At 42.2% G+C, this 144,179-nt stretch overlaps 3 protein-coding genes across 3 annotated transcripts; all 3 read right to left on the bottom strand.

Moving 5' to 3' along the window:
• Window positions 1-5,921: 5,921 nt before the first annotated feature.
• On the bottom strand, window positions 5,922-48,407 carry CUNH10orf53 (chromosome unknown C10orf53 homolog). Its single transcript, XM_090279523.1, has 3 exons — window positions 48,311-48,407; window positions 6,637-6,756; window positions 5,922-5,986 (listed from the first exon to the last, which is right to left on the bottom strand). Exons 1-3 carry the CDS (start codon window positions 48,405-48,407, stop codon window positions 5,922-5,924), a joined length of 282 nt encoding a protein of 93 aa, XP_090135649.1.
• A 12,753-nt stretch (window positions 48,408-61,160) lies between these two features.
• On the bottom strand, window positions 61,161-124,808 carry CHAT (choline O-acetyltransferase). The gene is made up of 14 exons (XM_090279522.1): window positions 124,707-124,808; window positions 121,731-121,922; window positions 120,931-121,049; window positions 119,382-119,435; window positions 109,473-109,653; window positions 108,235-108,412; window positions 74,113-74,282; window positions 71,638-71,738; window positions 70,656-70,784; window positions 68,020-68,142; window positions 64,945-65,086; window positions 64,746-64,808; window positions 63,147-63,284; window positions 61,161-61,418 (listed from the first exon to the last, which is right to left on the bottom strand). The coding sequence occupies exons 1-14, from the start codon at window positions 124,770-124,772 to the stop codon at window positions 61,161-61,163; spliced, it is 1,914 nt and encodes a 637-aa protein (XP_090135648.1). The 5' UTR covers window positions 124,773-124,808.
• A 3,815-nt stretch (window positions 124,809-128,623) lies between these two features.
• SLC18A3 (solute carrier family 18 member A3) lies at window positions 128,624-130,823 on the bottom strand. Its single transcript, XM_090279521.1, has one exon. It carries the CDS (start codon window positions 130,588-130,590, stop codon window positions 129,001-129,003), a length of 1,590 nt encoding a protein of 529 aa, XP_090135647.1. The 5' UTR covers window positions 130,591-130,823; the 3' UTR covers window positions 128,624-129,000.
• Between the last annotated feature and the right edge of the window lie 13,356 nt (window positions 130,824-144,179).

Raw genomic sequence — 144,179 nt, 5'->3', positions numbered from 1 at the left:
AGATGATTGTTCCACTAATGGGCCAGATGTGGTGGTTTTGTTTTGCTTTTTGTTTTGTGGTTTTGTTATTGTGTTTTTCAAAAACTTGAGCCGACATTATAAAACCAAAATTTCAAATAAAAATCCAGATATCTGGCCTTTTTTGGAAAAATTCAGAAGACTGATACAACCAGCTGTGTTTCCTCCTGCATGGCAGCAACATTCCTGGGTTCCTGCTATGCAAGGCCATCTAACCCTATTCTCCCGGTATCCCCACAACACCGGAGTCATTATGCTGTTTCCTTTTACCAGTTTAACATCACTCAGCCTGCCCTGTCCTGAGTCTGTGACCTCAGGGATGAGGAGACGATCTCTGGCCCACACAGAGGAGAATTCAGGTCACCCTCCTAAGTCAGAAGCTCACTCACAGCCAGACTGAAGGCCTGATCACACTGCTATCCAAATAATCACAAATAGACTCTTTTCCATGAAACATTCTTGCCGTTTGGGAAGAATATCTCTCTATGCCTATGCCAGCAATCTGGGCTAGCATTTTCTTGTCTTGCATCTGGATTTAGCCAACCGTGTGTTTTTCCTGGGAGCTTGATCCACAGGGTATATACCTGTTGTCACCTGAGCTGTTCTCCTTCATGATGCCCACAAAACCCGCAAGCTGGAGCTAATTGTCTGACACAAGTGCATTTGAGTACAAAGTCTCAGTATTACTTTGCTTGGGATATATGTCCACAGGCGTAGCTTTTGCTTCCAAGGGTATGTAGTGTCCCTTGGTGTCCTTTTCATTCCCCCAGTTTTCAATGTCCCAGCAGCTTACATTGGGAAATGATTTTTTTAAATATAGTTTTCTTGTATATATGGCCTTGTCACAAGTACTGTCTGTTAAAGTTTTTAAGGTGAACCCACTAAGAGAGCAGGTTATAGCTGGTGAGGCCTGAGTCAGCAAGCCCAGGGAGGCCCCTAAAAATCTCCATTGTTTTAAAATTTAAAAACGAGATGATAAAAACTTAGAGGTTCCAAATTCCATTTAAAAACTAATGAGTTATTCTAAAAAGACACTTTCTTTACATGTTCCAATAACAATAATATTGGCATCTTATAAAACTTAAAATTTGATTTAATTAAGCAGCATTTTAAAGAGGGTTAAAAGCTATCTGAATGTCTGTCTTTTGCCCTCAACTGGGAGCAAACTGCACTTCCTGTTTCTCTCCAGGGAGACTTGGGCAAGAAGACATAAGACAGAGGAAGGCAGAGGAGAAAGATGAGGGCACCTTTTTTTTAGACTAAAAAATGATCACATTTTCAAGGAGAAAGCTCTTCCTAATCTATGACAGAGAAGGGTTAGGTCATATAGACAGATGACCTCCATATTAAATTCAAGATTTATTTTTGGCTTACTTGATTTTATTTTAAATGTTTATTTGAAAAGTACCACCCCCATGCAAAGTAAAAATCAATTTGATCACTGAAAGCATTTATAGTATGGAAGAAATAAGGGTTCTGCAGGCATCCTCCCTTTACCCACTCCAACCACCTCTCCAAGCCACCACTCAGAGGTAACACTGTGACTTTTTCCAGTTATATGGATTTATATAAACATATTACTTAACTCTAATTTAAACTGGAACACCATGCCCTGGACACAGGCATCTCCCAGAACCTTTACGCACTCCAGTTTTTCTTAGAATCTGTGCAATCTCATCTCACCTGTCCTGCTTTGATCATGGAGGGAAAGAGAGCAGGTCCTGGTGGAAGTGAGAGGCTGCTCTGAGGGCACAAATACAGGCTGAGGGGGCTGTTCAGGAGAAGGGCAGGACAGCTGCCATGGGGAGTGCTTTTGCCAGTTCAACATTGATGTCCTAGAGTCCAAGGTGGGTTCACTATCTTTGGAGGTGAAGTTACCCCACCAAGTGCAGATAGAAAAGCTTGCAATTTTATTTTTCAGCAGAAAAAGTTTTGGCAGTGAAATTAGGAAGAAATTTCCTGATATAAGGTAGAATTCCTAGACAGTCACATGTAAGAAGCTCAACATAAAAATCTTAACTTAAAAAAAAAGATACAGTATTCCCTCACTTATTCCGAGTATTACATTCTAGACCCCCCCCCATGATAGATGAAAATCCGCAAAGTAGGAACCTTACATTTATTTTAGTATTTATATATATTTTAAGGCTTTATAAACCCTTCTCACACACTTATAAACTGTGCCCAGTCCTTATTAACCTTTCCCACTCCCTTATTATCCTCTTCCACACTTTTAAAAACACTACTTATGTTCTTAAACATATTCTACACTCTTAAACCTATGTAACTTTAACAACATAAGTATACAGTACTGCAAAATCCCACAATATATGAAAAATATGTGATAAATAATTAAATATAATATTTTTTAAAATCCTGCAATACAGTTAGGCCGTGATAAGTGAACCGCGATATAGAGAGGGACTACTATATATAATTGGGTACATACAACATGATCCCAATTGGTGAAATGAACCTCTACAAATGTTTATCTCTTTACACATATTCAGACAGACTAAGTAGAAAAACCCAAATTGAAATATACCAAAATGTTATTGAATTTATACTTTATTCTTACCTTGTTTTTCCAATTTACTGTAATAAAATGCATTTTTTTTGTAGTAAAGTGTTTATATGAAAACAAAGATAGAAGGCTCTATTGATAACTTACTGGTCTTTGAGAAAAAGATTAATTTTGGGGTTGCTGAAGATTTGTGAAAACTGGTACCAGACACAAGAAGGAAGATTTTTTTTTAGCCTTAGGTTCTCAGTAAGGATGATTAAATATTTCCAAACTCCTAAGTGATTCATCATCTCTGAGTGAAATCTGATAAATGATGTTCGAGCTGAAGATAACAATTATATACCCTATTTTATCATGTGTGAGACCTTGTACAAGTGTTTTCTTCAAGTCCTAGATGCCTTTCAAGTTTGGGGAGGGGGCAAGAGGTTTGAGGCTGCCTGCAGCAATGGAAAGGATAGGTCCCCAAGTACTGCCAGGGTGTAGGGTGGCCACTCTCCTGATGGGCACAAGCTCAGAGAAGCCACCTTGTAGAACTCTGAAAGCCCTTCTTTCAACACATGCCCAGTGTCTTCCACACATCTTTCTTCTCAAAGATGTGATGCTTTCTTACCATGACTTCACATTTAACATCATTAGATCAATATCTGCATTTCTCCTCCTTTTACTGTGTAGCTAAGAATAGGTGCTACAGTTTGGTGCATAGACCTGACAGTAAAAAGAGTATCATTTTGACATGGTTGGGTTTTACACTGACCATAACTAAAACCTTTATTTAACTTGATGTGGATGTCTTTGCCTCCAGAGGAACAGGCGAGCCACTCTATCCTTCTGCCCTGGCCTCTTTTGGACTCCCTTTTGAATAGCCTGTTGAACTGACCAATGTAAAATAAGCCAGATAATTTTCTTGTTTTAAAAAAGAATAACTGAAGATTTGACTTCAGGTAGTTGTCTTGGTATTTTAAATAGTATTCCATTGGGAACAAGAAATAAACCTGTAGGATTAGTTAGGTTTCCAAATACTGACATTAAACTTGGTTCAGATTTTCAAACGCCACTATTTTCCCTTCCACTCACCCCTTCCAGCCCATCTTTAATTTTACCTGTTTCTAGCTCTTTGCTAAGAAAAGAGTAGAATCTCAGATGTGTCTGGCAAAAGAATATGTGTTATTAATAAGAGATGGAGGACTTCCAGCCAAGATGGAGGTGTAGACAGACATGCTGTGTCTCCTTTCATAACTAAGAAGGAATACAACTACCTCAAAACTAGAAACAACCAAAGTTCCAGAAAATCAAAGTGCATGGAAGTCCAGCAAACAAAGATATAAAGAAGAAATACTCATCCAGACAGGTAGGAGGGGTGGAGCCAGGGCAGATAGGACTCAGTGTGGTGGCAACAGCAGTGGTGGCAGCGGCAGACCAGCAGAAAGTGCAGTCACATGTTTTAAAAAGTCAGGAGGGACACCTGGGGAGCATTCCCAGCTCTTCACTGGATATCGCAGTCCACAGTCCCAGCACCAGGGAAAATCAAGCCTCATTGCCTCTGACTATGCAGACTAGTAAGGGTTGGAGTGGAGGCAGAAACTGCAGATCTCAGCAGAGTCCACTTGTTTAAAGAGCCCCCATGGTCCTAGAACATCCTCAGACTGACCCACTCTGGGAACGATGGCCAGGGCAGCAGCTAGAGGGGTGCCAGTCTGGTGTGGAAGTGGAAAAGGTGCTTGGAAAAGGGGCGAGTTCTGGGCAGGCAGCATTGTTCCCTCTCAGACCCCTCCCCCACATACAGCGCCACAACATGGTGAAACAGGTCGCCCTGTACTGATGAATCCCTAAGGTTCTGCCCCTTACAACATAACAGGATCGACAGCCCCACCTGGGACACAGAGGCAAACAAACACAGGAGCTGGCCAGAATGACGAGACAGAGAAGTATGGCCCAAAAGGGAAACAGATCAGGTTCCAGTGGGAGAACTAAGCGATGAGGAGATAGCCAACCTAAAAGATGAGGAGATAGACAACCTAATAGATACAGAATTCAAAACATCGGTGATAAAGATGTTCACAGGCTTGACAGATATGCTTGAGTATGGAAAACGCATAAGAGAAGAAGTGAAGGCTATGCTAAGTGAAATGAAGGAAAATCCACACAAAAGCGATGGTGAAGGGAAGGAAACCAGGGTTCAAATCAATGATTTAGAACATAAGGAAGAAGAAAACAGTCAACCAGTGCAGAATGAGGAAGCAACAATTGAAAAAAATGAGGAAAACTTCCCAAATTTTGTGAAGGAGATGGACACAGGTCCCGGAAGCATGGAGGGTTCTGGGAGAGCTGGACCCAGAGGGGACCACTCCAGGATGCATGATGATTGAGATGCTAAAGGTAAAAGATAAAGACAGGGTCCCGGGAGCAGCAAGAGAGAGGCAGAAAGTTGCGTACAGTGGATTGCCTATAGGACTATCAGCTGATTTCTCAGAGGACACTTTGCAGGCAGGAAGGGACTGCCAAGCAGTATTCAATGTGATGAAAAGCAACCTACAACCAAGATTATTCTATCCAGCAAAGCTATCATTTGGAATGGAAGGGCAGATGAAATGCTTCCCAGACAAGGTGAAGCTATAGGAGTTCATCATCACCAAGCAATTATTATATGAAACGTCAAAGGGACTTAAGAAAAAGAAGATCAGAACTATGAATTTTAAAATGACACAAACTCACAACTATCAACAACTGAATCTAAAAAAGAAAAACAAAATCCAACTAAGCAGACCAGAATAGGAACAGAATCATAGGTATGGGAACCATCTGTAGGGTTATCAGCTGGGAGGGGGTAGGGGGAGAAATGATGAAATGGTGCAGGGACTAAGAAGCTAAATCAGTTGGCACAAAATAGACAGAGGGATGTTAAGAATAGTTTAGGAAAGGGTGAAGCCAAAAAACTTATATGCACGATGCATGGACATAAACTAAGGGGCGGTGGGGTTGCTAGAGGGAAGGAGGGTACTGGGCAGAAGAGAAAAAAGGGGGAAAAATTGGGACTACTGTAACAACATAATCAATAAAATATACTTAAAAAAAAAAAAGATAGAGCTTCGTTTTTAGATTGCATTTTATTATTGCCTTTAGCTAACCTTTACCTGATACTGGAGGTCTCTCCCTATGGGTTTAGATTAAAAGATAGTGCAAATGATGTAATTGTATTGTTTCTGTGGGCCTTGTTTCCTTGAAGTTGGGTGAGAAATCCTATCTTGTGTGGTTTGAAGGACAGACTAGCATTCCCTCCTTCTGACTGTAGAGCCTGGCCTGCGGCTCCTTGGTTTGTATCACTGAACCATGGAGGCAGTTGCTGTTCTTTTGACTTTAGATGCATGTTCCAACGAGGAGATCAGTAGGAATTTAGCACGGCTACCCTGGCCTGTTGACACAGAAGGTCTAGTTTACCATCACCTCCTAGGGAAATAAATAAAATAAATAAAATTGTCTTGTGGCTAGCTTTATATACAATTTAATGTCAATTAAGACACATGTCTGGCTTCTACTTGGAGAGTTTTTAAAGTGCACAGACATGCGAATGATTGACTAGCATTTAATAGAGTATTAGTGGATTGCAAAAACTTTACTTCTGAGCAGAGTGAGGTATGCCTGATGCCAGCCTGCTAGGCCAGCAGCTCACCAGGGCAAAGAAATCCTTAGCATGTTGCAGATGACACTATGTACTAATGGCATACCAACTTTGTTTTATGAAGCTATATGGGGTAATCAAATGAAACAAAAACTGTTTTGAAGGCAGCCAATAATAAAATATATTATTAAAATGTAAAACCTATTATTCCTAAATTTCTATCATATCATTTGGAGTCTAGAGTTGAAACTTCATTTTCTTTTTACCCCTTTTCTGTTCCCAGTGTTCTGGAGCATCAAATACTTTACTGTGCGTGGTTTAGGATGCGACCATTCACATGCCACAAGGCACAGGGCTTAAGTAAGAATTTAAGACTCAGAAAAAGACCCAGTTGGAATCTGGGCATGACACACTAACCATTTCAACTAGAAACTGAGGACACTTAGAAGAAAGCAAAATCCTGAATGGAAGAATTTACCAAATTCAAGGTCTTTGATGTTGCAGTGAAAGACAACTTCTTCATTCACCTTGAGTTCTACCACATTCCAGTATTCTATCTTCTCTAGAATGACCTTGTGCCCATCTTCAGCCAGCACAGCTGGAAAAGATAAAATTGGCTGTCAGTGACAGGGGGCAGACTATATTAACATAATATGCATGCAGATATTCTCATGGATGACAGCAGCTGGTCTGCTCTCCAGTTGCTCATGGTGGCAGTTCAACCACCCTCATGGGCACCTACCTGGTGCTGGCCCCCAATGTGCCCTCACCTTTGCTGAGAAGCTTAGCCAGAGGCCTAGTATTTCAAGATTGGTTGCAATTTGTTCCAGACTCATATGATCTGTGAAAACATAAGCTTTCTCTAAGAAGTGTTTTGAGTTTTTCTGGTAGAGACAATACTCAGTGTGGTAGGAAGTTTGTGAAATTAGGTAACTTTTTACCCTGCTGATAAAAATATAAATTGGTCACCTTTCTGGAGGGCAATTTGACATGAAAAAACACTTCAAAGCCTCAAAAATTAGAATTAAAAAATTATTCTAATCTTTGGCCTAGGAAATTACACTTATAAGAAAACTTTCTAAGGAAAAAAATCACAAATATAGGCAGATTTTTTGCAATAAGGTATTTTTATTCTGGAGAAGTTCTGGCCAAGATGGAGGCCTAGATAGACACGCTGCATCTTCTTCTACAACTAAGAAGGAATACAACTACCTCAAAACTAGAGACAACCAGAATTTCCAGAAAACAGAGTTGCCTGAAAGTCCAACAAAGATATAAAGAAGAAATACTCATCCAGAAAGGTGCAACAGCTCTACCTAAAAACAGAGGCAAACAAACACATGAGTCTGTCAAAATGAGGAGACAGAAAAGTACGGCCCAAAACAGGGAATGGATCAAGGTTCCAGTGGGAGAACTAAGCAATGAGGAGATAGCCAACCTAACAGACACAGAGTTCAAAACACTAGTGATGAAGATGCTCGTAGACTTGACAGATATGTTTAAGTATGGCAAACACATAAGGGAAGAAGTGAAGGCTATGCTAAATGAAACAAAGGAAAATCCACACAAAACCAATAGTGAATGGAAGGAAACCGGGGTTCAAATCAATTACTTGGAACATGAGGAAGAAAAAAATAGTCAACCAGTACAGAATGAGGAAACAAAAATTGAAAAAAAAATGAGGAGATGCTTAGGAACCTCTAGGACAACTTTAAACGTGCCAACATTCAAATCATAGAGATACCAGAAGGAGAAGAGGAAAAGCAAGAAATCGAAAGTTTATGTGAAAAAATAATGAAGGAAAACTTTCCAAATTTGGCAAAGGAAATGGACATTCAAGTCCAGGAAGCAGAGAGAGTCCCAACAAGCTAGACCCAAAGAGGACCACACCAAGACACATCATAATTAAAATTCCAAAGGTGAAAGATAAAGAAAGAATCTTAAAAGCAGCAAGAAAAAAGCAGAATTACCTACAAAGTGTTGCCTATAAGACTATCATCTGATTTCTCAAAAGAAATTTTGCAGGCTAGAAAGGACTGGCAAAGAGTATTCAAAAATGATGAAAAGCAAGGATATACAACCAAGATCACTCTATCCAGCAAAGCTATCACTTAGAATGAAAGGGTAGATAAAGTACTTCCGAGACAAGGTAAAGCTAAAGGAGTTCATCATCACCAAGCCATTATTATATAAAATGTTAAAGGAATCTTTTTAAGAAAAAGAAGATCAAAATTATGAATATTAAAATGACAACAAATAACTGCCAACAACTAAATCTAAAAAATAAAAACAAAATTCAACTAAGCAAACTAGAATAGCAACAGAATCACAGGTATGGGGATTATCTGGAGGGTTATCAGCTGGGAAAGGGAAGGGGGAGAAATGGGGAAATGGTGCAGGGACTAAGAAGCATAATTGGTAGGTACAAAATAGACAGGGGAAGTTAAGAATAAGAGGAAAGGGTGAAGTCAAGGAACTTGTATGCACGACCCATGAACATGAACTAAGGCGCAGTGGGATTGCTGGAGGGAAAGGGGCTGCTGGGAGGAAAGGGCAAAAAATTGGAACTACTGTATTAACATAATCAATAAAATATATTTAAGAAAAGAGATTTTTATTCTGTCATTTTATAATAGCAAAATATTGTGAATAACTTACCTGCTCAATAATAAGAGGGTGATCAAGTAAATAGTGGTATGTCCATATGATGAAATTTTATTTGGATATTTCAAAAAGTGTTTATAGACTTCCGGCCAAGATGGAGGCTTAGACGGACACGCTCGGTCTCCCTCTACAACTAGAGAGGAATACAACTACTTCAAAACAAAAGATAACTAGAAATTCCATAAAATAAAACTACACGGAAGCCCAACGTATGAAGTTATAAACCAGTGGCGCCCTTTGGGCAGGTAGGAAAAGCAAAAGTGGGTGTTGCTGTTTGCGGTCGCACCAGGGACAGAGGCAGGGAGAACAATCCTGGCTGCAGTCGAACCCCAGCAGCTTGCAACCCCAACGCTGGGGAAAGCAGCCACCACATCGCCTTGAACAGTGAGGCCCAGAGGGCGGGAGGACGGATCCCGGTCTCCTAGTGGAATAACTGTGTGAATCCATCTTGGATCCCCGCCCCCACACAAAGCGCCACAGCGCTGCGAAATAGGTTGCGGAATGGCGCCAGTTGCTGGGTTGTGACCACAAAGCACCACAGCGTGGCGAAAAAGGTTGCGGATTGCCGCCGGTCGCTGGGTCATGACGAATACACAGGCACTGCCCCCTATAGCCAGCCCAAGAAAACAAAACGCATCTGTCAAAATGAGGCAGACAACTATAGAAATCCCGGTGGCGCAGCTCACCAGGCAACAGATGAAGAATCTGACAGATGAACAAATAAGAAACCTGTCAGAGGCTCAGTTCAGGGCTATTGTTATCAGGTGCCCTACAGAATTAACAAAAGATCTGGAAAAAGATGAGAAAGAATCGAAAAACACTCATAATGAAAGGAACAAAACCACATACGAGACAGATGGTGAGGAAATAAAATCCAGAGTTCAAATCAACAAACCAGAACACAGAGAAGGAACAAACAGTCAACCAGTGCAGAGAGAAAAAACAGGAAGCAAGGAAAATGATGAGACGATCAGAAACCTCTGGGACAGCTATAAAAGGCCCAACATAAGAATCATTGGTTTGCCAGAGGGTGAAGAAGATGAACTAGAAATTGAAAAATTAAGTGAAAATATAATAAAGCAGAACTTCCCAAACTTGGGGAAGGAAATAGACTTACAGGTCCAGGAAGCACAGAAAAATCTGGACCCAGGGAGAACCACTCCAAGACACATTATAATCAAAATGTCAAAAGTTAAAGATAAAGAGAGAATCTTAAAAGCAGCAAGAGAGAAGAAAAGAATCATGTACAAAGGGGTCCCAATTAGACTATCAGCTGACTTCTCAAGGGAGACCCTGCAGGCAAGAAGGAACTGGCAAGAAATATTCAAAGTAATGAAAAGCAAAAACCTACAACCACAAATACTCTATCCAGCAAAGCTGTCATTCAGAATAGAAGGGCAGAGAAAGTGTTTCCAGGACAAAACAAAACTGAAAGAGTTCATTAGATCCAAACCACTGTTATATGAGATGTTAAAGGGACTGGTTTAGAAAAAGGAGGATCAAAACTATGATATCTAAAATGAAAACTGCATCACAAGAAACAACAACAGAAGCTAGGGAATTGAAACAAAGGCAAACTAAACAGGCAACGAGAGTGGAAAAAGAACTATAGGTATGGGGAACATATTGGGGGGAGGTCAGCAGGGAGGGGGAAGGGGGAGAGGGAGGGAGATGATATAGGAATTAAGGATCATGGTAGGAGAGAATGGAATAGACAGAGGTTGATAAGAACTATATGCACAACTAATGGACATGGTCTAAAAGGGGGGGACAACTGAAGGAAGGGGGGCCACCGGGTGGAGGGGAGCTGAGGGAAGGGAAATTGGGACAAATGTAACATTATAATCAATAAAACACATTAAAAAAGTGTTTATAAATTTTTAACAGCAAGAAAAATATTTGTAATATAAGCAAATATCACCCTACAGATAAAATATATATTCAGTATTAATTAAAATATGTATTTGTAGACTTTTGGCCAAGATGGAGATGTAGACAGACACTCTGCATCTCCCTCCACAACTAAGAAGGAATACAACTACCTCAAAACTAGAAACAACCAGAAGTTCCAGAAAATCAAACTGCATGGAAGTCCAGCAAACAAAGATATAAAGAAGAAATACTCATCCAGACAGGTGGAAGGGGTGGAGCCAGGGCGGAGAGGACACGGTGTGGTGGCAGCAGCAGTGGCGGCAGCAGCGGTGGCAGCAGCGGTGACAGCAGCAGCAGGCTGCTGAAAAATGCAGTCATACATTTTAAAAAGTCAGGAGGGACACCTGGGGAGCATTCCTAGCTCCTCACTAAACCTTGCAGCTCACAGTCTCGGGACCAGGGAAAATCAAGCCTCATTGCTTCTGACTGTGTAGACCAGTGGGGGTTGGGATGGAGGCAGAAACTGCAGATCTCAGCAGAGCCCACTTGTTTATACAACCCCAACCGTCCTAGAATGTCCACAGACCCACCCACTCCGGGAACAATGGCCAGGGCAGCAGCTAGAGGGGCGCCAGTCTGGTGCGGAAGTGGGAGAGGTGCCTGGAAAAGTGGCGAGTTCTGGGCAGGCAGCATTGTTCCCTCTCAGACCCCTTCCCCACCTACAGGGCCACAACATGGTGAAACAGGTCACTCTGTACTGACGAATTCCTAAGGCTCTGCCCCTTACAACGTAACAGAAGCGACAGCTCTACCTGGGACACAGAGGCAAACAGACACAGGAGCTGACCAGAATGACGAGACAGAGAAGTATGGCCCAAAAAGGGAAACGGATCAAGGTTCCAGTGGGAGAACTAAGCGACCAGGCAACAGCCAACCTAACAGATGAAGAATTCAAAACGCTGGTAATAAAGATGCTCACAGGCTTGACAGATATGCTTGAGTATGGAAAACGCATAAGAGAAGAAGTGAAGGCTATGCTAAGTGAAATGAAGGAAAATCCACACAAAAACAATGGTGAAGGGAAGGAAACCAGGGTTCAAATAAATGATTCAGAACATAAGGAAGAAAAAAAAAAAAACAGTCAACCAGTGCAGAATGAGGAAGCAACAATTGAAAAAAATGAGGAAAACTTCCCAAATTTTGTGAGGGAGATGGACACAGGTCCAGGAAGCATGGAGGGTCGTCCTGGGAGAGCTGGACCCAGAGGGGACCACTCCAGGATGCATGATGATTGAGATGCTAAAGGTAAAAGATAAAGACAGGGTCCTAGGAGCAGCAAGAGAGAGGCAGAAAGTTGCCTACAGGGGTGTGCCTGTAGAACTATCAGCTGATTTCTCAGAGGACACTTTGCAGGCAGGAAGGGACTGCCAAGCAGTATTCAATGTGATAAAAAGCAACCTACAACCAAGATTACTCTGTTCAGCAAAGCTATCATTTAGAATGGAAGGATAGATGACATATTTCCCAGACAAGGTGAAGCTAAAGGAGTTCATCATTACCAAGGATTTATTATATGAAATGTCAAAGGGACTTACTTAAGAAAAAGAAGATCAAAACTATGAATACTAAAATGACAATAAACTCACAACTATCAACAACTCAATCTAAAAAATAAAAACAAAATCCAACTACGCAAACCAGAATAGGAACAGAGTCATGGGTATGGGGATCACTTGGAGGGTTATCAGCTGGGAAGGGGGAGCAGGAGAAATGGGGAAATGGTGCAGGGACTAAAAAGCATAATCACTTGGTACAAATAGATGGGAAGATGTTAAGAATAATATAGGAAAGGGTGAAGCCAAAGAACTTGTATGCATGACCCATGGACATGAAGTAAGGGGCATGGGATTGCTGGAGGGAGGAGGGGTACTGAGCAGAGGAGAGCAAAGGGGAAAAAAATTGGAACTACTGTAACAACATAATCAATAAAATATACTTAAAAATATGTATATGTAATAGAAAAAAAGAAAATACCCAGTAATTATCTCTGTGTGGTGAGAGTATAAGAAAGTTTTTATGTTTTATTCCTTTATCATTTTCCAGACTTTCCTATAACAATTAGGAAAAAATATTTTTTATAAAGATAGTAAGCTAAACTTTTATTCTCACCTTTGGAATATGCTTTTTTGTTATCGTATTCAATGGCTCCTTCCTTGGAGATCAACTATAGAAAAATTGTTAGGTTTATTCTCTTTTGGAGAAATGCAAGATTAGGAGAAATTCTGTGCATTGAGCAGCCTGGAGCTTTATTTTTTCCAATTTTCTTCTGTTCACCTCTAATATTGGTGTTAGAATTGATGTACTAAATTACCTCCTTTGGCACTCTTCATGTATTGGTAAGAATTTTGGTTAGGATAGAAAGAGAAATCAGAAGGGGACATGTTTTTTTAAAGTCTTAGCATTTCAATCAGTCTTATGTGGAGAAAAGCAGACAGTTATGTCAGTTAATTGCATTTAATTACAGAGACAATTGCTTTTTCAAAATGTTGGCATGTCCACCTCATCTTTCAATCAGTTCAAGAACATCAAGCCCCAACTGTGAACATTTTAATTGCGTGATTTTAATTTCACTTCTGGAAAGGAACTTCAGAAAGTAACTCAGCGAGGATCTCCATTAACAAGATAGCATGCTTGGGGCACCCAGTGGTGGACTTAATTGACTTTCAGTCAGCTAATGCCAATCTCCACAGAACAACCCCATCTTTTTCTTTGGCAATGTTATGTTATTGTATACAATTTAAACGTCTTGTTCTTAAACATCTTTGGAGGAAGGCACTTAGCTTGGACTAATTACTTGTTTAAAAGAAGGAGATCTCCCTGTTTGTAATGGCTAATTGTTCATCTAAGAAGCATAAATATCTACAGGCAGAGATTTCTGGGGACCATTTAGTCCCTCAACAGCACCCTCTCAAGAGAGGAGAGGTGTAGCTGGACAGGGAAAAACTCCAAGTGGGTACAGGAGGCAGTCCAGTCTCTATGACTTTGGCTTTTCCTTGTCTGAAGATGTTCCTGAGAAATGTAGTTTAGTATGATAGGGAAAAAGTCATGAACAAAACAGCTTCTCCACTTTCCCTTTACATCCCACCTCTGGGGGCTTGGTGCTAAGGCCTGGGGTCTCTGGTGAAGAGGGCGCAGGCCCTGTCTGGGGCTGTTCACAGGGACTTCAGTGTAAGTGAGGCAGGGCTCTGCAGGAGGAGAGCCCAGGAAGGTGTGCACCCTATACCTGCCCTGACCCTTTCCCTCAGGGCCTTGTCTGACCAAGCCTCACGTAGCACATGAGTTTGAAGTTTGTTTTCTGAGAACAGCAGCACTCTTTCATGGCAAGGTGTACCTAAGAAACTGGATGTGATCCATCAAATAATACACCCACTCTATGGAAGTGGGGGTGCTGAATAATGAGGGTCTGCCTGAGCCATTGAAACACAACAGGATGAAATCCTCTTAAGGGAACAAATAACTCCCAACTTTACCTTCTATCTGGTCACAAAACAGGAGCTCTCAGGGCCTTTAAGGGGCACGTGTCTCCCTCACTGACCACAATACTCCCTTGCTCCTCTAGATGCCCACTATTAATAAAGATCATTAAATAAACACGCTCATAACAGCGCTGGGCACCTCCAATGACTCATTTGGACCCTGAGTGAACTAAATCTGATTTTTATTTAAGTGATAAGCTACCTCAAAGCCTAGGACACCCTTAGGACACCCATCCCTTCTCATAAGTTGAGGATGTATTGAGCCCAGCAGTAGAATGGCCAGTGCAGGCTTAAGGGATCAGACTCAGAGAAACACCAGAATTCCTGCAGTTCATCCAAATGCCAGCTTCTCTACATGGAGGACCCATTTGTTCCTATGAGCTGCCATAGGATTGTCTCTTCAAAGAAAGGTCAGATAAATATACTCTATGCAACAAAGTCTTTGCAAAGGCAGTGGCTAAACTCCAGCATAAATCAACCAGAAGTGGTAAGACCACCCGTAGAATGGTTGCTTCTTTGAAGTGGCACCTCATTTTTCAAGTGGAATCTGGGTAAACTGAAGAGACACAGAAAAGCCTCCGTCTTCTCAGTGCTAGGAGAATTATACACCATCTGTGAATGATTTAAACACTGCTGGTTAGGAAGTCAAGACAAACAGACAGACAAGCACCTCCCCCTTTTCTGCTTTGCACTGATGCAATGGCGATGACTATTAATCTGTGTATCTAATGCACAGCTAGGGATGGGAAGCTGTCAGACAGAGCATCTTAACTAAATAAGGCAGACTTTATTCTTATGGGTCAGTTTCAATTCCTTCTAGTTTTCTTTAGCAGGTCATTTGGCAGATTTAAGTTACAGCAGGCCAGGAGCAACGTGACCAGGGGAATTACTTAGAACCTTTTGTCAAACTTTAGTTAGTTTAGTTTAATCAGCATTAAGGCCATATCAGAGACATTTTTGCTGAGCTCTTATAATTTGTGGGTAATGAAGAAAGAACAAAAATGTTCAGATTGCTTAAGGCATAGTAAGTTCAGAAAATATTAAACATATTTCCATAACAGCAGGACTTTGGGAAATGGTAAAGAGCTATGATTTAAAACAACAACAACACAGAATTCAGATGCAGATTTTACAAATGAGGGTCTGAAAATGCACCACTTTGTGCTTAGTGTGATGATAGTATTGGGTCTACAGTGGTAGGGGAGTGCGGAACAGAGAAGGTGGAGCAGATGCTCCCGGCTTTGCTTCTCTTAACACCCAGGTATTTGTCACCAGACTTCAGTAAATGTTGGCTGCGGGTATAATATGAATTATCATTCAGAAATATACAGAGGCTAACTAAAAATCAACCACCTGCTGATTACTCAAGACTCCTTCAACCATAAAAATTCTCCCCTTGATCTTCTCAAAATACTCCTTTCCTCCCCTACTGTGGGAAGAGCTGCCTAAGCTCTTTGCTTCTTCTACCCACTCCTTTACCTCTTACACTTGCAGCCCTCAGCCTACCTTTTCCTGAACCTATATGTTCAGAGGTGAAGGGTCATCAACACACTCAAGGGCTCACCCAGTTCTCCCCTATACCTCAGGAGGTGGATTCTCTGACCCATCTCTTTTATTGCTTTAAAATACTTTTACTCTAATTTTAAAAATCAGATTATAAATGTAATGCAGGCCCATAAATTTTTTAAAAATTCCTAAAATTATAGAAATGAAAAAAAAATTGAATCACCCATAATTCTTCCCCATCCCCTCTGTTTGTCTTTTTTTGGTGTAAAAATAGGCTCCTGGTGTACATAAAAATAAGAAACATACTTTATTCCCTTACCACCATGTTATGGTAATGCAGCCCTATCAATATACATTGATCTGCTGCACTGCATTTCATGTGACAAATATACTGTAATTTATTCAGCCATTTTTTTTTCTGGCTGTTTCCAATTTTTGTGTCACCAAGAAATGTGAAGGGAGAACATGCCTCCAAGTACATGTGCACAAGTACATGTGCAAGTTTGTGGTATGTGTGAAAATTAAGAAATGACATAGCTGGATTCTACAGTATATGATTAAATTCTAAGACACTGCCAAGTTGCCCTACAAAGTTCATCGTCGGCAGCCGTCCGTCTCGAGAGACGATGGTGTAGCTTCTTAAGAGTCTATCTGCACCGCCGAGAATGGCTGTGCAGTCCAACTCGGGGGTGACACGGTATCTGTCTCCTCCCGTGTTGAATCGACATCTTGCGATGACGCTGGAGTGTCCTCTCCAGTGAAGCTGAAGCTACAGAGCCTGGGCAGGGTGATATGGAGGGTCTGCTGTTGCCCATGCAGCAGACCCCCCCTCTCTTCGCAGCTGAAGGATCCAAGGGAAAGACGGAGTCAATACAGCTTGGCTTCAGGTGCGCCGCAGGAGTTGCCGGTGTTGACTACAACGTCAAACCGCCTTAGGGACTCCGGCTCCGGATTTTCTGTCGGAGTTTACTCCCTTAGCCTTTCCCCTGAAGAGGTATGCCTCAAGGCAGCGGAGGTTTTTTGGAGTCAGAGTTTTCCTTCTCTGATGTGCCCTGACTGGAAGATCGAACCAGCGACACTTAGCTCACAGGCCGACGCTCAATCCACTGAACCAAACCAGCCAGGGCCTACAAAGTTACTGTGCCAGTTTACCTTCCCATCATAAGCTTTTAAGAATACTTTTTTTCTAGGTCCTTCATCAACAATGAACTTCTCTTTTTCTAGAGGTAGCTCTTGGTTAACATTTTGGTGCCTATTTTCTTACTGAAATTCTCATGTCATCTGCCTCCTGTTCTTTCAGGTTCTTTTCTACCTCTGTACCCCTCTGAGGGACAATTGCCAATGTCCTGCTGTCTGCCTGGTTCTGTTTGTCTTATTTCCTCTACAGTCTCGCCCCCTGTGGTTCTAGCATTTGGCTTCATGCAGGTTCATTTTAATAAATATTTATTGATCTTTAAGACATGCCAGGCACATTTCCAGATGCTGGGACACAGCAAAGAACAGAATAGAGGAGAATCCCTACTCACTTAGAGATCAATAGTAACAGTCATAGTAGGGGATTTTAACAGGTCACGTCCCTGGTTGGGGGTATGTGAGAGGCAACCAATCAATGTTTCTCTCCCTCTCTTTCTCCCTCCCTTCCCCTCTCTCTAAAAATAAATAAATAAAATCTCTTTTTAGAAAAATGAAGTCACAAGTCACTAAATGGGAGAACATATTTGCCAATGATACATCAGGTAAAAGGTTAATATCCAAAATTTATAAAGAACTCATACTACTAAACACCAAAAAGAAAACAAAAATGAAACAATGCAATTAAAAAAAAATGGGCAGGGGATCTGAACAGACAATTCTCCACAGAGGACATACAGAAGGCCAGTAGACATATAAAAAGATACTCAACATCACTAATCAGCAGAGAAATGCCAATTAAAACCACCTCACACCTTTCAGAATGGCTATCATCACTAAATCCACAAATGACAAGTGTTGGCAATGTTGTGGAGAAAGTGCCTAATGTGCCATTAGTGGAAATGTAGATTGGTATAGCCACTGTGGAAAACAGTATGAAGGTTCCTCAAAAAACTAAAAATGGAACTGCCTTTTGACCCAGTGATTCCACTTCTGGGAATACATCTGAAGAAACCTAAAACACTAATTTGAAAGAATATATGCACTCCCATGCTCATTGCAACTTTATTTACAATAGCCAAGCTATGGAAGCAATTCAAGTACCTATCAACAGACAATTGGATAAAGAAGAAGTGGTACATATATCCCATGGAAATTTACTAAGCCATAAAAAAATAATGAAATCTTACTATTTGTGACAGCATTGATGAACCTAGAGGATATTATCCTCAGTGAAACAAGTCAGTCAGAGAAAGCCAAATACTATAAAATTTCACTTTTATGTGAAATCTAAAGAACCAAATAAATGAATTAAAAAATTGAAACAGACTCACAGATTCAGAGAAGAGATTGATGGTTACCAGAGGTGTGGAAATGTTGGGGCACTATGTGAAAGAAGTGAAGGGAGAAGGAAGCATACATCGATAGTTACAAAATAGGCATGGGGAAGTAAGTAAAGCATAGGAAATATGATCAATAATATTGTGATAACTATCTATGGTTCAAGTTCTGGTACTGGAATATCAAGAGGAACATTTAAATTATATGATTGTCTAATGACTAAGCTGTACTCTCAAAACCAGTGAAAAATAAAATAAAAATAAGATAAAATTTAAAATGTTTAAAAAATAATCCCTGCTCCCTTGAATATCAAGGTAGATAGTGAAATATACGTTATGTTAGATACTTATGAGCCCTAAGAAGGACTGAAAGAGGAGGGGAGAGAGATAGAGAAGAGGGAGGCATGAGAAGTGTTTACATTTCCAATGGGGATGCTCAAGGAAGACCTGTTCATGAAGGTAACTTTTGAGAAAAACTCAAAGGCTGAGGGAGAGTGAACAGTGAAGACCACACAGAAATCTGGGGAAAGAGCATTCCAGGTGGAGCAGCTACCTAGCCCAGAGGTGCAAGGACAGTAAGAGTGTTTAAGGGTCCACAAGGAGGCCATTGTAGCTAAAGTAGAGGGAGTGAGAGGAGTGGGTAAGTAGTGATGAGAAGAAATGAGGTCAGGGAGGTAACTAGAAGTCTGGTAGGTTACTTTAAGCCTTTGGTTTCCACTTTTAGTGATCTGGGAGTCACCAGAATCATCTCAGAGGCATGGGCAATGCTCTGACTCAAGTTTAATGCCATCCACCTGGCTCTGGTGCTGAGAATGGACTTTGGAGAACAAGTGCAGTCACAGGGAACTAAGCAGGAGGCCATGGCCTTGATCCAGGCAGGAGATGATAGTGGCTTGGAGGGTGGCAATAGAAAGAATAACAAGTCGTTGGATTCTGTCTGTATCCTTTAAAGACAGAACCAATGGGATGTTCTGTTTGACTAAATAGGGAGTATGAGATAAAAAGGAGGGAAAGATGCCTGCAAGGTTTTCAGCTTGAATAACTGAAAGAATGTAACTGCTATGGACTGAGATGGAAAGAGCGCAGAAGGGGCTGATGTGGTGATGAGTATTAGGAAGCTAGTTTAGAAAATTTGGGTATATTAGTCTGAGATACCTACTAAACATCTCAGTGACAATTAGGATTTTGATTGGAGACATAAATTTGGGAGTTGTCAGCACATAGATATCATTTGAAGTCATAACTATTTCTAACTCAAATCTGCCTTCAATTTCTCCTGAAACCCAGAATGTAATTTCTTTTTTGTTGCTGTTGTTTTATTGTATTTTATTGTTTATACTATTATAGTTTTCCCAAATTTTCCCCTTTTTTAGCCTTCTACCCAGCCCCCCATACTCCCTCGGGCAACCCCCACACCATTGCCTATGTCTATGGGTCCTGCATATCTGTTCTTTGGCTACTCTTCTTTATGCTCTACTTTACATACCTATAACTATTCTGTAACTACCAATTTGTACTTCTTAATCCCTTCACCTTTTTCACCTATCCCCCAATACCCTCCCTCATTTGGCAACCATCGTAACATTCTCTGTATCCATGATTCTGTTCCTGCTATGTTTATTTATTTTGTTTTTTAGATTCAATTGTTGATAGATATGTTTCATTGCCATTTTACTGTTCACATTTTTTATCTTCCTCTTAAAGAAAACCCTATACATTTCATGTAATACTGGTTTGGTGATGATGGATTCCTTTAGCTTTTTATTCTCTGGGAAAATCTTTATCTGTCCTTCAATACTAAATGGTAACTTTGCTGGGTAGAGTAAGCTTGCTTGTTGGTTCTTGCTTTTCATCAGTTTAAATACTTCTTGCCAATCTCTTGTAGCCTGCAAAGTTTTTTTGAGTAATCAGCTGACAGTCTTATGGGTGCTTCCTGTAGATAACTAACTGCTTTTCTCTTAGTGCTTTTAGAGTCTTTGTCTTTAACCTTTAGCATTTTAATTATAATGTGTCTTGGAGTGGGCCTCTTTGCAACCATCTTATTTGGGACTCTCCTGGACTTGTATGTCTATGTCCTTCTCCAAGTTAAGGAGGTTTTTCTTCATTATTTTTCAAATATGTTTCCACTTTCTTGCTCTTCCTCTTCTCCTTCTGAGACCTGTATGATGCAAATATTGGTATGCCTGAAGTTTTCACAGAATCTCCTTACCATATCTTCATTTTTTTTCTTTTTTGGATTAGTTTTTCTCCTTGCTATTCTGATTGTTTTTTGCTTTCTGTTATTCCAAATCACTGATTTGATTCTCAGCATCATCCAGTTTATTGTTGATTTCTGTAAATTATCCTTTATCTCAGTTAGTGTATCCTTTGTTTTTGAGTGGATCTTTTTACGCTGTTGAGGTCCTCATTAAGTTCCCTGAGCATCCTTATAACCAGTGTTTTGAACTCTGCATCTGATAGATCACTTTTCTCCATTCTGTTTAGTTATTTTTCTGGAGTTTTGATGTTTTTTCATTTGGGCCATGTTTCTCTGCCTCCTTATTTTGGCATCTTCTCTCTGTTTGTTTTTATGTATGAAGTAGAGTTACTATGGCTCCCAGGCTTCACAGAGTGGCCTAATGTAGCAGGTGTCCTATAGGGTCCAGTGGCATGGCCTCCCCTTTCACCCAAGTTTGGTGGTTGAGGTATTCCCTTTGTGTGGGCTGAGTACACTGTCCTCTTGTAGTTGAGCCTTGATTGCTGTTGGCATGTCCAAGGTCAGCCACCATCTGTATTCTGTCTGAGGTCACACAGCACTAGCTTCAAAGTGATCTGCAAATGGCTGCTACTTGTGCTGGGCTTGGAGGTGCCCAGGAGAGGCCAAGCTGTGAACAAAGCTTGGCTGCTGCTAGTGCCAGACATGGGGAAACTTAGTGAGGTATACAGGGCTTACTGAAGCAAGATGCTGCTTATTTGAGAGAACTTAGGAAAATATGAAACATGGGCCAAGACAAGTCATTCATATGGATAAGCCACTGAAAACAGCTTAGGTTGGCCAGATTTGGGTGGGACAGGGCCTCGGGGAATCTCCATGGTAGGACAAACAGTGTGAGGCAGGTTGTTGGAGTCTCAGAAATGACACTCACCTGCTGGCTCTGTGGGGGGAGGGCTCTGAAAAGGAACACGGCCTCTGCCAACACTTCTCTCTGGGAGAAAGCTGCACCCTAGTTCTTGCCCTGATACCAGACAATTCAGTTCCTCCCCCAACTGATGTCTTTCAATCTGCTGCCCCAGTGCTGAGGCTCAGAAGGAGTGAGTCTGAGTAAGTGGGGGGGGGGGGCCTTTGAGAGGAACTGCCTAGGATTCCAGCAGTTTCTGTCTTCCATAGCCTCAATCCCCAGTGGTTTTTACATCCAGAAGTTATGAAGACTTATCTTCCAGGAACTGGAACCCTGGGCTAAGGTGCCTGGTGTTGGGCTAGGACACTTCACTCCTGAAATATTCCTTCTGATTTTTATCTGTCACATGTGGTTGTAGGATCAGCTTGTTCAGGGTCTCTGCCCCTTTTACCTGTCTTGATGTGGTTTCTTCTTTAATTCTATAGTTGTAGAACTTCCATTCAGCTCAATTCCTGACAGCTCTGAATGGTGGTTCTGTAGATTAGTTGTAATTTTGATGTGGTCGGACAAGGAGGTGAGCCATGCTTACTTATGCTGCAATATTGACCAGAAGTCCATCAGAATGTAATTTCTAACCTCTTACTATTTCTTAGTAATTTATTTCATCCCACATCCCTTCCTCAAAACTCTTTCTTCAGAATTACCCTGTTAAGAGCATATGCTTGATCTTATCATTCTTCAGCTTAAGAAACTTTGCTGAATCCCTTTTGCCAAAGGTAAAACAAGCCTGACTCTTGTTGCACACCTTTCTCTGGGTAGAATCAATTGCTTGCTGCTTGCCCACATGTCTCAAACTACTCTTTCCTCCCCTTCCTAGTGATGCTCCTCCCCTGGAACAGTAAGAACCGATACTCAATGAGCACTTACTATGTGCAGGTGCAGTGTTCATAAGTCTACGTACATTTTCTCATTGGCATTTTAAATCAAAGAAGTAAGGATTTTGTCCCATTTTACCAATAAGTAAATGGAGGTTCAAAACAATAAAATAACTTAATCTTGACTTTGGTCACACAGTTATTAAAGGGTGGACACCAGTTCAAAACTAGATCAATTGGGCTTCAGAGCCTTCTCTGTTCACGCCATGTCTCTGCCAACAATGCTGATATAAGCAGGAGACAGTTGACCAGGGAGAGGTGACCAGCAAAGCCAACAGGATTTGTGTAAAACTAAATGGAGATTCTTTGCCTCTTAATACTTGTAAATTGTACATTATGAAAAAAGTTCACTTACACATTCTGCTTTAATGTATTTCTTGATGTATAAATGATCTAACTGAATGCTATACAATCATGTTGATTGTGGTGGCAGTAAGAAGCAATTTAAAAGTGTCAGCAAAACAGTGGGATGAGCAGATCCGAACTCCTATTCACCCACAGAAACATAAAAAAACCCCAAACGAACCCCCAAATTGTCAGGACCAACTTTCTCAGAACTTTGGAGAATAGTAAAAGGTTACGAACAAATGAATGCTGAATAAAGAAAAAGGCAAATTTATTTTTGTCTGACTTATCTCACCTAGCATAACACCCTCTAGATCCATCCATGTTGTTGCAAATGCTAAGATTTCATAATTATCAAGTTTTATTAATACTATAACTTTTCAAGAAATTATGGAAAAAATTAAACACTGCAATCTGTGGACCCTGAGAAAGAAGGTGCCTACTTTAAGGGGCTTTTCAGAGCAGAGTGAAGCAGACTAGCATAGGGCAGAGCAGACAAGCATGAAGCAGAGAAGAGCAGCAAAAAGCAGATCAGAGCTATCTAGCTGAAGGAGCCTAGTGTCAAGGCCGCCTCACGGTCGTGCTGCCTTCACAGTCATACTGTACCGCAATTTAGCTGTTTTGCATTAAATTAGGTTTTCTTTTTTACCATCTCCAGAATTGGAGATTCCTGTTGGTGTTGAGTTGGCACCAACACCATTGGTTGACACAATAATGAATATCAATTATATTGATATAATGAATATCAATTATATTGATATATTGATATTTTATAGTGTCAAACTATAAAAATAATGATGTGGAATAATGTATCCTAGAATTTAGGGATCCATGTGCAAGGTCAAAGGCTGGAAGGCCTTAATTTTTGAATTGGTATTTGGAGATAAATCAAGTGTATATTTCGATCACTTATTTAAGTGCATGGTTTTGTGATGTTTGTTCTTAGCATGTCTTTGCTGTAAAAAAATTAAAAATCATGTTTAATATTGAGAAAGAAATTAAATATTTTACTTGAAAGTGTGAGCAAACTAAGTTGATTCTTTTAAGGCTAACCACAACATTAATAGAGGGAGAAGGGGTCAGAACTATTATAAAGTGTTAAAAGGCAGCTCATCTACCAGAAGACATATCTTCCTGTTGTGCCTGTGCAATCTGAGCCTCACATACCAGCAAAACATCTGAAGAGCTGTGAGGTAAAAACCTTAAACTGTTGATCAAACTGACAGCAACATGAACTGAAAAATTCTATAGGAACATACTAAAATACAATTTATGTGGTAAACAGTGAAATGCAAGAAAGAAATAGTAGATATATCAGCTGAGCATTCTGTAATTAAAAGCACTGAGACAGCACAGTCTATGTGATGAAGGCAGGACCATGGACAAGAACTTCAGATAAAGGACTGATAATTTCTTCACATGTACTGGTGTGAGTGCAGGATGTATTCAAGGCAGGGATCTTCAAGTGAACCAAATCAGGGACTTCTGAAGTGGAAATCTTACAAATATAGTGAGAGTTACAATAAAAATTATAGTACCCTTTCTAGTAAAATTTTTGAGCATGTTATTTTGTGTTGAACTTTATGGTCCAAGGAAAATGATACTGTTATAATTATGTACTGTCCTCTGAAATGAAAGGACCATGACACACAGGACTTTATAAGTCATCCAGTCTTCCCTTGGTGCTCAGGGATATTAAATATTAGAGAGGAGAAGCAGAACAGTCCCCAGCCCAGGAGGCTAAGTTTCAAGCTTCCTCACTCAAGGAGGTAAAGGGCTGTCATTGCATCATTGTGTCTCACTGGTGGTCAGTCTGACATTTAACATGAGCTTCCTTTTGCTCAAAGAAAGAAATTTGCATTTATAAATTACTGCTATTGTTTTGACTATGTCTGTAACTTCAAAGTAAATAAAGTATGTAACATTATTTTAAGATGTGTTCCTGTGTGATAATTTTGTAAAATCTGTTGTTATAATTTTTTATTTCAAAATATAAGTTTTAGATTAAAATTACAAAAAAAAGAAAGAATCAATATACTTGAGAACAGGACAATTAAAATTATTGAGTCTGAGAAACATAAAGAACAAAAAATAAAAAAAAGTGAATGTAGCAACATATATGCAATGAGGATCTCAGGGAAAAAAAAGAGGGAGGGGGAGAAAGAGTATTTGAAGTAATAGTGGTTGAAAACTTCCCAAATTTGGTGAAAGATGTTTAGCTTCAAGAAGCTAAACTAACCCCAATAAGGATTAATTCAAAGAAAGCCCACTGATATATATATATATAGTCAAATTGTCAAAAAAGACAAAAAAAAAAGGATCTTGAAAGGAGCAAAAGAAAAATAACTTTTCATGTACAAGTGATCCTCAATAACATTAACAGCCAAATGACTTCTCATCATAAACTATGAAGGCCAGAAGGCAGTGCAATGACATAATTAAAGTACTGCAAAAGAAAAAACCAAACTTATATTAATTAGATTCTCCAGAGAAATAAAACCAACAAGTTATATAGAGAGACAAAGACAGAAAGAGAAAGAGGAGAGAGAGGGAGGGTGGAGGAATAAAGATATTATTTTAAGGACTTGGCTCATATAATTATGAGGGCTGTTGAATCTGAAGTCTAAAGGAATGACAATTTAGGTAAGACTTGATGTTGCAGAACTTGATTCTGAATTCCATAGATCAGGCAGGCTAGATATACAGGCAGGGTTGCTGTCTATAAGGAAATTCCTTCTTCTTTGAGTATCCTTAGTTTTTCTATTCAGGTCTTCAACTTATTGAAGGCCCACTCACATTATTGAAGGTAATCTGTTTTATATAGTCTGATGACTTTAAATGCTAATCACATCTAAAAAATACCTTTGTAACAACATCTAGGTTTGTGTTTAATAAAATAACTGGGCACCATAACTTAGCCAAGAGATGACACAAAAAACTAACAATCACAATCATCAACAAAGAATTCTATGATTGTCAAAAATACCCTTCAACAACAAATCAACAAACAACAAGGGCTGGCGAGGATGTGGAGAAACGGGAACCTACTGCACTGTTGGTGGGAATGCAGACTGGTGCAGCCACTATGGAAAACAGTATGGAATTACCTCAAAAAACTAAAAATGGAACTGCCTTTTGAACCAGCAATTCCACTGCTAGGATTATACCCCCCAAATTCTAAAACCCTAATTCAAAAGAACTTACGCACCCTTATGTTCATAGCAACACTGTTTACAATAGCTAAGTGCTGGAAACAGCCTAAGTGCCCATCAGTAGATGACTGGATCAAAAAACTGTGGTACATTTACACAATGGAATACTATGCAGCAGAGAGAAAGAAGGAACTCCTGCCATTTGCGACAACATGGATGGAACTAGAGAGAATTATGCTTAGTGAAATAAGCCAGGCAAAGGAAGAAAAATACCATATGATATCACCTAATACAGGAAACTAAAGAACAACATAAACAAATGAACTTAATAGGACAAGGAGCAGAATAGCAGTCAATAGGGGTGAGGGGGGAGGGAGAGAAAGGGGATAAGTAAGGGAAAGGTTTAGTTAAGGAACGTGTATAAGTGACTCATGGACATGGACAACAGGGAGGGATATGATTGTGGGAGGAGGGGTGGGCTGGTTGGGGGTGAGCAATGGAGGAAAAATGGGACAACTGTAATTGAAAAACCAAAAAATAAAATAAAAAAAAAAAAAACTACCCTTCAAGAATGAAGGAAAAATAAGACATTTCCAGATAAATAAAAGCTGACAGAATTTGTTGCTAATAGACCTGCCTTACAAGAAAGGCTAAAGAAGTACTTCAGGCTAAAATGAAAGGATGCTAGAGAGTATCATGAAGCCATAAAAAGAATGGAAGGACATTGATAAAGGTAGCAACAGTGGCACACATAAAATCAATCATTACTCTATTTCTGGTTTATAATTCTTCTTTTTCCCCTATATATTTAAGAGGCAAATGAATAATACAATATTTATGAATCCACATTAATAGGCACACAATGAATAAAGATGGCAATAACAATGTGAAGAGAGAAGAATGGAGATGTATAGGAGCAGATTGCATACCAATGCAAACTAAGTTGCTATTATTTAAACCAGGTCTTTGTAAGTTTAGATTGTTTATTGCAATCCCCAAAGTAACCAAAAGAAAGTAATTTTAAAATATACTAAAAAGGAAAAGAGAAGTAAATAAAGAGTGGTACATTACAAAAAAATCAACTAAATTATTTAAAAGGACAATAATGGAGCAAGTGAAAAACAAACATATGATACACAGAAAACAAATAGCTAAATGGCAGAAATTTGTCTTTCCTTAGTAGTAATTACTTTAAAGGTAAATAAATCAATATCTTTAATTAAAAGGTGGGGATTGGCATAATGAATTAAAAAGCACAATTTATTATATACAAGACTCACTATAGGTACAAAGACACAAAATAATTTAAATTGAAAGAATGAAAAAATATTTTATGCAAATAACAGTCAAAAGAGAGACAGCTTGTCTATATTATTTCAGACAAACTAGATTTTAAGTCAAAAAGTTTAAAAAAATCAAAGAAGGACATTATATATCAATAAAAGTTGCACTCTATCAAGGAGATTAATAATTATAAATCTATACACAACTAATGACAGAACTCCAAAATATAAAGAGCAAAATCTGGAACAAGACAAGATTGCCTTCTTTTGCTACTTGTAATCAACACAGTATTAATACTAGCTAGAGAAATTTGGCAAGAAAAAAAAGGCCTCTAAAATGGAAAGAAAGAAGTAAAATTACCTTTATTGCAGATGACATGATCTTATATCTAGAAAATCCTACAGGCCACAGAATACTGTTTGAGTTAATAAACAAAATAGCAAAGCTCAAGGATACAAAATCAACACAAAAATCCGTTGTATTTCTACGTGCTAGCAATAAATAATCTGAAAAGGTAAACAAGAAAATGAGTTCACTTACAATAGCATCTAAAAAAACAAAACACTTAGTAAAAGATTTAACAAATTGCAAATTCTCTGCACTGAAACTACAAAAATTGCTAAAAAAATTAAAGAAGATATAAATAAATGAAAAGATACCCTATGTGCATGGATTGAAAGACTTAACCTTGTTAAGATGACTATACATTTGACCCTAAACAACACATTTGAACTGCAGCGGCCCACTTGTACATGAATGATTTTTTAATAAATATAGTTGGCCTTCTGAAACATCTCCTGATTCAACCGAGAATCAGAAACAGTCTTTTCTATATGTGGTTGGAAATTAGAAGATGTGGAAGGCAGTCTGTATGCATTATTCCATGCCATTTTATATAAGAAACTTGAACACTTTCAATTTTGGGAACCATGACAGGGTAAGGGTGTGTTATGGAACAAATACATCACAGACACTGAGGGATGACTAAATTTGAGGGAATTAAAATTTTATACTTGGACTTTTGACAGTGCGAGGGGTCAGCACCACTAACTTTTGCATTGTTCAAGGGTCAACTATACTTTCCAAAGCATTATATGGATTTAAAGAAGTTTCTGTCAAAATTACAACAATGCATTTTTCAGAAATGAAAAACCTCTTAAATATCACAGAGAATTTCAAGGGACCAAAATAGCTCAAACAATCAAGAAAGAACAAACTTTGAGAAGTCACACATTCTCATTTCAAAATTTACTCAAAATTACATAATCAAAAGAGTACGGTACTAGATCCAAGATGGTGGAGGAGTAAGTGGAAGCTACACTAACCTCCTCCCAGGACCAGTCTGTATTTACGACTTCATTTTGGATAAATCATTTGGAATAACCAACCAAACACTAGCTGGAAAGAAGTCTTATAACCACGAAGAAACAGAAAAGGCTGCTACATCGCATCCTGACCAGTAGGGAGTGCAGAGACACAGAAGGGCTGGCTGGGCTCCCACAGGTGGCAGCGGAAGGGACTGAGAAACAGCTCAGCAGCCGGGGGTTCCCCCTGAGAAAGGCAGGGTCTAAACCCCCTGCTCAGCTTTTCAGCCCATGAAACAGAGTGGAAAGTAAAATAGTATCCAGACATGGAAAGCAAAAAGCCACAGGGTTTCTTGCTAGCCAGAGAAAAACAGCTGGAGAAAAAGAGCTCTTAAGCGGATCATGTATGAAAATATTTTGGCCTGCACTTACCCTGGGCTCAAGCAGAGGGAAGACAGAGAGGACCAGAGACGCTTGGGCAGAATTTGGCGCGGTGTGTTTCAGGGGAGAACTGGGGAAGCAGCCGACCGGGTCCCGGTGCTGACTCATCCCCAGTACTGCAGGCAGACCATTCCCCTCCAAGTGGCATCAGCCTGAGGGTAAGCAAAAGCCCTGCCTACAGGAATTAAGCTGCCACACCCTCGTTCCATCAGCCTGACAGCTAATCACAGATTGAATAGATTAACAACTAAAGGAGACAGACAAAGACAGTAGATCTCTGGAAGTCTCTAACAGGCTGCCTAGGGCCAGACTGGTACACGGTCTGACGCCACCAGGGGCAGATCCAGGAAGTGAAGATCAATCTAAGAAGCAGCTACAAACAATAAGAATCACAAAAATGGGGAGACAAAGAAACAACCCCCCATCAAAAGGAAAGGTAGAATCCCCAGAAAGAGTGCTAAATGAAATAGAGGGGAGCAAACTATCAGATATGGAATTCAAAACATGGATTATGGGAAATATCAATGAGCTCAGCGAGTTCAAGGGAAACTACAAAGAACTCCAGGGAAATTACAAGGAACTCCAGGGAAACTACAAGGAACTTACTGAGAATTACACCAACATTAAAAAGGACATAGAAGCTATCAATAAGAGCCAGGCAGAAATGAAGAATATAATTTCTGAAATGAAGAATACAGTAGAAGGAATTAAAAGCAGGCTAGAGGAAGAAGAAGATTGGATCAGTGAGCTGGCGGACAACATAGACAAAAACTCCCAGCCAGTGCAACAAAATAAAAAAGACTGAACAAGAATGAAGAGGTTCTAAAACATCTGCAGGACAACATAAAATGTAGCAATATCAGTATCATAGGAATTCCAGAAGAAGAAGAAGAAGAAGAGCAAGGGATAGAAAACCTGTTTGAAAAACTAATGACAGAAAACTTCTGTAACATGAGGAGAGAAAGAGTCACACAAGCCCAGGAAGCACAGAGGGTCCCAATGAAGATGAACGCCAACATGCCCACTTCAACACATCATAATTAAACTGGCAACATTCAAAGACAAAGAGAGAATCCTAAAAGCAGCAAGAGAGAAACAACTAATAACATACAAGGGAGCTCCAATAAGGCTATCATCAGATTTCTCAGCAGAAACACTGCAAGCCAGAAGGGAATGGCAAAAAAATATTCCAAGCAATGAAAAACAAAGGCCTACAACCAAGAATACTCTACACAGCAAAGACCTCATTCAAAACGGAAGGTGAAATAAGGAGTTTCCAAGACTAAAGAAAGCTAAAAGGATACATCTCCACCAAACCAGCATTGCAAGAGATGCTAAAGGGTCTGCTTTAAGAAGATGAAGGAACAGAGAGAGACAGAGAGGAACACAAGTACAATGGGGAAAAATTACAATGAATAAGTACCTATCAGAAATAACCTTAAATGTAAATGGATTAAATGCTCCAATCAAAAGACATAGGGTATCTGAATGGATTAGAAAGCATGACACACATATAGGCTGTCTACAAGAGACCCACCTTAGAACAAAAGATCTACACAGACTAAAAGTAAAGGGATGTAAAAAAAGTATTTCAGGCAAATGGACATGAAAAAAATCTGGGGTAGCAATACTTATATCGGACATAACAGATTTCAAAGCAAAGGCCATAAAAAGAGACGAAGAAGGACATTTCATAATACTTAAAGGAAAAATCCATCAAGAAGATACAACCCTTGTAAACATATATGCACTCAACTGAGGAGCACCCAAATATGTAAGAAAATTTTTAAAGACTCCAAGAAAGATATAGACAGCAACATATTCATAGCAGGGGACTTTAACACCTCACTGTCAACAATGGACAGATCTTCGAAGCAAAGAAACATCAAAGATATTGAGGAATTGAAAAACACTCTAGATCAAATGGACTTAGTCAATATGCATAGAACGTTTCACCACAAAAAATCAAAATATACATTCTTCTCAAGAGCACATAAAACATTTTCTAAGATAGACCACATGGTAGGACATAAAACAAGCCTCAACAAATTCAAGAAAATTGAAATTATATCAAGCATCTTCTCAGATCACAATGGCTTAAAATTGGAAAACAACCTCAAGGAAAAAACTCAAAGACATTCATACTTATGGAGAATGAATAACATGCTATTAAATAATGAATAGGTTAGCAATGACATCAAGGAAGAAATAAAAAAGTTTCTGGAAACAAATGATAGTGAACACACAACAGCCCAAAACCTATGGGACACAGCGAAAGCAGTCCTGAGAGGAAAGTTCATAGCAATACAGGCACCCCGAAAAATAATAGAAGAATCTTAAATAAAAAATCTAACCCTACAGCTACAAGAACTAGAAGAATAATAACAAACAAAACCCAGAGCGAGTAGAAGGAAGGAAATAATCAAGATCATATCAGAATTAAGTGACATAGAGATTAAACAAATAATTCAAAAGATCAACAGCAGTAGGAGATGGTTCTTTGAAAAGATAAAAAAAATCGAGAAGCCTTTAACCAGGTTCATCATGAAAAAAAAAGAGAGAATCCAAATAAACGAAATTAGAAATGAAAGAGGAAAAATCACATACTGTGTGGCAAGAAACTTGACAACCTAGATGAAGTGGGCAAAGCTTTAGAAACATATAATCTTTTAAAGTGGAATCAAGAAGAAGAAGAAAACCTAAACAGATCAATAGCAAAGAGTGAAATCAAAGCAGTAATCAAAAAACTCCCAGCACACAAAAGCCCTGAACCAGATGGCTTCATCGGCAAATTTTACAAAACATTTAGGGAAGAACTAACTCCTACACTTCTCAAACTATTCCAAAAAATCCAAGAAGAGGGAAGACTTCCAAACTCTTTCTATGAAGCCAGTATGACCCTAATTCCAGGTCAAGACACAACAGAGAAAGAAAACTACAAGCCAATATTGCTGATGAACATAGATGCTAAAATCCTCAACAAAATATTGGCAAACCAGATCTAGCAACACATTAAAAAGATCACAATCAAGTGGGATTCATCTCAGGGATGCAAAGATGGCTTAATATTTGCAAATCAATAAACGTAACACATCACATAAACAAATGAAAGACAAAAATCACATGATCATATCAATAGACGTTGAAAAGCATTTGATAAATTACAACACCCATTTATGATTAAAACACTCAGCAAAATGGGAATAGAGGGAGCATACCTCAACAGAATAAGGGCCATATACTAGAAATATGAAGCCAAGATCATACTCAATGGGCAAAAACTGAAAACATTGCCCCTGAGATCAGGAACAAGACGAGGATGCCCACTCTCTCCACTCCTATTCAACATAGTGTTGGAAGTACTAGCCGCAGCAATCAAACAAGAAAGAGAAATAAAAGGCATGCAAATTGGAAAAGAGGATGTAGTAAAACTGTCATTGTTTGCAGATGAGTTGATAGCGTACATAGAAAAACCTAGACTCCACTAAAAAACTACTCAATCTAATAAGTGAATTTGGCAAAACAGCAAGGTACAGAGTCAATATTCAGAAATTGAATGCATTTCTTTACACCAAAACTAAATATCAGAGAGAGAAACTAAAAAAAAAAAAAAAAAATTCCATTTACCATAGCAACAAGAAAAATAAAGTACCTAGGAATAAACTTATCCAAGGAGGTATAAAACCTGTACTCAGAAAACTACATAACACTGAAGAAAGAAATTAAGGAAGATACAAATAAATGGAAGCATATACCATGTTAATGGATGGAAAGAATCAACATCATTAAAATGTCCATACTACCCAAAGCAATTTATAGATTCAATGCAATCCCTATTATAATACCGATAACATTTTTCACAGACCTAGAACAAATACTTCAAAAATTCATATGGAACCAAAACAGATCCCGAATAGCCACAGTAACCTTGAGACAGAAGAACATAGTAGAGGAATCACAATACCCAGCATCAAACTACACTACAAAGCCACTGTAATCAAAACAGACTGGTACTAGCAAAGGAGCAGACATATAGATCAATGGAACAAAACGGAGAGCCCAGAAATAAACCCTGGTCTATATGGTCAACTAATATTTGACAAAGTGTGAAGGAACATAATATGGAGTGAGAAGAGCCTCTTTAACAAATGGTGCTTGGAGAACTGGACAGGGACGTGCAAAAAAATGAAAGTAGACCACCAACTTACACCACACACCAGAATAAACTCAAGATGGATCAAAGACTTAAATAAAGACATAACACCGCCAAAATCCTAGAGGAAAACAGGCAGGAAAAATTCAGATATTTCACGTAGCAATATTTTTATTGATGCATCTCCTAAGACAAAGGCAATAAAGGAAAAAATAAACAAATGGGACTACATAAAACTAAAGAGTTTCTGCCCAGCAAACAAAAACATCAGCAAGATGCAAAGGGAATCTAAGTGCCCATCTGTAGATGAGTGGATCAAAAAATGGTGGTATATGTACACAATGGAATACTATGTAGCAGAAAGAAAGAAGGAACTCCTGCCATTTGCAACAACATGGATGGAACTAGAGAGAATTATGCTTAGTGAAATAAGTCAGGCCAAGAAAGAAAAATACCATATGATATCACTTAATACAGGAAACTAAAGAACAACACAAACAAAAGAACAACACAAACAAAAGAACTAAATAGAACAAAGAGCAGAATAGCAGTCAATAGGGGAGAGACGGGAGGGAGAGAAGGGGGATAAGTAAGGGAAGGGTTTAGTCAAAGAACGTTTATAAATGACTCATGGACACGGACAACGGGGAAGAACATGATTGTGGGAGAAGGGGTGGGCTGGGTGGGGGAGAGAAATGGGGGAAAAATGGGACAACTGTAATTGAATAACCAAAAAATAAAATTAAAAAAAAATTTAAAAATATCTGTTTCTTAGGAAAAAAAAAAAAGGGAACCAATCATATGGGAAAACATATTTGCCAATGATACCGCAGGCAAGGAATTGATCTCCAAAATATATAAAGAACTTACGTGTCTCAACACCAGGAAGACAGACAGCCCAATTAAAAACTGGGCAAAGGACCTGAACAAACACTTTTTCAAAGAGGATATACAGAAGGTCCATAGGCACATGAAAGAATGCTGAACATCAGTAGCCATCAGAAAGATGCAGATAAAAACCACAATGAGATACCACTTTACACCAGTCAGAATGGTCATCATCAACAGATCAACAAACAAGTGCTGGTGAGGATGGGGAGAAATGGGTACCCTAGTGAACTGTTGGTGGGAATGCACACTGGTGCAGCCACTATGGAAAACAGTATGGAACTTCCTCAGAAAACTAAAAATGGAACTGCCTTTTGATCCAGCAATTCCACTGCTAGGATTATAGCCAAAGAATTTTGAAACACCAATTCAAAAGAACTTATGTACGCCTACATTCATAGCAGCGCTGTTTACAATAGCCAAGTGCTGGAAACAGCCTAAGTGCCCATCTGTAGATGAATAAATTAAAAAATTGTGGTACATTTACACAATGGGATTCTATGCAGCAGAAAGACAGAAGGAACTCCTGCCATTTGCAATAACATGGATGGTATTAGAGAGAATTATGCTTATCGAAATAAGCCAGGAGACAAAAGAAAAATAGGATATGATATCACTTAATACAAGAGACTAAAGAACAACACAAACAAATGAACAAAATTGAACCAGAGGCATGTAAATAAAGAACAGAGTAACAGTTATCAGAGGGGTTGGGCGGAGAGAGAGAAGGTTGGTAAGTAGGGGAAGGGTTAAGTAAAGGAACTAGTATAAATAACCCATGGACATGGACAACGGGGAGAGGATTGACTGTTGGAGAAGGTGTGGGTGAGGTGGGGGGAAGCAATGGGGAAAAGTGGGACAACTGTAATAGAAAAACAATAAAAATAAATTTAATGAAAACAGAAGAATTAGAGAAATTTCCACTATCATAAGCACTTTTATGTGTATTTTCTACTGAACATGTATTAAACTTCACAGAAAACATGAAAAAAAATTTATTAGAACTGTAAAAAACAAAACAAAAACAAAGGGTACTGAAAAAAACTGGGTATTCATAAAATTATTTTATAAATTTTATTTTTCAATTAATGTTTAGATTAAAGATTATATTAGTTTCAGTTGTACAGTATGGATGTTAGACAATTATGTAACTTATGATATAATTTCCCAGATAAGTCTAGTATCTACCTGGCACCATATATAGTTATTACAATATGGTTAATTACATTATATTCCCCACACTCTGCTTTACATTCCTGTGACTATTTTTATAAGTGACAATTTACCCTTCTTAATACCTTCAACCTTTTTACTCATCCCCCCAAACCACCTTCCATCTGGCACCAATCTATTTATTTTCTGTATTTTAGAGTTTGTTTCTGTTTTGTTTGTTCATTTATTTTATTTTTTGGATTACACATGTAAGTAAAATAATGTGGTACTTGTCTTTTTCTTCCTGACTTATTTAACTTAACACAGTACCCTCTAGGTTCATCCATGCTGTAACAAATGGCAAGATATCATTCTTTTTTATGGCTGAGTAATATTTCATTGAATATATGTGCTACATCTTCTTTTTTTAAAGTATATTTTATTGATTATGCTGTTACAGTTGTCCCAATTTTTCCCCCTTTGCTTTTCTCCACCCAGTATCCCCTATCCTTCAGTAGTCCCACTCCCCTTAGGTCATGTCCATCAGTTGTGCATGTAAGTTCTTTGACTTCTCCCTTTCCTATGCTATTCTTAATATCCCCCTCTCTGTTTTGTACTACCAGTTATGCTTCTTAATCCCTGCACCATTTCCCCATTTCTCCTCCTTACCCCTCCCAGCTGATAACCCTCCAAATGTTCCCCATACTTATGATGCTGTTTCTATTCTGGTTTTTTGTTTAATTTGTTTCTGTTCTTATTTTTTAGATTCAGTTGTTGATAGTTCATAGTTTGTTGTCATTTCAATGTCCATAGTTTTGATCTTTATTTTTTCTTAAATAAATCCCTTTAACATTTCATATAATAATAGCTTGGTGATGAGCTCCTTTTGCTTTACCTTGTCTGGGAAGCACTTTATCTGCCCTGCTAGTCTAAATGATAGCTTTGCTGGATAGAGTAATCTTGGTTGTAGGTCTTTGCTTTTCATCACATTGAATACTTCTTGCTAGTCCCTTCTTGCCTGTAAAGTTTCTTTTGAGAAATCAGATCATAGTTTTATAGGCACCCCTTTGTAGGTTACTCTCTTCTTTTCATTTGCTGTTTTTAAGATTTTCTCTTTATATTTAACCTTTGGCATTTCAATTATAAAGTGTCTTGGTATGGTCTTCTTTGGGTTTAGATTGTTTGGGGCTCTGTGTTTCTTGAACTTGCATGTCTATTTCTTTCACCAAATTAGGAAATTTTTTCTTCATTATTTTTTGACGTAAGTTTTCAATTTCTTGCTCTTCCTCTTCTCCTTCTGGCACCCCTATGATTTCAATGTTGGCACATTTGAAGTTGTCCCAGAGGTCCCTAAGCTTCTCCTTGTTTTTTTCAATTCTTGTTTCTTCATTCTGTACTGGTTGACTGTTTATTTCTTCTTTATGTTCCAAATTGTTGATTTGAAGCCCGTCTTCCTTCCCTTCACCATTGGTTTCATGTGTATTTTCCTTCATTTGACTTAGCGTAGTTTTCACTTCTTCCCTTATGCATCTGTCATACTTAGTCTTGTCTGTCAAATCTGTGAGCATCATTATCACCAATGTTTTGAACTCTACATCTGTTAGGTTGGCTATCTCCTCATTGCTTAGTTATCCTACTAGAACCATGATCTGTTCCCTCTTTTAGGGCCACACTCCTCTACCTCCTCAATTTCACCATCTCCTGTGTTTGCCCACATCTTAGGTAGAGCTGTTACACCTGTTATGTTGTAAAGGGTGGAGTCTTAGGTATTTTTCAGTGGGGGGGTGACCTGTTTTACCTCATTGTGGTGCTATATGTAGGGGAGGGGTCTGAGAGGAAATAATGCCACTTGCTCAGCACTTGCCCCTTTTCCAGGCACTTCTGCTTCCATTATGGGACTGGACCCCCTCCAATCATTGCCCTGGTTGTGGTTCTCAGAGTGGGTAAATATGTAGATGTTTTAGGACCATGGGGGACTTCTAAACAAATAGACTGTGTTGAGAGATTGGCAGTTTATTCTCCCACCCCAACCTCCACTGGTTTTCACAGTCAGAAGCAATGAGCCTTAATTTCCTGGTGCTGTTGCCAGAGCTGCATCGTCTGATCTGCGGCTGAGATCTCTCCCCAGGTGTCCCTCCCAACTTTTATAATGTGTGGCTGCCTTGCTGCCACTACTCTCACCACCACCACTGCTGCCACACTGCTTCCTCTCTGCCCAGTCTCCACCCCTCCTTCCTCTGTGGATGAGTATTTCTTCTTTATATCTATGTTTGTTGGACTTCCATGTAGTTCAATTTTCTGGTAGTTCTTGTAGTTTCTGGTTTTGAGGTAGTTGCACTTGTTATTGTTGTGGAGTGTGGCAAAGCGTGTCTATCTATATACCTCCATCTTGGTTACAAATCCATGTGCTGCATCTTCTTTACCAATTTGTCTTATGATAGACAGGTTGCTTCCATATCTTGGCTATTGTTAACAATGCTGCAATAAACATACAGATCAAGCATCTTTTAAAATTTGTGCTTTGTATTTCTTTGGATAACTACTCAAGTAGTCAAGTAATGCTGGGTCATATGGTAGCTCTACTTTCAGGTTTTTGAGGAACCTCCATACTGTTTTCAAGAGTGACTACACCAGTTTCCAAACTCACCAGCACTTGTTGTTTGTTGATTTAGAGATAATAGCCATCTAGCAGGGTGGCCTTCCCACATGGGTAAGGATCTTGCAGACTCTAGGTCAGTTGGCTGTCCCTGGACAATAGCGTGCTTGGTTTAACAGGCTGGCATCCTTGTTGTATTCTGGAGGCAACAGATTTGGCAACAGGGTTAAAAGACATCATTCAATCCATAACCACTAGATGACAAAAGGCAGGGATTACTTTTTCAATGTCCCACATTAGAGGAAAAAAAGACTTCTTTGGAGGAAGGTGTGCAAGGGATGTCACACTTGTTCAAAAGCCTTTTGCCCCCTATACTTAGTTTGAGCTGAGGGGAATATTTTAGGTTTCCCCTCTCTCAAACCTCTGGGCCCTTTCTGTCCAAGCCATTAGGATAGAAAAGAGAAACCTGTTTTAAAGTGAAGCCCACAGACCACCCCATGCTTCCCCAGCCCAGCCACTTAGTTCTGCCAAACAGTTGAGTCTCAGGAGGCAGCGATGCAGACAGGATTAAGCGAGGTCCATATGTACAGACAGTCACTCAGGTAATGAGATAATAGGCATATGCCCTATGAAAACAGAACACACATCTCTTAAAAAAAAATGCTTCATTGATTATGCTGTTACAGTTGTCCCAGTTTCTTTTCCTTTTGTTTTTCTCCACCCAGTGACACCCCTCCCTCCAGTTGTCCCCCCACCTTAGTCCATACCCATTGGTTGTGCATATAGTTCTTCTCAATATCTTCCTATCTATCCTCTCCATCCTACTATGATTCTTAATTCCTGTACCATCTCCCTCCCTTTCCCCCCTCCCCCCTCCCTGTTGACCTCCCCCTAAAATGTTTCCCATACCTATAATTCTTTTCCTACTCTCGTTGTCTACTTAGTCTGCCTTTGTTTTGGTTCCCTAGCTTCTGTTGTTGGTTGTCGTGATACAGTTTTCATTTTAATGTTCATAGCTTTTTTTTTAAGAGTTGAGGCAGCTTGATTATGGAATATACTGTTGTATCTTTGTTTATTTTTTCTAGTAGTTTTCTTTTTTTTTAAGAAAATTGTTTGTTTGTTTATTTTAGAGAGAGGGGAAAGAAGAAAGAGAGGGAGAGAAACATCACTGTATGGTTGCCTCTCACTCGCGCCCCCAATTGGAGACCTAACATGCAACCTAGTGGTGTGTCCTGACTGGGAATCAAACCAGTGACACTTGGTTCACAGGCCAACACTCATCCACTGAGACACAGCAGCCAGGGCCTAATGTTTATAGTTTTGATCCCCTTTCTCCTAAACAAGTCCCTTTAACATTTCATATAACAGTGATTTGGCTCTGATGAACTGCTTCAGTTTTACTTTGTCCTGGAAGCACTTTCTCTGCCCTTCTATTCTGAATGACAGCTTAGATGGATAAAGTAATCGTGGTTGTAGATTTATGCTTTTCATTATGTTGAATATTTCCTGCCAGTCCTTTCTTGCCTGCGGGGTGTCCCTTGAGAAATCAGCTGATAGTCTAATTGGGACCCCTTTGTACATGATTCTTTTCTTCTCTCTTGCTGCTTTTAAGATTCTCTCTTTATCCTTAATTTTTGACATTTTGATTATAATGTGTCTTGGTGTGGTTCTCCCTGGGTCCAGTTTTTCTGGAACTTTCTGTGCTTCCTGGACCTGTAAGTCTATTTCCTTCTCCAAGTTAGGGAAGTTCTGCTTCTTTATGTTTTCACATAATTTTTCACTTTCTAGTTCTTCTTCACCTTCTGGCAACCCTATGATTCAGATGTTTGCCCACTCACAGCTTTCCCATAGGTTTCTGAGCCTCTCCTCATTTTCCTCACTTTGTGTTTTCTTTCTGCACTGGTTGACTGTTTGTTCCTTTCCTATGTTCCGATTTGTTCATTTGATCCCTGGTTTTCTTTCTCTCACCACTAGTTTCCTATGTGTTTTCATTCATTTCAGCAGGACTAGCCTTCATTCCTTCCCCATCTTGTTTAAGATCTGTTGTTAGGTCTGTAAGCATTCATATAACCAAAGCTCTGAACTGTGCCTATCTGCTGCTTCATTAGATTAGATATTTGCTGTCTGGTCAGCTGCATGACTGGGATCTCTATCATGATCTGTGCCATCCTGACAGTTTTGTGTTTACCTTTGCTTCCTGGGTGAGGCAGTCATACCTCCTATGCTATAGGGGGCAGAGCCCTGTGCACTCGTCACTGCCAGGTGACCCTTCTCTATACACTGTTTCACTTTGTGTGGGGGCTGTGGTCCAAGATGGATTCCTGCCATTCACCCTCCTCTGAGAAACTGAGAGCCTCCTCCTCTATCCCTCACAGTTCAAGGAAATGGGGGTCTGCTTTCCCTGACATTGGAATCACGAGCTGATGGGTTTGGTCTGCAGCTTGGCTTGCTCCCCAGGCGCTTCTCACCTCCCCTTAAATATGGGTGTCTGTGCTTACTGCTGTCCCCTCACTGTCACTGTAGCTGCCGCCGCCTGCACAGCTTAAACTCTCCGCCCTGGCTTCGCCCCTCCTACCCATCCAGACAAGCACCACTTCTTTATAACTTCATACATTGGACTTCCATGTAGCTTTATTTTCTGGAACTTCTGGTTATTTCTGGTTTTGTAATAGCTGTATTCCTTCTTAGTTGTGGAGGGAGATGGAGCATATCAGTCTAGGCCTCCATCCTGGCCAGAAGCCCCGAGATGGATTCTTGTTGGTTACTCTCTGTTGAGAGACTAAGAGTTTCTTCCTTCATCCCCACCCCCTCCAGACTTCATAGTCCAAGGCAATGGGGGTCTGCCTTCCTCGGTGTTGGAATGGTGAGCTGACAGGTCTGGTCTGCAGCCGGGGGTGCTCCCCAGGTGTTTCTTGCCTCTTTTTAAACATGGGTGTCTGTGCTTATTGCCATCACACTGCCATCACCGCAGCTGCTGCCATCAGCACAGCTTGACCTCTTCACCCCAGCTTCACACCTCCTACTCCTCTAGATGAGCACCACTTGTTTATAACTTCATATGTTGAACTTCCATGTAGCTTTCTTTTCTGGAACTTCTGGTTATTTCTGGTTTTGCAGTAGTTGTATTCCTTCTTAGTTGTGGAGGGAGATGGAGCATCTCAGTCTAGATCTCCATCTTGGACTTAGAACACACAATTTACACAACATAACCCACAAATTAGTCTCTAGATCTGCAAGACTGTTAATGGAAAGACATTCAGTTGCAAGGCATTTGACATCCTTCTTGCCTGTAAATTAAGCACCTTTGGTGATGTCACAGACCTAGTTTAACTTTCAAATGAAAACAAACTTTAAATGAAAAGAAACTTTAAAGAGAGTTAGCTGCACTACTTTGTAGTCTACCACTGAGCATTGTGATTTTCCTTAAGTCGCAATTTTTCTCCTTAAGATTATCCTCCTTGTCATTAAAGGGACCACATTAAGTCCAGTTTTAATTTATCCTGTTTGCATAAACACAAGAGCAGCAAATGATCACATATGATCTTTTTGTCTGTTTTGCAGGAATTTACACAAGGAACCTTTAGGGTGATTTTCAGTCTGCTCTTCAAGGCACAGGAGCTGAGCCACATACCTGCCATTCAGCCTTGCCTGTAAACACCTGTCTTTTCCAAGTCCTTCAGGTTTTCCATTGTACCTTAAGGTCCCTTCTAGCCATCTTTCAGGAAAGCAACCTTCATTCCTTCCCTGGAAAGATTGCCATGGACCGCACAACCAACCAAGGTACCAGGCCTTTTATCTCGTGGGCTTTTATTACCTTCAAAAGTCAATCCCAGTTCTACAGGGCTTTTTGGTAACAACTAGAGACCAAGCATGTCTCCTTTAGGCATGACATTCCAGTCAATGTTTCGGTAAAAAAAAAAACCCTCTATTAAAAACTGGTCTTATTAGTTTTATGAAGAAACCTTCTGTCAATTCTGGAGAGATCAGGTAGGGATAAAAATATACAGTATGAAGGAAAATCCTTGTCCTTCTAATATTCACTAAAATTGCATTTGCATACGTACATTTTCTTTTTTCACTTTCCTACATGTGAGATTTTTTGTCGCTGTTTTATTTTTTGTTTGTTTGTTTGAGGGGGGATGAACTTGCTCGCTCATTTATTAATTTATTTTGCTTTCATCTTTTTCCCCCACTAAAATTTTTTGTTTGTTTTTCTATTACAGTTGTCCCATTTTTTCCCTATTTTTTCCCCGCAGCCTGTTTATGGACCCTTCTCCCACAGACAGTCCCCACCCAGTTGTCCATGTCCATGGGTCATTTATAATGTTCTTTGACTAGACCCTTCCCCTTATTACCCTCTTCTCTCTCCCCCCTGCCCCCTTGTCACTGCTAGTCTACTCCTTGTTTACATACCTCTGGTTCAATTTTGCTCATTTGTTTGTGTTGTTCATTAGTCTCCTCTATTAGGTGATATCATATGGTATTTTTCTTTCATTGCCTGGCTATTTCACTAAGCATAATTCTCTCTAGTTCCATCCATGTTGTTGCAAATGGTAGAAGTTCCTTTCTTCTTTCTGCTACATAGTACTCTATTGTGTAAATATACCACAGTTTTTTGACCCACTCATTTACAGATGGGCACTTAGGATGTTTCCAGAACTTGGCTATTATAAATAGTGCTGCTATGAATATAGGGGTGCTTCAGTTCTTTTGAATTGGTGTTTCAAGATTCTTTGGATATAATACTAGCGATGGAATTGCTGGTTCAAAAGGCAGTTCCATTTTGTTTTTTGAGTAAATTCCGTACTATTTTTCATAGAGGCTGCACCAGTCTGCATTCCAACAGTGCACTAGCATTCACATTTCTCCACATCCTCACCAGCACTTGTTGTTTGTTGATTTGTTGATGATGGCCATTCTGACTGGTGTGAGGTGGTATCTCATTGTGATTTTTTTTAAAAATAATTTATTTGTTTGGTTATTTATTTATTTTTAGAGAGAGGGGAAAGGAGAAAGAGAGAGAGAGAAGCATCACTGTGTGGTTGCCTCTCACTCACGCCCCCAACTGGGGACCTGACATGCAACCTAATCATGTGCCCTGACTGGGAATCGAACCAGCAACACTTGGTTCTCAGGCCAACGCTCAGTCCACTGAACCACAGCAGTCAGGGCTTCTCATTGTGGTTTTTATTTGCATCTCTCTGATGGTTAGTAATGTTGAGCATTTTTTTTATATGCCTTTGGACCCTCTGTATGTTCTCTTTGGAGAAGTGTTTGTTCAGGTCCTTTGCCCATTTTTTAAATTGGGCTGTCTGTCTTCTTGGTGTTGAGTCCTATAAGTTCTTTATGTATTTTGGAGATCAATCCCTTATCTGAAATATCATTGGCAAATATATTTTCCCATATGGTTGGTTTTCTTTTCATCTTGCTGATGTTTTCTTTTGCTGAGCAGAAACTCTTTAGTTTGATGTAATCTTATTTATTTATTATTTTCTTTATTTCCGTTGCCTTAGGAGATATATCAGTGAAAATATTGCTACATGGGATATCTGAAAATTTCCTGCCTGTATGTTCCTCTAGGACTTTTATGGTGTCATGGCTTACATTTAAGTCTTTGATCCATCTTGAGTTTATTCTGGTGTGTGGTATAAGTTGGTGGTCTAGTTTCATTTTTTTGCATGTCTCTGTTCAGTTCTCCCAACACCATTTGTTAAAGATTCTCTTTTCAGTTCATTTTTTGTTCCTTCCCCCTTTGTCAAATATTAGTTGACCATATAGACATGGGTTTATTTCTGGGCTCTGTTCTGTTCCATTGATTTATATTTCTAGTTCCTTATATATTTTAGATATTAACTTTTTTCAGAGTATCATTTTGTTTTCTTTTGCTGTGTAAAACTTTTTTAGTTTGCTGTAATTGCATTTGTTTATTTTTTCTTTGTTTTCCTTGCCTGGGGAAAGTTTTCAAAAACTTGCTAAAAGGAATATTCAAGTGTTACTGTCCTTGTTTTCTTCTAGGAGTTTTATGGTTTCAGAACTTACCTTTAAGTCTTTTAAAATCATTTCGAGTTTATTTTGGTATATGGTGTGACAAAGTACTCTTAATTCTTTTTTGCATGCATCTACCCAGTTTTCCCAACATTGTCTATTGAAGAGACTGTCTTACCCTCTTTATATATTTTACCCCCTTTGTCATAAACTAGTTTACCAGATAGAGGTGGGTTTATTCCTGGGCTATTTGTTCTGTTGATCTATTTATCTGTCCCCCAGTATTATGCTGTTTTGATTACTATAGCTTTGTAGTGTAGTTTGATATTTGTTAGTGTTATACCTCCAACTTTGCTCTTCTATTTCAAGATTGCTTTGGCTATTCAGGTTCTTTCATAGTTTCATATTTATAACTTGTTTTAGTTCTCTGAAAAATGCCATTGGTATTTTAATAGGAATTGCATTGAATCTGTAGATTGCTTTGGGTAGTATGGACATTTTAACAATATTTATTCTTCTTATCCATGAGAACAATATATTCTTTTATATATCTGTATCTTCTTAAACTTCTTTTTTTCAATGTCTTATAGTTTGGTCTCTTACCTGCTTTGTCTTGTTCCCAATCTTAAATGAAAAGCTTTCAGAATTTCACTGTTGAGTACTATGTTAGCTGTATGTTTGTATATATAGCCTTTATTATGTTGGGGAATGTTCCCTGTATTCTGACTTTGCTGAGAGTTTTTAATCATAAATTGATGTTGGATTTTGTCAAATGCTTTTCCTGCATTTATTGACATGATCATATGATTTTTAGTCTTCATTTTGTTTATGTTAGTTGATTTATAAATATTTAACCAATCTTGCATCCCAGGAATAAATCCCACTTGATTATGGTGTATGATCTTTTTAATGTTTTCCCAAATTTAGTTTGCTAGTATTTTGTTGAGTATTTCTATATCTGTTTTCATAAGAGATGTTAGTCTGTAGTTTCCTTTTTTGTAGTGTCTTTGTATGATATTGGTGTAATGCTGGCCTTGTAAAATGAGTTTGGGAGCTTTCTTTCCTCCGCACCTTTTTGGAATGTTTTTGTAAAATTCACCATTGAAGCTATCTCGTCCAGGGCTTTTGTTTGTTTGGAGGTTTGTGATCACTTACTGATTTGATTTTGTGAGTAGTTATCAGTCTCTTCAGATTCGCTCTTTCTTCTTAATTCAGTCTTGGAAGATTGTATGTTTCTAGAAAATTATATATTTTTTCCAGATTGTCCAATATATTGGAATACAATAGTTCATAATATTTCCTTATAATCTTTTGTATTTCTGTGGGTCAGTTTTCACTTGTCCTCTTTCATTTCTGATTTTATTTATTTTGGCCCTTTCTGTTTTTTTTCTTTATGAGTCTGGCTAAACATTCTCAGTTTGTTTATGTTTTCAAAGAACCAACTCTTGATTTCATTGAATTTTTTCTATTGTACTTTTTAGACTCTATTTTATTTACACTCTGTTCTTTATCATTTCCTTCTTTCTACACACTTTGAATGTTGTTTGTTCCTCATTTTCTAGTTTCTTTTGTTAAAGTTCTAAGTCTTTCTGCTTTTTCCCTAAGTTCATTAAGTATTATTATAGCCAACGTTTTGAACTCTGCATCTTGTAGATTGCTTATCTCCATTTTGGTTAATTCTTTTTCTGGAGTTTTGTTCTGTTCTTTCATTTAGGACATGAATTTTGTCTGCTCATTTTGTCAGTCTCCCTGTTTGTTTCTATGCATTAGATAGAGCTGCTACATCTCCCAGGCTTGGTAGAGTGGCCTTATATAGTAGGTATCATGCAGCCTCTCCAGTCACCTGAGCTGAGTGTTCCAGGTGTGCCTCCAATGTAGGCTGTGTACACCCTCCTGTTGTAGTGAGCCTTGATTGCTGTTGGTGTGTCAGTGGGATAGATTTACCGCTAGGCATATCAGCTGTGAGAACTGGCTGTAACCACTATGAAATATTAGCAGTGCACAACCTACCCCATTAAACAGAATTCACTTTACAAGGACTCAGGTATCCTGAGTCTACCCTTGAATGTATTGTTCATTGAGGTGGTTGCGTGGTAGTTTGACATAGTCTGAAGCTGCTCACTGGGTACACTGGCTCTGGGACCTTCTGGGAGATGCAGGCCGAGGTTGTTCCCACCTATGTTCTGTCTGGGACCACTTGGCATGAACTATAAAACAATCTGAAGATGACTGCTACTTGTGCAGGAGAGGCCAAGATGTGAACCATGGCGAGCTGCCACTGGTGGCGGCCCTGAGGCCACTTAGCAGGAGGTACAGGTTACACAGAGGCCTGATGCTGCTTGTCTGAGAGCTCTTGGGAAAGTCAGCAACATCAGCCAAGACAGGTCATTTGTATGGAAAGCCCCTGGAAAAGTCTTGGCTCAGCCACAAGTTGGGAGGGGTGGGGTCTCAGGAAATCACCATGGCGGGGTGAATAGTGTTAGGTTGTTGGAGAGTCAGATATGGCACTTTCTGTCAGCTTTGTGGGTTGTGTGGTTAGCAAAGGAACAATGGCCTCTGCTAGTCCTTCTGTTAGGGAGAAAGCTGCCACTCCAGCCTTCATCCCAAAGTCAGATAAGTCAGTTCCTTCCTTATGTCCCTGGTGCCTTTCAAGCTGCTGCCCCAGTGCTAGAGCTCAGAGCAAGTGAGACTAAATCTATGTGCCAGCCTTTTAAAAGGCTGGAACTCCAAAAGCCCTCCATTTCATTGAGTCACAATCCCTGCTGGTATTTACAGCTAGAAGTTTTGGAAACTTCTCGTCCTGGCACTGGAACCCTGGGCTGGGGTTCTAGTGTGGGGCTTGACCCATGGGTGGACCTCAGCATCTGAGATAGGCCTCATGATTTTTAACCACCACACATAGGTGTGGGACCAGCATGTTCTGTATCTCCACCTCTCTTACTGGTTTTGATGTGGCTTCTTCTTTATACCTTAATTATAGGATTTCCATTTAGCTACATTTCAGGCAGTTCCAAGTAATGGTTCTTCTGCAATTTGGTTGTAATTTTGATGTGGTTGTGGAAGTTTCTGACTACTGAATTTACCTACACTGCCATCTTGACTGGAAGCCAGATCTATCTTTTTTTTTTTTTAATGTTGCAGTTGTTTAGTCTCATTATTTTACTAAAAGTGAGCTATGGGGTAAAGGGTTAGTGGATGGGCCCAGTTCATCAGATGGCAAAGAAGTAAATAGTTATTTAGGCAGTGTCCTTAGCCAAGACTACAAAACATTTTAAGCATCACCAAATAATACTGAACTATTTACAACAGAAACTTCTCAATCAATTCTTCTCACATAGAAAGCAGTGTTCTTTGATGATTGAAATCATTCACACTCTCTAAACTAAATAGAAGTCAAATGCTACCTCCTTCAGGAGGCCTTCCCTCATTGCTGATTTTGTGTCCTCTGCACTTCCAAGGCATGTTACCTGGAAGATTCTGGGTTTGGGTCAGATAATGGAGTTCATGAAGACTCAGTCTCAGGCTCTCTTCTCATTCTATATGTTCTTCCCAAATCAATGACTCATACCTTTTTATTTCCAGGAGAGATTATTTTTTTCTCTGAATTCCAGAAGAGTAGAGCTAAGAACCTCCACCTATATAACTGAAAGTGCTTAAGTTTAATAATGTCCAAAATGGAGCATGTTCCTCCAATTGAACAACTTCAGTGTTCTCAATTTTAGTGTACAGCACGTTCACCCATCAGCACTTGGCTCAAGTCAGAGCTGACTGGATCCAGAGAGCAGCCTTTTGACCATTGCCTCCACTCTGTATTTTTTAAGGGAGCACCATTATTTTACTTTCATCTACAATACCACCCCTTTATGACTGTCCTGGTACAAGCTACTATTATCTCTTCCATGGACCACTCTAGAAGCCCCCTGATTTGTCTCCATGCTTCCATTCTTGACCCCTTCTAATTTGTTCTTCTTACAGCAGCCATAGTTTTGTCCCCCTGCCTAAAACTTTTATATGGCCCTACAGGATCTGGTCCCTGTTTACCTCTCCAATCTCATCTTCCCATCAATTCAACAAACACATCATTTGTTCATACTTCCAGCCTTTGCAGATATCAGTTCCTACAGTTAGAATGCTTTTTCTTCTCTTTGCCTGGTTAGTTTCTGCTTACTCTTTAAAGCTGAACTCAAATGTAAAAAACCTTTCCAGATCTTTCCCCTCCAATTACAGCCTACTATGATTATGTTTCTCTGTCAGTCTTAGCATTACTGTCAATTAGTAGTCAACAATGAGAAGATCACTTTAAGGGCATCTATCTTTGTTCACCAGTATGTCCCAGGTAACTGGAAGAGTGTCTGACACATATTAGCTGCTCAATAAAGGTTTGTTGCACGAGTGAATGATCAAGGGACAGACTTCCCACCATTTTCCAGCCAGCCATATGACCTTGGAAAAGTCACTTACTATTCCTGATCCTCAGTTTCCCACTGTGTAATCCTTTCTATCCAGGTAACTGCCCAGCACCCAGTGGGCTCACAGAGCATGTTTGTTCCCACTTCCCACTCTTTTATTGAAGCAAGGGAAGCCAGAGGAAAATGTTGGATCCCAGAGTGGTAAGGGCTCAGAGAAGATTTTCCAAGGGAGGTAGCATTTGGTCTGGGTCTGAGGAAGGAAGGAGGTCTAGACAGAAAGCACAGCCAGCACAGATACTCAGAAGCTAGGGTATACCTGGGCACACGCAGGTTGGTGGCCCTCTGGCGCTCGGCTGCCCACCTTGCAGGCCCTCCAGGCGGAAGGTGCGGTGCTCCACAGACAGACCGACGGCGCTGTATGGGCCATAGCGCAAGATGACCAACGCATTCTTGGGCATGGCTGGGCTGCCTGCCCTGGCTACAGCGCAACACACACTGCTAGGCAACTGCTCTTCAGGCCCTTAGAATGGGCGTGGCTGGGCGTGGTCAGGAATGGTGAGGGTGGAGCTTGAAGATCTTTCCTACCACTCCCAACTCAGCGCCTGGCCTAATGGATGAGGGTGAGGAATTTCCCTTTCTAGATGCTTGTACCACCTAGTGTGTACCCACTGCTGGGGTGCAAAAAAGCTGTGGTGGTGGTTGGAGATGACTTGCTTTAGCGACCCTCAAAGCCAGGTAAACATGGGCTTTCAACCTGGTATGGAAAGTATTGATAAATAACAATAGCCAATATTTATAGCCAAATACAGGAAAATATGTATCAGGCAACATACCAAGCATTTTTCATATGCTATCTCATTTAATCATTTTACCCTCCCTATAAAATAGGTTGTATTTTATTATTGTGTATTTGTAAAATTGAGGCTCAAAGAGGCTAAGTAACCCTCCCAGGCAAGTCAGGGGTATAGCATGGATTGGAAACCCTTTGAGGTGCCTATGTATAGAATTCTTTTTATTTATCTTGCCTAGGATTTGTTGAGATTCTTGAAAATGAATTTAAGCCCTTCATTTGGTTTCAGAAAAATTGGAGCCATTATCTTGTCATATATCGCTTCTGTTCCATTTTCTCAGTTTTCAGGGACTCTAAGTAAATATGTGTTAGACCTTCTCAATGTTTTCTTTATGTCTCCTCTCTTCTGTGTTTTTCTACTATGCTTCTTTTGGGGTGTATGTATGTACCTAAGTGAGTATTCATTTATTTGTTTTTAACTGTAATCCAGTTTACTAATTTTTTCTGCAGCTGTGTATTAATGACGGTTAAAGCCATCAGATTGTTTATTTCAGTTATTTAGTTTTCAACTCTAGAATTTTAGTTTGGTGTCGTTTAATATCTGCTGTACCATTTTGTATAATAAATTAGAATGATACTATATTTTTATTCTTTAAGCTATTGATGAGTAAATGACCTTAAATGTCTTCTAATATTAAAATACCTTGCATTCTTGGATAAACCTGACTCAATCATTTGTGTATTATCTTTTTTAAATATACTGTTAGGATTTGCTAGTATTTTGCTTAGGATATCTGAATCCTAAGCATGAGTGAAATAGGCATGCAGTCTTTCTTTATTGTGTATCCTGGCCTGGTTTGATATTAAGTTACACTAGCTTCATAGAATAAATAAGAGAATATAGAAGAAGAGGGAATATCCCCTTATTTATTTTGTATACAATTAAAACAATCACTTCTTTGAATGTTTGGTAGAACATGTCTACAAAATTTTATGTTTCTCTACCACCTTTTTTTTCACTAAGTGGGAATATTTTGAACTACTTCTTTAGTTTATTTGAAATTTATAAGAATATACAGAAATTGTATTTTTGCATCAGTTTTAGCAAATTATATTTTTCTAAGAATTTATCTATTTTTACCTGTTTTCAAATGTATTGGCATACAGTGGTTAATATTATCTTATTTTCAATGTCTACTTTATTGTAGTTGTATCAACTTTTTATTCATAATATTACTTACTTCTGACTTTCTTTCTTTTTTTAACATTTGTTTTACCAGAGACTTGTCTGCTTTGTTTAGCTTCTTTATTTTTTTCTCCTTCATTTATAATTGCTTTTAAAAATTTTTATTGAATTTATTGGAGTGACATTGATTAATAAAATTATATAGATTTTGGCTGTACAATTCTGTAATACATCATCTGTTTACTGTATTGTATGTTCACCACCCCATGTCAAGTCTTCTTCTATCACCATGTATCCTCCCTTTATCCTCTTCTACCTCCTCACATCCTCCTTTCCCTCTGGTAGTCACCATGCTATTTTCTGTGTCTATGTTTTTGTTTTTGTTTTCGTAATCCGTTCAATTTATTCACCCAGCCTCAACCCCACCCCTCTAACAGCTGTCAGTCTGTTCTCTGTTTCTATGATTCTGTTTTCATTTTGTTTGTTTATTTTGTTCATTAGATTCCATATATAAGTGAAATCATATGGTGCTGTCTTTCTCTGTCTTATTTCACATAGCATAATACCCTCCATGCTGTTGCAAAAGGTAAGACTTTTATTGTTTTTTATGGCTGACTAGTATTCCACTGTGTAAATGTACTACAGGGTTTTTTTTATACACTCATGTACTGATGGGCACTTAGGTGGATTGCTATTCTTTGCCTTTGCAAATAATGCCTCAATGAACATAGGAGTGTATATATTCTTTTGAATTAGTGTTTCATGCTTCTTCAGATATATTCCCAGAAGTGGGGTCACTGGGTCAAAAGGCAGTTTCATTTTTAATTTTTTGATGAATCTCCATACTGTTTTCCACAGTAGTTGCACCAATCTGCATTCCCACCAACAGTGCACAGGGTTTCCTTTTCTCCACATCCTCACCAGCACTTATTGTTTGTTGATTTGTTAATGATGGCTTTTTTGACAGGTGTGAAGTAATATCTCACTGTGGTTTTAATCTGCACCTCTCTGATGATTAGCGACATTGAGCATCTTTTCATGTCTATTGGCCTCCTGTATGGCCTCTTTAGAAAAATGTCTATTCAGGTGCTTTGCCTATTTTAAAAATAGATTGTTTGGGTTTTTTTGGTGTTGAGTTGTATGAGTCTTTTTAAAAGATTTTATTTATTTATTTTTAGAGAGAGGGGAAGGGAGGGAGAAAGAGAGGGAGAGAAACATCAGTGTGCAGTTGCCTCTTGCATGCCCCCAACTGGGGACCTGACCAAGAATTGAACCAGTGATCCTCTGATTCACAGGCCAGCACTCAATCCACTGAGCCACACCAGCCAGTGTGAGTTGTATGAGTTTTGGAAATTTGGAAATTTTGGAAATTCACCCCTTATCAAACGTATCATTGGCAAATACATTCTCCCATTTGGTGGATTAGCTTTTAATTTTGTGGATCTCTTTTTGTTTGTGCAAAAATTTTTTAGTTTGATGTGGCCCCACTTGTTTATTTTTTCTTTCATCTCCCTTGCTTCAAGAGAGATATCATTAAAAAATATTGCTACAAGACTTCCGGCCAAGATGGAGGCATAGACAGACATGCTGCATCTCCCTCCACAACTAAGAAGGAATACAACTACCTCAAAACTAGAAACAACCAGAAGTTACAGAAAATCAAACTGCATGGAAGTCCAGCAAACAAAGATATAAAGAAGAAATACTCATCCAGACAGGTAGGAGAGGCAGAGCCAGGGCAGAGAGGACACGGTGTGGCAGTGGCAGCAGCAGCAGGCCAGCAGAAAGTGCAGTCACACATTTTAAAAAGTCAGGAGGAACACCTGGGGAGCGTTCCTAGCTCCTCACCGGACATCACAGCTCACAGTCTGAGCACTGGGGAAAATAAACCCTCATTGCTTCTGACTGTGCAGACCAGTGGGGGTTGGGGTGGAAGCATAAACTGCCGATCTCAGCAGAGTCTGCTTGTTTAAAGGGCCCCCATAGTCCTAGAACGTCCACAAACTCACCGACTCTGGGGATGATGGCCAGTGCAGCAGCTAGAGGGGTGCCAGTCCGGTGTGGAAGTGGGAGAGGTGCCTGGAAAAGGGGCATGTTCTGGGCAGGTGGCATTGTTCCCTCTCAGACCCCTCCCTCGCATACAGCACCACAACATGGTGAAACAGGTCGCCCTGCACTGACAAATACCTAAGGCTCTGCCCCTTATAAAGTAACAGGAGTGACAGCACTACCTGGGATGCAGAGGCAAACAAACACAGGAGTCTGTCAAAATGAGGAGACAGAGTATGGCCCAAAAGGGGGAATGGATCAAGGTTCCAGTGGGAGAACTAAGTGACGAGGAGATAGCCAACCTAACAGATGAGGAGATAGACAACCTAACATGCAGAATTCAAAACACTGGTGATAAAGATGGTCACAGGCTTGACAGATATGCTTGAGTATGGCAAATGCATAAGAGAAGTGAAGGCTATGATAAGTGAAATGAAGGAAAATCCACACAAAAGCAATGGTGAAGGGAAGGAAACCAGGGTTCAAATCAATGATTTGGAACATAAGGAAGAAAAAAGCAGTCAACCAGTGCAGAATGAGGAAGCAAGAATTGGAAAAGATGAGGAAAACTTCCCAAATTCTGTGAAGGAGATGTATATACAGGTCTGGGAAGCATGGAGGGTCCCAGGTGAGCTGGACCCAGAGGAGACCACACCAGGAAGCATCATGACTGAGATGCCAAAGGTGAAAGATAAAGACAGAGTCCTGGGGGGCAGCAAGAGAGAGGCAAAGAGTTGCCTACAGGGGAGCGCTTATAGGACTATCAGCTGATTTCTCAGAGGACACTTTGCAGGCAGGAAGGCACTGGCAAGCAGTATTCAATGTGATGAAAAGCAACCTACAACCACGATTACTATATCCAGCAAAGCTATTATTTGGAATGGAAGGGCAGAGGAGGTGCTTCCCAGACAAGGTGAAGCAAAAGTTTATCATCACCAAGCCATAATTATATGAAATGTCAAAGGGACTTACTTAAGAAAAAGAAGATCAAAACTATGAACACTAAAGTGACAACAAACTCACAACTATCAACCACTGAATCTAAACGAAAACAAAAACAAAATCCCACTAAGCAAACCGGAATAGGAATAAAATCATAGGTATGGGTATCATTGGCAGGGTTATCAGTTGGGAGGGGGATGGGGGAGAAATGGGAAAATGGTGCAAGGACTAAGAAGCTAAATTGATTGGTACAAAATAGATAGGGGGATGTTAAGAATAATATAGGAAAGGGTGAAGCCAAAGAATTTATATGCATGACCCATGGACATGAACTAAGGGGGGTGGGATTGCTGGAGGGAAGGGGGGTACTGGACAGAGGAGAGCAAAAGTTAAAAAAATGGAACTACTGTAACAACAAAATCAATAAAATATATTTTAAAAAATTTAAAATAAATAAAAATAAAAAGCAAAAAGAAATATTGCTACAAGAAATGTCTGAGATTTTACTGCTTATGTTTTCTTCTAGGATTTTTATGGTTTTGAGTCTAACATTTAAGTTTTTAATACATTTTGAGTTTATTCTGTCTATGGTGTAAGAAGGTGATCGAGTTTCTTTCTTTCTTTTTTTTTTTTGCATGTATCTGTCCAATTTTCCCCGTGCCATTTATTGAATATACTATCTTTACCCCATTGTATGTTCTTGCCTGCTTTGTCAAATATCAATTAATCATAAAGGTGTGGGTTTATTTCTGGGCTCAGTATTCTATTCCATTCTCTATCAGTATTCTGTTCCATTTTTTGTCTGTTTTTATGCCAGTGCCATGCTATTTTGATTACTATGGCCCTGTAGTATAGTGTGATATCAGGTAACAAGTTACTTCCAATTTTTTTTTTCTCAAGACCTCTGAGGCTATTCAGATTATTTTGTAGTTCCATATAAATTTTTGGAATACTTGTTCTAGTTATGCATTAATAGCTTCTTTTAATCTTTATTATTTTATTTGAGTTTGCTGTTCCTTCTGCTTTGAGTACTGTTTGGTTCTTTTCTAAAAAAAAAACTTTTAAGTAACACTTAGCTAATCAATTTTCAGTCTTCTTTCCTGATATAAGTATTGTAAACTATACACTTCCCTAAAGGCATCACTTTTGTTGTATCCCAGAAGTTTTGATATGAGGTATCTTTATTATCATTTTGCTCTAAATTTTAAATGTTCATTATTTCTTCTTTGAATCGTGAGTTTTAGAAAGATGTGTTTCTCTGGTTGTAGGATATTCTTAGCCATTTTCCCTCTGAATGGTGCTTCCCCCATCATTTTCTCTAGTCTTTCCTTTCTTAATTCCAACATGTATCTTCTCTGTTATTTCTTTTTAATGTTAAATGTATCTATTTTATAGCTTTTCTTGAGCAATCTAGTCTCTCCAGCTTTTATGATGTTAATGCTTCTGTTTGTTTTAACCCCTACTTTGGGTCCTATTGACCCAGGCAATTAAGAAAAAACTTATTGGCTTGGAGTTCCTGCTTTACATTTAAGTTGTATGAGTTTAGACTCCACATTCACATATGACACAGGTGTATAGTTTAATTTCTCATTGATGTCTTTTTTCCCATTATCTGCCACTCTCGGTGAATGGCATGGTCGCTTAATGCTCCACTAGATTGATTGCAAGAGGTTTTCTAGTCCTTTTTACAGGATTGAGATACCTCTTTGAGGTTCTGGTTTTGTGTGGGGTATTTAGCTGCCTTCTCTACTTGTCACAGGCTGAGGTTATGTCCTTTTTAACTTGCAGGGGTGTCAGCCACTAGAATTTGTGTCTAGTTGGACATAGCTTTAGTTCCTGCTCACTGCTCTGTTTTGGACATCCTTTTTTTTTTTTTTCTGGAATATGAGGGTTTCTTTCTTGAACTGAACTATAGGTTGAAAAGAATTTTCTCTGTGTGTGTATGCTTTACAGGTGGAGTGGACCCTTCTGCATCAGCTCAGCCTGCCATTTTGCTTCTCCTTTAATATAAGAAATTAGAGAGCAAGGACAGTATCCAGGGCCCAATGACATATAAGGTACAGAAATGAAAAGTGAAATTCCACAAGAAGATGGGAAAAGCAAAAGAGAGAGAGAGAGAGAGAGAGAGAGAGAGAGAGAGAGAGAGAGAGAGAGAGAGAGAGAGAGAGCTGGTTCTTAGGAAACAAAGAAAGAGTTTTTAGAAAGGTCCTCTTACATGATGTGAGGCCAGTTTTTCCCAGGGGTGCCATATTGTTCATCCTGCAGACTCAAGAGCTCTCTTTAGGACAACTCAGAGAAACAAAATAAGTGAAATAAGCTGAATTTATAAAGGAAACCCAAGGCACTGGTTCTCACCTCACCCCCAAGGATAACTGCTTAGAGGTAATTTAGAAACTTCTGGTTGCTCTTGTGAAACTGAGAGGGACTCTTCCCTGTATTTTTACCTAAATGTACCAACATCCACCCCACAGGACCTTCAGAGACAACAAGGAGTGGGTAGCATTATTTTGTTTGTTGCCTGTTCATGCTTTTCTCTGTGGTCTACATCTGCTCATTTCAGGGCCAAGTGTGATCTGGTCTGCCAGAAATTATACAGTCATGTAGTATGAAAAGTAGAGACACTTACTGAAGAAGATACAAGATACAAGAAACATTGTACATAGGACAATGACACCTCAGTACCCTTCAAAGTAGGCACTTTGGGACTGCACACAGTTCTCCCACCATCTCTCCCCCTGTTCAAAACACTCTGCAAAATCTTTTATTGGAATCTCTATCAGCTGCCCTGTCATATTTTCCTGAATCTCATTGATGGTCTGAAATCTATTTCCTTTCAAAGGTGATTTTAGTTTTTGGGAAAAGCCAAAGTCTCAGGACACCAAATCTGCACTGCAGGTGGGCTGATTCACCTGGATGATTTGGTATTTTGCCAGAAAACTCTGCACAAGGCATGATGCATGAGTGGACATGTTGTCATGATGAAGCTGCCAGTCACCAGTTGCTGATAGCTGTGGCCATTTTCATCATATTGCATCTCTCAACTGATAAAGAACATTGAGGTGGTAATTCTTATTAATTTTTAGGCCTGCAGGAGCATACTCATGACGGACAACACCTTCCCAATAAAAAAACACAGTTAACATGGTATTGATCTTGCTGTGAACTTCACTGCACATTCTTTGGGAGCAGAGAATCAGGTGACTTCAATTGGGATGACTGGGTCTTTGTTTCTGGATTACTGTCATAGACCTATGATTCATCTCCAGTTATGACCTTCTTGAGGAAATCTGATTCATTGGTAACAGGTTGAATCAAGTCATTAGCAACTGCAGCACAATGTTCCTTCTGCTCTGGCAGCAGAAGCTGTGGAACAAATTTTGCCATGACATGTTACATGCCAAGATTTTGTGTCAAAATCTCAGACACAGTGGTTTTTGGAATCCCCAGATCAGCTTCTAGTTCTTGCACTGTCAGTCACTGATCTTTGTTGATGGCAGCTCATACACGTTCAACATTTTCAAGTGTCCTGCTTGTTGCAGGCCTTCCAGAATATGGATCACTTTCAACAGATTCTAGATCATCTTTGAAGCATTTGTGCCACACTTTTATTTGTGATGTCCTCATTACATCAACCCTGAAAGCGTTCTGAATCATCCTAATAGTTTCCACGGAGGAATTTTCAAACTTAACACAAAATTTGATGCAGATTTGTTGCTTTACTTACTCAGTCATTTTGAATGCGAGGGCCACACAGTACATATGCTCACTCAATGGCATCTACCACCCCCACTGACTAGTACAGGGAAGTCATCATTGTTCACGCATGAGCATTCCAGTCCACTCTCCTTGGCTGCCAGGTTACACTGATGTCGCACAAACTGTTCTTGTTATATTAACAATGGTTGAACTTTTTCTGGACAGACCTGGTATATGATAGAGCAAGCTCACATTACTTAGATCCTGAAACTTCCTAACCCTTTCATTCCTGTGGAACAGTCTAAGTCCTTATTTTTTTCAAATAATGACTTTTCTGCATCTCAATCACACAAATTATATATATTTGAGGTTCTTTTTAGGTTCTGACTGGAAAGGATTTGGGCTTCTATTTGAAGGAATTTCTGTTCTGGTTGTGTAGATTATTGTGGCTGTGCAACCGGTCTTGCAACTTGGAATTCTCTTTTGGCTGTGCAGGCTGGGGGACCTGTGTGCACAGGTATCTGTGAGCCTGTGATAAGAAAGTTAGTTTTAAAAAAAAAAAATCACTTCCTAAGTCTTCATACAATGTCCATTTTACGTCATCTCACCACAACCCTGGAAGTGGATAGTGCTGATATCAACACCCCCATTTTACAGATGAGTAAACTGAGGGATAGAGAGGTGAAATAACATCTTCAAAGTCCATGGTAAATTAGAAATAGAGCTGGGTTCATATTTCAGGCATCCCACCTCTGAATCTGGTGCTTTTCCCTCCACTCAATTCTTGCTGTGCATGTTTGTGCAAGCCTAAATGGAGACACCCAACTCGACTACCAGCTTTCTGCCAACCTTATTACAAACACTCTGTGAAGTTTCTCTGCCCCTCACCTCCACATGCTAGAGAGACAATATTCCTTCTTTCCCTTTCTCTCTTGGTCCCTGTGTCTAAAGACACCCACCACTGCTGCTGACAGATCTCAGACAAAACCAAATGAATTGTTGACTAGATTCACAGAATTTACATCTAAATTTTAATAGCAGTTATGAGTAGAAACAATGGACAGTACCATCTTTCTTGGCATTACTTTTTATTGAATACAGACTTACAGTCTTTAAATAATTTGAATATAGTGTTTTTAATATACAGTTCTTTAGTCATATATATATATATATATTTATTTCTTTAAAGCACAAAACTATAACTTAGAATAGAATGGCTGTAAATACACATGTACATACTGCCATAAATCTAAAACTATTTTATAAAAACAGAACTCAACTATATATATTGGCAACATAACAGTATTGTAAGAGGGCCACGTACATTTTTATTATGCAGCACTACCCCAAAATAACTGTCTCAGGTTTCATTTTCCATCTCTTTGGGGACAGTCTCTTTTACTTGTGTTCTCACAGAGATGCCCATGGCCTTGGCTCAGTGATGCCTTTGATAAAGACTCTATGCACCCACCTGTGCATGGAGGGGGAAGACCAGCTTCCAGCCCCTCCCTCTGAGAGAGGAGGTATCCCTCCTGCCAAACATCCCCCATCACTCTTCTTGAAGCCCTTACAGTGCATAATTGATATCCAAATAACCAGAGTCAGTTTCCTTTCCCTGTGCTCAGAAAATGACAGATGTAGTTTGGTTCTATCAAATCAGTATAAAATGTTTAGAATAAAGAGCACTCAAACAGTGTCCACTGGGGAAACATCATCTTGACAGTGGGCACCAGTGCCCATCTGCTTGTGCAAGGCCTTTGCACATGTTATCTGCAATCCTCACAGCCTAACAAGGCTTAGACATTCTTGTCCTCATTTGATGAGTCTCTTGGCCAAAGTCAGCAGGGCTCCCTGACCCCAAATCTAGAGCTCTCAGCCTGCCCAGAAATCCCTGGAGAGAAACCAGAAGAGAACTCAGATCTACACTATGGTCATTGGGTGAAGACAGACAAGTGGCTTTGGGTCAACTTACATCAAGTGGACAGCAGTTCCCAGACGTTCTCAAGACTCTTGGGCTGCCACTTCCCAAGGGGGACAGGAAGGTAGATGTCTGAGGCCAGGAGCAAAGACCTACAGACAAATCACTTTGATGGGCAGTGCCAGAATCTCCAGGATTATTCTATGTAAGTCCATGATCTAAATAAAACCAGGGGCTCAAGGAATTGACTACTTGAGATTGCTTGTATTTTCAAAGAGCTGAGCAAAGGTCAAAATGCCTTTGACCCAATTCCACAAAACAGACAATGCATTTCTCCCCACCTTGCCCCAATTCTTTAGTTCACAATGTTTAGCATTTGCCCCGTTTTGTCAGAATTACAGCAAAAGTTGGCTTCCATCTTTTAGCCATTCCAACCCACATTCCATGGCCATAAAACTGGCATTCTTGAAGCTGATACATGTGGACACACTTTTTTTTTTTTTGTTAGTTTTTAGAGAAAATAATTCTCTGGTCTATGTTTGTCCACTGGAAAACAGTCAGTGATCACCAAGAGAAAAGAAGCAAAAAAAAAAAAAAAAAGCCTAATTAGAGAAAAACTCTTTGCTGATGACTTACTGAATAAGATAAATACAGACCTCACAGCAAACTGACTTAAATCCTACCTCTCTTTGGAACAGCCCTCCTGGGGCTGCAGCCTGTGCCATCAAAGCCACAAAAAGCAAACAATCCAGGAAATCACTGGGCCAGAGGGTAAATAGGAGCAAGTCAAGTTTAATTCTCCTCTCTGAGCCAGGAAAAGCAGAGGAAAAATAGGAATGGATTCAAATGCTACCCATTCTTCAAACTAAATATTTATTTAAAATAACCATATGGCCAATGTTTACTTGATTTGATATATGTCTTTGTTTTCTATTTCTTCCCAGGCATGCTGGGAAATAAATGGCTATGTTTTTAAATAGGAAAAAAAAATAAGGTCAAAATGCCTGCTCTCATCTCTACCCCACCTGCTTCAAAACAGGTCAAAGTACAGACAGCATGCACAGTGTCCCAAGGAAGGGACAGGTGCAGGGTCTCTGGGCCAGAGTGCAGTGCTCAGAATATCACGGAGCACAGAAGGATGGGTGGGAGTGGAGATGACTCTTTCAGGACTCCCCATACTCCCACCCAGGAAACAGCAGTGGTGAGAGCTGAACTCTGCAGCTCCTCTGGACAGAGACAGGCTGCCTCAGCTATGTGCAGCTTAACTTTTCTGGTTGAATTCTTACTCCTTTGTCCTTTTAGGTTTCCCATGAAAACATGTCCCAGTGGAAAGATCTCCTCTATGATCAAAGCCTCTCGGAACTATCTCAACTCTGGTTTTGTGGACTGTCTGACCTCCATCAGGGTTGGCTGTGGACATGGCTGTCTTCTTCCTGGCCAACTGCCCCTCAGCTCCCAAGGCTATACCAGGGTTCACCAAGGCCTTAGGAGAGCCCTGGTCTGGGCTCCTCCACATGGGTCTTAGACAAAAACCCTGGACAACATCCCCCAATAAAGGAACCCGCCTGTCCAAGGGTGCCCTACTTGGGCCACTCAGATCATTTCCTGAAATTTTTGTCACAGCTGTTTTCTTAAAAGCATCTCTTAAGGATGAATAAAACAAAACAAATCAACAACAACAGAAAATTCCCTCTCTCATCTCCTCTAAAAGGCAGCTCACCTATTGGGTATTTTTTGTGTGAAGGGAAGTGAGAAAGCAACCAGAAAAAAACAGAAGTGGCAGGATCCTTGGGGAAGTGGACTGGTCCTCCTCCCCACTGCCTGCTCTGGGCTCAACTGTTTACTCATCACAGACTGTCCCTGAAGCCCCTGGGAAAGCAGAGAGCAGCAAGTATTCCAGGGCAATCACAGGCAAGTTTTTTTCCCCTTCCAGAACAACCAGATCAAATTTTATGAATTCAGTTGTAGGCTCTTCCTGGGAGGTGAACAGTGAAGTACCTTTGTGGGCCCAGGTCACTACATTTTAAATTAACTTGGGCTATGTGTATGTAGGGGAGAAAGAGCTTACAGAACTTTATGGCTCAGTGCAGGCCACTCTGAATGATTAGGCTGCTTTGAATCTAAAAGCAAATCCCCCTACTTCTCCCCAAAAGAAAAGAGGCAATAACCTGGAATTAGCCTCTTCCCTCATGATTCATTAGGTACATTGCACTTAATAAGGTGACTCATTCCTCTGTTGGGAAAAACCATGACCTGAACATGCTAGGTCCTGCTGGGGAAGCAAATACCAACATTAAGCTTCTGTGATAGTGAAGGGAAGTCAGGGTGTACTTCCCCACCTCACCCAGGACACTTCTGAGCCAGGCTGGTCTGATTTCCTCAGCACCAATTGTATCGATGCACAGGCCAAAGGGCAACTTGATAACTAATACGATTCCATGCCTAATGAGGGACATTTTCCTCCAGACACTCAGCTTTGTGTGATATCCCCCACCCACCGTGGTCTGTGTGTTGGGCCCTGGGGACAGAGGAGCTACAGAAAGCTAGGACGAAGGTTGAAAACAGGGGTTCAGCAGCGTCTGGCAGCTTTAGGATGCTGGGTTTGGGAAGGTGATATGCAAGGGCAGGAGTCACTGGTTGGGCCTTGTTGCTTTTTCTTTTGTTACCAGTGGCTTGCCTGCAGCAGACTGAGGTGGACTGCAGAGGTCTTTCATTTCAGTCAGGCTTTCTTCCACAGCTTTTGCAAACTTGGAAGAAGATGTCTCTTTGCAGCTGTGGAAGCTCGAGATGCAGAAAAGGATGCTTTCGGGCTGGGGGTTGTAGCAGGCACCATACCCATGGGACACCACGGGCCCATAGCAGCAAAACATCTCCATGGTTGTGGGCACCTGCAGGAAAGGCCAGGTCAGGAGCTGCTTGTTCTGAAATGCAGACTGTGAGCCTGCCAGAATGAAGTGTGTTCTAACAACTATGGGGCCTCAAGAGTATATTTGCTTCTCTGACTATTTTCCACCTTGGCGTTTGACTGAATTAACCAAATCAATTGACTGCTTCAGCATAGATGGCCACGGCCAGTCATAAAAACAAACCCATATAACTGCATGATATGAGGAGAAGAGGGTGATAAGCCATTCCCTGGTGTGAAATCTGCTCTACTTGTGGAGTCAGAAGCTCCCAAATTCACCTGCTGCTGAGTCTCAGCTGAGTCTTTTCTTCACCTGGGGGCCATTTGAGGCACAGAGGCAATCAGAGTAATTTACTAAATGGCACCCTGGTGACACCCAATGGTTCAATGTCTTCCCAGAGGGAGTCATTTATGAACTGGAGGAAATCTGGCTTGTCTCCTCTGTTGATTTCCCCCACATCCTTAATTACTGTCAGCATTGCCTGGCTGGTCTGGTTTTTCGCCCCACAGCCTGGTCACACACAATTACCCAGCACTGAGTATTTCAAAGTTTATCATCAATTGAAGTTTTAGTTATGTATCTAATATGTTTTGAATGCAGAGCACCGAGATTTTGTAATCTGGATCACAAACCAAGAAAAATTTTTTGAAGGCATTCAAGTCATAAATGTTCATTTCCAGTTGGAAAAAAAAAAAAAAACCCAAACCATCACACTCCAATTAATTTTATTAGCTGATCCTAGGGAGAAAATTGAACACATTTTTGGTCAGGTGCAGGGTGGGTTTGTTTTAAACCCAGAGATTTCTGGTGCTGTGTACCTGGGCCTTCAGAAATGACACTGGTTGTTTTAATGGGGCAGAAAAAACCATTAGTCTTGCTAATAGAGTCCCTAGTTGTCAGATAAATTTGCCATGCAACAGCTGAAGGCCATAAAGCCATTCCAAAGCACTTTTTGCCCATGGATGGTTTCCTGAAGAATTTATGTTGTGTTCTGCCCTCGTTTAGTCACATTTGTGAGCTCACTGCAGTAATGAGAAAATCAAATTACTGAGTGGGCTTTTATCCTCAAACACAGCTTTATGAGCTCCTTTTATTTCCCATGTCCAGCCTTTCACAGATGAAGCAGAGTTTAGGAAACTGAGGTATGGGGGGAGGGGCGGCATGTGTACTTTTTCTCCTAAACTGCTGCCTTTTTCTAATGGATTTCAATCTGTCTTTGTGACAATGGTCCTCCAACAGAACAAGTCTGTGGTGCTGATTAGGAGACACTGGGTTGGCAGTTAATCACCTACTGTTGGTCACTGGCCCTTTATAATAGTGTCTGTGGCCTGCTTGGAGGGCCCTGTGCATGCCAGTCACTGGGCTGGTGTTTCTACCTACATCATCGCATCTAGTTGAGCCAGGGATTCACTCTAAGTCTGTCAGTCTTCAGAGGTAACATTGAAAGAGAGTAAGCATAATGGTTAGGGCACCAGGATGGGTGGTTTTCTGTACTGTCCACCTCTACTAAGGTCATGTCTGTGATTACTCACACTTAGAAGATGAAAATCAATGCTCTGATTATTTAGGTCATTTTGCAGAAGGTCACCGAGCTCATGAGATACAGGACTTCCCTGAATCCAACCAGCAGGCTGTATTCACTGAGCTCTAGAGAAAGCCCCCTGGTTACACTAAGTGGCTTCTTGGACGATGGCCACAGTAGGACTGTACCTGGCTGGTGGAGAGGACAAATTGATTGCTCATCAAGTATGTTTCATCTGTGAACATCTCAGGTAGCTCCTTGCACATTTCCCGGGCCAGCTCCCGCAGCCCCAGCAGGTGGTTGTCAATAGCCATCCCAGTTATGGCCTAGGCAGCAGGGAACAAAGAATAGTAAATGAGGTGTGGGCTCCTGACACCTCCTCCCCTCCTTTCCAGTTTACAGTTCTAATGGTGTTCAATCCACCATATTTAATCAAGAGTTTGTGCTTCCTCTTCAGCCCTTATCCCTGCTCTACTTCAGTTCTCACATCAACTCTTTCTAAATATATATAGGTTCTTATATATAAACAATGTTGCTACCTCTTGGCAGACCACCCCATGCTCCAAGCAGTCCTCCTTCTACCTGGTCACCAGAGTAGCTTTGTGACAGGAAAATCCAATATCATGAGCTCTCCTGATCCTCTGTTCTTTGCACTCACTAAACTACTTACTTTTTCTGTAATGTGTCTTATTCTCTCAAGACTTTATCTTTGCATATGCTGTTGCCTTCTGGGGCCAGTCTTCCCTTCTATGTCTATTACAAGCACCTCCTCATTCTTCATGTTTCATTAAGCTCCATTTCCTCCAGGAAGTCTTTTTGGCTTTCCCAAGCAGAAGAAGGAGCTAGTTCCTCCATGCTCTCTGCTACTTCCTGAGGGCTCCTTTCACATGGGGTTGGATTTATCATGTAAGGACTTCTCCTCCTAACTACACAGTAAACTCCCAATGATGGGCTTTAGACTACATTTTTTATTTCCTAACACTCAGCACTTTATCTGACATAAAGCAGAAAATCAAAAATTGCCCATTGGATACATGAGTGAACTTGGTTTTCTCCAAACAGAACAAACACTTCACTCTTCAGATGAATTAGAGACCTATATTAGAGAATATACTGAATTAGAGGAAAGTCTACATTGACTAGTTCTAAAACCCAGGTATGCATTGTACTTTCTTTCACCTAGAGTAAAATCTGGTGAACTTCTTTTTAAAGACTATATCAGGATGATTTGCAATTAATATATCGATTACAGGCCCCAGTAACAGCTTATTCTCTGTTGTTTATATGCTGGCTTGCAGTGCTTGAAAGTAAATTATTTCTCTAAACTAGGGAAGTATTTCCCTTACAATTTTGATGTCACTATTAATTTTCAGAAAAGACTTTTTATTTACAAGTAGTATAAATAAAAACACGAAGAATAAGAAGGCCTGTGATTATGCAAGGTGTACAAGCCATTACAGTTTTCCAGGCCCACGTACAATGTCTTCACATCTGACTTCTCTTGTAGGGTAAAGTATAAATTGCTATACATATTGGTGTTATTATTATTGTTGCTGTTTCAAAGCCCATTCATTGTATTCTCATAAAATCTGTGTAGAAAGCAGGAGAGGTATGTTACCTAAGTTCTAAAAATAAGGAGATTCTGAAAGGCAGGATGGCCTTGTCAAGTCACTGGACAGTTGATGGCTCAGCTCTCACCCAACTTGGGCAGTGGCCTACTCTGGTGGGTCCAGCTCTGGCATAGCCCACAGTCATGAGCTCAAGCAAGGAGGTGCCTTATCACTCACCATGACTGTGTACTCAGTCTGGGCTTGGATGGCATTCTTCAGGAGCAGCAGCTTCTCTGAATCCTGGAAACAGACCAGACAACAAGCATATGGAGTTTTAAGAGGCTACTTAGTGACAAACAGGTCTAAGGAGCTAATTGTCACAGAGTTGAGCAGACAGGCAGCCTCCTTGAGACTTCTCAGATGGAGCAGGACTTACTGGTGCAGCAGTTTTGTGGTCACTGATGGCTTTCACAAAGTGCAGTGCCTCTGGAGTGGCTGATCGAATGTTGTCCACCCGTCCCTCCTGGAACCGGCGAATGGATGCGCTCTCGTAGGTGGGTGTGAGTCTGCGATGGAGCCTGCACAAGTGAGGGATGAATAGCAAATGGTGATGCATTCTCGGGAATGATAGTCCAGCCGGCTTTATTTTTATAGTACTGACTTTAGTTGGCATAGTAATTCATTTTTACCTTAATAGAATTTAGAGGAGGTTTCCCAAAGATGAATATCAGAGAGTCTAATATGAAGAGCTCTGTACCTTTTCCATACATTAGTTATATTGCACAGATTTAAAATAAAGAAGTGACTGGTGGCTTTAAAAAAATTCCCAGTCTGGTGGGAAACCTAGAATTTTCTGCAAGACTTGATGAATGTTTGATTAATAGCACAGAATGAAATAATTGTGTGACTAATCACTCACATCCTTGAAAGAATCCTGTTTTATTTAAAACAATTCAAGCATGAACTATGGATGTAGGCAGGGAGGGGTCTCAGTGGTCATTGGTGTAAACTGTTGCAATGTCTAGGGGTGGCTGGGCTTTTGACAGAGCTATGGGCACTATGGCTGTGCCTCTTCTCCTTAAAGCCTATGACATGAGCAGTAGCAGCCACTGCCCCCGACAGCCAGGACAGCCAGAGAAAAATCCCTTCCTTAGGCATGTGAACCAAGTGAGAAGCCCTAGACTTGTGTGCCTCACTGGCACACACATTTGTTTACCAAACCGTAAAGTCCTGATGTTGGAGTTGAAAGAAGGGAAAGACACAGAACTCAGAGAAGAGCAGTTACAACCCAAAGTCACACAGCAAATCATGGCCTCCTCAGGGCAGGTCTCTGTCACACTGGGTTAGCTCCAGGAGGGTGGAAGGTCAAGTATGATTCAGCACAGTGCTTGGCTCTGTATTGGTTGGTGAGCAAGTGAATAAACTTCTGTTATACTTATATCTCATTTTTCCAAGGTACTGGCAGGGAGCTCATTTCCTATATCTCTATGGCCCCTGGAGGCAAATGCTCTGCCAAGCATGAAAATAGAGGCTGACATTCGCCGGCAACTGATTAACCCCAATTGAGGCAGCTTCTAGGGTGTTGCTGAATCTAGAAGCAGATTTAAAAATTTTTATTAACGTTTAGACTGTGAAGAATGTTCTCCATGGGAAGCAGATCATGTTTTAGCTTTTCAATGAGCCCCAGGAGTGCCTGGCCATGACCATTTCTGGACAAATCCAGTGACAGCAAAGATCATGTGAGGAGGGGGTGCTCTGTGAAGGTTCCTCTTGGCTTTGGATCTGAAGCTCTGAAGTGCGTGTTGAGTGGAATCCCCAGGAATGGCTTCTGCAGGAACCTGATTTCATGACCCGTTTCAGCCAGTTGATATTTGAGTATCAGAATGGCACTGACTGCAGATCCAGACACCAGATCCTGCCACAGTTCTATGCTGGCAAGGTCTCTGTGTCCTGGTGATGCAGGGTGATGTCAGACTTTACCAATGAATTGTAAGAAGACAGATGCTCAGAGTGGCTTCCTCCTTCCCTATGAGTTACAGTCCCACACGAGACACTAGGATCAGGATTCTGTGTCCACAGGGGTCCTGCCTGTTCATTAGTGAGACTTCCTTGCTCCAGCTTTAGATAAGATCACCACATGCTCCCCTGGGTGTTGCAAGCTGAAAGATCTGGTGAGATGACTACTGTTTGCTAGCCATGCCAGTTTATGAGCTGCTTCTGGAATGCTGGAGCCAACTGAAGCCAGCCCTATCTTGAGGAAGATTTGCTTTGCATGTTAGTTTTAGTGTTCTATAAAAGGTGAGTCAGGTGCCCTACTCTACCTTCAACCATTAACCTCTACAACTCTATAGGTTTTCCTAAATCACAGACCTGACCCTGCCACCCCTAGCTGTCACTTGTGTAGTGTCTTCTCATGTTTCACTCAGTACCTGAGGCCTGCTCTGTGCTAGGTGTGCAAGGTACCTATATTGTCATACTTGGGAGAGACAGTCTAAAAAACAAAGTTGACAAATCAACAAACAAGGTAGTTCACACGAAAAGCAATTGCCATGAAAGAAAAAGAGAGCACAATTAGTATGATAGGGAACTGAGTGGCAAGGGGGCCTGAGGTGGGTGCTTTACATAATAGGGTCATGAAGGGCCTCTGAGGGCTGACATCTGAGTATTTAGGAAGGAGTTGGCAAGTGAAGGCTGGTAGTGACAGGTGAATAGGCAGAGGCAGAGCCAGAGCAAAGATCTAGAGGTGGAAGAGAGCTTTGGGGATGACTCCAGGTGAGGCCAGGGAGACTTTCTAAGCCTGGATTTTGTTCTAAGAATGGTGGGAAACCATTGGGAGAGTTCAAGGAGGTAAATGATAGAATCTGATTTTCATATTTCCAAATTCATGCTTTATGAAGATAGGCTATAGCAGGTAAGATTGGAGGCAGGGATCCCCAGGGAGCATGCTGCAGTTGACCAAGCATGAGTTGGCAGGGACTTAGGAGTGGCCAATGATGGCAGAAGTAGAAATGGAGGAGAAGGGCAAAGAGACACATGGAAAATAACTGACACAGTGAGGGATGAGAGACAGGGACAAATCAAGGATGAGTCCAAAACCTTTGACTTGACCCACTGAGGGATGCTAGTTCTATTTCACTACCGAGGCCAGAATAATGGCCACGTCACAGCCCCAGGGGCCCAGGTGGACTGGATGGGATCTAGAGAAGGAGCACCTTCTTGATCCAGTGTCCTCATTGTCTGCCTGGCCTTAGTTAGCTTTGTTCCTGCCCTTTGTGCTCTGTGCCTCTGGTTCATCGCTCAGGCAAGTGACTGACTGTGACACCCTTTCTTCTCTTTTCTGTAAAGGTTTCATACCTTGAAATGCAATTAGGTGGCACCTCCTACCAAGCAGGCTGCCCTGGTCATCCTCCCATCTGCTAAGCCCACAAAGTCTTCCTCCCTCTAGAGTACTTCTAGACTCTAGAGTTTAGAGCAGTGTGTCAATCAGCCCTTCTGGGCAGGTTTTACTCACTTGTAGAAGGCCAATTGGAGGGCCACCTGAATAAAGGCATCGGGGCTGAATTTCTGCTTCTTAATGAATGTTTTCCCATAGTTGTCAAACTTATAAACCACGAAGTCGAGATTCTTTACTATTCTGTGGGGGGGAAAAGAAAAGATGCTTTTATTTCATGCAAAATAGAATGCATACATCACAGAGTCTAACCAAATGTCTTGAGCCTGGTCTATGTCCTAGCACTCCAGAAGTTCAGGACAGTCTCTCCCCTCCAGGAATGGATCAGTGTGTCAGAGACAGTCCTTGACGTATGGAAGTGGGAGAGGGTGTGCTGGACCAAGGTTACTCTTAGCCGAAGATGAGGATTGGCTGAGCAGGATGGTGGCCCAGCTCTGGGGCTGGAGGGAGATGGGCCTGGCTGCAGGAGGGACATGGAGGCAGGAGAGACATTTGCATGGGCAGAGGGAACACTACTAACAAACATAATCATAAAATCCCACTGCTCACAGAAGTGAGCCTGAGACAAGTCACTTGTTTGACCTGTTTGGTAAGGTGTGTCCAGCGTCCTTGTGGGTTCTTTTGGCATCCTGGCCATCCTGCCAGATCCACAAACCCTCTCTGCCCAGGGAAAAGCCCACTTCTCAGACAGATTCAGGTAGCATCTCCTCACTGAGACTCATCCCTGTTGTACTTTGGAAAGAGAGACCTGGGCCCTGGCTGCTCAGTACAGTCACCATAGTGAAGGCTGCTTGCTAGTGACTAAAAATCCATTTTACCCAGAAACTGCTGTTGTGGCTGCCATGACATGTCCCAGTCTTTGCTGCGCAAGTCACTGTAAGAGTGGCAGGGAGATTCCCTGAGTCTATATTGAGACCCTTAAGTACCCCAATAATGACCAGTCTCCTTCAAAATGAGCTTGGGGTCTGGGCTGACTCCCCACTGGACCAACGTCCAGCAAGGTCCACACCATCTGTCTACCAGCTTTGTGTGAAAGCAGAGCCTTGTAGGAGCTACCTGGGCCCACATTCACACACTCATTCTCTCAGGACCTGATGCTCCCTGCCTGTCCCTCCTTGAATTATTTCTCTTGTCTCACAGAACTTCAGGTCTTGATGGGCCCATGCCAGGTTCTGGGGACTTAGCAGAACTCAGAGAGCCAGTTCCCATGGGAACTCAACCCTCAGTCTGGCCTGTTGACTCACTGTCTCCACACAGGCTGGACTCAGAGTCACCATAGACCCCTGGAAACCTTTTGCTTAAGCTCTGCCCACTTTGACCCCATACTTTCCTTCCTGTTTCCCTATCCTCCAGAAAGAGGATCTCAGGGCCTCAGGATCAAGTGGGACCTGGTCAAACCCCTAAAAGTGTACAGGCTCCTTCTTTGCAGGGCTCAGCAACCAACCCACCCTCCTAGTGGCCTGCTTATCCCCAAACAGCTGCATATGGTGGAGATAGCACCACCTGATAGATGAACATCTAAGGCCACTCCTCCATGAAAGCCAGTCAGTCTCCACAGCAGCTTGCAGGGGACCTGTCTTCCGTGCCCTTGGCCTCACAGCCCATCCACACTCTATCCAGCTTACCTACCTTATTCCTACAGTCTCTTCCCCGATTCCCTAAAACACCCTGTACAAAATCCTCCAGGGCTCCTCACAGCTTCCAGGATCTGCAACCTAGGGAGCATGAAGCTCTTCACAATGTGGCCCCAGCTTCCCTTTAGTGTCCCTAACTCTGGCCATTCTCTCACTTGCTGGTCTCTAAAGTAATCTGGATCTTTTATGAACCACCCACTCCCCCAGATGCCTGCAACACAAACTCTTCTCCATCCTTCAAGGCCCATCTTCGCAAAGCCCTCCCTCAATGTCTTGGCAGAATTCAGCTTCTGTGTCCCTTGTAGGTTCATGTCTGTATGTCTGTGCCTGGTTTTGGCACTTATTGCATCACACATTTTTTCTCTGGGAGTCCACTTCCTCCACTAAAGTCTGGAAGGCAGGCCCCATGGCATATTCATTTCTGTGTCCTCAGAGCCTTACCACAGCCCTGGTACAAACTAGAGCTCTGCACATGTTGGTTGAGGGAATGAATGAATGAGTGAATCCACTCATGCTCACTTACTGAATGAGGCAATGAACAACCAAGGTCCAGATTCAATTGTCATCCCACAGCTCCCCTCACACCTTGCCACTGCCAATACACTGCTCCCCAAGATGGGTCCACACCAATCCCTAGGCCCCCTGCCTGGGTCCCATTAGGGCCTGAAATGCCCTTGGGAATAAAACCCCCGTTGTCAAGTTGCATTGAAAATTCAAGCAAATTGAAATAGTTTGGATTCAAATGGCTTATTCAAACTAGTTGTTTATTACTCTCCCCAAACAGGATGATTTCCCTGTCTTGACTCTGCTCAGTCAGGTGAAACCCTTGGGAAAAAAATAGCTCTGCGTTTGCATTTTATGGAAATGATGGATTCTTTGGCAAGGTTATTTTCCCTAGAGTTATAACTCTCCTTTAGTTTGACTACATTTCCATGAGGGGGTGGAGATTGGAAGAGCTGGTGTCTCTGGAACCTTTCAGGGAGTCTCAGCAGCCAGTGTGGGAAGGAGGACACAGGTTACCTCCAGAGCATCACTCCAAAAAGGATTTGGGCTTTTCCTTACCTTTGAAGTCTTTCTGCTGAGGAAGCTAAGAAACCTTGGATTACCGGGGAACATTTCCACCTCAGCCTCCTGGGGGCTGGCAGCTCAGTGACAGAGTCAGCTTGGACTAGCTTCTTGCTGTTTTGCATCCTGCAGGCACAGAGAGGAGACCTCCTCAGCCCTGAGAGCTGAGGGCTTCGGGCAGCATGTTTCTTTGCCCTCTGCAGTCATCTTGCTGTTGGAGGTTCGGTGGGTATGAGCTGCCCCAAAACCATTGCAACAGTGAACAAAATGAGTCTCAGAGAGCCTACCAAGATTAGCAAGTGGCAGAGCCAGGATTCCCTCCAGTTCCACCTGACTCCAAAGCCAATTTTTTTGTTTTGCATTTTCCTGTTCTACTACACTACACCATAACAATTATAAAACATTTGGAGATAAATTGAAGCAAATTATATTGTTCTGTCTGAGAGGGTTGATCTGGGTTTTCAGAGATCCTAAAGAGTTCCTAAATTGTGGAAGAGGTTTAGAACTTAGAACCATGGAGGAGATTTTAGAAGGAGACAATGAGGGAAGTGGTAAATGGAGGAAGGAATCCGACGTGTTAAAGGTCAGAGAAACCTTTAGTTGGCCAGCTTGGAAGCTAGGGAGAAAGCCCCAGTCTGAGAGGATGGAAAGAGCTACAGCTCAGAAACCTTCCCTCTGTGCTGAATCATCAGTCAGCCCATCCTGGACTTGGGACAAAAAATATGGATTGATCGCACCTTCCCTGGTCAAAGCAGATGTTCCCTTTTAGCTAAAAAAATCATTGCCAAGCTTCCCCCTAACTGCCCAGATGCCCCCTTCTGTCCATTGCTGATAAAATGTATAATGTCTCATTCAAGCTTGTTTGCAAACTAACACTTTCTAGACTAATGCAGCCCCTATGTGGCCATCCCAGTTTTTCTTGGCCTAGCTGGGCAGGCCAGCTTTGATGCCATGGAGGGGTCCTGCCTTCCAGACTCACATGTGCTTGAGCAGATGTTCCATGCACTGCACCAGGACAATGCCATCGAATGGGGAGTGCTCACACACCACGCCACAGGTGCCATCCCGGCCCACCACAAACTGCAATAAGGAAGAGAGAGGTGACCAGACCTCTAGCAGAGTCAGCATTTCAAACCTACAGGCCAGGTGCCCCTGGTCTCTCAAGGGGATCACTCCTCAAGGACACCAAAGTATGTTATCTTCTGAAAAGAACACTGCACCCAGCTGCCAGGCTGTGGGAGTCTCAAACAGCACTAAACTGTGCGACCTCCTTCCCAGAAATGCTCTGGTCAGTGAAGGTGCAGCATGAAGTGCTCTGGCTGAAGTATCCCACTGATTCCTGAAAGGCTGTACACATTCTCTGCAGGTCATGGGCAAGCTCCTTCATCTTCTGTTAGCCCTGTTTCCCCTTTGCAGTGAGTGTCAGGACCACATGCTCTACTACACTGTCATGATGTGCCTTATGGGCCCTGTGTGTTTGGGCACCACTGATTTTATTCCCAGGTTCAAGACCAGTGTCCACCTTACAGTAGGCACTCAAAAATTTTGTTGGATGACTGAATGAAAGATAACAATCTAATTTTGATAGTGCATGGATTCCCAGGGAAAAATAAAACCTTCCTTGATGGGAGTGAGGAAAAGGTGTGCTGAGGGTGCCCCATCAACTGCTGCCTGGGCTTTGTGTCTGGGATCCAGACTGCAGTTCTGCTGCTGTGGCCAGCCAGCTGGGAGAGCTTTGACAAGACACTTCAGATCTCTGACTTCAGTCTGTTCTCATTTAACTTGAATCAAATAAGGCTAGTTAACAGGATTGATATGGGGATTAGAAAGAAAGTATATGAAAGGACCATGGGAACTGTAAAGATTACTTATGGTTTTTTTATGACCTTACAAAGGCTGTATTTAGCTAACTTGGAAAAGGGACATACTCAGTGCATAAAAGTACTGGGAGAAAATAAGAATGAGATTTGATTCTTAAAGCATAACCCAAATAAGGTAGGGCTGCTTGTAGCTTATCCTGCGCAGCATCACACTCAGGGGTATCTGCCTAACATCCATAATCAACAAGCAAACAAGTGAGCTGTTGAAGGCTCTACAGCACACACTAGAGCTGTTTCCAGGTCTCCCCTGATCTCTCACATAGTTGTCCTCTGCCCGAATCTTTACTCCTACTCTTCAAACTTCCAACAGAGTTTCTTTCAAAACACATTTCTGCAGGCTCTTTTCTCTCTCCTCCAGTGTCTCCCGCCTTCTGTCCTGTGAAAGCTCTCAGTCCTTTCAGTTCCTGTCTGTGAAGCCAGTTGGGCTTCACCTGATAATCTGTCCTAACTTTGAAAAGAAACTAGGAGTGGGTACAGTTACCCATGTGAGGCAGGGAGGGAAAGACTGGGCCCACTCACACATTAGTGCTTTTCTGTCCATGTCACTAAAAGAAAGAGCGAAATAGTGCCTTTTAAAAACTGCTACCAAGCCTTACTATGTTTCAGGTCCTGCACATCCATTATATCATTTTCCTCCCACAGCTGCTCCACGAAAGGTTACAAGCCATTAGCACTGCTTGTGAAGACTGAAACAGCCAGTGCGGCAGCAACAGGACTCATCAGAAAGAGCAGAATCAATATGCACGCCAATAAAAAAGATTACCTGCAGAATGCAGGGGACAGCGAAAGAGAAAAATAAACCTAGAAATGCTCATTATGTGTGAGCAATGCTAACCCAAGCATAGAGATCATTGGCTGCTATTTAATAAGGTTATTGTGAAAGTGTGGTAGCTTTAAAAATAAATGAGATTAGATTTAGGATTGGCATGCTGGGGAAAAAAGGATGTAAGAACAAGAATGAATGGCCCAACTTCAACCTAATCCCCATCTGCATGAGTATTTTCCTCCAGACCAAAGTGACTGTCTTGTTTCTGGGCTAATGTCATATGAATGGGAAAAAAAATGAATTGCTTTATTTCATTTTATGACTTTTCCTATGGAGATGCTGAGCTGCCCTACTTCTCAGTGATGGAGAAAGGTATGTCAAAATGGCCAGGCAAGGGTGACAGAAATTCAGAAAAGCTGACATCCCTAGGCATCAGATGTGATTCTTGCTGGACATGTTGAAGATTTGTTCAATGGGAGGAGCCCCTGGCATGCTCCCACCTTACAGTGTGTGATGAGAGATGAGGAGTGAGCCCTAAGTCTGATCCAGAGGGCCTTGGCCTGGCACAGGCTGCAGGAAAGTTAGGGAACTTGGGCGGGGTTTGGCCACTTGCTCCTTATCCAAGCAAGGCCTTATCCTCTGAAGAGTCCTGACCAGTCCAGAGGGCAACACCAATGACACATCTCCAACCACTTCAGCTTCCTTGGCCCCACATACAGTATCCTGGGCAGTAGAGGCTGGTGAGTGAGTCTGCTGGCTGTGAGCAAAGCTGGCTCTGGCCACTGGCCATGGTGCAGGGGAGGCTTACCTGCAGGGACTTGTCATACCAGCGGTTCGCACCATTCTTGCTGCAGCCTCCGCCATGAAGAAGCTGGAGTGCCCTGTTGGTGTCGCTGAGCTCCAAGCCCCCTGGAGCATCCAGGCAAACCAGACAGATGCAGCGTTCAATCATGTCCAGTGAGTCCCGATTGGTGGAGTCTGCAGGGTGGGCAAGCAAGGCCTTATCCCCTGTCCCACTTGTGGCTTGGGGTCCCCTCTGCACAGCCTTACACACCAAAGGCAGACACACACTCACTCCCAGATCTGGAGCCAGTCCTGACCCCTCCCCTATCCCAGTCTGTGGTCTGGAAAGTCAGCCAGACTGTCCTGGGCTCCTGTACCAACCCTAGAGACCAGCTCAAGCTCGGAGTCCCTCTACATTTGACTAATTCTGCCTCTGGCTGTGTGGTCACTGGCCCCACCTGCCAAGATGAGAGGAGCTGGTGTAGGGTCTTCTCCGTGGACATTAAACTTGACACTGAGGGAGGAGCTCCATGTCCCCCCTCAACAGCACCCCACATGCTGGTACCAGAAAGCCACATCTGGCACATAGGCATGTTTATTTGTCCTAAACTATGATTTTCAAACATCAGTTTCCAGAATTTAAACATTAATCAATTTCATAGGAAAATCTGTAGTAAGAGAGTAAGGGTGCTGCTCTCCCTTCCCCCTGCCACCCCGGCTGTTATGTCAATGTAGAGGCAGATGGAGGAGCCAGGCTGCCCTAAACCTATAACCAAATGAGCCCACTGGGGCCATTTCAGGCCCATGGAACTCATCAGGACAAAGAGGTTAAAAGCCACCGAGCTTTGCAGGAGATGGGTTGTCAAGAAAGCTTAAATCCTCTACAAGGACATTGGACGTGGGTTCCTCCTGGAATACAGCTAGGCTGGTCAGATGGGCTGCTGGTATCTTCCTCAACCAAGTACAGGAAGGTTCACAAAGCCTGGCCAGTGGGGCCATGGCTGGTGCTTCTGTGTGTTCCTTCTCCAAGTTAGGAGTCTTTATGTTGGTGATTGTGTTCCTTCTCCACCATCCCATACAGGGTGTGGCATCAGGACCTAATGGGGAAGCTGCACGTTGACCAGAGATTTAGACTTCTGGGATGGATACTATAACAGGATGAGAGTTACTGTCACCACCCCCAAGTCCCAGAATATTATATGCATGGGAAGATGGGGTGTGTAGTGTTTGGAGGCAGAGGGGTATCACGTGTCAGAGATTGCTAGTTGCATATCGCAATATTCATTCTCACTCTAGCCATGGAACACCTGGCTTTTAACTTGGCACAGGGACAACCAGAACTAAAGCTACATTTCCCAGCCTCCCTTACAACTAGGGGTAACCATGTGTCTACATTCTACCAACAAGACCTAGAAATACTATAAGACAGCTTCCAAGAAAACTCCTTAAAGATAACTAGCGTGTGCTTTGTCCTACTTCCTGTATTTCTCTATCCTGCTGCCTGGAACACAGGTGTAATAACTGGAGCTCTAGGATCCATTTGGGACCATGAGGTAGAGGGCCACACCCTTGTAGTGAGAAAGAAGAACCCTATCCACCCTGTATCACTGGCTCACTACTGGTATACATGAAAGAGAGAAAAACCTCTGTGTTTTAAAAATACTATTATTTCAGGTTTTCTATCATATGTGGCCATAACTAATCCTAACTCATACCATCTGGTGATGTTGGGTTCACATTCTTACATTGCAGGAATTAGCTGGAGCTGAGAGGCTACACCTTGCTTTGCCACAGTCCTCTCTCATTTATTTAGCAGCTTGATTTCTGCAGGTATTTAAATTCAAGGTCCTTGTCCAGAGGCTATTCTCTTTCTCAAATATGGAGGGTGAAGGATCCCTCCTAGATGACAATTAAGTCCCTCCTTTCTCCCTCTTGTCTCAGCATCAAGGCAGGCACTTGGGTGGCCCTGGTCCTGAGTGCTGGCCCTTCCTTCTCCTGTAGCCAGCTCTGTGTCCCTTGATTCTGAGCCCAGGTACACATGCAGTCACATGTATCTCTCAGCTCCTGCCTCTTCCCTTCCCCACTGGGATCCCAGTAACTGCTGAGTCAAGACTCCCCCTTTCAGGGCCCTTGGTTCTGGAGGCTTCTCATCTTTCAAAGCCTCAAACTGAGAATTAAGCCCATTATCTTTCACAAGCATCTGGATTCTGTCTTCCTGAAGTCCAGGGAATGTGTAGGAGCAGGAGCAACTTTCACTTGCTTCCACTCTCAAGCTCAAGATTTCCTCGCAGCCTCTATTCACCAGCTGGGTCTGGCCTGTGGGTTGGAGCTAAGCACAGCAGCACCTTCCTCAGGCAGCAGGAGGCTGAGTCCACACATGGCCAATGATGCCAGTGAGGGACCACACCAGGAATGTGCCTGTCCTTTCTTCTGTCCAGCTGGGAACTTGGAGTGGTCACAGGTGGGTCTTATCTTCTTCTCCCTACTTTTGGCCTTGCCCTAGCCTCTCTGGGCTGCTACCCTACTCAGGTGTGTGGTAAGTTCCCCTTGCTGGTTCTGTCAGCCTTGAATGAGATCATCCCTAAGACCCTCCCCTGGGCCTCCTCAACACTTGCTGGGCACATGTATGCTAAGGTTACCTGTGCTGTTCCTTATTCTGCCCAGGTTTACTCCTCTAGGTTCATGAGAAGTTTCCACATGTCTTCACATGAAAGGAATCTCCAGTCCCCACCCATACCCTTTTGCCCACTTTTTGAAAATTCTGGGGGAAGAAGCTATTGCTTACAACAGGCCTTCTACTCTGGGAAGGAAGGTATCCAGCAGGCCAGCCCATTCTCCGTCATACACCCCCCTTCTTGTCTGGACTAATGAGGGTTTGGGAAGCACTGTTCTTTCAGGATGCCTCTTGATCCCTATGGGGATAAGATGACTCATCACCTTTCACTTGGCCTCTTGGGTTCTCCGGCCTCAATCCACTGAACTTCAAAGCTCTGAGCCCTGCCCTGAGGAGCCAAAGATAAGTGAGATGCCATAGTAGCCCTGCCTTCCTTCTGCTCCTTAAGTGTGATGCAGTCACCATGTCATCCCTTAAACCTGAAACAGCTCATGCCACCAGGTAGAATCCAAACTTGTAAATACAGCTCCTGGGCTCCAGAGCTAACCTCTGCTGCTTCTCCTGACTCAACTCCCCTGACTCTTTGCAATGACTTCACATGAGCCTCATGCCACTCCTTGGATATCTGTGCATATACATCCTCTCGCCATTGTGCAGGCTGTCCCCAGGATGGAGGCCCATCTCCCACTCTGCCTTATCAAAGTCCTTCCTAAGCTCCCTAATCCTCTAACAGTGCTTGTCCTGTGTCCAGGCATAGTGGAAGCAGCCCAGACAGAGTTCTTGCCCTCCAGGACTCCTTACACTTTGAGCTGCCTGCTCTATACAGATGAGGAACCTGCTCTGTCCACCAGGTCAGCCTCACGCAGCAGCTGAGTCAGAGCTGGCCAAATCCCTCTATAACAACTGTCTGCTACCATACAGCATGTGACTACAGTGCATGACCCTGTCACCATCCCCAGACCCTTATGTTTCAAGCAGTCACTGAGAGTTCAGCTCCAGAAACCCTGATATTGTCCCCTCTCCCCCATCTGTGAGTTTATAGAAAGTTGGGGCCTGGGTCCCCATCTCAGGCAGACAATATCCATGGCTGGAAATGGACTTGAGAGTGCACGGACAGGTAAGGTTGACATCTGTATGCACAGCTCAGAGGAGCTCAGAGGAGCTCAGCTGGCCAACAGAAAGAGGTCCATGACTTCTGGAGAGTCAGAAAACCACTGCTTTGGAGGGCATAGAGCTTCACGGTGAGGGTGAGGGTGAGGAGTGGAAACGAGATGGAAATGGATTCATAACTCTTCACAAAGCTCCAAGCTCTATCTCTCTCTGCTCCAGTAGGAGTTCTGGCCAATGGCCATAGTGCCTGGCCTTATACCATGTGCTGTTTTGGGGATTTCTTTGGGCTCCCAGGCTGACTAATGACTTCAGACTAAGGGGAGGCCTTGGTCAGGCCTGGGTCAGATTCAAATAGGCAGAGAAGGGAGAAGCATATCAGGAACGACATAACATTACAGGAAAAGTCTCTGAGGGCTGAGAGGTAGACATTCAGGCTTGTGGGTAAAGATGTGTAGGATTTAGGAGAGGCTGGAAAGACACAGTACAATGATGATGTTAGCTAACTTTTTTTGAGCACCTACTAGATTCATGCCAGGCATCAATCTAAGCACTCATACACATAAATACTGAATAGGAATTATTATCATCCCTACTCACAGCAGAGCTGCATGTGTTACCTAAAGTCACTAGTTAATAGAGAAAGCTGAACTTGACCCAAACCTAATGCCAAGGCTGGGAGCAGATGATCATCAAGGACCGAATGGCAGTACTGGGAATATGGACTTCATCTAGCAACAACAGGGAGCCACTGAAGGATCTACGCAGAGGTTGATGTGGTAAGGGAGAGTGTAGGTTGTCTAGGAGCTTGGGAAGGGCATGAGCCTGGAGACCAGACAAGAGGCTATAAGCAGCTCCAATGCTGCCTACCTTGGCCCTGTTGGCCATGTCTCAGTGAGCACTGAGAACCCAGGTTTGATATCTGCCTACACCAAGGTTTCCTTAGGAGCAGCTCAGGAGCAGCTCTAAGGCCAAGGTAGAGCGGGAAGGCTTCAGCTCCCCCTAAAACCCTCAGGAGTCCAGGCAGAAGACTACAGAACAGGCTTAGCAGCACATCTGGAAAGGAAAGTGAAGGCTTGGCACACTCTTTCCCAGCTGGTCAACTTGAGGATCACAGCAAAAATGGACAGCTTCTCAGAACTCCTGGGGAGGGCTGAGCCATCACTACCCAGCATGATGTTGTGCAGGGCCCTGAAGCTCAGTGCTAACCAACAAGAACCAGGTCCTGGCTCATTAGGCAGAGTGAAATGGGAGCAGGACAGCCCAGTGGGGATGCCAGGTGGCCTTGCAAATGAACTCCCTGCATACAAGGAGCTGACCAGTCAAATACTGACAAGTTTATCATGTCAGGCAAAAAATAAACTACGGCCAAACTCATCCACTGTGACTCTGGCCCAAATGTGATGGAAACAGAGCAGAGTGCTAGAGGCACATGGCAGGAGCCGTTTGTCTCGTGAACTCCTCATTGAGCACACAGAGGCTCAGTTAATGTGATAAATCAATCTTCCTCAAGGAGCTCCTGCTTAATAGTGAGAAGTCGGCATTGAGTAATAGGAGGAGCTTGTTCTGCCACCCATGCCTGGGAAGTTGACAGCTTTGGCAATGCAGAAATTCCAGAGGCCAAGAGGCCTTGGAGGAACCTGGTGCTTCTGTTAGATGTGGAAATCTTACAGACCATGACTAAGGTGAACAAAGAGAAAAGCAACATGGCACCTCTGCCTCTGGAGGGCTGAAGAATTCTCAGGTGTTGTACACACAAATATATACACAGCTCACTCTGAGATGCTTGCTCTGATCTATTACCTGGGAAGTTGGCTTGGGTCAAACTCATATGGTCTAGGGAGATGGAAGTACTTGGCACATTCTCAGAGGCTTATAGCTTCTAAGCTACTGTCAATCCCATCTGAGCAACTTGTCTTTCCAGATGAAGGAATTGTATCTTTCTTGGGAGGGAAACTGCCCTCCCATGTTCCATATACTTCTCTACTCTATAGCTTATAGGGTAATCTTTATGCTCCCCATCCCCAAACATTATGAGGATTCTAACAATGTATCTCTTGCCCAATTAAACATGGTTTTTGCAAATAAGAACTGCTTTGACTTGAGTTACAAAGGCCTCTTAAAAAAGTGCAAGAGGGGACTTCTGATTCTAGGAATATCAAGTGGACTTGCCCCTATTCCTTCTATTAAATACTCTTCACATTATATTTAAAACAAACATAGGAGATTCTGAAATATAGAAAGAGGAAGTAAGAGTGACTAAGAACCTTAAGACCAAAGGAACACATGATAGTGAGTTCCCTGGCTGTTATGGACTGAGTTATGTCCCTTATCCCCACCTCTAAATTTGTATGTTGAAGCCATAATACCAAATGTGACTTTATTTATAGACAGGACCTTTAAAGAGTTAATTAAAGTTAAATAAGGTCATAAAGGTTGCACCCTAAAGCAATATGCCTATTGTCCTTATAAGAAGAGGAAGAGACACCAGGGATGTATGTGCACAGAGTAAAAGCCATGAGAAGACACAGTGAGGTGGCAACCACCTGAAAGCCAGGGAGTGTAGCCTCAGGAGGAACCAACCCTGCCAATACCTTGATCTTGGACTTCTAGCTTCCAAAACTGTGAGAAATAAATTTCTATTGTTTAAGCCACTGAGACTTTGGGTTTTCTGTTTTAGAAACCTTCAGACCTGGAGCTACAGTGGCCAGTGACATAAAAAACATATACAAGGGGACTTCTTGCTATGTCTCCCTCCACAACTAAGAAGGAATACAACTACCTCAAAACTAGAAATAATCAGAAGTTCCAGAAAATAGAGCTGCATGGAAGTCTAACAAACAAATATATAAAGAAAAAATACTCATCCAGACAGGTAGGAGGGGCAGAGGTGGGCGGAGAGAACGTGGTGTGATGGTGACAGCAGTAGCAGCAGTGGTGGGCTGGAGGAAAGTGCAGTCACACATTTTTAAAAAGCAGGGATGGACACCTGGGGAGTGCTCCCAGCACCAGCTCATGGTTCCAGCACTGGGGAAAATAAAGCCTCATTGCTTCTGACTGTGAAAACCAGTGGGGATTGGGGTGGAGGAAGAAATTGCTGGTCTCTCAGTAGAGTCCACTTGTTAAAAGGGCCCCCACCATCCTAGAACATCTTCAGACCCATGCACTCTGGGAACAATGGCCAGGGTAACAGCTAGAGAGGTGCCAGTCCCATACAGGAAGTGGGAGAAGTGCCTGGAAAAGGGGCAAGTGCTGACAAAGGGGCACTGTTTCCTCTCAGACCCCTCTGCCACATATAGCACCACAACGTGGTGAAACAGGTCACCCATACTGATGAATACCTAAGGCTCCGCCACTTACAATGTAACAGGTGTGACAGCTCTACCTAAGACACAGAGGCAAAAACAAGCAAGCAAACAAACAAACAAAAAAAAAAAACCCACAGGAGCCTGTCAAGATGAGGAGACAGAAAAGTATGGTCCCCAAAATAAAGGGGAAACGGGTCAAGATTCCAGTGGGAGTACTAAGCGATGAGGAGATAGCCAACCTAACAGATGTAGAGTCCAAAATACTGGTGATAAAGATGCTTATAGGCGTGACAGATATGCTTGAGTATGGCAAACACATAAGGGAAGAAGTGAAGGCTATGCTAAATGAAATGAAGAAAAATCCACACAAAACCAATGGTGAAAGGAATGAAACCAGGGTTCAAATCAATGATTTGAGACTCAAGGAAGAAATAAACAGTCAATCAGTACAGAATGAGGAAACAAGAATTGAAAAAAAATGAGGAGAGGCTCAGGAACCTCTGGGACAACTTTAAACATGACAACATCCAAATCATAGGTGTGCCAGGAGAAGAGGAAGAGCAAGAAATTGAAAGCTTATGTAAAAAAATAATGAAGGAAAACTTCCCCAATTTGGCAAAGGAAATAGACATCCAAGTCCAGGAAGTATAGAGAGTCCCAAACAAGCTAGACCCAAAGAAGACCACACCAAAACATATTATAACTAAATTGCCAAAGATCAAAGATACAGAGAGAATCTTAAAAGAAGCAAGAGACAAAAAGAGAGTACCTACAAAGGGATGCCTATTAGACTATCAGCTGATTTCTCAAAAGAAAGTTTGCAGGCAAGAAGAGACTAGCAAGAAGTATTCAATGTGATGAAAAGTAAGGATCTACAACCAAGACTATGCTATCCAGCAAAGCTATCATTTAGAATGGAAGGGCAGATAAGGTGCCTCCCAGACAAGGTAAAGCTAAAGGAGTTCATCATCACCAAGCCATTATTATATGAAATGTTAAAGGGATTTATTTAAGAAAAAAAAAGATAAAAACTATGAGCATTAAATGACAACAAACTCACAACTATCAACAACTAAATCTAAAAAAATAAAAACAAAATCCAATTAAGCAAACTAGCATAGAAACAGAATCATAGGCATGGGGACCATTTGGAGGGTTGTCAACTGTGAGGGGAGAGGGGGAGAAATGGGGAAATGGTGCAGGGATTAAGAAGCGTAATTGGTAGGTACAAAACTAGGCAGTGGGAGTTTAAGAATAATATAGGAAAGGGTGAAGCCAAAGAACTTATATGCACTACCTATGGACATGAACTAAGGGGAGTGGGGTTTCTGGAGGAAGGGGGGTACTGGGCAGAGGGGAGCAAAGGGGTAAAAAATTGGAACTACTGTAATGATATAATCAATAAAATATACTTTAAAAAAAACGCACAAAAACTTATGTCCTGTACTGGATGGATGGCTTCACAGGTGAATTTTGCGAAATATTCAAAGAACTAACACCTATTCTACTGAAACTATTCCAAAAAATTCAAGAGGAAAGAAGACTCCCAAGCTCATTTTATGAGGCTAGCATTATCTTAATTTTAAAACCAGATAAAGACATTACCAAGATAGAAAACTATATGCCAATATCCCTGATGAAAAAATGATGCTAAAATCCTCAATAAAATATTACCAAACTGGATCTAGAAATACATTAAAAAGATCATATACCATGATTAAGTGGGATTTATTCAGGGGATACAAGGTTGGTACAATTTCCAAAAACCAATAAATGCGATACACCACATAAACAAAAGGAAGGTTATAAACCACATGATTATATCAGTAGATGCAGAAAAAGCATTTGACAAAATCCAGTATCCATTTATGATAAAATCTCTGAGCAAAGTGCAAAGAGAGGGAACACACCTTAACATAATAAAGGCCATATATGACAAATCCATAGCCAACATCATAGTCAATAGGTGAAAACGACAAGTGTTTGCCTTAAGATCAGGAACAAGACAGGGATGTCCACTTTCACCAGTTTTATTCTACACAGTACTGGAAATCCTAGCCACAGCAATCTGACAATAAGAAGTGAAAGGCATTCATATTAGAAAGGAAGAAGTATAACTGTCATTGTTTGCAGATGACATGATACTGTATATAGAGAATCCTAAAGATTCCACCAAAAAACTACTAAAACTGATAAATGAATTCACTAAAGCAGCAGAATAGGAAATAAATATCCAGAAGTTGTTTGCATTTTCATACACACAAAAAAAGAACTATCAGAAAGGGAAACTAAGAATATAATCAATCCCATTTACAATTGTGTCAGATAAAATAAAGTGCCTAAAATAAATTTAACCAAGGAGGTAAAAGAACTGTATTTGGAAAATTATAAAACGCTGAAGAGAAGGTACAAACAAATCAAGTGTACACTGTGCTTATGAATAGGAAAAATTAACATCATAAAAATGTCCATTCTACCCAAAGAAATCTATAGATTTAATGCAATTCCTATTAAAATCCCAATGGTGTATTTCACAAAACTGGTGTATTTTTTTATTTTTTTATTTTTTGGTTTTTCAATTACAGTTGTCCCATTTTTCCCCCATTTCTCTCCCCCACCCAGCCCACCCCTCCTCCCACAATCATATCCCTCCCCATTATCCATGTCCATTAGTCATTTATACACATTCTTTGACTAAACCCTTCCCTTACTTATTCCCCTTCTCTCCCTCCCCCCTCACCCCTATTGACTGCTATTCTGCTCCTTGTCCTATTAGTTCCTTTGTTTGTGTTGTTCTTTAGTTTCCTGTATTAGGTGATATCATATGGTATTTTTATTTCTTTGCCTGGCTTATTTCACTAAGCATAATTCTCTCTAGTTCCATCCATGTTGTTGCAAATGACAGGAGTTCCTTCCTTCTTTCTGCTACATAGTATTCCATTGTGTAAATGTACCACAGTTTTTTGATTTATATACACCAATAATGAACTATCAGAAAGGAAAATGAAGAAAACAATCCCATTCACAATTTCATAAAATAACATAAAATAAAAATAAAATAAAATACCTAGGAATAAATTTAACCAGGTATGTAAAAGAACTGTACTCAGAAAATTATAAGACGTTGAAGAAGAAACAGACAAGTGGAAGCATTTACCATGTTCATGGGTAGGAAGAATTAATATCATTAAAATATCCATACTACCCAAAGTAATCTACAGATTCAAAAAAAATCTTTGTCAAAATATGAATGGCATATTTTGCAGAACTAGAACAAAGAATTCAATAATTTATATGAAACTATGAAAAGACCCTGAATGACCTCAGCAATATTGAGAAAGAAAAATAATGTTGGATGTACCATTCTACCTGACATAAAACTATACTACAAAGTCAAAGTTATAAAAATAGTATGTTATTGGCATAAAAAAAAAAGACATATAGATCAATGGAACAGAATAGAACACCCAAATATCCAAGTCTATATGGTAAATTAATATTTGACAAAGGGGGCAAGAACATACAATGGAGTAAAGACAATCTGTTCAATAATTGATGTTGGGAAAATTGGACAGATATGTGCAAAAATATGAAAGTAAACAACTTTTTATACCATACACAAGAACAAACTCAAAATGTATTAAAGACTTAAATGTAAGATTCAAATTCACTAAAACCTAGAAGAAAACATAGCCATTAAAATCTCAGACATTTCTCATAGCAATATTTTTTTCTGAAAAATCTCTTTGGGCAAGGAAACAAAAGAAAAATAGGAGAAACAAGATGACGGAAGAGTAAGTGGAAGCTACACTAACCTCCTCCCAGAACTAGTCTGGATTTACAACTTAATTTTGGAGAAATCATCTGGAATAACCAACTGAACACTAGCTGGAGAGAAGTCTTATAACCACGGAGAGACAGAAAAGGCCGCTACAGCACAACGTGACTGGTAGGGAGTGTGGAAATGCGGAAGGGCTGGCTGGGCTCACACAGGTGGCAGCTGAAGGGACTGAGTAATAGCTCAGCAGCCAGGGGTTCACCCTGAGAAGGGCAAGGTCTAAACCCCCAGCCGAGCTTCCCAGCCTACAGCAACAGAGTGGAAAGTAAAATAGTATCCAGCTGTGAAATGTGAAAAGCCACAGGGTTTCTTGCTAGCCAGAGAGACACAGCTGGAGAAAAAGAGCTCTTAAGTGGATCACGTATGAAAATATTTTGGCCCCCACTTACCCTGTGCTCGAGCGGAGGGAAGACAGAGAGGACTAGAGACGCTTGGGGAGAGTTTGGTGTGGTGGCTTTGAGGGGAGAACTGGGGAAGGAGCCGACCAGGTCCAAGTGCTGACTCACCCCCAGTACTGCAGGCAGACCATTCCGCCCCCCCCCCCCCAAGTGGCGTCAGCCTGAGGGGAAGCAAAAGCCCTGCCTACAGGAATTAAGCTGCCACACCCATGGTCCTTAAGCCTGACAGCTAATCACAGATTGAACAGATTAACAATTAAAGAAGTCAGACAAAGAGAGTAGATCCTTGGAGGTCTCCAAAAGGCTGCCTAGGCCCAGACTGGTACAGAATCTGACGCCACCAGGGGCAGATCCAGGAAGTGCAGATCATTCTAAGAAGCACCAACAAACAATAGGAGTCACAAAAATGGGGAGACAGAGAAACAACCCCCCATCGAAAGGAAAGGTAGAATCCCCAGAAAGAGTGCTAAATGAAATAGAGGGGAGCAAACTATCAGATATGGAATTGAAAGCATGGATTATGGAGAAGCTCAATAAGCTCAGCAGAAACTACAAAGAACTCCAGGGAAAGTACAAGGAACTGAAGAAAAACTACAAGGAACTTACTGAGAATTATACCAGCATGAAAAAGGACATGGAAGCTATCAATAAGAGCCAGGAGGAAATGAAGAATATGATCTCTGAATTGAAGAACACAATAGAAGGAGTTAAAAGCAGGCTAGAGGAAGCAGAAGATTGGATCAGCGAGCTGGAAGACAATGTAGACAAAAACTCCCAGACAGTGCAACAAAATGAAAAACACTGAACAAGACTGAAGAGGCTCTAAGACAGCTGCAGGACAACATAAAATGTAATAATATCCATATCATAGGAATTCCAGAAGGAGAAGAAGAAGAGCAAGGGATAGAAAACCTGTTTGAAAAACTAATGACAGAAAACTTCCGTAACATGAGGAGAGAAAGAGTCACACAAGTCCAGGAAGCACAAAGGGTCCCAATGAAGATGAACGCCAACAGGTCCACTTCAAGACACATCATAATTAAAATGGCAACATTGAAAGACAAAGAGAGAATCCTAAAAGCAGCAAGAGAGAAACAACTAATAACATACAAGGGAGCTCCAAAAAGGCTATCATCAGATTTCTCAGCAGAAACACTACAAGCCAGAAGGGAATGGCAAAAAATATTCCAAGCAATGAAAAACAAAGGCCTACAACCAAGAATACTCTACCCAGCAAGAGTCTCATTCATAATGGAAGGTGAAATAAGGAGTTTCCAAGACTAAAGAAGGCTAAAAGAATACATCTCCACCAAACCAGCATTGCAAGAGATGCTAAAGGGTCTGCTTTAAGAAGATGAAGAAACAGAGAGAGACAGAGAGGAACATGAGTACAAAGGGGGAAAGTGACAATGAATAAGTACTGAAAGAAAGAAGGAACTTCTACCATTTGTAACAACATGCATGGAACTAGAGAGAAGTATGCTTAGTGAAATAAGCCGGGCAATGAAAGAAAAATAGCTTATGCTATCACCTATTATGGGAAACTAATGAACAACACAAACAAATGAGAAAAATTGAACCAGAGCTATGTAAACAAGGAATAAACTAACAGTAACAAAGGGGGAGATGGGAGGGAGAGAAGGGGGTAAGAAGGGGAAGGGTCTAGTCAAAGAAGATGTATAAATGACCCATGGACATGGACAACTGGGTGGGGACTGAATGTGGGAGAAGGGGGGGCAGGGTGCAAGAAAGCAAGTGGGGGGAAAAAGTGGGACAACTGTAATGAAAAAACAAATAAAAAGTTTTACTGGGGAGGAAATAAAAATATAAAGAATGGAAATGCAAGTTCAGTGAATATTAGAAGAACAGGTATTTTCCTTCACACTGTATATGTTTCTCCCTATCTGATCCCTCCAGAGTTTGGCATTCTAAACAAGTAAGTAATGACATGTTTCTTTGCATAAAACTAATAAGACCAGTTGTTAATAGAGGTTTTTTTTTTTTTTGACTAAGACTTTGACTGTAATGTTATGCCTAAAGGAGACATGCTTGGGCTCTGGTTGTTACCAAAAAGCACTGAGGAACTGAGATTGACTTTCGAAGGTAATAAAAGTCCACGAGATAACAGGCCTGGTACCTTGGTTGGATGTGCGGTCCATGGCAATATTTCCAGGGAAGGAATGAAAGTTGTTTTCCTGAAAGATGGTTAGAAGGGACCTTAAGGCACAATGGAAAACCAGAAGGACTTGGAAAAGACAGGTGTTTACAGGCAAGGCTGAATGCCAGGTATGTGCTTCTGCTTCTGTGCCTGAAGGGCAGACTGAAGGTCACCCAAAATGGTCCTTGCATAAGTTCCAGCAAAGCAGAACTAAAGATCATAAGTGATCATTTTCTGCTCTTGATGTGTTTATGCAAATGAATAGGATAAATTAAAAATGGACTTAATGCAGTCCCTTTAATGACAAGGAGGGTAATCTTAGGGAGAAAAATCGTGATTCAAAGAAAATCACAATGCTCAGTGGTAGACTATAAAGTAGTGCAGCTAACCATCTTTAAAGTTTATCTTCATTTAAAGTTTGTTTTGATTGGAAAATTAAAGTATGTCTGTGGTATTATCAAAGATGTTTAATTTACAGGCAAGAAGAATGTCAAATGCCTTGCAACTGGATGTCTCTCCAATAAGACAGTCCTACAGATTTAGAGACTTGTATGTGGGTTATGTTACATAAATTAACATGTGTTTTCTATTTTCAAAGGGCATAAGCCTATGATCTTATTACCTGGGTGATTGTCTGTACGTATAGGTCTCACTTAATCCTGTCTGCATCGCTTCCTCCTGAGACTCAATCGTTTGGCTGAACTAAGTGGCTGGGTTGGTGAAGAATGGGGTGGTCTGTGGGCTTCACTTTAAAACTGGTTTCTCTTTTCTGTCCTAATGGCTTGGACAGAAAGAGCCCAGAGGTCTGAGAGGGGGGAAACCTAAACTATTTCCCTCAGCCCAAACTAAATATAATGGGAAAAAGGGTTTTGGACAGGTGAGATGTACCTGGCACACCTTCCTCCAAAGAAGCCCTTCTTTTCCCTAATGTGGGACATTGAAAAATTAATACCTGCCTTTTGTCATCTAGTAGTTATGGATTGAATGATGTCTTTTAACCCTGTAGCCAAATCTGTTGCCTCCAGAATACAACAAGGATGCCAGCCTGTTAAATCAAGTATGCCGTTGTCCGGGGACAGCCAACTGACCTGGAGTCTTCACGATCCTTCCCCATGTGGGAAGGCCACCCACGCCTCCACACCCCCACTCTTATTAGAGATTTTTGGACACAAGGGTAAGTAGGACGACGACCATGTCAAGCTTGAAGCAGCTAGAGGAGCTCGAGACCTTCGCCCATTGTCCTTTATAAGATTATAAAGGGTCTTAAGTCTGAGAGAGAGGGATTGTTATTTTTTATTGGTAAAATGATTAATTAATTAATTAATTTTTTTTTTAAAGAAGAAGAATATATGAACGGGTGAGGCAAGAGAGCTTGTATGTATGACCCATGGGCATGGACTTGGGAAGGGAGATTGTTCAGGGAGAGGGGGTGCTGGGCAGAGGGGAGCAAAGGGGAAAAAATTGGAACTATTGTAACAATATAATCAATAAAATATACTTATAAAAAGAAAAAAGAAAAATAAATGGCCAAAAAGTGTTTGCACAGCAAGGGAAACCATCAACGAAATAAAATGTGAACCTACTGAATGAGAGAATATATTGGCTAATGCTTTATTTGATAAGGCATTAATATTCAAAATTTATAAAAGTACTCATATAAAACACCAGAAAAGCAAACAATTCAATTTAAAAATCAGCTAAGGACCTGAACAGACATTTCTCCAAAGAGGACATACAGATGGCCAATAGACATATGAAAAAATGCTGAACATCACTAATCATCAGAGAAATGCAAATTAAAACCTAAATGGGATGTCACCTCACATTCATCAGAATGGCTATCGTCAATAAATCAACAAACAAAACTGTTGGCAAGAATCTGGAGAAAAGAGAACCCTTGTGCACTGCTCGTTGGAATGTAGATTGATGGAGTTACTGTGGAAAGCAGTAAGAAGTTTCCTCAAAAAATTAAAAATGGAACTGCCTTATGTCCCAGCAATTCTACCTCTGAAAATATATCTGAAGAAACCAAAAACAGTGATTCAAAAGAATATATGCACCCCTTTGTTCATTGCAGCCTTATTTACAGTAGCCAAGTTTTGGAAGCAGCTCAAATGCTCATCGGTAGATGGGTGGATAAAATAGTTGTGGTATGGAACATAATGGAAAGCCCAGAAATAAAGCCAAGTCTCTGTCAATTAATATTTGAGAAAGAGGGCAGGAGCATAAAATGGAGTAAAAATAGACTCTTCAATAAGTGGTGTTAGAAGTACTGGACAGGGACATGCAAAAAAAAAAAGAAAGAAACAAGACCACCAACTTACACCATACACCAGAATAAACTCAAGATGGACAAAATACTTAAATGTAAGCTGCACCACCATAAAAGTCCTAGAGGGAAACATAGGCAGTAAAATTTCAGATATCCCATGCAGCAATATTTTTGCCAATACAGGTCCTAGGGCTAGGGATATAAAGAAAACAGGACTACATCAAAATAAAAAGCTTCTGCACAGCTGAAGAAAACATCAGCAAAACGAAAAGGGAACCAACCATATAGTAAAACATATTTGCCAATGATACCTTGGACAACGATTTGGTCTCCAAAATATAAAGAACTCATATGACTCAACACCAGGAAGATAAACAATCTGATTTAAAAATGGACTAAGGACCTGAACAGCCACTTCTCCAAGGAGGACATACCGAGGGTCCATAGACATATGAAAGGATGCTCAACACCACTAGCCATAGAGCGATGCAAATTAAAACCACAATAAGGTACCACCTCACACCAGTTAGAATGGCCATAATTAACAAATCAACAAACAGTGAGTGCTGGTGAGGATTCAGAGAAAAGAGAACACTAGTGCATTGTTGGTAGGAATGCAGACTGGTGCAACCACTGTGGAAAACAGTATGGAATTTCCTCAAAAAGCTAAAAATGGAACTGCCTTTTGATCCAGTGATTCCACTGCTGGGATTATACCCCAAGGATCCTAAAACACCAATTCAGTCTGTTCGTAGCAATATTATTTACAATAGCCACATGCTGGAAGCAGCCTAAGTGCCCATCAGTAAATGAATGGAACAAAAAACTGTGGTTCATTTTCACAATGGAATACTATGTAGCAGAGAGAAAAAAGGAATTCCTGATCTTCGCGACAGCATGGATGGAACTGGAGAGTATTATACTAAGTGAAATATGCCAGGTGGTGAAAAACAAATACCATATGATCTCACCAGAAGTGGAACCTAATGACAAAACAAATAAATGAGCAAAATAGAACCAATGACATGGAAATAAGGAACAAATTGTCAGCGACCAGAGAGGAGGGGTGAGGAAGATAACGGGAAAAAAGGGGAAGGATCTAGTCAAGGAACAAGTATATAGGACCTGTGGACATAAACAATGGGGTAGGGATTGACTGTAGGAGTGGGAGTGGGTGGAGCAGGAGAGAGCAATGGAAGAAAAATTGGGACAACTGTAACTGAACAACAATAAAATAAAATAAGATAAAATAAAATAAATGTAAAAATATTTTAAAAATTAAAAAATAGCTGTGGTACATTTACACAATAGAATGTTATGTGGCTGTAAAAACTATGGAAATCTTACCATTTTTTTACAGCATGGAGAGAGCTGGAGACTATTATGCTAACCAAAGTCACTTGGAGAAAGACATATACTATATGATTTCACTTATATGAGGAGTCTAATGAACAAAATAAACAAACAAACAAAATACAAACACACTCATAGATACAGAGAACAAACTGACAACTACCAGAGAAGAGGAAGTTTGGGGGACTGGATGAAAAAAGGTGAAGGAATTAAGAAAAAACCTCACAGCCTCAGACAACAGTATAGTGTTTACCAGAGAGAATGGGGATGAAGACAGGTAGTGGAGGGAAGAGGGGAAATAAATGGTGATGGAAGGAAACTTGACTTGGACGGTGAACAAAATAAAATATACGGATGATGTAGAATTGTACATTGTAAACCTATACAATTTTATTAAACATTGTCACCCCAATAAATTTGATAAAAATGAAAATAAAATTTAAAAGAAAGAGTAAGAGAGGTCTTGGACATATTGTGCCTGAAGTCTGTGGAACATGCAGAAATCTCCAAGAGTCAGCTGGGTATGTGATTCTGAAGCTCAGGAGGGAAGACCCAGATGAAAGTGAGAATTGGGGAAACACTTGTATTTTGTGGTAACTGACACCAGCAGTGAATCAGATGGCTTCCCAGGAAAGAGACTAAAGAGGTGAAAGCTCAAGTACAGGAGCCAGGAAGAATAGGCCATGAAAACTGAAAAGTTTAACTGAAAGGTGAAAATAAAATTAGCAACCTACATTAAACATATAGCTCTTTACTTATGGAAAATAAACAATAAAGAAAAAAGCAGAAATGTTTTAAGAAAATCAATGGCATAATGGTAAGAACTAAGATAATTAAAATTAAACAGCGATAAAACAAAATCACAGCAAATAATGTCAGAAAAATTTTTTTTTTATTTCAGTATCTGTGTGTGTAGAGAGAGACCAAGGGGGGCAGGGGGAGTGAGAGATAGAGATAGAGATGATAGATAGACAGATAGATAGAACAGAAAACTGTTTAAAGTAAAACTGACTGCAATTACAAGGAGTCACCAAAAAACAAGAAAGAGTTCTCAAAAATTAAAAATTGACTGCTTAATTGTGAAAATCAAAATTCTCAACTGAAGGCCTGAAATAGAATGGATATATGTTTAAAATGTACAAACATCCTAGATCATACAAGTAAAGGATAGAGACTGCCCAGTATATGCAGGAGACCCCAGAAAGACTGAGTCTTCTTTCCTAAGCATTTAAAATACTAACAGAGTCTAGTCCAAGATGGCAACAGAGGAGGCTCCTGAATTCCTCTCCTCCAATGGACACATTCTATCTACGGGTACAACAAAGCCATTCCTTCTAAAAGAAATTGGAATCTAGCTGAGTGACTCCATCTTAATGGGTAAACAAGAAAATACCCACATCAAAATGGGTAGGAAACAGTAGGTACAACCTCACCCTAAATCCCAACCCACATACAGCGCCACATAATCAGAAGTGAACCCCCAACTCGAAGCTACTCTCTGTGGAGCATAGGGTTTGAACCCCACATCTGGTGTCTTAATTGTTATCAGACTAAAGGGGCCCATTTGCTTGCACGCATCAAACCCCAATAAGACACAAACAGGAATTTGCAGCAAATAAAATAAGGGTTTAATTTCAGGAAGTGGCTCATGCCTGGAGATATAGGCGAGCTAATGCTCAAAGACCTGGCTTCTGGATGACTTGTAGGGCAAGAGTTATACAGGGGAAAAGTCATTTATCATGGTGACTAAGGGAATTAGGGTCATAGTCAGATCTGTGGTGTCTACTAGGGTAGTGGGTAGTTGTTCATTGCATCTGGTCCTGATTTTTGCCATTGAAATTCTATCTAGCCATGAAAAAGAAAAAAATTCTACCATTTGTGACAACATGGATGGACTTTCAGGGCATTATGCTTGGTGAAATAAGTCAGACAGGGAAAGACAATACTATATGGTATTATATGTGAAATCTAAAAAAAAGTCAAACTCATAGAAACTGAGTAGAAAAATAATTGCTAAGGGCTAAAGGTGGGGGAAATAGATTGGTAAAAGGGTACAAACTTTCGGCTATAAGAAGAATAACATTTGAGGATTTAGTGTATAACATAGTAACTATAGTTGATAACACTATATTGTGTAACTAAAATTTGCTAAGAGTAGTACTTATATGTTCTCACAAACAAAAAATAAAATATGTGAGGTGATGGATGTGATACTTAACTAGATGGGGGAATCTTTTCACAATGTATATGTATATTGAATCATCACAACATATACTTTAAATGTCTTACAATCTAATTTGTTGATTATAACTCAATAAAGCTGAACATTTTAAAAATAAAATAAAATAGCAACAGTTTTCCAGCTTAGTAGAAATGCTGGGACATACAGCCATAAAAAGACATATTTAATCATAAGGTTATAGAATACTCCCCTCTATAACTTCCCACTACATCAACAGGTTCCAGTACAATAGCAGTGGATCAGGTAGGAGAATGTAAAGGAATAGATAGTAATAAAAGGAGACTTGACTTGGTGGGGTGGTAGTGAACACACAATATACAGATCATATATTTATATAACTGTATGTCTGAAATCTATATAATTTTATTAACTAATGTCATCCCAATATATTCAATAACAATTTTAAAAAAGATAAAAAGTTAAAGATAACAAATGATAATTTAAGAACTAAGAAATATAATAGTCAATATAAAAAAGTCAGTGGATGGGCTCAACAGCAGGGGGTAGAGAAAATAATCAGTGAACTTGAAGATAAAGCAATAGAAATTAGCCAATCTGAACAAAAGGAAAATAGACTATTAAAAAAGGAAGAGAGCCTAAGGAATCTGTGGGACAGAGGATCTAACAATCAGTCATTAGAGTCACAGAAGGAGAGAAAAAAGATCAGAGCAGGGAAGTACTAATAGAAATAATGGCTAGTAACATCCCAAATTGGGCAAAAGACATAAACCTGAAGATTCAAGAAGCTCAATTAACCTCAAACAGAATAAATTCAAAGAAATCCACACCAAGGCATATTATAGTCAAATTTCTGAAAACTAAAGACAAAGAAAAAAAGTCTTGAGAGCAGAGAGAGAGAAGTGATGCTTTACATACAGATACAAATAAAAACAATTCAAATTACAGTGTATTTCTCATCAGATACCGTGATGGCTGGTAGGAAGTGGTGCGACCTTTTTCAAGTGCTGAAAGAAAAAAACTGTCACCCCAGAATTCAACAGCCAGCAAAATATTTTTCAGGAATAAAGGAAAATCAAAATATTCTCAGATGAGAAAACTCTGAGAGAATTTATAAATTTGTACCCAGCAATCTTAGTAAACAAATTTTCATTCTCTTTTTGAGTTTTTTCAATTATATTTCACTGTTGAAGCCAAAATTATAACACTGACTGATGTGGTTTTGAATTTATATTAGAGGAAATATTTAAGACCATTATAAATTGGGGAGAGTAAAGGTTTGTAAATGGTGGTAAACTTTCTACGCTTCTCTAGAAGTAGCAAATTTTTAACACCAATAGCCTATGATAAATTATTTTTTTTTATTTTTGGTTTTTCAATTACAGTTGTCCCCTTTCCCCCCAATTTCTCTCCACCACCCAACCCACCCCCTCTCCCGCAGTCATATTCCTCCCCGTTGTCCATGTCCATGAGTCATTTATACAGGTTCTTTGACTAAACCCTTCCCTTACTTATCCCCCTTCTCTCCCTCTCCCCTCCCCCCTATTGACTGCTATTCTGTTCTTTGTTCTATTTAGTTCCTTTGTTTGTGTTGTTCTTTAGTTTCCTGTATTAGGTGATATCATATATTTAGAGACAGAGACAAAAAAGAAAATACCATTTACTATAGCAACAAGAAAAATAAAGTACCTAGGAGTAAACTTAACCAAAGAGATAAAAGACCTGTACTCTGAAAATTACATAACATTGAAGAAAGAAATTAAGGAAGATACAAATAAATGGAAGCAAATACCATGTTCTTGGATGAGAAGAATCAACATCATCAAAATGGCCATACTACCCAAAGCAATTTACAGATTCAATGCAATCCCTATTAAAATACCAATGACATATTTCACAGACCTAGAACAAATACTCCATAAATTCATATGGAACCAAAAAAGACCCCGAATAGCAAAAGCAATCTTGAGACAGAAGAACACAGCAGGAGGAATCACAACACCAGATATCAAACAATACTACAAAGCCACTGTGATCAAAACAGTCCGGTACTGGCATAAGAACAGACATATAGATCAGTGGAACAGAATAGAGACTCCAGAAATAAACCCAGGCCTCTATGGTCAACTAATATTTGATAAAGGAGGAAGGAACATATAATGGAGTGAGAAGAGCCTCTTTAACAAATGGTGCTGGGAGAACTGGATAGGGACCTGCAAAAAAATGAAACTAGACCACCAACTTACACCACATACGAGAATAAACTCAAGATGGATCAAAGACTTAAATGTAAGCCATGACACCATAAAAGTCCTAGAGGAAAACATAGGCAAGAAAATATCAGATATCTCACGTAACAATTTCTTCACGGATGATAAATTATATATGTAGTAATACCTATAGAAACCACCAGAGAAAGCTATATAAATACATATACTGAAAACACTACAGATAAATCAAAATTGAATTCTAAAAAATGTTCAAGTAACCCACAGGAAGTTAGAAAAAAGAAAGAAAAAATTAAAAAACAGAAAACAAAAAATAAAATGGCAGAAATAAAACCGAGCATACCTACCAATAATTACATCGACAGAAATTGACATAGTAGATTAAAAAACATGTCCCAGCTATATGCTATCTACAAGAAACTCACATCAAATATAATGATATTGGTTGGTTGAAAGTAAAAGAAAAAAGATATATCAATCAAACATTAATCAAAAGAAAGCAGGAATCGCTATATTAATATCAGATTGAGTAAACTTCAAAGACAATCACCACAGACATTAGATGCAAAAAAAGGGTAAATATACGAAGAAGACATAACAATCTTAAATATGTATATATCACACACACCACAAAACATGTGAAGCAAAAACTGACAAAACTGAAGGGAGAAATAGACAAATCCACAGCTGCATTTGGAGACTTCAACACACTTCTCTCGATAATTGATAGAACGAATAGACAAAGTCAGCAGGATATAGAAAAACTCAACAGCACAATCAATCACCAGGATCTAATTGACATTTATAGAACACTCTCCCCAACAACAGCAGAATGCATGCTCTTTCCAAGTTTCCATGGAACATGTATACCTGGGTAGACCATATCCTAGGCTATAAAACATCCTCAACAAACTAAAAAGAATTGAAATCCTATGAAATGTGTTCTCTGACCACTGGAATCAAAGTAAAAATAAGTGACAGAAAAAAGTTCCAAATATTTTGAAATTCAACAACACTCTTTCAAATAATCCAAGGGTCAAAGAGGAAGCCTTAAAAAAAAACTTTTGTAAAAAATTTAAATAAATGAAAATAAAAATATACTATATCAAAATTTCAAAATTTGTGAGGCATAGCTAAAGCATTGTTGAGAGAAAAATGTATAGCACAAATGACATCATTAGAAAAGAAGATAAGTCTCAAATGAGTATAAGCTCTCACCTCAAGAGGCAAGAAAAAGAAGACTAAGTAAACACAAAGCAAGCAGGAGAAAATAAATCAATGAGATTAAAAACAAAAAAGAAAATAGAAAAACCAATGAAAATAAAGCTGGTTCCTTTAAAAGATCAATCATATCTTTAGCAAGTCTAACAACAACAACAACAAACCAAGAGAAAAAAGACACAATATCAGGATAAAACAGCTATCATTATAGACCTGCACACATCAAAAGCATAATCAGGAAATACTATTAACAACTCCACAGATAAATTTGACAACTTTTTAAAAAAATATAATACTCTCTTTATTTATTTATTTATTTATTTATTATTATTATTTTTAAAAAATTTTACTTTTTGGTTTTTCAATTACAGTTGCTCCATTTTTCCCCCACTGCTCTCCCCCATCCAGCCCACCCCTTCTCCCAAAATCATATCCCTCCCCGTTGTCCATGTCCATGAGTCATTTTTACACGTGGAACATGAAAATTTGACAACTTAAACGAAATGGACCAATCCTTCGAAAAATATAAGCTACAAGAATACACCAAATATAAAACGTTAGAGTTGTATAACCCTATAACTATTAAGGAAATTGAATTTGTAAGTTTAAAACTTCCAAAAAAGAAATTTCCATACCAAGGTTGTTGCACTGGAGAATTCTACCAAACAGTTAAGGAAGAATTAATATCAGTATATACAATTTCTCTCAGATAATATAAGAGAAGGTCCTGGCTGGTTTGGCTCAGTGGATTGAGCATCGGCCTGCGAGCTAAGTGTCGCTGGTTCGATCTTCCAGTCAGAGCACATCAGAGAAGGAAAACTGTGACTCCAAAAAACCTCCGCTGCCTTGCGGCATACCTCTTCAGGGGAAAGGCTAAGGGAGTAAACCCCGACAGAAAATCCGGAGCCGGAGTCCCTAAGGCGGTTTGACGTTGTAGTCAACACCGGCAACTCCTGCGGCGCACCTGAAGCCAAGCTGTATTGACTCAGTCTTTCCCTTGGACCCTTCAGCTGCGAAGAGAGGGGGGGTCTGCTGCATGGGCAACAGCAGACCCTCCATATCACCCTGCCCAGGCTCTGTAGCTTCAGCTTCACTGGAGAGGACACTCCAGCGTCATCGCAAGATGTTGATTCAACACGGGAGGAGACAGATACCGTGTCACTCCCGAGTCGGACTGCACAGCCATTCTCGGCAATGCAGATAGACTCTTAAGAAGCTACACCATCGTCTCTCGAGACGGACGGCTGCCGACGACGAATATAAGAGAAGGAAACACTTTCCAATTCAGTTTATGAACCCAAAGTACAAACACATTATTGGTCATTAAACCAATAATCCTAATGAATATAGACACAAAAATACTAAATAATATATAAGCAAATAGAATTAAGCAACATATAAAAAGAATCAGGCTCCATGACTAAGTGGGTTTTATTTCAGGGATGCAAGGTTGGTTCAATATTAGAGAATCCATCAATGTAATCCATCATAGTAATAGACTACAAAAAGAAAAAGAAAAAAATAAAAACATGCATGATTATATCAACTGACGTAGTGAAAGTATTAGACAGAATTCCACATCTACTCATGATAAAATCTGAAAAAACTAAGAATAAATGGAAACTTCCTCAACTTCATAAAGAGCATCTACAAAAAAAGCCAATAGCTCACATCATACTTAAACATGAAAGATTGCATGCTTTTCCCCTAAGATCAGGAAAAAGAAAGGATACTACTCACTCTTACCAATGCTATTCAGCATAGTACCGGAAGTTCTGGCCAGTGCAACAAAGCAAGAAAAGAAAATAAAAGGAGTACAGACCAGAAAAAGAAAAAAAGTCTCCCTATTTTCACATGACATGATTGCTTATGTAGAAAATCCTAAGGAATCTACAAACAAACAAACAAACAAACAAACAAAAACCAACTCCCCTAGAGCTAATAAATGAGTTCAACAATTTGCAAGATATACGACAAACTTACAGAAATAATTGTATTTCTGTGTACCAATGACAAACACATGAATACAAAAATTAAAGACACAATACCATTTACAATCATGTAGAACAAATGAAACACTAGAGTGTAAATCTAAAAAAATGTACAAGAGTTATATGTTGAAACTAAAAACACTAATGAAATAAATCAAAGAAGATCTAAGGAAATGGAGAGATACACTGTGTTCATGCATCAGACGACTCAACATAGTGAAGCTGGCAATTCTCCTCAAATTGATATACAGGTTTAACACAGCTCCAACTGAAATCCCAGCAAAACTTTTTTATCTATAGGCAAAATTATTCTAAAGTCTGTATGAAAAGGCAAGGGAACTAGAATAGCTAAAACAATTTTGAAAAAGAATAAAGTTGAAGAAATCCAATTTTAAGACATTATATAGCTACATAAGCAAAAATGTGTGGTATTGGCAGAGAGATCAACACACAGATCAATGGAAGAGAACAGGAAACCTGCAAATAGACCTATATAAATATGCCCAACAGATTTTGACAAATGGGTAAAAGTAATTCAATGGAGAAAGGAGGGTTTTTTCAACAAATGTTGTTAGAGCAATTGGACACCCACAGGCACACACACACACACACAAGCCTGGATATAAATCTCATACCTTATAAGAAAACTAATTCAAAATGGATCATCAATTTAAGTGTACAATATAATATTTTTAAAACTTTTAGCAAAAATAAAAAATAAAATCTTTGGGGTCTCAGGCTAGGCAAAAAAAAAAATTCTTAAACTTGACACCAAATGGAGAATCCGTAAAAAGTAAGTTTGATAAATTGGACTTCATCAAAACTAAAACATTTACTAGGGGAAACATCCTATAAGGAAGATGAGAAGATAAGCTACAGATTGGGAGAAAATGTAAAACCACATATCCAGTAAAGGCTTAGTAAAGAATATATAAACAACTCTTAGAACTCATAGTAAAACAAACAACAACAAAAAAACCTCAAACAATCCAATTAAATAACGAGCAAAAGGTATGAAATTGTATTTCACCAAAGAGAATATACAGATAGTAAATTAGCATGTGAAAAGATATTCAGCATCATCAGTCATTAAGAGAAATTTAAATTAAAACTACAATAAGATATCGATAGAGACCTATCAGCACGGCTAAAATAAGAAATAGTGCCAAACTAAATGCTGACAGGGATGCAGCAAAACTGGATCACTCATGCATTGCTGATGGAGATGTAAAATGGGACAGCCACTCCGGAAAACATTTTAGCAGTTTCTTAAAAAAAAAAAAAAACCAAACATGCAGATATCACATGATCTAGTAATTTCATTCCTGGGCATTTTTCCTGAAATAAATACTTATGATTACATAAAAACATATATATATTCATAGTAGCTTTATCTATAATAGCCAAAAGAAAGGAAAAAATCAGATGTTCTTCAGTAAGTGAATGGCTTCGTCACCAGTTGTGATACATCCATTCCATGTAATACAAACAGAAATGAACTGTTGATACATACAACAACTTGGATGAATCTTTGAGAATTATGCTGAGTGAAAGAGTTAATCTGAAAAGGTAACATACTGTATGATTCCATGTATATAACATTCTTGAAATAATACTGATCAGTGGTTGCCAGGGGTTAAGGAGTGGTTGGAGACAGGAGGAAGTGGGTGTGGCTATAAAAGGGCAACACCAGGATCTTTGTAGGGATGCGACTATACTGTATCTTAACTTGTCTCAATGTCAATATCCTGGTTGTGACATTGTACTAGAGTTTTGCAAGATGTTAGCTTTGGGTGAGGAAAGGGCACAGTCAAGATATTTCTTACAAGTCCATATGTATCTACAATTATCCCCAAATATGTTTAATTTAATTTAAAAAAACTCAAGAGCCAAGAATTGCTTCTTCCTCTGTACTCTAACCACTCTTCCCACAAAGGCAGATGTGCTGCCATATTTCTAGAATCAAGGGTGACAAGTAAAGAAAGCCAGGAGATACCAAAAATACCTCCCAGCTGCCTTGTACCTCAAATATTATTGTGCTACCCATGATTTCATGGAAAGTGAGGGCCAAAGAGGTGGCAGCCAGAAGAAAATGAAAGAGAGGTGTCTGTAGTCTATGCACAAAGGGCATGTGGTATGTGTGGGCGTAAGGGAAGCAAAAGAGCATCCTAGAGTTAATAAAGGAAGCAAGGAGTATAGGCCATTCAGACTAGGGCCACAGGCCACTGTCACTGACTGCAGGGACAGTGGCCATTCGACAGGTGCCTATTTTCAGTTCACTAGATTTTTCCAGAGAGATTGTATTCCCAGAGTGTTTCTTCAAATCTAACAAAACTTGTCATTTAGTGAACACACTCTGTGTGCCAGGCACCAGAACACCGCTTTGCAGCCCTTCTGCATCCCCTTGGTCCTATTCTCAGGGAGGGGCTACCATCTTCATATCCTAGCCTAGGGAGCCAGGTTCCAGGGAACAAAAGGGATGTGAGGTCAAGGCCAGAACTCTTACTCTATACCCCATGCCTTTTCCTCTGTGGATGTTCTGGTACATAAAAATCTTCCTGCTTCCACTGTGGGAAGGAGGCATTGGCTCAAGTCTTACCTTCCACCAAGAAAGAAAACAGCATTCAGCCTCAAGAGCTCAGGAGGTATTTCTGGGCCAATTAAATCAGAGAGGCTGTTAATGGGAAATTGGTTTTAAAATCAGCAGAATTGCTTAGCTCTGGATGACAATATTTAAATAGCAAAACACTCCATCCAAGTGGTTCTTGTAAACCATGGCAGAGGCCTTCTGCAGACATGGCACCATCTGATTGGCTGCTGGGGATAAATATTTACGGGACTGTGTAAATGGAGGCATCTGCCTCAGAGTCTGTTGGCAGGATCTTCTCAGCAGCACCCAGGAAAGCCAACGAGGTGGGGGAGGGAACTCTCCAAGCTGGCTATTCTTTTCCTATAAATTGACAAGCGCTGCAGTCTTCCAGACTCAGGGCTGAATGTCTAATTAAATTTCCAGACCAGGATAAGAGTATTGGCTCCTCCTGGGTTCAGGAAGTCACAGCTCACTGGGGAGGAAGGTCCTGAGAGGATATAAACATCCTTCCTGAGGCCCCAAATCTTAGGCATGCCTGCCAGGCCCTGCAGACTTGGGATGCAGATGCCATTGGGTCAGTCCCAGCTCTGCAGTGGACAAATCTAAGAGCAGGGTTACCTCAACCTGTGGGAGACACAGCTTCCCCTATTCCATGGGAATGAAATTCTTCTTCATGGCCTATAATGAATACCTAAAGCAACAAGGTACAGAAAGTGCCCAGGACAGGAACCAACATCAAAGGGACTTCTATGCACAGAAGCTGCTAACATCTGAACAAGGGGAGTCCCAGTTGGGCTGCACATGATGATGCTTCAAATATAGATTTCTTAGCCTCACTCCTCTCCTACTGGAAAATCACTGGGCCTGAGGAATCTGTTTCCTTGATTCTTTTTTTTTAAGGAGCTCGCTAGATAAGCCTGATGTCATCAGCCAGTCCCAGTCACATGGACATCAGTTGGCATTAGCCTCAAGTCCAGTTGGCACAGGAAGCCCTCCTGAACTCTTCAGAGACACTTCTTTGGTCTTATTCTTTCCAATCTTGTCCTAACAATTTTGCTTATGCCAGTCTCAACAACAAACACTGAAGACCTCTAGAGGCAGTGATGGTCCTGGGTGGGGCTTGTAATCTTGACCCAGAGGAGGGCTCTCAGCATTGGTTGTGGATGACTTGGCTGCCAGTGGAGATGATAATACACACACACGTCCTGCACCACCTTCTCTCTGAGCCCTGTGTGAGAAGTGCTGTGTTAAGGGCTGTGGAGGTGTGTGTACACCAGGCACAGAGCGAGAACATAGGCTTTGCAGAAGACCTCTGGCTCCCCTGCTTATGGGTTTTGCTATGGTGGTGTTAGTGGACCTTCATGAGCTCCACCCTCGCAGTGGCACAGCAGGGAGGTTGGGCTGAGAAACCTGGCAGCTCACAGTGGGAGCCAGCCTGGGTGGGGGCAGGGTAGACCACCATTTTCTTGAGGAGAGAGGGTTAATGAAATCAATTGCCAAGCTGGGCCTCAGTTCACCCTAAGAGAATTAGGGGAATATTTCATCTGAGCTTGGGAGCTTCTCTCTAGACCTCCACCAAGACAAAAGAAGCTCCGTTTGGCTGAAGCCTCCTGCAGGACAGCACCTGACCGAGCCCAATGCCACAGGCACTGGTCTCTGTCCAGTCCCAGAAAGCAGGGTGCAGACCTTGGGACTACAACAGAGATACCCTGAAAAGCACCTCCCCCATGGTGTTAACTGTGATACTGCTATAGGCCAGAAAGCTGTCCCCACTCCCATAACCACAGACAGGCAGGCATATCTAGAAATGGGAGAGTAGCTTCCTGGAAGGGAAGAATTTGGGAGTACTGCTTGTGGTAATGACCACTGCCCTTGGGTCTGTTGATGACATTCCCATGCACTGCTGATACAGTGTCCCATGTGTGGGCTCAGCCTCACCCCTCTCTTTTCTTCCTTCTTGGATGCTTCATGACACCTAACTAGTGCTGGCTGGTCCCCCTGCATCTTTAACCTCCTCTTCTGTAAGTATTCTTGTTCACCTTTTGCCTAAACTGAAGGGCAGCATTCCTTGAGGGGTACAGATCCTTATGCCCTTTCACAGACTATTTTCCTTGATGCCCCAGGGCCAGGTCAGGTAGGCGGATTTCTTCTCCCTGCTCCTGCTCTTAAATGACTCCTCCTCCCTCATTTCCCTTTGGAGCAGCAGCTTCACCCCATTATTGCTGTGTTACACCAACCTCCTCACAACTCTATCATGCAGATCCTGGCTCCTGGTTCATCTTCCTCCTTCCCATCACTGCTCCAGTTATTGTCCTGGTAGCTGCAGTGTCCATGTGGATAACCCAGCCCCCATCTTCCTCTCTCAGACACTTGACCTCCCAACTTTGGCAGTCTAACCTCCCACCCACTCCCACAATCACATCTGATAACTCATCATTGCCAGGAATTGACACCCCCTGAAGTCTTAGTTTCAAGCATCCAACCCTCTGACCACACTCTTGACTTTTTGGTTCTCATACTCTGTTACCCTCACTGCAACATGGCTAACCTCATTGACATCCCCCAAACCATGAGCCCCACAACCTAGTTCCAATATCCATTATATACCTCTGCCTTTCACTTCCCTCCTGTCATGGGCTAAATTGTGTTCTTCAAAAATTCGTAAGTTGAAACCCTAACCCCCTGTACCTCAGAATAGGACTATATTTGGAGACAGGATTTTTATTGAGGTAATTAAGGTCATTAGGATGGGACCTAATCCAACATGACTGGTGTCCTTATAAGAGGAGATTTATAAGAGGAGATTAGGAAACAGTGGAAAGACCATGTGAGGACACAGGGAGAAGACAACCGACCACAAGCCAAGGAGAGGGACCTCAGAAAAAACTGACCCTGCAGATACCTTGATCTCAGACCTTTAGCCTCCAGACCTGTGAAAAAATAAATTTCTGTTATTTAAGCCACTCAGTATCCGGTACTTTGTTATGGCAGCCCTGGCAAACTCAGTTTAGACTCCAACATTATAAACATTCCCTTGTCATACCTTCTCCCCTCTTCCTCAATCATAGTCACCATCCTTGGCTGAACCTGGTGGCCTATCTTCTCCTCACCTAAACCTGAGGAGCTGAACATTGTGGGGGAAAATTGCAAAACAATGCTAATTAGTTTTTCCTAAATGTATACTGCAAATCCTCAAATATGAGCTCAAAACAGTTCATAAATACTATCAAGTTTCATGAGTAAGCTCTCTGTCTCTCTCACTTTCCAAGAGGCTATTTCAAGAGTTATCTTTTGTCTTCAGAATCCCTTCTGCTTCTCAGCTAATGGCCACAGCTTTGCTGATCTGAGGCCAGAAGCCACCAGTCAGGAACCTTTTCATACTTCCGCCACCACAGCACAGATTTACGGACCTTGGGTTCAGGTTTCCATTTCCTTGCACCAACCAAAGATGTCTTATCTTCTGGCTTTCATCTCTTTTTGTTTTTTCAAGAATTCTACTGCTTCATTTATCTCCTCTCTTCTAGTTATCAATTCTCTTATGGAATTATGTCCATGTATTTGTTTGCCTACAATCATGTCCTTGCCTTTTCTACTAAAAACACTTTCCCTTACCCCCACCCTCTTACAGCAACTCTCCCATTTTTCTGCTCCTTTTATTTATTTTTAAATATTTTACCTATTTATTATTAGAGAGAAGGGAAAGGAGAAAGAGAGGCAGAGAAACATTACTCAGTCGCCTTTCATACACACCCAGACCAGGGACTGAACCACAAACCCAGGCATGTGCCCTGATGGGGAATCGGACCTTTCACTTTGTGGGATGATGCCCAACTAACTGAGCCACACCAGTTAGGGCATTTTTTTGCTTCTTTTAATACCAAAATGTCTGAAAAGAGACATCCACACTTAGTGATTGTGCTCACTGATCTCATCAACAATTTCTTCCTGCTGTTGGATCACTTTTATCAGTAAACAAACATTCATTCTTCCTACTACTCCAGTCTGAATTTTGTGAAGGTCACTGGTGATTCTTCCTTGAGCGCTCAGCAGCCTTTGGTGTGGTTGGCCACTTCCTCCTCCCATCTTAGATCTTTATGACTCATCTGGCTTTCTCTTGACTCCAGGGCTGCTCTTTCTCAATTCCCTTAGTATCTTTCTCTGCCTGACCTCTGAGGCCCCGTTTTCCTGCTTCTAGATGATCTCACTCAAGTCCATGACTTTAAATATCATTTATGTGCTGATGGCTCTCAAATTTATATCTCTGTACTGACCTCTTTCTTGAGTTCGAGACACATATATCTAATCTGATGTCTCCACTTAGATGACTCAAGGCATCTCAAACCTGCCATACCTGGAAAGGACTTCTTCATTTTGTACCACCTCCTCAGCCTGCTTCCCATTTCAGTGAATAGAATCAGCATTTATTCAGTGGCTCAAATCAAAGACCTAGGAATATTTCTCAGCTCTTTTATCCCTCCTCTTCTTCTTTGAAACATGTTTAAACCCCACCCAAGTCTTTCCATCTTCCTCCTCAACCCCAGCCCAAGCTACCATAACCTTTTACTTTGACACCGAAATTGTTTTCTAAATAATTTATCCATTTTCCTTCAGTGGGAAAAGGGCTGGTCCAGAGAAGAAGGTGATGTGACATATTAGTTTCTTGCTGTGCAGATGACATAGTCAGTGCTAACTGGATTAATTGGGTTTCCAAAGGAAAGGCATGTGTGGCTCTCTCTTTCTGTCACACTTACCACAGAAACAGCATTTCCATTCAGAAAGCCAGATCAAGTGCTATTAACAAATTAATTCTGATTAGTGCAGCACAGTCACTGAGATCTCAAGGCAATCCTAGCAGTCCTTCAGGGAGATGGCTTGGCCTGGCCTGCTAATGAAGTGGAAACCATACTGGAAGCAGAAGCGATCATTTTGATGCCTATTGCTGGCTCTGGAGGGATTTGATTATACCATTGTCTCCTAAGGGAATTAACTGACTTTCAAATAATAAATTATTAATTCCCTAACTTGGCAGTTAGGTCCGTGAGAACAGGCTCAGCTCTCAAACTTCACTGTGGCCTGTGCAACTCCCTATTTCGAACCAAGCATTCATGGGTGCCCAAAAGTGAATGAAAGAATAGTTAACTGGAAAGTGGGAAATAAGTCTTGGACCCAGTATCCTTAATAACCCTTCAGTCTTTTGTTTAAAAAATAAAATTGAACCCTTGGCACAGTAGGTTCAAAGTTAAACCAAACTGATAAGATCCCTGTTCTCCTGGACCTTACTGACTGAGGATGTCTGGGGGGCAGATAATAAATAAGAATCAAATAAATGAAAATCTGACTTCAGCAAGTGAAAAATGCAATCAAGATGAGAAAACAGGACAAAGTGACAGAGTATGATTGGGGAGAAATGTTCAAGGGGGGTCCTGAGGTGGTGACACCTGAGCTGAGCTCTGAATAGTGCAAAGAGCCAGCCAGCCCTATGGGAAGAACTTTCTAGGAAGAGGGATCAGAAAAGGCAAGTGCCTGTTGAAGAGAGCCAGGCCCCACTACCTCCTTATTCTCCCAGTACATTCAGCATTGCCATCCTTGCCAGCCAGGTTGCTGTCCTCATGGTACTGGGCAGGGAAGATGTCCTGATGGGCAGTTAGCTTTGCCCACAGTCAGTCTGCCAGCTTTGATGCTATCCATCCCTCTTGTCACTCTCCCTCATGTCACAGGGTTTTCCACAATTTCCACCTCTTCCAACAAAACATTTTGAAAGCTTGCCAATTAGAAGCCCTTATTTAGCACCTGCTGTCTCTATTACCTTACATTAGTAGATGTCACATTACTATGTATTTGACCTGCTCTCTTTTCCTGTTGCTATCTAGTGGGATCAAGAGTAAGTGCTTCTCCCTATCTCATACACTCCCCAGGCCTAGCCCAGGTCCTCTGAGAGACACTTAGAGAGTCTAGATCGGTGGTTCTCAACATTCCTAATGCTGCGACCCTTTAATACAGTTCCTCATGTTGTGGTGACCCTCAACCATAACTAAAGCATAGTGATTAATCACAAAAACAATATGTAATCATATATGTGTTTTCCGATGGTCTTAGGTGACCCCTGTGAAAGGGTCATTCGACCCCTAAAGGGGTCACGACCCACAGGTTGAGAACCGCTGGTCTAGATGAACACCTGACCAAATGAAAAGCTGAGGGGCATATGGAGGCTCACAGAAAACTCACCTCTCATCCAGGAGTCTCTAACATAGGCAGGAAAGGAAGACTCTCTGTCCAGTTTCTGGTAATAGAGCTGGCTTTGGATTTGAAAAGTAGTTTCCAGAGAATGACTTTAAAATGTTAAGGCAATACTGGATTTCTTATAGGGGTACTTTGAAATTTTCAGCTTAAAGATGAAAAGTTTTAGGACTGAAAATTCACATAAAGAAGGCAACCAACCACCCTCCTAGAGGTGGGCTCCATCCCAAATCTTCATCTGAGAGCTCTCCCAGTGACTCAGACCCTTAAAATTATGAGAGCCATTCGTGCCAACAAGTAAAACACAAGTAAAATTGCTGCCAGCCTTCCTCCAGCTTGAAATCTTCCTGCCCCCAGCACTCCCAGACACCCCAGAATTCCAGTGCTAGTTAGCTTCCCCTAGAAAGCTAGAGTATTGTCAGATGATATAAGAGGGTACCAAAGGTGCTTTTAGTGTCAAGACACCTCTACCAACAGCAACACTTGCTACTGGGTCCTGAGTTGGTGTGAGGCCTCAGCTCCCCATGCAATGGCAAATGGGGATGAAGCATGGTGCCCAACCCTGGAGGAAGGAAAGCCAATGGGAGCAAGGATGAGATGAATGTGGAGATGCTCTGGGCACTGCTGCTGACCTTTCACGAGGACTGTTCTGGCCTCAGCCCACTGGCTCCTCCCGTCTGATGTCAGCAGGCCGATTGGAGGCAAGTGTTCATCCTCATTGGAAGCCATTTTGACTATCTTTCTCAACTGAGTGAACAGATCCCCCTCACTGAGATGGCGGAAATTAATGACAACATCCAAGACAAAGAACTGTGGGGGAAACAGGTCAAAGACATCACTCATGGTAGCTGGCCCAAAGTGCCAGGCCTTCATTGAACCTTCACATCTGAGAACATATGGAGATGCTCAGGCCCAAGGTTCCCAAGGTATGTGATGGCTCTGAAGAGTCACAATTTGGGGATCAAAACTCTGTCAACTGTGTTGGATTCCATGCTGCTCCAATTCAAAGAAGTCCAGATTAAACTTAGCTAAAAGGACACTTGCTTTTGTGGTTCCTAATTCATATAAAGCCATTATGTTTGCAGGGAATTGAATATAAATTGACACAATCACTTTCGGGGAAAAATTTCTATTAAAACTAAAAATTTACTTATCCCTATGACCCAACAATTGCTTTTATAAATACATATTTAAGCCTAAGGCTCAGAGAAACATATACCTTTGTGTCCCAAAAGACATATAAAGGAATGTGCATATCAGCATTGTTTGCAGTAGCAAAATGGTAGAGGAGCCCAAATGTCTACAGTAGGAAATGGCTAAGTAAAGTGTAGTGTACTTGTCCAGTGCATGTCTACCCAGCAGTTGAAAGGAATGAACTAGCTCTATAAACAGCTACAGGGATAGATCTCAAACCCACTAGTGAGTAGAGGGGGTAAAGAAAAACCAAAACAACAACAACAACAACAACAAAAAGGAAGTCTCAGCAGAGTATAAAGCTGTCTTCCTGGCGTATAATCTTAGAAGGCCATGGCCTGAGTGACTGCATGTGGAGGTCTGAGGCCATAATCGGTCTCATTAATTACCCCGAGTCCATCCATCCAGGTAGCATTTTTTACCTGACCTGGTTGGTCAAGGCTGGAATGGGAGCCCACTGAAGGTGTTTTTAATGATGACTCCTCATTCTTAAAATCTAACCAGTGGAGAGAAATGGAACTGACAGGGAATCAGGAAGTCCCATTTGGGGACCACTCTGCCCCAACTCACTGTGTGACTCAGGGAGGTGGCTGAGCACCCTTAGAAAAGCAGGAATAGATGAGTACACATGTGCCCTCCCCAAGCCCAAGAGGCTGCAGCAGCAAGGGGCACTTACCTGGTTGCAGCAGGCCACAATGATATGCTCTGGCTCAGGCATGATACTGCTCTTCTGGGACACCAGTGTGTCCTGGGTGTGGCCAGGGAGGCGGTAAGAGGAGAAGAGCCCATAGTATTGCTTCATACAGAGCTGCTGACCTGACAGCTGACCCTTGGCACAGTCAGTGGGGATGGAGTGACTGGAGGGGGAGAGTAGGAGAAAGGAAGGAAATCAAAATTGGTTTTACTGTATCTTGATTAGGAAAAGCAGGGCACAAAAATCAGAAATGCATTGTGATGGCAGTCAGAGCTAGACTTTTCACTTTTAAAGTAGTAGAATGTACCCTGGCCAGTGTGGCTCAGTGGACTGAATGCCAGCCTGTGAACCAAAGGGTTGCCAGTTCGATTCCCAGTCAGGGCACATGCTGAAGTTGTGGGCCAGGTCACCAGATGGGGGAGCATGAGAGGCAACTACACATTGAGGTTTCTCTCCCTCTTTTTCTCCCTTCCCCTCTCTCTAAAAATAAATAAATAAAATCTTTAAGAAAATAAATAAATAAAGTAGTGGAATGTCCCATTTCCATGGTCAAGGAGACCCTCAGGGTTTTCTCACATCTTACCCCTGCCTCATGCACTACAGTGCAGACCTTACCAAAAGCTTATGCTAATCTTTGCTTGGCATGCCTTCACCCCAACCTTGCACTCAACTTATGTGTTTCAAAAACCCCTTCCACTCTTGAAGAGCCTACTAGTTCATCACCTCAGAGAGTCCTCTGAGTTCAAGACAGAAAATTCATTTTCCTGTGGTCTCAGCATGTCCTGTGTTCTACCTCCCTCCCTCTCCCTCATCTTCTTTCTTCCCCTTATTTCTCTTCCCTTCCTTCCCTCCACCCTTTCAGACAACAAATATTATTGAGCACTCCTTTGTGCCAGGCACCATTCTGAGATCTAGGGAATATAGTAGCAAATAAGACATGAGTTTACTACTCCAATGGGGTGCAGAGAACAAGAAGAAAACTAGTAAATGTGAGGGCTTCAAGTAGAGATCCAGGGTGACAAGGAGAAGTGGCCAGGGACAGTCTCACTGATGACCAGATGTTTGAGCTGAGCCCTGAGGGTAAGAGGAGAGCTGAGAAGAGCTGAGGCCCATCAAGGTGGCTGGCTGGTGCCCTATGACACTTATGCTCCAATTGTGGGTATTAAATTAAATTGTAATGACCAACCCATAACAGAGTGAGCATAGGAATCCAGATGGAGCTTTCAGAAACACTGTGCTAGCTGAAAAGAGGAATTTTATGTCTGTTGAACCTAATAGTAAAAGCAATCTCATCACAAGTCAGAACACAAAACAAGTCTCAATAAATTTAAGAAGATTGATCGTATCAAGCATCTCCTCTGACCACAATGTTTTTAAACTAGAAATCGATTACAATAAAAAAACTGAAAAGCTCATAAACATGGAGGCTAAATAACATGTTACTAAACAATGAATGGGTTAACAATGAGATCAAGGAAGAAATCAAAAGATACCTTAAGGCAAATGAAAATGGGACCACAACAACCCAAAATCTAAGGGACAGCAAAAGATGTCCTAAGAGGGGAAATCATAGCATTACAGGTCTATCTCAAAAAACAAAACAAAAAGAAAAAAACACAAGAAAAACTTAAAATAACCAATCTAACCTTACACATAGAAGAACTAGGAAAAAACAACAAACAAAGCCCAAAGAGAGTAAAAGAAAGAAAATAATAAAGGTCAGAGTAAAAATAAATGAAATGAGAATCTAAAATATACAAAACAATGCAACAGATCTCTAAATATTTATTTCATATCCTGCTACTTTACTCAATTTATTTATCACTTCTAGTAGTTTTTTGATGAAATTTTTACGGTTCTCAATGAAACCAAGAGCTGATTCTTTGAAAAAAATAAACAAGATTGATATATCATCACCCAGACTCATAAAAAAAAAAGAGAGAGTATCTAAATAAGTAAAATCAGTGATGAAAGAGAAGTAACAACTGACACCCCAGAAAAGCAAAAGATTGTAAAAAATATATATATTACAAAGACCTATATGCCAACAAATTGGACAATCTGAAAGAAATGGATAAATTCCTATAAACATATTATCTTCTAAAAGTGAATCAGGAAGAATCAGAAAATCTGAGCAGACTGATTACAATTAACAAAATCAAAATGGTAATCAAAAAATTCCCAGCATACAAATTCCCTGGACCAGATGGCTTCACAGGTGAATTTTACCAAACATTCAAAAAACGAACTCCTATCCTTTTATCCCTCAAAATTCAAGAGTAGAGAAGACTCCCGATGTCATTTTATGAAGGCATAATTATCCTAATTCCAAAAGCAAATAAAGACACTGCCAAGAAAGAAAAGTATAGGCCAATATCCCTGATAAACATAGATGCTAAAATCCTCAACAAGATATTAGCAAACCAAACCCAGCAATACATTAAAAAGATCATAAGCCATGATCAAATGAGATTTTTTTCTGAAATGAAAGGTTGGTAAAATATCTACAAATTAATAAACAGGATACACCACATAAACAAAAAGAAGGATAACAACTAAGAAGGAATACAACTACTGCAAAACCAGAAATAACCAGAAGTTCCAGAAAATAAATGGAAGTCCAATGTATGAAGTTATAAACAAGTGGTGCTTGTCTGGACAGGTAGGAGGGGCAAGACTGGGGAGAAAAGTTCAAGCTGTGCTGCCCACGGTAGCAGCAGTGATGGAGGCAGGACAGAGGTAAGTACAGACACCTGTATTTAGGGGAAGACGAGAAGTGCCTGGGGAGCACCCCTGGCTGCAGACCAGACCCATCAGCTTGCCATTCCAAAGTTGGGGAAGGCAGACCTCTATTGCCTTGGATTGTGAGGCCCGGAAGGGGTGGAGATGAAGAAGGAGGTTCCTGGCCTCTCAGCGGAGAGCGAACGGCAGAAAACCATCATGGACCCGCACCCCCGCAGAAAATGCCGCAGCGTGGTGAGATGGGTCACTCAGCTGTGATGAGTGCACGGGGCTCTGCCTCCTATAGCATAGGAGGTGTGACAGCCCTGCCCAGGAAGCAAAGGTAAACACAAAACAGTCAGGATGGCACAGATCATGATAGAGATCCCAGTGACGCAGCTGACCAGACAGCAAATATCTAATCTAACGAAGCAGCAGATAGGAAATCTTTCTGAGACTCAGTTCAGAGCTTTGATTATAAAAATGCTTACAGACCTAACAACAGATATTAAACAAGACAGGGAAGGAATGAAGGCTAGTCCTGCTGAAATGAATGAAAACACATACAAAACTAGTGGTGAGGGCAAGAAAATCAGGGATCAAATCAACAAATTGGAACATACGGATGGAACAGTCAACCAGTGCAGAAAGAGGAAATGAGAAGTGAGGAAAATGAGGAGAGGTCCAGAAATTTATCGACAGCTATAAGCGGGCCAACATCTGAATCATAGGGCCACCAGAAGGTGAAGAAGAACTAGAAATGGAAAAATTATTTGAAAAAATAATGAAGCAGAACTTCCCAAACTTGGGGAAGGAAATAGACTTACAGGTCCAGGAAGCACAGAGAGTTCCAAAAAAACTGGACCCAGGGAGAACCACACCAAGACACATTATAATCAAAATGTCAAAAATTAAGGATAAAGAGAGAATCTTAAAAGCAGCAAGAGAGACTAGAATTACATACAAAGGGGTCCCAATTAGACTATCAGCTGATTTCTCAAAAAAAACTCTGCAGGCAAGAAGGGACTGGCAAGAAATATTTAAAGTAATGAAAAGCAGAAACCTACAACCACGATTACTCTATCCAGCAAAATGGTCATTCAGAATAGAAGGGCAGAGAAAGTGCTTCCAGGACAAAGTAAAACTGAAGGAGTTCATCAAATCCAAATCACTGTTGTATAAAATGTTAAAGGACTTGTTTAGGAGAAGGAGGATCAAAATTATGAACATTAAAATGAAAACTGTATCACAACAACAGAAACTAGGGAATTGAAACAAAGGCAGACTAAGTAAGCAACGAGAGTGGGAAAAGAATTCTAGGTATGGGGAACATTATGGGGGGAGGTAAGTGGGGAGGGGGAAGGAGGGAAAGGGAGGGAGATGGTACAGGAATTAAGAAGCATAGTAGGAAGGAGTGGAGTAGATAGGAAGATGTTGAGAAGAACTATATGCACAACCAATGGACATCGACTACGGGGGGAGGACAACTGGAGGGAGGGGGGTCACTGGGTGGAGGGGAACAAAGGGAAAAGAAATTCAGACAACTGTAATAGCATAAACAATAAAGCATATTAAAAAAACAAGAAGGATAAAAACCATGTTGTTATATCAATAGATGCAAAAATAACATTTGATAAAATTCAGCACCCATTTATGATTAAAAACTCTGAGCAAAGTGGGAATAGAGGAAACATACCTTAACATAATAAAGGTTATATATGACAAACTTATTGCCAGGATCATACTCAACGGGCAAAAACTACAAGTGTTTCCCCCAAAATCAGGAACAAAACAGAGATGTCCACTTTCATCACTCTAAATCAACCCAGTACTGAAAGTCCTAGCCATACCAATCTAACAATAAGAAGAAATAAAAGGCATTCAAATTATAAAGAAAGAAGTAAAACTGTCATTGTTTGAAGATGACTTGATACTGTATATAGAGAACCCTAAAAATTCCACCAAAAAACAACTAGAACTGATAAATGAATTTACTAAAGCAACAGGATACAAAAAAAAAATCCAGAAATTGGTTGCACTTTCATACAACAAAAATGAACTATGAGAAAGGGAAACTATTTGATATTTACAATTGTATCAAATAAAATAAAGTACCTAAGAATAAAATTAACCAAGAAGGTAAAAGACCTGTATTCAAAAAATTATGAAACACTGAAGAGAAGGTACAAATAAAAGCAAGTATATATGTGCTCATGAGCAGGAAAAATTAACATTTTAAAAATGTCCATACTACCCAAACCAATATACAGATTCATCACAATACTATCAAATCCCAATGGTGTACTTCACAGAACTAAAACAAATAATCCTACAATTTATATGGAATCACAAAGGACCCCAAATATATATAGCAATCATGAGAAAGAAGAACAGAGTTGTAGATATCATGCTACCTGATATCAAACTATACTGTATACAAGGTTATAGCTTCAAAACATCACGGTAATGGCATAAAAACAGTCATATAGATCAAAGGAACAGAATAAAGAGTCCAGGCCAAGCCATGGGCATCTCTCAGGATAATTGACATAAGTGCCACAAGACATAAGGTAAGAAAAAATCCCACCACAAGAAGAGAAAATATGAGCTGGGACATCCTGCTGTCAATGCTAAGATTGGTCCCTACTAATACTGGTCCCCGCTGCATACACAACAGTCTGCATGCAGGAGGCAACAAAAAGTACTGAGCCTTGACGTTGGGTGTGGACAACTTCTCCTGGAGGTCGGAGTGTTGTACATGCAAACAAACATTGTTGATGTTGTCTACAATGCATCCAACAACAAAATGGTTCATACCAAGACCCTAGTAAGTGCTGCATCATGCTCATTGACAGCACACTATACTGATAGTGAAATGAGCACCACTAGGATCTTCCCCTAGGCCTCAAGAAGAGGGTCAAGCTGACTCCTGAGAGGGAAGAGATTTTAAACAAAAAATGATAAAAAAAATTCAGAAGAAATATGATGAAAGGAAAAAGAATGCCACAAACAGCAGTCTTCTAGAGGAGCAGTTCCAGCAGGGCAAGTTTCTTGCTTGCATCCTTCAAGACCAGACCAATGTGGTTTTACAGGTGACTGTGTATTGGAGGGCAAGGAGCTGGAGTTCTGGCTGAGAAAAATCAAGGCTGTGGGAAGGCAAATAAATCCTTCTACCTCCTATCTTAGCGCATGTAATAAAAGTGTTTATTAAAAAAAAATAGAAAGGTCAGAAATAATACCATGCCTATATGGTCAAATATTATATAGCAAAAGAGACCAAGAACATACAAGGAGGTAAAGACAGTCTTTTTAATAAGTGGTGTTGAAAAAATTTAAAAGATAATATGCAAAAACAAAATGAAACTAAACCACTTTCTTACACCATTTATAAGAATAAACTCAAAATGGATTAAAGACTTAAAGGTAAGACTTGACTTCCAGCCAAGATGGAGGCATAGACAGGCATTGTGCATCTCCCTCCACAACTAAGAAGGAATACAACTGCCTCAAAACTAGAAACAACCAGAAGTTCCAGAAAATTAAACTGCATGGAAGTCCAGCAAACAAAGATATAAGAAATACTCATCCAGACAGGTGAGATGGGCAGAGCCGGGGTGGAGAGGATGCGGTGTGGTGGCAGCAGCAGTGGCAGCATCAGCAGACTGGTGGAAAGCACAGTCACACATTTTAAAAAGTCAGGAGGGACACCTGGGGAGCACTCCCAGCTCCTCACTGGACCTCACAGCTCACGGTCCCAGCACCAGAAAAAATCAAGCCTCGTTGTTTCCGACTGTGCAGACCATTGGAGGTTGGGGTGGATGAAGAAACTGTCAGTGTCTCAGCAGAGTCCACTTGTTTAAAGGGCCCCCATGGTCCTAGAACATCCACAGACCCACCCACTTTGGGAACGATGGCCATGGCAACAGCTAGAGAGGCACCAGTTCCATAAAGAAGTGGGAGAAGTGCCTGGATAAGGGGCAAGTGCTGGTCAGGTAACATTGTTCCCTCTCAGATGCCCCCCTGCCACATACAGCATTACAACGTGGTGAAACAGGTCACCCTGTACTGACAAATCCCTAAGACTCCGTCCCTTAAACATAACAGGAGCAACAGCTCTACCTAAGACACAGAGGTCAACAAACACAGGAGCCTGTCAGAATGACAAGACAGAGAAGTATGGACCAAAAGGGGAAATGGATCAAGGTTCCAGTGGAACAACTAAGCGACAAGGAGATACCCAACCTAACAGATGAGGAGATAGACAACCTAACAGCTGTAGAATTCAAAACACTGGTGATAAAGATGGTCACAGGCTTGACAGATATGCTTGAGTATGGCAAACGCATAAGAGAAGAAGTGGAGGCTATGCTAAATTAAATGGAGGAAAATCCATACAAAACCAATGGTGAAGGGAAGGAAACTGGAGTTCAAATCAATGATTTGGAACATAAGGAAGAAAAAAACAGTCAACCAGTGCAGAATGAGGAAGCAAGAATTGAAAAAAATGAGGAAAACTTCCCAAATTTTGTGAAGGAGATGGACATACGGGTCCGGGAAGCACGGAGGGTCCCAGGTGAGCTGGACCCAGAGGAGACCACACCAGGACACATCATGATTGAGATGCCAAAGGGGAAAGATAAAGACAGAGTCCTGGGGGCAGCAAGAGAGAGGCGGAGAGTTACCTGCAGGGGGGTGCCTATAGGACTATAAGCTGATTTCTCAGAGGACACTCTGCAGGCAGGAAGGGACTGGTAAGCAGTATTCAATGTGATGAAAGGCAACCTGCACTGAGAATTACTCTATCCAGCAAGGCTATCATTTGGAATGGAAGGGCAGATGAAGTTCTTCCCAGACAAGGTAAAGCTAAAGGAGCTCATCATCACCAAGTCATTATTATATGAAATGTCAAAGGGACTTACTTAAGGAAAAGAAGATCAAAACTACGAACACTAAAATGACAACAAACTCACAACTATCAACAACTGAATCTAAAAAAGAAAAACAAAATTCAACTAAGCAAACCAGAATACGAATAGAATCATAGGTATGGAGATCATTGGGAGGGTTATCATCTGGGAGGGGGGAGGAGGAGAAATGGGGAAATGGTGCAGGGATTAAGAAGCATAATCAGTTGGTACAAAATAGACAGGGGGAACTTAAGAATAATATAGGAAAGTGTGAAGCCAACAAACTTATATTCATGACCCATGGACATGAACTAAGGGGGGGTGGGATTGCTGGAGGGAAGGGAATTACTGGGCAGAGGGGAGCAATGGGGGAAAAATTGTAACTACTGTAACAACATAAACAATAAGATATACTTTAAAAAAAGGTAACACTTGAAACCATAAAACTCCTAAAAAAACATAGACAGTAAAATCTCAGATATTTCTCATAGCAATATTTTTTTCTAATATATCTTCTTGGGCAAGAGAAACAAAAGAAAAAAAGTAAATAAATGGGACTACATCTACATAAGAAGTTTTTCATGGCAAAGAAAACCATCAATAAATGAAAAGGCAACCCATGAAATTGAATGGGAGAACATATTTGCCAATGCTACATCAGCTAAGGGGTTAATATCCAAAATATATAAATAATTTATACAACTCAACACTAAAAAAAAAAAAAAAAAAAAAAATCCATTAAAAAAATGGGCTTGGACCCAAATAGACGGTTTTCCAAAGAGGACATATAGATGGCCAACAGACATATGAAAAGATGTTTAACATCATTAATCATCCAAGAAATGCATATTAAAGCCACAATGAGATATCACTATCAGAATGGCTATCACCAGTAAATCAACAAACAAGTTTTGGTGAAGATGTGGAGAAAAGGAAACCCCTGTGCTCTATTGGTGGGAATGCAGAATGGTGCAGCCACTATGGAAAACTCTATGGAGATTCCTCAAAAAGTTAAAAATGAAACTGCCTTATGAACCAACAATTCCACTTCTGGGAATACAACCAAAGAAACTCAAAACACTAATTTGAAAGAATATACACACCCTTATGTTCACTGCAGCGTTATTTACAATAGCCAAGATATCGAAGCAATCCAAGTGCCTATCAATCAAGCACTTGGTAAAAATGTGGTGATACATGTATACAATGGAATATTACTCAATCATGAAAAAGAAAGGAATCTTACCATTTGCGACAACATGGATGGACCTAGAGAATATTATGCTAAGTGAAATAAGTCAGTCAGAGAAATATAAATACCATATTATTTCACTTATATGTGGAATCTAAAGAACAATGTAAATGAACAAAGGAAACAGAAACAGACTCAGGGATACAGAGAACAGATTGATAGTTGTCAGAGGAGAGGGGTGTTGGGGGACTGAGTGAAAAAGGTAAAGGGATTGAGAAGTAATGATTGGTAGTTATGAAACAGTCACGGAGATGTAAAGTACAGCATAGGTAATATAGTCAATAATATTGCAATAACTTTGTATAGTGCCAGGTGGGTCCTAGAAATAACAGGGGAACACTTTGTAAAGCATGTGATTGTCTAACCACTTATCTGTACACCTGAAACTAATACAAAATAATATTGAATGTAAATTGTAGTTGAAAAATAAAAATTATCATAAAGTTAAAGTCTAATTTTTAAAAAAAGTGGTCTTGTATTTTGTACTTATGTACCATTTTCTACTAATTTATTTTTGTAGTGTTTTAAAAACATTTTATAAAATTAAAAAACACCCCAGATTGTTTGATAAACACTGTTTTAAGGCAGAAAGGAAATCGGGGTTGAAGCCAAGTAAGCAGGCTCAGACTGAGACCATTTCCCTCAAGTAGCAGGTGGCAACGCTAACTCTCCCTTCTCCACCGTCTTGTGTGTTCTCTAGATTCCTGATATATATACTCTATGTACATATAAGGTATGGAGGAAGGGGAGCATTTTAAAAGGATCAAGGTAGGATAGTGCTTATACCAGAAAGAACCATTAATGGTTGGGCCAGCTGGAGTAAAGGTCATCCTGATGCATGGGGTGGGTGGGGTCCTATCTACTCTGTGACAGGAGCTAGAAACACAAAGCTGAAAAAAGACAAGTTCCCTGCCCTATAGGGCTCCTTGTTTAGTGTGGCAGGGAGACAAATGAATGAACAGGCTGTGCCAGAACAGAGTACTACCTTCCCCAGGCTGAGCCCAATACTACCTGTCCAGCAGGGCCTTGTAGTTGAGCACTCCAGAGATGAGGTTGGCAGCAAACCTGCAGAGAGAGATATGGCCTTAGCCTCTCCCTCAGGAGCCCAGGTTCCCTCTCTCTATATATAATCTTTCTTTCTCCTTCTTTCCTTCTTCCTTTCTTTCTGCCCACCTCCTTCTCTCCCTCTCCTCTTTCTCTCCCTTCCTCTCCCTCTCTCTCTCTCTCTTTCTCTCTCTCTCAAACTCAATAACCACTCACCAGATGCCAGGTCTTGGTAGTGCCCCAATAGGAGGAGATACCTGCTGCCTTCCACCCATCTCTATACTGTCAGTCCTTCACAAGCTTCGGATTAAAAGTGGTCCCCTGGAAAGAACTTCCAGGAGGAAAGGAAACTAGAATGTGAGTGAGGAGCAAAAGGAGGAGGGAGAGGAAGCCAGGAGAGGCCACAGAGCAGGCAGGAACAAGTTAGAAAATCAGGGGTAGGTGTTTCCTAAGAAAGGCTTATGCTGGGGCTGGACTGGGCCAGGACCTAGGGGTTGTAGGAAATTCAGTCTCCTGGGAAAAGTCAGTAATTTGGTTTCCTAAGTGCTAATGAAAAGGAAAGTGGGTACTGCAGGGAAAAGGCACCAGAGAACCATGCCATGGAATCATGTCATCTTAACTGTTCATGGAGGAATGAGCCCTGGCTTAATTGCAACAAGAGAAAACTGCTCACTCAGATGCAATTTTGAGAACTGTTCTCAGAAATCATTCAGCCTTCCACCCATGTTCTTTTGATCAGGGAAGGCCCCGGCTACAGGGGGAAGGGAAAGGCTGTCCCTAGACCTTTGGAATGGTCTTGGTGAGAAAGGACAGGTTGGAGGTCTCCCAAACATAGCTGAGCCCTGCCTGTAGGTTAGGTGGGCCCTGCCTTTTGTTCTTTTCCTTCCTCTGAACTGTCCCCACACTGTGTCCCATTTGAGTCTTAAAGTCAAAGACGCGGATCTGGGTCTAAGTGACTTGCAAGGAGATCCTTTCTCCCTGCCTCACCCTTGCATAAATGGTCCCTCCATTGTCATCAGTGGGCCCAGAAGCCATTCAAGTGACTCAGTGAGCTGTGAAATTGCAGCAGATGGCACAGGATCTGGCAAAGACAGCTGGTGGGAAGAAACCATTGCCAACCCTTTGGAGCCTGTTTAGAGCTGGGGGCTAGAGGGCAGCAGAGGCCTCCCAGATCACCTGAGGCAGTGTGTCCCACCAAGTCCCAGCCTCAAGTACTGGCAAATTAAAGTGTACCCACATCCTTCCAGGGCCTCAGCCTGGTCAAGACTATCATGAGGACATCTGGGGTCACATGCCCTCCATTAATGCCCACCCACCCCAAATGTGTTTGTTCCTCGTGTGCAGCCTTACCTAACCTCTCTCTTGACCCCATGGCCTGGCCTCTGTCTCAGGGCCACTTGGTCTCAGAAAGCTCTGCCAAGACACAAGCTTTAGCTTTTCCTTCCTGGTTCTGGGACCAGGACCCCTACCCCAGGCAAAGTCCCAAGCTGTGAGCCCAAGAGCACAGTGACTTCACCTTAGCTGGTCATTGGTGTCCTGGAAGTGCTGCTGGGAAAATATCACAGCTGGACTAGAGTTGACAGGCAGGGCTAGGCGGTTATTGAGATACATATCATTCAACCAGTACTCAGACACCTGTGGGGGAGAGAAGAGAAGGGGAGCCATTATCCACAAGGGCCATGTACGCTCCCTCCAAGAAAGGGTGCCTTGCTTGTGGAGCACACCAATCCCATCCTGGCAGCTCCAAGAGACAGTTGGGACACTTCACTGGATCATGGACTTCATTCATTCATTCATTCATTCCACAAATGCACACCGGTCCCCAGTTATGTGCTAGGACCATGTGCTTCCAAACCCACATGCCTGTCTTTCATCCTTGCCATGTACTCTCTCCTTTCTTCGCTTCCAGGGTCTTATGTTGGTTGTTTGGTGCTTTATCCATGTCCCCTGCCCATCCTTATAAGGGTCCCATTCCTGCCTTTCATACCTCTCAGTTTCCCTAACCTCATTAATATCTTCTGCTGTCCCATCCCTGTCATCCATCTGTCCCCCAAACTTGTCCTTGTCTGTTCCCATTCTTGTCCCCATCCCTTTCCCCCATCTTTCAGCCCTCTGTCCCCATACCTATCTCACATTCTACATCTTGTCTTTTCCTTGCCTTGGCTCTATCTCTCCCTGATCCCTGTCTCCCATCTGTACCATAGTTACCTACCTGTCCCTCACCCAAATCCTTCTGTCTACAAGTCTACTTCCTGTCCTCCTGCCCCATGGGTCCTATGTCTACCCCTCAGTCAGCCCCCTCCCAACAACTCTTACCCAGTTGGCTGTCATCTCCTGCCGCTCCAGGAGCTTCTGCTGCAGGGTCTCACCGAGACCACCAGGGGCCCCAAACTGCTTCACAATGGCCTGGCTCCGCCTGAACTGCTCCTTGGGCACCAGGTGTTGCATGCACCTCAGATAAGTGGCCAGGGTCTGCTGCAGTGGGGGCACTGGAAGTTTGGGCAGCCTCTGGAAGAGAAGGTTCACAGGCATTTGCTGTGCCTGTCCTTATGTGTGACCCTTGCCTGTCCCCACATTGATGCCTAGCATCTGTTTCCATCTGCTGCCATATTTATTCTCTATCCTGAGACTCCTCTGCTTTCAGGCCTCAGCTCAGCAGAACTGTGAACTTAGGAAGTTCCTGTTTGCTTTATCCCATACATCAGCCCTGCCCCAAAGAGAGGACAAAGTGCAGAGGAAAAAAATCTTGATGCTAGGCAGACCTGGATTCATGCGCTGACCCTGCTGCAACCAGCTGTTTTATTTTAAGCAAATCACTCCTACCTCTGTGTCTCAGTTTCCTTCCCTGTCATATGGGGGTAATAACCTCTACTTCTCATAGGATCAAAGAGATCATTGATGTAAAAATGCTTATCAACCATAGCAAATGAGTCTAAGGTGAAATAGTCCTGCTTTGATATTGACTGCTGATCATTCTTAATTTAGAAACTGTTCCTCAACTGAGACTTCAGAATCCAATTGATCTCTGGATCCAAAGGGTGTGACTCTAATAGAGAAATTTGAATAAGTGAAAGATGGTAGGAGATATAGTTCATTGCTTGTCTTAATAAACAGAATAATGCAAGATGTTTCTTGGGAAGGTGACTCGTGCCTTGGGCTTCTTATTAAATCCTTTCTAGTTATGAAACCCAGAGAAGGGCATTCTGCTCCCTGTGGGTAAGGGGATAGGTGGGGGAAAAGTGCAGTGCAAGTCCTTCCTCTTTTAATCTTTCTAAGTCTCAGCTTCCTCATCCATAAGACATAAATGACAATTCCTACCTGAGAGAATTAGATCAAAAAACCAAATGGCCACAAATAGGCACATTATTAAATGTTATAATGCTAGTCTCCTTATCCTTCCAGAGGAATTCCTAGAAGGAAACTCATAATCTCTGGAGGCCCCCAAAGTATGGAAAGAGTCTGGGCCCAATGCTTTCCAGTTTACCTGCTGTGTTCACCAAGGATCTCACATACATGTTCAACCATTTTATGCCTTAGCCTCATTGACCTATGAGGAAACTTAGACCCAGAGAGTCTACAGATAGTCCAAGGTCTCCCAGAAATGTGATGACAGAGTTGAGACCTGAAATCAGTCTTCATCTAATATTCATTCTGCTCCTTCTTCCTCAGCCATTCTCTTCTTTCTCCTTGCTCTTTTCTATTTCCTTTCCTTCTTCCTCACTTAACAGGTCACAATTAGAAACCAGGACTGTTCATATTATTGCTTAAATTTTACAAAGTTGGATGCCTTCTTTCAGGGGTTTTCCTCTGTAGGGTGATAAGGGCAGTGGATTTCTATCCCAGACAGGCTGTGGAGTGAAGGGGCCTGTTGAAAGCTTTCCTCTGCTCTGCTCTACTGCTGCACAGGCTGGAGCCCCCACAGGTGCCCTGGGCAGATGGAACTGAGTGAACATGCCCTGATAAATGAATGGGGTCCCTCCACTTTCCTGATCCTGTGTCTAGAGTCCACTGCCCTCGAGGGAGGGAGGAGGCTGTCAGTGCTAAGTAAAAGCTGTTGCTACCCTGGGTACTCAAGGATGGGTCTGGAGAGCATTTTAGGCTATCCAGCCCATTCCTGAGAGCCAGGTCCAGGTCCTCCATGTAGCTGCTCTGGTTCCATCTTTCTTCTATTGGGACCTGGGACTCTTTGTGGTGGGTGAGTGAGCAAGTAAGTACAGAAAGCCAAGCCCAGTTGATGGCCTGGCCAAGAGTGGCAGCAGGCCTGGCTGGAGCCCCTGTTAGAAAAAAAGCCACCCTTCTTGGAGGGCTCTGACAGTGCCTTGGGACTCAGCCTGGATCATGGAGAATTGACACATAAAAAGTAACAAGGCAGGAAATCTCTGCTATGAGGTCTCAGCCTCTTGGGGCTCTTTCCAGACTCTCATGGGCTTCTGGCCCACAATGGGAACAGAGGCAAGGACTTGTATTTGTAAGGATCTTTGGATGCTGGGGTCTCAAGTAAAAACATGTCTCCTGGGCAGTTCATGTGAGCCAGGCCCTGAGCTGGACTCAGGTTTCATGGAGAGACAAGGCAGCCACAGTCCAAAGGGAAGGACATGCCAATGAGCAGAAGCAACAACAGAGGTGTCAGCTGCAGTGAGCGGGACAATGTGGTGAGCAACTTTACAGGGAGAAACCAGAAAGTTCTGTCCAGGGTCCAAATGAAGCCTAGGGGAATAGAGAGTGCTGTGGGTATCAAGAAGGTGTCAAGAAGACAAGTGTGGCAAAGGGACCAACATGTGCCACACTGTGGAGATCAAATGTACTGCTCTTAATTCTGGAAGGTGAATGGGGTGGGAGGGAGGATGCTTCCCAGGGAGGGGTGCCTCGTCTCAAGACTCCAGGACTGATCCAGTGACAACAGCTGGGGCCAGGATGTGACAAGGCTTACCTAAGGCAACTCCACTGGCTCAAAGCCGTTGGAAGTGGAAATTGGGGTGAGGGGAAATCCTGAAGGAAAAAAAAGAGAGTCTGGCCTAAGTCAAGGGTTCTTCCTGGACTTCGGGGTTAGGAAGTATGGCCGTCAGCATTCCCTAAGCACTGCTTGAGTCTACTCCTAATGCCCCTATGCCCACCTAGGCTCCTCAACAGGCTCAGGGCAAGGCTGCAGCCTGGGCCTCATGCCCCAGAAGAGGGCAGGACTGGGGGCCAGGCAAGTACTGGGAGCAAATCCAACTCAGTACTGTTCTGGAAGCCAAGGATATGTGAATGGGGAGAGTAGAGATAACAGAGAGGGCTCCAAAAGTCACTCACAGGCTCTTCTTCATTGCTGAGACTTTTTGCTGCCATCTTTTGGGGTTTTTTTTCCAGAATGGGCATCTTGGTGATTCCTGAAACAAAGATACAAATCTGGGGACCAAGATGTGGAAAGGCAACACAACAATGATATAGACGTCCCATGGACACTTCACCTCCTGTAGTCTTATACCCACCTACACCCTGTGAGGATAGAGCTGGCTAGTAGTCTCATTGAGGCCTGGCCCCAATTTTCTGGCCTCAAGATCATTGCCCCCAGACAACAGTGTCCTCTCTGAACCCCAAAATAAAAGGGTGTGAGGTCTGAGGTGAGCCTCCAGCTTGTACCTGCTCCATCAGACTGCTGTCACCCAGACCCAACTGACTGCCCCAGGGTAGTGTAGGAGGCAGCAGGGCTGGGCCTGCCCATTCCTAAGCCACAGTTGCTTTGTTCCTGCCTGGGGCCCAATAGATGTGTGCTCTGCAGATTAAAATCTATTTCCTGCTAGACTGTGAGCTACTCCAGAGAAAGACCATACCTGCCATGTTCAGTGCTTCATTTCTAGGACCTAGCAGGTGCCTGGCATGGAATAGGATTAGTACTGGGGAGCCGAATAAAAGAAATGCATGTGTGCATGAATACATTCCTGAATGAATACAAAAGGCCCTGGGTTCCAGGAGACTCTCTGGGCTGATTGGGAGGCTGGCATATGGCCAAAGCAGGGAGGGCCTTGTCACCTGTTGGATGGGCTGTGATTTAGGCAGTTTCTGATCTGCATGTTCCCAGTTTAGGTGCCATGGGAATGCTGAGGGAGGCAGTATAGGGAAGCTGGGCAGCCCAGTCCCCTAGACACCACCTGACAGCCTGGAGAGTAGTGGATTAATTTTGAAGGGGCAGCAGAATGAGCCAGACCAAGGAGGGCAAAGGCTAATTTTTAAGGCTGGTGGGGTCCAACCTCTACCCTCAGAGATCTCTCTAAGCTAAGTGTAAGCCTATAGAGAGACACACGGATGCTCTCTACTCACCCATTCCCTATTCATTCTCAAGACCCTAAAGCTGATGCTTAGATCATTCCACCCCTACCCCACATGCACCCCAGGCAGGCACAGTCCAGGTGGGGGCTGCGCATGGGCACAGTTGGTCAAACGACAGAGTATCCAGAAAGATGGATGAACCTGCTCCAGAGGTGGAGACCTTGGGCTGCCTGGAAATGCTGGACAGAAAATGTAGAGTCCTTGCTGGCACTGCACCAGATGCTCAGGACTGGGTGGTTCCAGACGCCAGTGCTATGGAGCATAGGGGCTTCCCCCAGCCACTGCGGAAGCGGCAGTACCCAGGAGATACTGGATAGGAGAGGGTCCACCCCTACCACCGCGGGGTTTTGAGGGGGCAAAGAAAGGTAAGGTCATGTTGGTAAAGGCCCTAGAGACAGTGTAGCCCATGCTTCCTCTTGCTCTGGCCCTGGGCCAACGCCATAGCTGGAAGATACTAGTCAACCTTCAGAGACCCCACGACTGGGAAAGGAGCAGAAGATCTAAGCAGTATAATTTCCTAGGGCCGAAGTGGGGGGGGGTGTCCTGGTCCCCAAGCCAGCTACTCTTCCTCCTTGGCTTGGGCCAGAGCTTACAGGGTGTATGTGTGTGTGTGGTGTCCTTCCACCCGCCAGGCTTACAAAGGCTTCCCGCAGAGATCTCTGCCCTGCCCTAGAAGCCTAACTCCAGCTCGGCCCTGACACCACAGGCTGTCTGCCCCATCCAGGGACTTCCCTAGACCTGGCTCATGCTTGCTACCGTCGTCCTCTCCCCACCTCCTGCCTCTTCCAGTGCGGGAGAGAGGCAAGTGCTCGCCAGCACTTCAGGGTAGTCGGAGTGAGAACTGCGGACCCTCCGACTGGGCTCAGAAAGTGCAGACCTCGGCACTCAGCAGACGGAGGTCCAGGAGAAGTGAGAATATGCACGTGGAGCCGCGGAGCCGTAATGATCAAGCCTCTCCAAGCCCTTTTCCCCTAACGTCTCATCGTTCGGCTCCCCTGTTCCCTGACCCACTCGTTGTGGATAAGCACCACAGCTGCGGAGTCTCTCAATCTTCTGGCGGTCCCACGACGGCCGCTGTTGTTCAGGACTAGGAGGACTCAGAGAGTCCTGGGGCCTCTCATCCCTGAGCGGTCTCTGGACAGAGACTTCCTCTCTGCTCCCCGCGCTGCGCGCCGCCAACCCAGCCCTTCTCACCTGCTCTCCTAGGCTGTGCCGCTCTGCCGCCGCTGCACCGCATGAAGCAGGACTGGGGGCGAGAGTGTAAGCTCCAGGGATCCGAGAACGCGTCAGCAGAGCGGGGATGGGGGCCGCCACCTCTGTCTGCTGTAGAGCCTCCGACGACGTTGCAGGGTTCCCGCGGGCTCCCCACCCGCTGCCAGCGACCCGGCCGCTCCTGTCCTCTCCTCCTCCTGTTTCTCCGCCCTCCCCTCCCTTCTTTTCCTCCCTTCCTCAGCCCCACCCCTGTTCCCCTGTTCTCTCTCTGTCTCTCTCTCTCTGTCTCTCTCTCTCTCTGTCTCTCTCTCTCTCTCTCTCTCTCTCTCTTTCTCTCTTCTCTCTTTATCCCTCACCTCCCCACTCGACCCAGCCTTCCGGAATCCCACCAACCGCCCCCTCCCCCGCCTGAGCTGGGGCCAGTTTGTACAAGAAGACCAGAATCTAGGACTGAAAAGGGCGTGCAGACATCGCCTGACCCATTCCCATTGCCCCCAGCCCAGCCATCTCCAGCCCCCTTGCTCACTCAACCCCATTATCCTAGCAGCAGCTGTGCCTGCAGAACCCTGGGGAGGACTGGGTTTGGGGAAATCTATGTCCTCCCACTGTCTAGGCCATACTCAAACTGCTACATACAACTCTTTTCAAAATAACAATAATGATGACGGTGGTAACAACAACCTGTTTGTTAATCACTGCAGGTCCTCCCCATCCTGCCTGGCACTATTGGGGTGGGGGAAGATACAGACCTGGGGATGCTTAGAGACAGGCAGCCAGAGGCAGCCACTCCTCTCAGACAAAGCACTCCTCCCCCTCCCCACATATAGATCCTTACACAAAACACAGACAGACCCACAAAGACAGACCCTGCCCAGACAAACACAGCCCGACACGCATACCGAGGATAGACTGTACACACATCAGCATGTAGATGCAGCCCCCCTCCCGCCCCCAAACATACAGGCGTTGCAACCCCGGTGGCTCTCCCAACGCTGGAATGGGAGAACACTGTGACCTTAAGCAGGCCACAGGCTCCAGGACTGGGAGTGGGGCTTCTGGGGACCCAAATTTAAAGTGGATGATTGCTTCCACTCAGGATGAGGTAGGGGTGGCAGGTGTGAAGGGGTGGCACCAGATCCCACACTGGTACCCTTTCCAGTCCAGGCTTAGATCCACATGGCAGGGACACAGCAAGACACACTGGTAACTGTTTTCCCACTCCCCATAGGATAGAGCCTGGCTCTCTAACAAACACACACATCACATATGTGTGTTTCCAGAGATCGGGCTCCTACACCTTTTCAGAGTCTAGATGGGATAGGATGCTAGACTCCAAGGGAAGCCAAGCCCCCAGAGCCTGTGTTCTGTGTCTGATACCCGGTGTGTCCTGCAGGGGCTGGGCCAATGCACCAGTTCCCCTGGGAGGTACCCTGGGGTGCTGTGCTGGGCTTGGGAGAGTGAGGCTGTTGTGGGCTGAGTGCATGTGAGCCCTAGGGTGTCCATGGGTGAGAGCCCCTGTTGGATTTGATTCTTTCATATTGCTCTCCTTATTCAGGTATCAAAAGAGCCACAGGGTCTCAGCATGCCCGCGGGACTGAAACTTGGATTGGGACTAGGCCCACATCACCCTCCCTTCTGTCCTGGCCCTGTGTCTGGCCACCCAACCTCACCAGTAAACAGACTCAGTCTGGGACAGATATGGTTTATTGATTTGGGCCGGAGACACAGCTGTGCAGCAGACCAAGAAACAGAAGGGAGGACAGGGAGACGTACAACCATACACAGGATGGTTCCGAAGTAGAGTCTGTCACACCTAGCTTTCTGTGCAAGGAGCGCATCGCTTTGCGTGCCTTGGTGCTCCACACTCCACTAGCTGAGAGGGAGAGGGACACAGAAAGGGTCATGGGGAGGGAACCCAGGCAGAAGAACTAAAGACAGAGGCTGGCGCCGGAGTCCTCTCTGGAGGGCTGGCCCTGAGCCTGAGCTAGCCACTGTGCTCACAGAGCAGCCAACTTGACCCCAGGGGTAAGAAGCGGGTGTGTGGCCTGGAGGAGAAGCGGGACTGCTAGCTGCGGGTGTAGTAGTCGTTGTAGTCATCCTCCAACTCATCAAATGCGCTCCGCGGGCTGCGAGGCGCATGGTCCGGGTCCGACACAGGGCACTCACGCAGGCGCATGGCGTCGTACAAACCCTGCGGTGGCTCGTCTAGCAGCACGTCGCGCTCGGAGCGGGACCGTGTCAGGAGGCCCACATTTCGCAGCAGCAGCAGGACAGGCGCGTAGAGCAGATTGGCCAGGCCCATGCCAAGGCTAAGCTGCGCAAAGCCGAGGGAGTGCACGATATGGCCCGCCACTATGGGCCCGAGCGCATAGGCCACGGAATAGGAGATGTCGGCGATGGCATAGACGCTTCCGTAGACCGAAACGTGGCGCACGTCCACGAGAAAGGCGAGCGTGGGCAGCAGAGCCGTGTCAACCAGCGCAATGCCGAAACACAGACCGCAGAGAGAGACGACCAGTGGTGCGAAGGAGCGGCAGGCAGGCACCACGCATGAGCTGGCACCGATCACTGCGAGCCCGAGCGCGCCGTAGAGCCACTGCAGGTGTGGGTAGCGCGCTGCCAGGCGTACGGTGAGGTAGACGCCTAGCACGTGAGGCACAAAGGCGGGCAGCCAGACCATGCCCATCTCCCACTCTGACGCTGCCATCGTGTGCTTCATCCATGTGGCAATGGTGGGCTCCAGGAAAGCGAGGGGTATGTTGCAAGTGGTGAGTGCGCCCGCCACCACAGCGATGTAGGGGTCCAGCATGAGGCGGTGGATGGGTGTACCCACCGGAAGGTTGGCCCGCGCCCGTGCCGCGGCTGAGAAGGGCTTGGCCACCACCAGCAGCAACAGGGCGTCCAATAGCGACACCGCGGCGAGCACCAGAAAGGGCACACGTTTGCCCGCGAACTCATAGAGGATGCCCCCGAAGGGTGGTGCCACTAAACTTCCAAAGCTGATGAAGGCCAGCGCCACGCCCAAGGCGCGACTGCGCTCGGGCTCCTCAGGATACTTGTCTGCGATCATGGCAATGCCGGACGTATCTGCGAAAGCCGAGCCCAGGCCTTGCAGGCTGCGCGCAGCGAAGAGCGTGGCATAGTCCTCCGCGAAGGCAAACAGCACTGTGGAAGCGAACATGACGCCCAGGCCGATGAGCAGCGGTACGTCGTAGCTCATGCGATCGATGAAGGTACCACTTAGGGGGTTCACTAGAAGCTGCAGGATGGCCTTGGAGGCAAACAGCACCCCGATCTTCACGTCCTCGCTCTCCGTGGGGTAGCGGGGCCGCAGGGAAGACCCGGCTGGCCACGAAGCCGTCGGGGACTCTGAGCTGTTCAGCGTGCTGGTACTAGCATTGGCTGAAGTGGGCGGCGGCAGGGTGGGCACCCACACTTCCGGGGTTGGGATAGGATTCTCACTGCCCCCGCGCAAATGGGCGATGTAGTCAGGCACGATGGGCACGATGACCATGTACAGCATGTTGTCCAGGAACAGCGCCACGCACACGATGACCAGCACCAGGAGCCGCTGCCGCCGAGGTTCTTGGAGCGCTGCACCCACCACCTCCGACAGCTTGGTGGCTGCCTCCCGGGCTTGGCCCTCCGGTTCCATTGCCCCCACCCAGTCGCTCTTGTGAGGACACCTCCGCGGGGCCGGACGCAAGCGCCCTGCAGTGCAGAGACTAGAGCTCAGAACTTCGGGGGCGCGGTCAGCGCCTTGCAGCGCCCCCTGTGCTTCAGGTGGCTGCAGGGCATATGGCCCTGCACCCGAGGAAAAGCAAGAACCCTGTTCCGCGAGACGCCGCCGCTGTTCAGAGAGGAACCCCAGACCCTCTGCCGCTGAGCTCAGGAGTGATTAGGCAAGACCGGTGCGCCGAGGGGTCAGGGACGGAGACTGAACGCGCTTCGCCTCTGGCCCGCCTGGAGCCTTCCTCGCCAGGTGGAGAGACCGCCCGCGGGAGCACAGGGGCATTCTGAGGCCGCCCGCCCGCCGACTGCTCGCCCTGCCGCCGATTTCCTCTCCCCTAGCGCCGGCTCTTGCCTCTTCCTCCGCCGCCTCCTCTTTTTTCCCTTTCCACTCGGGGCTGTGACGCTGCGAGTCTCGGCCCCCGAGTGGTGCCCTGGCCACTTGCGTCGCTCATGCTAATAAGACGTCGGCGGGGCGGGAGCCGGGGGCGGAGCGCGGCCCGGCGGGGGTCTCCTTCCCAAATGCGCCCGAGCTGAAACCCCCAGAAAAGGGTCTTGGTTCAGAAAGAGTCCTGGACAAGTCTTTGAGGATAATGGGTTCTGCGTGCGAGGAGCTGGTTTTCTGCCCACCCTCCGCCCCCAGTTAGGACCCACCGGGTCCGATTCCCCTCTTCTCCCCATGGGAGGGGTCGCGCAGCGGCCGCTTCCTCCCCCGCTCCGCGGGAGAGGGGGGCGCCGGGGGCTCCAAATCTCCACCTCAGCCTGGATCTCCGAACACAGTGGGCAAGGAGCCCCCGAGGTGAGACGCGGCCTCTTCCATCTGTTCTAGCAGCAGGATTGTGGGGTGGAGACCGGAGGAGCTTAGGGTACAGATACCCCAACCCTTCTTCTGGCCCCGCCCCCTGGCCCCTTCTACCCCTGGAAAGGGAGGGTGAGGCACAGAGAGTGCTGGGCGGGGTTCCGATGACAGGCCCTTCAGAAGAATGTCAAAGGTGAGAATTCCTAACAGCATCTGGGGATTGAGGAGAAAAGTCGTCTTGCCCCTACCGGGCCTGGAATATCAGCCCTGCCTCTCCCACACTCCCGCACTACCTCGCCATCCTTTCCCAGCCAGTAGACTCCTTTCCTCTTTAACTGTCCAGGTCCCCCAGCTCCGCCTCTTGTCCCTTCCCTCCTCCTCACCCCTCCCACTCTAACTCCTCCCAGGCTCTGTGCTCACTAGAGAATAACCCCTTCTCCGCTCTGAGTCCGGCAGTTCCTTACTCCCTATTCCCACCCCCACCCCCCAATCTCCCAAGCTGCCTCCAAGGCTCGGGTGGACTCTGAGAGTCATGTGGCTTGGGTCCTCTCTTAGAGCTGTAAGAAAGACCTTTTAGACCCCACGCCCAATACACCCCCCTCCCTGCCCCCGGGCTACTCAGACGTTTCGCTGTCACCAGATACTTAAGGGAGGTTCACCTCCTGAAAGGGCGGCACCTCACTGAGACGCCCTGTTCTCAGAAGATAAGCTGAGCTTCTCTGGCTGTGCGCTGGATCCAGTGAACCTCCAAAAGAGCGTTGATCCTGGATGGCACATCCAGTCCGTGTACCAATCTGTGGGCTGGCAGGAGAGAGGTTCTGGGGCAGCTGGGTTTAGGAGAATTGTGTCGTTGAGATGACAGTTTGTCTCTCTCTTCCAGAGTCAGAGAACAGTCTTCCTATCCTTCTCACCTCAAAAGCAAACTAGCATTACGTCCAGCTTCTTCCCCTACCATGCTTCCCACACATAAGAAGAACCTTGATGCAGTGCAAAGCACTGGGGCTACTGAGATGGCTTTCAGCTCCTGCACTTACTAGATAGGGTGTTGGGGAAATTACTTCACCTCTCTGTGTCTCAGTTTCTTCATCTGCAATATGGGGTAATAGTACCTACTGATTAGGGTGCCTGCCACATAGTAAAAGCAATGTAAATGCTTGCTATTGTTACTATTGTCACCTGTAAAATATGCTATTTATGTTCATTTCACAATGGGTCTTGTGAAGAGCAGATAAAAGGTACAAGGTCAGCCTGGCTTCCTGGTTAGTACCTCTGATTGGGCATACATGGTGATTCCAGGCTCTGTCATGGCTAGTGGAAGGCTGGAGGGCATAGGAAAGTTGGCTTCTGTCCCTGAGATGGCTATGGAATGATATGATGGAGACCAGAGTGTTAGGATGAGAGGCAACAGCCCATTGTCTAATCTCTTCACTCACCCAGGCACGAGAGGGAGGGAGAAATTCTTGCACTTAAGGGGCTGCCTGCACCTGCTCTGCAGCAGTCAAACTGCTCTCTGAAAAAGGGAAAGAGCCCCAGTATGGGGGCAGGCCTGGCTCTGAATGATCTTGGGTAAGTCATAGCTTCTCTCTGAGCCCCAGCCTTGGTCTCTGTTAAGTAAGTGGGTAGGGGAGAATCCTCTCACTGAGACCTTTGAGCAGAAGTGGGTGCTGTAGAAGGGCTCTTTTGGGGTGAAAGAATTATTTTAAATTTTATTTGAAGGCCTTTAGTCAGCACACACACACACTTTCCAACTCATTGCAGGCTCCCTCTAACTGGCTTAGCACATTTATGTCACCTGTCTGGCTCTTCAGTCATTTGAGTTAGAAACTTCAGGCTTCTTCTGACTCTCATTTTGAGGCTTTTAAAGAGACAGTCTTTCAGCCTGCAGACCAACTATTATTTATGCAAATATTATAGTTTGCCTTGTCTGTTTGAAAGGGGGAATTTAAAGCAGAAGTTTCTGTCTAGTAGATGAAGAACTTAGAATCTTAGAGAAGAAAAACTTTCCATGGACTTCAAGGTACAGACCCTCTTCCCAGCCCTCTGGCACATATAATTCATGGTGGTTTTTGAGCATGGAGCTAAGTTAGCTCTAGGCTCATGCCTAACTCCCCTGTCTTCCATTTCCTAAAGGCAGGAAACAGACTCACTTATTAAACACTCTATTCCAGGGGTATTATGTGTGCTGTTGCATTTAATCCTCACTCAATCCTGGGGCAGTGTAGGTGCTACTTGTCCTGTCTTACTGATGGATAACTGAGCATAGAGAAGTTGAGTCACTTGCCCAAGATCCCAGCAGTGGTTTTGAACCCAGGCTGTGTGACTTGTCTTATGGTCCTCACACTGCCTCCCTGCACTCTGTACCTCAATGTGCATCTGCTGCTCCATCTGCAAGGTGATCACAGTCTGGCAGTATAGGGGAGAGGGGCAGATGAAATCCATGGGAGGAAGATGGTCCTGTGCTGTCTCCCTAATGAGGCCCCAGGCACACTAAACTCTATCACCTCCGTGCTTCAAGCTCAGAAGACAGCTTCCCACACCATTCCTTCAGCATCCCCAAGGGCTAGGGTGCAGGAGTTGCAGGGAGGTGCTTCAACAAAAGAACTGGGCCTGAGCCTTTGCAGAACATTCTCGCCGTTGCCTTAGGGGAGCTATCCAGGGTGCTGGCCCTGATTCCACCACTTGTCAACCAGCTTCCCACCCAGGCCCTGCCCCTCCGTCTTCCTGTACCTGTGGCTTCCTCTTCAACAGAATTTTTAGTAAATTCCTTTCTAGAGACTCCTTTTTCTGAGTATAACTTACAGGCATAAGAGAACTTCCCTTCCAATCCTCTTGCAGAAAATGGAAGCATTTTTCCTCTCCTTTTCCAGCTAGATATAGGAACTGTTGCTACAAAGTACCTACCCGTTACTCCATGTAAGTCAAATGAGTAAAGGAAGGAATTTATTTATTAGACACATAGAAGTATTTATAATGTGCCAGGCACACTTCTAAACATTTTACAAACATTAACTCATTTAATCCTCTTACCAACCCTCATATTATCTTTTTACAGGCAAGGATGCTGAGGTATAATAATTCATCCATGGTCAGATTGCTCACAAGTAGTGGAGACAGGATTCAATGCAGGCTATCTAGCTCTGGCATTCAGCTCTCAGCCACTATGCTGTCCTGGTCCAGGTACCTGAAGCATATGCGACAACTTACTAGAAAGTATATAGCTCAATGCCTGATACTTCATAGGAGCTAAATTATGGTTTTGTGTGGACAGAGACATCTTGGTGATTTCTGGATGACAATCTTTCATTTTATACATTGGATACATTGTGACTTCATTCTGCTAGAGCGAAGTTCTTTTCATGCTGGACTGGTGCTTGTTGTGGTTTCAGAGGTTCCTGGTGTATGGGAGTTTGGGGATGGGCCAGGAAAATAACCTTCTTGCATCTGTGCCTGAGTGAGGTCTGGGGTGTGTGTGTGTGCGTGCGTGTGTGTGTGCGTGCGTATGGGGGGTGTCTTGGAGGCACTGTGTATGGCGGGTGCTATTTTGGAAGAAGGCATTAACCAATCCTTGACTGTTTCCTGAGAAGGTCATGGGCTAAGTCAATTCCAGAGAGGGCCTTGTTACTTCACTGAGACATCTGGTCCCTGAGACAAAAATGACTATGTTTCTGTGAAGAAGCAGGTTGATGGTGTTGATAGCATGTAGGCGGGGCACCTGCTCTTGATTTATTATTTTTTTGTCTCCCTGGAAGCACTTAAGTGCTGGCTTAGTTCCAAGAAAGCTCATGAGCCTCTTTGGATTCCAATGCTGGGGGAGGGAGTGTAGTTTACCCTGGCCTTCCTTGCTACACAGCCCTGTGTGCTCCTTCAGGAGAGCTTCAGGGCCTCAGCATCACTTAATTAATTTAGGTTTCCCCAGCCACATATTCTCATATTCAAAGGAACAGAGCCACCCTGTCAGCCTTTCCCGGAAGCCTGTGAGTCTGGTGGCTGGAAGCCAGGAGAACTACGTGTCTGCCTGCCTGCCCTTGGCCAACTGGTCCTCAGGGCCCAGACCTTCTCTGTGAGCTCTAAAGGGAAAAGAAAGAGACTACAGCTCCTGCACTGTGGATGGGCCCCAGATCTCCTCTTTATAGCTCTAAGGGGCTGTTTCTACTGGCTTTCCTTCTGACTCCTGACATTTCCCTGAATCATTGTGTGGCAGCAGGACCTCAAAATCTTGGTTTCTAACTCCCTGCATTCACTTCCCATCTCAATCCAATGAGTCTCTCAAGTTCATTTACCTCCTCCATTGACACCATCCTGTCCCCTAATCTTTCTCGAAACTAATCGCCTTTCATACTGGGACAGTCAATAACCTCTCACTTGTCCCTTGCTTCCTGACCCAGCCAACCTACCCCTGCACATAAGAGAAATCTTTTCTCTGTAAAGTTCCAAGCAAGTTCCCACATGCTCACAGACCTCATAGGACTCCTTGCTGCCTGGGACTGGAGTCTAAGTTCTTCTCCCAGAATTATAGCTTTCATAACATGCCCCAACCTTTCCTGTCCTCCCTAACAGGCCCCGGGAACTCTCACCTCCACACCTTTGAACCTGAAGTTCTCTCAGCCAATGTTAGCTTTTGCCTCTTCTTGATTGCCATATGATCACATTCCTTGATTCCTGAAATATTGTGAACAGCTACCCCTTTCTCTCCCCTTCAAGAATTTATTCTATATGATGATGGGCATGTTCTCCTACACCAGCCTGAGAGCTTCTTGAAAGCAAAATCTGCCTCTGTGCCCCTAATAAGAAGACTTTGCTTGCTCTGCATTCTGAAGAGCACTGGCAGGAGCACTTTACATAGGAACTGATGTGTCAGTGGATTTAAAATCCATCTCTGCATTTTCATTAACATGAAAATTAATCATGTGATACATAAATAGATGTGATCATAGAAATTAGAACATTATGAATGTTCATTTGTGGCTCCAAACCCTGGTCCTCTCTGCCACCTCTCAGAAACTTCCACTGGATTTTCAATACAATATCCAGTCTTCCTTCACTAATAAAAGAAAGAAAGAAAAAAAGAAACTACTACTATTATTGCTGTTATGGGAATTTTTCATGCCCTTTTTTTTAAAGTATATTTTATTGATTATTTTGTTACAAGAGTTCCAATATTTTTCCCCTTCCCCCAGCAATCTCATCCACCTAAGTTTATGTCCATGGGTCGTGCATATAAGTTCCTTGGCTTCACCCTTTCCTATATTGTTATTTTTTAATTAACTAATTAATTTTTATAACAATAAAAAGAATTCCCCCCTCTCAACCTAAGACCCTCTATAATCTTATAAAGGACAATGGGTGAAGGTCTTATGTTTCTCTAGCTGCTTCAAGCTGGGCATGGTCGTCGTCCTACCTACCCTTGGGTCCAGAAATCCCTAATAAGAGTGGGGGTGTGGATGGGAGGGTGGCCTTCCCACATGGGGAAGGATCTTGCAGACTCCAGGTCAGTTGGCTGTCCCTGGACAATGGCATGCTTGGTTTAACAGGCTGGCATCCTTGTTGTATTCTGGGGGCAGCAGATTTGGCAACAGGGTTAAAAGGCATCATTCAATCCATAACCACTAGATGACAAAAAGCAGGAATTAATTTTTCAATGTCCTACATTAAGGGAAAAAAGACTTCTTTGGAGGAAGGTGTGTAAGGGACGTCACACTTGTCCAAAACCCTTTTGCTCACTACACTTAGTTTGGGCTGAGGGAAATATTTTAGGTTTCCCCTCTCTCAGACCTTTGGGCCCTTTCTGTCCAGGCCATTAGGACAGAAAAGGTAAACCAGTTTTAAAGTGAAGCCCACAGACCACCCCATTCTTCACCAACCCAGCCACTTAGTCCATCCAAAAGCATTGAGTCTTAGGAAGCAGTGATGCAGACAGGATTAAGTGAGACCTATATGTACAATCACTCAGGTAATGAGATTATAGGCTTATGCCCTTTGAAAACAGAAAACACATGTTAATTTATGTAATATAACCCATAAACCAGTCTCTAAATCTGTAAGACTGTCTTATTGGAGAGATATCCAGTTACAAGGCATTTGACATTCTTCTTGCAGGTAAATCAAGCATCTTTGATGATGCCACAGACCTAGTTTAACTTTCAAATGAAAACAAACTTTAAATGAAAAGAAACTTTAAAGACAGTTAGCTGCACTACTTTATAGTCTACCACTGAGCATTGTAATTTTTCTTGAATTGCGATTTTTCTCCTTAAGATTACCCTCCTTGTCATTAAAGGGACTGCATTAAGTCCATTTTTAATTTATCCTGTTTGTTTGCAAAACACAACAAGAGCAGGAAATGATTACTTGTGATCTTTAAGTCTGCTTTGCTGGAACTTACACTAGGAACATTTAGGGTGACCTTCAGTCTGCCCTTCAGAGCACAGAAGCTGAGCCACATACCTGCCATTCATCCTTGCCTGTAAACATCTGTCTTTTCCAAGTCCTTCAGGTTTTCCATTGTGCCTTAAGGTCCCTTCTTGCCAGCTTTCAGGAAAGCAACTTTCATTCCTTCCCTGGAGAGATTACCATGGGCCGCACAACCAACCATGGTACCAGGCCTTTTTTCTCGTGGATTTTTTTTACTCTTAGAAGTCAATCCTAGTTCCTCAGGCTTTCTGGTAACAACCAGAACCCAATCATATCCACTTTTCCCACGACATTCTAGTCAAAGTCATGGTTAACAAAACCTCTATTAACAACTGGTCTTATTAGTTTTATGCAAAGAAGCTTCTGTCATTACTTCCTTCTTCAGAATGCCAAATTCTGGAGGGGTCAGGTAGGGAAAGTGTGAAGGAAAACCCTTGTTCTTCTAATATTCACTAATATTGCATTTCCATTCTTTATATTTTTTCTTCATCCTCAAGATTGCTGTGGATATTCGGGCTCTTTCTTGGTTCCACATAAATTTTTGAAGTGTTTGTTCTAGGTCTGTGAAATATGTCATTGGTATTTTAATAAAGATTGCATTGAATCTATAAATTGCTTTGGGTAGTATGGACATTTTAATGATGTTGATTCTTCCCATCCATGAACATGGTATATGCTTCCATTTATTTATATCTTCCTTAATTTCTTTCTTCAGTGTTATGCAGTTTTTTGAATACAGGTCTTTTACCTGCTTGGTTAAGTTTATTCCTAGGTACTTTATTTTTTTTGTTGCTATAGTAAATGGGATTTTTTCTAGTTTCTGTCTCTGATATTTCATTGTTTGTGTACAGAAAGGCCTTCAATTTCTGAATATTGACTTTGTACCCTGATATTTTGAAAAATTCACTTATTAGGTTGAGTAGTTTTTTCATGGAGCCTATAGGATTTTCTATGTACACTATTATGTCATCTGCAAATAATGACAGTTTTACTTCCTCTTTTCTAATTTGAGTGCTTATTATTTCTCTTGTCTGATTGCTGTGGCTAGGACTTCCAGGACTATGTTGAATAGGAGTGGGGAGAGTGGACATCCTTGTCTTCTTCCTGATCTCAGGGGGAATCCTTTCAGTTTTTTCCCATTGAGTATGATGTTGGCTTCAGGTTTCTCATATATGGCCTTTATTATGTTGGGGTCTTGGTTCAGAAAGAGTCCTGGACAAGTCTTTGAGGATAATGGGTTCTGCATGCGAGGAGCTGTTGAAGTATGCTTCCTCTATTCCCATTTTTCTGAGTGTTTTCATCATAAATGGGTGTTGTACTTTATCAAATGCTTTTTCAGCCTCTATTGATATAATTATGTGGGTTTTGTCCCTCATTTTGTTTATGTGGTGTATTATGTTTACTGACTTGCGAATATTAAACCATCCTTGCATCCCTAGGATGAATCCCACTTGATCGTGGTGTATGATCTTTCTAATGTGTTGCTGGATCTGGTTTGCCAATATTTTGTTAGGATTTTAGCATCTATGTTCATCAGCAATATTGGCCTGTAGTTTTCTTTCTTTGTTGTGTCTTGACCTGGTTTTGGAATTAGAGTAATACTGGCTTCATAGAAAGAGTTGGGGAGCTTTTTTCTTATTGGACTTTTTGGAATAGTCTGAGAAGGATAGGAATTAATTCTCCCCTAAATGTTTTGTAAAATTCACCTGTGAAGCCATCCGGTCCAGGGCTTTTGTGTGCCGGGAGTTTTTTTATTACTGCTTCAATTTCACTAGTTGATATTGGTCTGATCAGGCTTTCTGCTTCTTCTTGATTCAGTTTTGGAAGATTATATGTTCCCAGAAACTTTTCCATTTCATCTAGGTTGTCAAATTTTTTGTGATACAGTTGTTCATACTAATTTCTTACAATCCTTTGTATTTCTGTGGTATCGGTTGTGATTTCTCCTTTTTCATTTCTGATTTTATTTATTTGGGTCCTTTCTCTTTTTTGTTGATGAGACTGGTTTAATATTTGTCAATTCTGTTTATCTTGTCAAAGAACCAGCTCTTGGTTTTATTGAGGTTTTGAATTGTTTGTTTAATCTCTATCTCATTTAATTCTGCTCTGATATTGATGATTTCTTTCCTTCTACTCGCCCTGGGATTTGTTTATTGTTGTTCCTTTAGTTCTTGTAGGTGTAGGGTTAGATTTTTTATTAGAGATTCTTCTATCCTTTTTAGGTAGGCCTGTATTGCTATGAACTTTCATCTCAGGAATGCATTGCCTGTGTCCCATAGGTTTCGGGTTGTAGTGGGTTCATTAACATTTGTTTCCACAAACATTTTGATTTCCTTCTTGATGTCATTGTTAATCCTTTCATTACTTAATAGCATGTTATTCTTTTTTATGAGTTTGAATGTTTTTGAGTTTTTTCCTTGAGGTTGATTTCCAGTTTCAAGCCACTGTGATCTGAGAAGATGCTTGATAGAATTTCAATTCTCTTGAATTTCTTAAGGCTTATTTTCTGTCCTACCACGTGGTCTATTTTTGAAAATATTCTGTGTGCACTTGAAAAGAATGTATATTTTCCTTCTTTGGTGTGAAAAATTTGATATATATCAATTAAGTCCATTTGATCTAGAGTATTGTTCAATTCCTCAATATTCTTGGTGTTTCTTTGCTTCGAAGGTCTGTCCATTGTTAACCATGCAGTGTTAAAGTCCTGTACTGTGAGTGTGTTGCTGTCAATATCCTTCTTGAAGTTCTACAAAATTTTCCTTACATATTTGGGTGCTCCAGTGTTGGGTGCATCTATATTTACCAGGGTTGTATCTTCTTGATGGATTGTTTCCTTAAGAATTACAAAATGTCCTTCTTTGTCTCTTTTTATGGAGTTTGTTGTGAAATCTGTTTTATCTGATACAAATATTGCCAACCCAGCTTTTGTTTTTCATGTCCATTTGCTCAAAATATTTTTTTTTCCATTCCTTCACTTTCAGTCTGTGTAGATCTTTTGTTGTAAGGTGTGTCTCTTGTAGACAGCATATATGTGGGTCATGCATTCTAATCCATTCAGCTACCCTATGTCTTTTGACTGATGCATTAAGTCCATTTACATTCAATGATATTATTGATAGGTACTTATTCATTGCAATTTTTCCCCTTTGTACTTGTGTTCCTCTCTGTCTCTCTCTGGTTCTTCATCTTCTTAAAGCAGACCCTTTATTATCCCTTGCAATGCTGGTTTGGTGGAGATGTATTCTTTTAGCCTTCTTTTGTTTGGGAAACTCCTATTTCACCTTCCATTTTGAATGAGATCCTTTCTGGGTAGAATTCTTGGTTGTAGGCCTTTGTTTTTCATTGCTTGGAATACTCTTTGCCATTCCCTTCTGGCTTGTAGTGTTTCTGTTGAAAAATATGATGTTAGCCTTATTGGACCTTCATTGTATATTATTAGCTGTTTCTCTCTTGTTGCTTAGTATTCTCTCTTTGTCTTTCAATGTTGCCATTTTAATTATGATATGTCTTGAAATGGGCCTGTTTGGATTAATCTTCATGGGGACACTCTGTGCTTCCAGGACTTGCGTGACTTTTTCTCTTATCAAGTTAGGAAAGTTTTCTGTCATTAGTTTTTCAAACAGGTTTTCTATCCCTTGTTTCTCTTCTTCTCCTTCTGGTATTCCTATGATATGGATATTATTACATTTTGTGTGGTCCTGCAGCTCTCTTAAAACCTCTTCATTCTTGTTCAGTCTTTTTTCATTTTGTTGCACTGTCTGGGAATTTTTTTCTATGTTGTCCTCCAGCTTGCTGATTTGATCTTCTGCTTTCTCTAGCCTGCTTTTAATTCCTTCTACTGTGTTCTTCAATTCAGAAGTTGTATTTTTCATTTCCTCCTGGCTCTTATTGATAGCTTCTATGTCCTTCTTCATGCTGGTGTAATTCTCATTAAGTTCCTTATAATTTCCCTGGAGTTCTTTGTAGTTTTCTTTGCGCTCACTGATCTCATTGAGCCTCTATAAAATCCATGTTTTGAATTCCATTTCTGATAGTTTGCTTTCCTCTACTTCATTTAGCACCTTTTCTGGGGGGATCCCTCCTTTCCTTTTATGGGGGGTTGTTTCCCCAGCTCCCCATTTTTGTGACTCTTCTTGTTTGTTGCTGCTTCTTAGATTGATCTGCATTTCCTGGATCTGCCCTTCATGGCATCAGATCGTGTATCAGTCTGGGCCTAGGCAGCCTGTTGGAGACTACCAGAGATCTACTGCCTTTGTCTGTCTCCTTTAGTAGTTAATCTATTCAATCTGTGATCAGCCATCATGCTTAAGCACCGAGGGTGGGGCAGATTAATTCCTCTGGGCAGGGCTTTTGCTTCTCCTCAGGCTGACGCCACTTTGAGGGGAATGGTCTGCCTGCAGTGTGGAGAATGAGTCAGCACTGGGACCCAGTCAGCTGCTCCCCCAGTTCTCTCCTCAAAGCCGCCACCCCAAATTCTCAAGCATCTCTAGTCCTCTCTGCCTTCCCTCTGCTTGAACCCAGGGTAAGTGGATACCAAAATATTTTTGTACATAATCCTCTTAAGAGCTCTTTTTCTCCAGCTGTTTCTTTCAGGTCAGCAAAAATCCCTGTGTCTTTTCACTTTTCACAGTTGGATGCTATTTTACTTTCTGCTCTGTTGCTGTAGGCTGGGAAGCCCAGTTGGGGTTTTTTTTTTTTTTTAATGTTTTTTATTGATTATATTGTTACAACAGTTCCAATTTTCTCCCCCTTGTTCCCCTCCCCCCAGCAACCCCCTCCCCCAGCAATCCCCCCCAAGTCCATACCCCTGGTTCGTAAAAATTAACTATCCCCCCCCTCTCAAATATTAGGACCCTTTGTAATCTTGTAAAGGACAATGGGCGAAGGTCTCAAGCTCCTCTAGCTGCTTCAAGCTGGACATGGTCGTCGTCCTACCTACCCTTGGGTCCAGAAAACCCTAATAAGAGTGGGGGTGTGGAGGGGAGGGTGGCCTTCCCACATGGGGAAGGATCGTGCAGACTCCAGGTCAGTTGGCTGTCTCCGGTCAACGGCGTGCTTGGTTTAACAGGCTGGTGTCCTTGTTGTGTTCTGGGGGCAACAGATTTGGTGAAAAGGGTTAAAAGACATCATTCAATCCATAACTACTAGATGACAAAAGGCAGGGATTAATTTTTCAATGTTCCATATTAGGGAAAAAAAAAAAAAAAGGCTTCTTTGTAAGAAGGTGTGCTAGGCACATCTCGTCTGTCCAAAACCCTTTTGCCCATTATACTTAGTTTGGGCTGAGGTAAATAGTTTAGGTTTTTCCCCCTCTCAGACCTCTGGGCCTTTTCTGTCCAAGCCATTAGGATAGAAAAGAGAAACCCGTTTTAAAGTGAAGCCCACAGACCACCCCATTCTTCCCCAACCCAGCCATTTAGTTCAGCCAAACCGTTGAGTCTCAGGAGGCAGCGCTGCAGAGAGGATTAAGTGAGGCTTATGCATACAGATACGTCGGTCGTCGGCAGCCGTCCGTCTCGAGAGACGATGGCGTAGCTTCTTGAGAGTCTATCTGCACCGCCGAGAATGGCTGTGCAGTCCGATTCGGGAGTGACAATCCCTGCCGCACTTGGTACAGGTGAAGGCAGATGGCTGTTGTTGCTGCTGTTGACGCTGCTTCTGCCTCGATCTTTTCTGGTCCGCCTCCTCGTTGCGCGCAGCCTCCGCACGTGACGTACCTTGCCTGACCGCGAGCCTCCAGGCTAGGCGGTCGTCTGCTTGAACTTCCCATGTGTTGAGATTGATGGAGCATTGTGTCATGTCCTTTTTGCAGATGTCTTTGAACCGCAGTTTTGGGCGCCCTGTCATCCTCTTGCCTTCTGCTAGCTCGCCGTAGAGGAGGTCTTTGGGGATACGGCCTGCATCCATTCTTTTGACATGGCCGAGCCACCTGAGGCGTCTCTCGCTAAGAACTGCATGCAAACTGCTCATATTGGCTCGCTTCAGCACCTCGGTGTTGGGGACCTTATCCTGCCAGGAGACATGCAGGACGCGTCGCAGGCACCTCATGTGGAAGCTGTTGAGTTTCCTTTCGTGCCTTGCGTAGGTGGTCCACGTCTCGCTGCCATAGAGGAGAGTGCTGAGTACGCAGGCTTGGTAGATGCGCAGTCTGGTTTTCTCAGTGAGGCTGGAATTGTTCCACGCTCGCCGGTTCAGTCTGGCCATAACTGTGGCTGCCCTGGCGACTCTCCGGTTGACCTCCAAGTCGACTGACAGAGAGCTCGAGATGGTGGACCCGAGGTAAGTGAAGTCGTTGACAACCTCCA

The sequence above is a fragment of the Furipterus horrens genome, unplaced genomic scaffold (genome assembly GCF_987537825.1).
Source record: "Furipterus horrens unplaced genomic scaffold, mFurHor1.1.pri manual_scaffold_5, whole genome shotgun sequence".
In the NCBI taxonomy this organism is placed as follows: Eukaryota; Metazoa; Chordata; class Mammalia; order Chiroptera; family Furipteridae; genus Furipterus; species Furipterus horrens.
This window is presented reverse-complemented; position numbering and strand designations above follow the sequence as displayed.

Excerpts from the sequence above, each read along its gene's own strand:
- CHAT (XM_090279522.1), bottom strand. The coding sequence starts at position 124,772 with ATGCCCATTCTGGAAAAAAAACCCCAAAAGATGGCAGCAAAAAGTCTC. Across the intron at positions 121,923-124,706 it reads TCAGCAATGAAGAAGAGCCT|AGGCTGCCCAAACTTCCAGT; the intron begins GTGAGTGACTTT and ends CTTCTCTTCCAG. Across the intron at positions 108,413-109,472 it reads TTGTGGCCTGCTGCAACCAG|TTCTTTGTCTTGGATGTTGT; the intron begins GTAAGTGCCCCT and ends TTTCCCCCACAG.
- SLC18A3 (XM_090279521.1), bottom strand. The coding sequence starts at position 130,590 with ATGGAACCGGAGGGCCAAGCCCGGGAGGCAGCCACCAAGCTGTCGGAG.
- CUNH10orf53 (XM_090279523.1), bottom strand. The coding sequence starts at position 48,407 with ATGCCCAAGAATGCGTTGGTCATCTTGCGCTATGGCCCATACAGCGCC. Across the intron at positions 6,757-48,310 it reads CCGCCTGGAGGGCCTGCAAG|CTGTGCTGGCTGAAGATGGG; the intron begins GTGGGCAGCCGA and ends TATCTTTTCCAG. Across the intron at positions 5,987-6,636 it reads CATCAAAGACCTTGAATTTG|GAGGTGATGGTAAACTAGAC; the intron begins GTAAATTCTTCC and ends TTATTTCCCTAG.